The 144,179-nt window shown below is 38.5% G+C and overlaps 1 protein-coding gene across 3 annotated transcripts; it reads right to left on the reverse strand.

Annotated features, from left to right (window-relative positions):
* Nucleotides 1-6,299: 6,299 nt before the first annotated feature.
* Nucleotides 6,300-76,109, reverse strand: ZC3H12C (zinc finger CCCH-type containing 12C). 3 transcript variants are annotated; one of them, XM_082845163.1, is made up of 6 exons: nucleotides 75,877-76,109; nucleotides 41,646-42,394; nucleotides 23,226-23,365; nucleotides 16,832-17,066; nucleotides 14,209-14,315; nucleotides 6,300-13,572 (listed from the first exon to the last, which is right to left on the reverse strand). In XM_082845163.1, exons 1-6 carry the CDS (start codon nucleotides 75,898-75,900, stop codon nucleotides 12,176-12,178), a joined length of 2,652 nt encoding a protein of 883 aa, XP_082701289.1. In that variant the 5' UTR covers nucleotides 75,901-76,109; the 3' UTR covers nucleotides 6,300-12,175. The 3 variants fall into 3 exon arrangements, with proteins under 3 accessions (XP_082701289.1, XP_082701288.1, XP_082701290.1); XM_082845162.1 differs by lacking the exon at nucleotides 75,877-76,109 and adding an exon at nucleotides 71,044-71,101; XM_082845164.1 differs by lacking the exon at nucleotides 75,877-76,109 and adding an exon at nucleotides 54,955-54,996.
* Nucleotides 76,110-144,179: the final 68,070 nt, after the last annotated feature.

Consider the following 144,179-nt stretch of genomic DNA (forward strand, 5'->3'; position numbering starts at 1 on the left):
ATTGCCTGTTTGCGGGGACCTCAAACACGAATGGCTTCAGGAGCCAGGCATGACCTGATTAGGGTGTGTGGCCCCGGCAGGAGGCGGTCAGTGGAAAGCACCACAAGAAAGCTGTGCCCACGCGTGTGCATCCGGCATCCCACCAGGCTCGCGCCCCCCACTCGCCATTCTCAGTTTAAAGGCCCCCACCCTGAGTGTCTACAAGCTGGCCTCCCGTTCTCCTCTCCATGAACTCAGTCCTTCGGCCGCTCTGAACCTCTCTGTTTCTGTCCTCGGAAGTTGCTCTGTCACGTCTCCCCGCCCGGTCAGTTTCTTCTGACTTTTATATTTTCTGCTTCCCCAAAGCAGTCGACCTCTGGGACCCAGGTGCAAGGCTGCTTTCTTTGTGAAGCTTTCCCGTCTGCTGGGAGGTTGTCCAGGTGGAGGAGCCTGCAGGACACAGCCCAGAGGAATGAAAGCACTTGTAGTACATACTTTGCAGGGTCAGTGGTCATGGCGGGTGTTGGGGGACAGAGGTGCACTGGATATCACTGTGACGGGGGGCTCTGAATATTGTAAGGAGTTCTGGCTGCGTCACACAGGAAGTGTGTGCGTGTCGGGTGTGGGGCTTCAAGGGCTTCTAAAGTGCTGGTTAACTCTGGTCTGGCTACAGGGAGGGGGTGGATCTGAGGGGGGCCGCATAGAGAGGCCGACCAGGGAAGCAGGGTTACTAGAGGCTGAGCCAGCACAGTGGGGAGGCTGGGCAGGAGGTGATGAAGTGAGATCTGGAAAGGGTGGCATGGAGGCCTTGCAGAGCTGCTGTGTGTGCCCTGCAAGCTTTTGGGGGTGGTGGGGGAGGCAGAGGGAGGCTGGGGCCAGGCTCAGGGCTCTGGCTGGAAAGGGAATTCACATCTTTCAGCCACTATTATGTTCCAGGTTCTAGTTCTTATTTGATTATACTGACACCTCTGGAAGGTGGGTAAAAAGATCCCCCTTTTTAATAGAGGAAGTAGCTGAGCTGCCTCGAGATTAAGGACCTGCTCAGGGTTGTAAGTGTGGCAACGGGGCACTAGGTTGGCAGCCAGGTCTGTGTGTTTCCAAAGCTGCTGCTCTGCCCACGCCTACCCTCCCCGCACCTTCCCGCGCAGGACTTAGCTCCGCTGTTCCCCAGGCCAGAGTGGCTGGACTCTCACCATTCCCTCTCGCTGGTTCCCTCCACCCAGCTCTCTGTGCTGTTAGCGTCTCTGCTTTGCCCCAGGCCCTAGGCACAGTATTACTGCGAACTACAAGTTTTTGCTTTACAACCCAAAAGACCCAATGTGTCTCAAAACCATTTCATTTCCCCTGGGACCGTACAGTTAGCCTCCAAAATGTTGGGTCTCTCGGAGGGGAGGGCCGTGTGGACAGAGCTTACCGGTGGTAGCTGGGGAGGTGGTGCACTTTGACCCCAGGCAGAGCAGGGGAAATTGTCTTGTGCCTCCCATTCAGCAAAGGAGGCTCAGCAAGGCAGTCTGATGACACTGCTACCTGTTTAAGTGAACACACAGACCTGCAAGATGGGCCGCAACTTTGGAACCACACCCACAGGGCTCCCCAGGACCTGAGCAAGCGGGCTGTGGCGACTGCCCTCTAACTTCTGCTCGGGCCGCTAGAGCTGGGTTGCTCGATCCTTGAATGCACATATATTTTAACGACAGAACTAGAGCCTGTGGCTAGATTCAAAGGTTCCCTGCACCTTCCCTTTAACCACCTGGCATTTCCCACTCCCAATCTGGGAAGTGGCATCAGAATTCTGTATATTAAATTGTTCGAGGGATGGTGGGGGGATCTTTCAGAGCCAGTCGCCATCCTCTTCTTTCTTCTTTCCCCAGGCCCACGGCCACCTGGTGATCTCAGTCCCCAGGCAAACTCTGGCTGGGGAGGGTGAGGGGGCAGAGCTGAGGATGCTCACCTTTCTGGGTGACTCAGAAGCAGGAAGAGAGGGCAGGGCGTGTGAAGGCAAGAGCTCTGCTCCAGGGCCCGTAAGAACCTGGGACTGGTGGCCCTATCACCCACGCTGCCCCTTGGGCCAGTGGCCTCCTCCAGGCCCTCTCTCGCCCCTCCCACAGCTCCCCGCCTGCCCGAGCTCCACATAATCCATGAAGTTGAGCTTGGACTAGGAAGTGCATTTTTCTCCACCCCTCTCCCTGTGATTTCAGACTCAAGCAGCAGTAAGCGGCAGCTTGCAGCAAGTAACAGTGAGCGGTAGCTGGAAGCAAGAGCTTAGTTCCAGGACCAGGAGTCCTAACAACTAGACCACAGGGGCCAGCAGCTAGGGCCTGGATCTCTAGTTCTTGCCTGCCTTGTCAAGAATGAATTCAGGCGAGAAGGCAGAAGGTAAAGAGAAAAGTAAAAGTTTATTGGAAAAGCAGAGTACATGCGGAAAGACACGGGTGAACTCAGAGAGAATGGCTCCTTTGGGAAGTTTAAGTCCTTTATAAGGGGGCATTTTCTCGGGCCTTCGTCTCCCTTCTGGCCAGTCATCTTGCTTTGTCCGCGAGCCACCGCCCCCCGCCCCCCGCCCCCATTTGTCTCAGGACCCTCCCCTTAGGTGCGCACGCACCGCTCAGCCAAGATGGATTCCGATGTGTAGGCGTCTGAGAGAGGCAAGAGTCACCACGGCCTGGAGTTGTTCCCTGACCCCCAAGGAGTCTTTCTGCGCATGTGTAGTGTCTCCCTTGCACCAAGGAGGGGGGAAGCGGAGATCCTTTGATCCTTTACTCAAACAAGGTTTTGCCCCTCTTTATTCTCGCCATGACTGTTATCTTAAGGTGTCTACCAGAGACAAAGCTTGGCTATTTACCCTGTCTCTGTCCTTGCTTCTATCTCAAGAGAGCAAACAGGAGGCTGATTTTAAATGTCTGACCTGGAGCCCACCTACCTCCTGTGTCAGGAAATGCAAGCAGGGGGCTAATTCTAAGTGTCCGGCCTGAAGCCCACTTTTCCTGCCCCATGAAATGTAAATAGAAGGCCAGTTGTAAACGTCTAACCTGGAGCCCATCTATCTCCTGCCTCACCTGCTTTATAATTTGCAGCATTGTAACGTGTGCTGCCTTCACAACTGTGCAAGGTGCTTTGTCATGCTCTCGTTAATTTGGTAACAGACAAAGCAAACCAATAAATCTCTGGAGTTTATTGAATGGCATTTCATGTACTTACAAAATTGTATTTGCCATCTCCCTTACTCTTTTCATATGCGTATTTGAAACAATTATTGAAATGAATGATAATTACATCTTTGGAGAGTGGAGGGGGAGCGGAGAGCTTTGAAGGCTGAGGTGGTGACAAAGCCTGTGCCCGGGACTCCAGTGTCTGGTGCCAGCGGCCCGAGGGTGGAGGGCGCCCTGTGCTCTTGAGCCTAGCCGCTCCGGCCTCGGGACCAGAGCGCGGGAGGCCAGGGGTCGGGCGGACCGGAAGTGCATAGCAATATTTTATTTCCCCTTCTTTCAGTATTCTGTCCCTCATCTGGCTCTCCTGGGGACCTGGGGAGGGAATTTGTTCAACCACCTAATTAAACTTTTCTGTTTCTAATCTCATGCTGAATTTGTGCAAATAGAAAGCATGGGAAATGCAAATGGCAGCTGCCTCACATAAAAGGTGCTGTGTGTGCAGAGGGCATTGTCAGGAGTCTGAAAGCTAAATGGGGCTTCTCAAAAGACACCCGCGAAGGGCTCTGTGCACGACTGGAAACATTAGAAATGAATGTACTGCCTTTTACTCTCGAGGCCTGCAAAGAGCACCGAGGAGTGAAGACAGGGGTCCAGACTGTAAAACAGCTTCCTTCCACCACAGAACCCATTAGTCTTGCTCATTGGAGAGGCTGCAGGTCTGTGCGCTGAGCCTGGCAGCTAGCTTGGGTCCTGGGCCAGGGCTGTCCTCACAGACCTCCGGACAAGCAGCTGTCTGGGTAAACTTCCTTCCCACGCAAGAGCCATCTTTGTCATTAAGCTACACGAACGAGCGTGGAAGGTGGGCGGGGTCGGGGGTGTCTAGTGAAGCAGAGGAGCAAAAGTTCTAGTTCAGTTTTCCGGGTCTTGCCCTGCCCCCAGGTAAGTCAGCATGTTTAAGAATGTGCAGCTACAGTGCCACTGGTGATCATTCCTCAGACCCAAATTCTAATAAAATACACACCAAGGATGATCATGGGCCCATTCCTATTACTGTCTTCCAGCAGAGTAAAAAGAAAAAAGGATTTTGGAAGCATGCAGAGAGGCATTTGCCTTTGAGCAAGTGCTTTAAAGTCAGTCTTCTCATTTCTAAAATAGGGATCATGCCTATTTCATGGGATTTTAGTTTAACTTATCCATAGTTAATCTAAAACCTTCACATGTGAGTGGTCTCCCCACCAGCCCTATCTCTCCAACTTTAAGAGCAGCAGTTAGTTATAAACCAGGAGGAAATAAGTTGAAAACAATCACCCAATTTCATCTGACACCTCCCTGGAAATGTGCATCATCCACCTGAGACCACAGAGCACCGGCTTCTCTGTCCAGACTGGCTTTGCAGATTCTGATAGTGAGGGACCAACATCCCCTTCCACTCAGGTCAGGGGAGAGGGGTGCACACAGGTCTGCCGAGTGTCATCTTCAGGAGCAAAACTGGAGCTCAGAGGGGGGTCAGTCATGCAGCCCACAGTGAACTGTGAGCTTCTGGAAAGGTTGACTTCTGTCTTATCATTGTTATTTTTGTTAGTTATTCCATTTATTTCCCCATTAAGATATTATACGCTTAAGCCAAGAAGGGCCTAACAACAGGGGTAGCAAGGACATTGGGTGCCAAGAACTCTTTAAAATGTCACTCCTGAAAGGCCTGTGGGCATGGAATATATATTACACTGATGGCTAAAATCCAACTCCTCTGCAACATAACGTATAGATAGGAAGGCTCTCGTGAAAACATCTGAAAACGACTATGTATAAGCACCTCGCATTCACCTAACAATGGCTGTAATTTATTAAATGCACACTATGGATCTACCCGTTCACAGGGTTGACTCATTTAGTCTTAACAAACCTAGGGTTTGGGCCATTATTACCTCCGTAACTTGCCTGTCTCTGCCTGTAGGATATGTGCAGTGGGATCAAGCCTCCAGAGGCTGTATTCTTAATGCCCAGGTTGATGGTTGCATGTAGAGAGAAATACATTTTTTTAAAAGGTTCCTTTAAAGATCTTAAAAGAAAACCTTTAAACTGTTGAAAGACTAAAAAAAATCCTTATAAAAGCCTTAAAACACCAAATGAACATCATTAACTCAAAAACAGCATCAAAGACTGAGGGCATAAATGCTATAAAGTACATACTTCAACTAATGAGAGGCCCAACTAGAGGCATTTTGTTTTGTTTTGAATAAATTCACCATTGCAGTTGCTTTTTACAGTCTCCTCTTCCCAAACGTTACTTGATTCATCAATGTGTATGAATCCTTCCTCTTTAGACAAAGGTACTTACTAGGTGGGGGAGAAATAAACTATTAGCTCTAGTCAGCACTGTAGCCTAATCTCATATTCTCTGATATTCTGAGCTCAGATTCTCCCACCTAATACTTCTTGTGGATCTCCTGAGTTCCCTGCCAACCACAGCTGAACATCAATAATCAAATCTGCTGACAAAGCGGAAATAAGTTACCTAGATGCATAAGACCCCAGTTAAACAGTTTAAGTGGGAAAAAAGAGAATACCCGACCATGGCAAATAGCAACTTTAGGAAAAAAAATAGTAAGAAAAGCAAAAGTCTGAAAAGCATCGGGGGAAAGAGATCTGTTATCTGAAATAAAATGGTTTCTTATACACTGACACAGGACATGAGTATGTTAAAGCATGCAGATCGTGAGATCATTTCAGAATTGTGACCATATCTGAAATGGAAAATTCCTAGGAGGTCACAAAAGAAACGAAGTGAACCTATTGGGGGCAGCATTAGTAAGATACTAAACTTGATTCATGCAAGGAGAGATGCAGAAACTAGAAAGATCTATACAACAAAGACTCACTGATGGAAATGATTAGAACCGTAAGGTAGGACTAGTTGTCTTTGGCATTAATTTCGATTTTCATATGAATTAATTACGGTTCTAACACAACCATTGATACTGAATGTGTGCTTGTCCTCCAGAGGACGCCTGTGTCACTAGCCACTGAATGCAGGGAGGCCGGCCGTGGGACTAGGGAAGGACGCTTTTACTTATGTGGTGTCTGTGCTGCTGCATGTCCAGTTTTTCATGAAACAAAAACAAACCACCATAAGAAAAGTGAATTTTTTAATGTTTTTTCTCAGTGGCAGAATCACATAGCTGTTTTTATTCGGATTTCCAGTAGGTCTAAAATACCGCTTTTTGGAGTTGTAAAAATCCCATTACACAAACACACAGAACAGGCATAGAATAAATAGAATCACATCAGTTTATCAGACGGTTGCTCTAAACATATTCTTTGTCTTATTTTCTTATAAGAAAAGTTTGAAGGATCAAATTGGAACTTGTACGCTCAGCAAACAACTCTGGTTTGGGAGGAGAAAACCTAGAAGGAAAAGATAAAAGCAGTAACTGGGTTCACTGGCAATGCCGTGTCCACATCTCTGTGGAAGTGTGCATGTGTGTATTAGCTGGGACGTTTATAATTTCCAAAAACTTTAGGAAATCTAAAACATATTCTTTATAAAAACAAACATTGCTCTTCAATGTCTTTTTCCCTTGAGGCACAAGCTCCTTCAAGAAAGGGGTCAAAAGCTTTAATGAATAATTTGTTATTCACCTGAAATATCTGGACAGAAAATTGGCAAATTGGGCACATGGTTTAAAAAATTTTACACATTCTATAAAATTGAATTGAAACATGCACAGACTTTTTTTTTTTTTTTTTTTTTTTTTTTTTTTTACTGCCCAATTGTCAAGTGGTCAAAACCTTAAATTGTTTTAAAATCCTTTAAAGACTAAAGACCTTAGGGAAAAAGCTGCTTCCAACACACGAAAGTGTTATTATAACGGAAGCAGAAAGCAGGTGAACAGAAGGCATTAAAGAAAAAAAATTAACCATTTAAAACAGTAAACACCTGTTAAAAGCTAGAGTTATATTCCAATCCTAAAAGAAAGTATAATTACTTAAGTGGATGGCAATGTTCAAAACTTTACTGTTCCGGTGGAAATGACATTACGATGTTAACACAATTTATGAAGCACTGTGAATGAACATGCTCAGTGGTGTGTACTCCAATGAATTTAAAAATCACACAGGATAATGTTAAGAATATCATTCACCAAGGACAGTCCTAAAGTGTCTTAAAAAAATCTATACTAAAGGTTTGGACAGAGAAAGCAGGGATACACTTTGTTTCCTATAAAGAGAGTCACAATACAGCAAGTGCACTCACAATTACACTAGTCACAATTTTTAATTTTACAGAATAAAGTTACAGTATGTAAACTTACAATATATTGATCTACTTTAAAACCATTTTTGATCTGTCATTTTTTAGAAATCAAAAACTAGCAGAAAAATGTAACTGATAAATGCAGTCTTTACAATATTTTATGGCTAATTATATGCTAATTTTCAAAACACAACAGAATTTTTGGTCCATTAGGCCCTTAAAAAAACAAAAGGCAGGTAAGGATTCCCATTTATCAGTAGAAATAGAAAGGTCATGAAAAAACTCCAATAATTATTACAACATCTTTTTACACAATGCTTTTTTTGGGTGGTTAAACACAAGAAATATCTCTAATAAATAATGGGTGTGACCAGGCAAAAAACATAAGTGGATTAAGATGCTTTCATATGTGACTGTCTCACAAATCTTTTGAAGGCCATCAATAACGGATTTTCTTTGAATGCCAACTAAAATATAATTATTATTTCTTACCTTAACATATATCAGGATTTACTGCTTAACATGCCTGTTTTTCTCCCTCTAGGGCAGGAATCAGCAAACTATGGCCCACAGGCCAAATCGGGCCTGCTGCCCCTTTCTGTAAAATAAAGTTTCATTGGCATACAGCCACACTCATTCACTTATATATTTTCTGTGGCTGCTTTTACACCGTAAGGGCAGAGGTGAGTGGTTTATAGAGACCACATGATTCCCAAAGCCCTGGATTATTTACTATCCCATCCTTTACAGAAAAAGTTTGTCAACCCTTGCCCTAGGGGGTTTCCCAGAGCAATCTAAAATAACGCATACGTTTCTCTACTTTTATGAACACTCTGCTTTCTCTTCTTCAAATGCACGTGTGTAGTTCATGTATTTTATACTTCATTTTATTTGTTGGTGTATACCAAAGAAGCTCAACATCCCAGCTGAGTTCCCATGTTTAACGTATTTGGAACAGAACTGATCTCTCTGGCCATAACCTGTTTGATTCCAGGTCACTCAGGAATTTTCCAGGAGTTGGAGGATAATAAAATGGATGAGCCACATCTAACAGAATGGCCGGGAAACTGTACATCTTATTTTATCTTGAATAAGGAAGCTGAATAGCAAAAAGAATAATAAAAACCAAATATCCCTTAGGGTATATGCCATTAAGTCAGGGGAAAAACAGCTCAAGAGTTTTCAAAACACACACAAACATATCCAGGGCCATCTTCCCACCTATTACAAACTAATGACTACAACATAGAGTATATTTGTTTTATAAATATATTACTGTCTATATACATATAGATACGTCCATAAAAGACATGTTAAATAATTATCTGTATAAGCAATACTACTTTAAGTTTTTTTTGTGTGTTTTAAAATTACACATTCTATTAAAATTATCAAAATAATTCTTTAAAAATACCAGGAATAAAGCCAGTAAAGAGTTGCTTTCCATTCAAGTGGTTCTAAATCTTATCATTGGTCATCCAGACTCCAGACTTGGTTGTCCATAACTCAAAGAAACAGTTTAATTAAGGAAAACTTAGCCATCAAAAGCGTAACATTCTCCCATTTTTAATACTTCTTAACAAATATGTATGCATGTATGTATATATATATAAAAACACTCTTTTTAGTTATATTACATATTCTCATAAATGAATTTTCATAAAAACACAAAGTTCAAGTTTCTACCAGTATCAAATATTTTATACTGGTGTGCATTTCTTTCAAATGTTTAGGTCAATGACAAACTCTATGAGGATACAGTGATCACAAAAAGGAGATTGAAAACTTAGATGTCACATGCAAGAAAGGAGGAAATACTAAGGGCCAGAATTTGGCCAGTTGGGTACTACTCCCTCTGTACTAAGACACAGAGACAACAAACCGGCTAGTTACTGTGTAAAACAGTCAACTGTCAATTATTCAGGGGCAGAATATTCCAATCTGAATCCTCCTCTTCTATCAGTTGACCACTTCTGGCAGTTCTACTACTTACTAACATACCTCTCTCCGGTTATTTGTTAGCAAGTCTGAAGATACGATTAAGGTGAAAGTTTTGGCTAAAATGAAGTTTTGGGATCAGCTCTGAATTTAATTAATGATGGATCCTTTTACTTATTGCTTTAGATAATTAAGAAATTGCTGCATCTAAAGTCAGCCAAATATCTCATTCTTAAGCTCTGAAAGCAACATCGGTGCTTCAAAAAAAAAGCGCGGGTGGGGTGGGACAAATTTCCTGTTGACATAAGAAAACTATTTCTTAACTCACAGTCAACTACACTGCAGGATTTCAGCGTGACTATTCAGAGCTATTCACGTCAGGCCACGTGGCGGCAAGCCCCACTGTTTTTTCATTGTCTAAAATCCGGAAAGCAATGAGAGCTACTTAGCTACAGACATTAGGAGGTCAAATTAAAGGGTGTGTTACACATTTCACCGAAGACCTCATTTAAAGAAATTTCATAAAATTTGGCAGAATCTTCAAATAATTCAAATGCAAAAATTAAGAAAATGGAAGCAAAACCTACTTGTACAATTTAAAAATGATTTCATACTAAAAAAAAAGCAAGCTTAGAATAAGACTGAGATGAAAAGTACTCCACGTTTGTAACTCTACTTTTGGCACTGGGTTAGCATCTACATTAAACTTGTTACAGAGAGTGACCGACAAAATCAGGAGAACGATTTCACAAGTGAGCAGGTCGCTCAGAGGACGCCTCGGTGGGTGCATGCGGCCGTGCCCGTATCCTCTGCGGGCGCAGCGAGGGGCACCTCACCTAGCAGGCGGCAGCAGCGACTGTGAACCCCACTTTCCTGAATTAGGTTTGCTGAACATGGTTCAGATTATTGGATATGTCAATATGCACAATGCCTTTTAGAAGCATTTACTGTAACCCAAATCCTACTTCATGCGACACACAGTGTCACACGAGTAGTGAAAATGTTGTCCTAGTCAAAGGTGCTTGGACGTTATTTTCAGGCAGCATTTTACCTTTATTTTAAGTTAAGTTCACGCTAGATAAGTTTTAGGAGAAAGAAAATGCCAATAAATTCATTTAATATATTTTAATATATAAAACTAAGACAGACACTTTTATTTACCTAAATTGTTTTTATTTTCTACCCTATTCTAGACCTCAATTTTACTTTAAAAATTTGTATTTAAATAAGGGATAAAATGTTGCCCAAAAGTCTAATCATAGTTACACATCTGTGTTTTAACTAGATCTACAAATCAAAATAGTTCTTATAGTTAAAAAGATACAATTTGTATCAACAGTAAAAGGTACTTTCTGGTTTTTCAGGGCTTTACTTCAAACTGTAGCAGGTAGAATAATAAGGATAACCAGGGCATCTAGGCACACTCCAGAAACAGATCGGAATGCGTCTGTTACACTAAGTAAAATTCAAAAACTGGAGGCAGCGGTGAAGTCGTGTCAGTCACACAATTGTCTGCCACTGATTGCATCATCTCTCTTCTAACCAGCGACAGAAACGAATCCACGCTCAGCAAAACCCATGACTTTGAAACCAGAAATATCCCTTACTAATACGAGAACAGACTTTAGTCTGTATCTAAAACTACACTATTTGTGGCAAGAATCTGGCCTTAATAATATAACAGGCCCCCCCCAAAAACTACCTTCAGGAAAATGGAAAATATACAGTATTTTACAAAAATTTTAAGTTACCATTTACAACTCCTGCATCACCATTTCTATAGTGCAGTATCAATAAATGTTGCATATCCTCAACACATAAAACCACCTCAGGCCAGCCTTGATAAATAGCAGGAAAGCTAAAGGGTATATTAAATATAAAAGTTGCATTGAGAATAATTAGATTCGTTAAAAACAGGCAAGTACTGCAAAAGGGTTATTTTATCCAGTATTGTGCCCCAAAACAAAAAGACAAACACATTAAAAAAATACAGGTTAATGGAAGTCTAGGAATTCAATTCCATTTCTACTGTCCAGAAGCACATCATAGCTGGATAACAAAGCTCTAAACTGTAACAGTTGATGGCTTTTGCCTTTTTTATAAAAAAAAAAAAGGAAACATTTTTTTCCATTGATTGCATCTGCTTTCCTTTAAATCAACCATATTAAATTAACAAATTACTTAACACAGAAAATCCAAACGAAAATAAAACAACGAAAAGTGCCATACTGTAAATCATTCTAATATATACTGTTACCCATTTCAACATAAACTGGTAACTTTCATTTTGTTTAAAATATAAAGTCAGTGCTGTAGTATATCTTTGTTTCTATAAATAATGATTATAGCACAAAGAAGCCCACTTTCCCCAAATAAAAATAACTTAAAAAGCTGTAAAAGATTCCAATTATGCTTGGCTTGAAAAAATAGTTTGCTAGGTCTAGTCAAATGTTCAACATTCTAAAGGTATTGTAATTGCTTGCAATTGATAGACAAACACCAAGTTAATAAAACATGAAACAAGGATAAAAAGTGCTGCATATAAACCCCTGATGCACCAAAGATTAATATCAAAGATCACAGATACATCTAATAAATCAAACTGGAAAAATCTCCAGCCAAGGATATAGCTTTAAAAAGGAAATATTAAAAAAAAGTTTGAATGTAAAGCAATCCCGTGATACTTCCACTATGTGGGGCTATACATACAGATTCCATGATACAGTATTTCACATAAATGGATACTATATAACCTCCTTGCTGAGAAGGAGATCACATGTGCTATTGTAGCAAACCTCCCTCAGCATTTGAGCTGAACAAAAAACTACTAAACACCACAAAGATGCATCATCTTTCAATAACCCAGCTGTGATTTCTCCACTAAAATGGCTGCAGCCAGCTGCTGGGCGTCTGTCATGTGAGGGTTCCTTTTCATGACAATTCTCACAAGGTCAGGTGGGAAGATGTTGCACAAGTTGATATAAATCTTTTCTCGGCTGTCTTGGTACCTGGGGGGGTCTTGCGGCACTCCGCAGTACGGGATGCGCCAGGTGGGCTCCGGCTGCTCAGGGAGGCTCTGGAAGGTGAACTGCTCGTAACACGGCTGCGTGGAGGTGTCAGGCAAAGAATAAGTCTGCCGGTAGCCGTACACATCGATCCCGTAGCTCTGCCTATCCCAGCTTCCCAGCCCTTCCTGGCGGGTGTAAGGCTTTCTTTGTCTGGAAGGAGAACTGTCATACAGCCGAGAGTCAGAAATGCTGTCTATTCTCGTGGCCACCAAGGACCGCCCCAGGTGTGGTGCCTTCGAGTGCGCTGAACTCGGAGGAGACGGGTAATCGCCAGGATAGCTGGACCGGGCCCCCACGGCGGCGTGCTGCAGGTGCACGGCCAGGTGTGGGAGGGGAGGTTTGTGATGGTACTTTGGTTCTTCGTGACTGTAACTCTGCACTCTGGTTAAGGGGTCGTGAAAATTCTGCAGGAAGGGCTGAGAATTAAGGCGGCTGTGAGGGTGCATGTGTTGACACTTCAGATTCTCCTCCAGCTGTGGGTCAGGAGAACTGACGTAGGAGCGGTCACTGTACCCCACATACGAGTCACTGCTCCCGCAGCTCATGCTCCCTTCACTGCTGCAGTCAGAGGCGACAGAGCTTATCCTATAGTCTGTGTCTAAGGAGAAACGCCTTTCAGGACTTCGTGGGCCTGAGATACTCAGATTTGAATATGCATTCAACATGGAATAATATCCAATGTCGACAGGCGAGTCACATTTTGGATACTGTTCATAAGGCATTGGCGTTCCATGATTTTTGGTTGCCATCAACATTGGAGGATATTGTCCCTGTGGTCTTTGATCCTGAGGTGGGAAATGAACTCCAGATGGAAGGCCATTGCTTAAAGATGTAGTGCTTTGGGGTTTTGCGGTAGAAGTAGCCGGTATACTAACTAAGGAAGGTACAGACCTGGTTTCCAGTTTGTTTTTGGTGGGAAGCTTTTCCTCTAGGTCTTGGTAGACTTGAGTCCTTATGCTTGGATCCGATTGCCTCTTTGGAGCACCTCGCTTAACATCGGAAGTGCTGTCGGCTTTAGTGCTGCAGGGGACACTGTTGCTTTTCACCAGTCCTCCTTCATTTGCAGTTTTGGCTGCTGTGTTTCTAGACATGGCACGCAGTTCATCAGCCACTGACCGCTGAGGCTGACTGCCCCTTTCTGGATGATAATATTTGCACTTGTGTCCATAGGTACACTTCTTTCCTGTGAAGAGTAAAATCAGTTAGGCAAAGGGCCATTCATTCCATCAGACCCTGGACACCCAGTGTGGCACTGCTCTTTTAACGTGAAGAAGAAACAAGGGCAGAAATGAGAGCTGTGCTCACTGCTACTCCGCTACTTGTTTCTGAGAAATGCCGCCTTTCAGTCTTCCCCCGTCGGCACTATCAAGAGCAATTAGAAAGTTGGCTGAATGAGTAACAATCACCTCCAGAGTTTTGGTTAATACCCCGTGTCCTTAGTTCCTACCTGCCTCTTCTCTTCCACTATGACTCTGCAATCAGTGGGACATTCTGTTTTGCAGAACATAATGTACTGCCGTGATGTGACAAAACCAAGCTAATCTGATGTGTAGCTAGATGAAAGAACTCCAAATTTTTATCTACCTGAAAACTTACTTCATGTAGAGTTAACCAAAACCATGTTTTAATTCAGGGAAATGCATATGCGTTGAACCCAGCTAGGTAAAAATAATAATTTTTTCACAGACTTTTTCTTAAATTTAATTACATTCAAAAGAACCACATACTATATGCCATCCAAAATTTATTTTTAACAGCAAAAGTTTAACAATATATTGTGTTCTAAAGGCATGTATTAAATACTCATAAAGAAAGTTACCATATGGACAAGGTTGCTTTTTGTGTTCAGGAACAATAGGTTTCTTCCTCAGAAAATTATCCAGGCTTGGGCCATGTCTGCCAAGAGGGTCATCTGGGGGCATGAACCTGTCATGGATATAATACAAAATTATACCTAAGTAGGAGGCTGACAATTTAATTCTAAAGACAGAGTATAAAGATTATTCACGCCAAGGTATTTTTTTGAAATTTTAATCCAAGTATTTTGATTCAACATTTATAGGATAGGGACTTCCCTTGTGGCACAGTGGATAAGAATCCGCCTGTCAATGCAGGGCACACGGGTTTGAGCCCTGGTCCGGGAAGATCCCACATGCCGCGGAGCAACTAAGCCCATGCGCCACAACTACTGAGCCTGTGCTCTAGAGCCTGTGAGCCAAAACTACTGAGCCTGTGTGCCACAACTGCTGAAGCCTGCGTGCCTAAAGCCCATGCTCTGTAACAAGAGAAGCCGCCGCAGTGAGAAGCCTGCGCACCACAATGAAGAGTAGCCCCCGCTCGCCGCAACTAGAGAAAGCCTGCATGCAGCAACGAAGACCCAACACAGCCAAAAATAAATGAATAAATTAAAAAAGATAATAAAACATTTATAGGATAAAAAAACAGTACAGGAAGTTTTCTTTTCTTAATGAAAACAAAATTAAAATGTTTCAAGCTGAACCTGTATTTGTTTTAATTCAAGTAAGTTTTGAGCCTACCATGTTCTAATTAATTCTTCCTTTTCTTAGTCTTGGAATTTTGTAAGGACTTTAGAAAATGACTACAATGACATTTTAGGAGAAGTTTTATGAACATTAATCTTGTGAAGCAATATGAGGCAGGTGGGCGCCAGGAGGAGCAGCTGAGGGACAGAAGGGAGAGGTGGGAGAGAGGAACGGGAAGACTGAAACTACCCAAACACCTAGTACATGTTGGACACCCTGCACATGTCACTACATCTCATCCTCACAATATTCCCTTGAAGTGTTAGTTCCACGTTACAGGTGAATACACTTTTCTAATCTAGGCTTAGATGAATTGAGTATTTTTATCTCTGTTCACATGGCCTAGTCGAGATTCAATTTGTCTAATTCCACATTCATTCTCTGCCCCCTATAATAAGGTACTTCTCAGCTGAGATAGAAAAAAATCTTAAGGAAATAAACTTATTATTTTGGATTGATTGTCCAATGGAAGCAAGAATTCATGGCATGAATACTGTAACAAGGTTATGATTGCAGTTTGACTACTAGTTATGTCACTGTTTGAACATGAAATAAACCAAGTGTTTACCCATAAAATGTGAATAATGTTTGAACTCTTAAGGGAGTGTCAACATGCCTGAGTAATAACACTTAGCAACTATGATGTTTAAGATTATTATAAAAGCAATATGGCAACACGAAAAGTTTAAAAATAGAAGACAAAATCACTCAATCCTACAATCTTAACACAATTATTTTCCAGTTACGTGTTGCATTTTAGTCATTTTCCTGTATGTACATATCACTTTACAAACACAGATGTAATTTTATGCTTTGTCTTTTTAACATAAATATTTTTCCATGTTTCTTTACAGCTTTCATAATCATAATTCTGAATAGCTGAATAATATTCCACTAGGAGATGTATTGCAATTTAATTGTTTTCTCTATAGTACCTTTAGTTGCCTTTGAAGTCTTGCAATTATAAATATACAGAAATGAACATATTTGGGCTTCCTTTTTTCCTCATTATATACTCTAAGAAATGAGATTATTGGTTTGAGAGGGTATTTTTTTTTTTTTTTTTTTTGTGGTATGCGGGCCTCTCACTGTTGTGACCTCTCCCGTTGTGGAGAACAGGCTCCGGACGCGCAGGCTCAGTGGCCATGGCTCACAGGCCCAGCCGCTCCGCGGCGGCATGTGGGATCTTCCTGGACCGGGGCAGAACCCGTGTCCCCTGCATCGGCATAAGGCATATGCAAAAAAGTTTTTTAATTTTATGAATTAAATGGGTGAAAAAATATACTCTTTGTAGATTTAGTTTGCATTTTTGATGATCAACAGGTGAGCCTTTCCCACATATTTGTAAATACAGTTGACCCTTGGAAAACATGGGTTTGAACTGTGTGGGTGCACTGATCCTTGGGTACTTATTTCTCAGGAGACAATCTTATTCATGTCACCTGTCCATTCATCAACTTAATCGTGACTAGTCTTATATTGCTTTATATTTTTAAAAATCATGTATTTCAAAATCGTATATTGAAGTAAGTTCTCAATGCTCTAAGTCAATTTCAAAAGGCAGGGTTCTAGCGGTCAGTATGTTCTACATCTGCATCCTCTGAAGATGGCCAGTCTCCCTGTGTCAGTTACTCCCAGTCACTCAGCCGCAGAAGACCTGCTCTGCTAGTCACTTATGGGGAAGGGCAGCCTGCGACTCACACAGGGCGTCCCGAGGCAGGACTCTGCCGTTTTCTTACTCTCACTGAGGATTAGTGGGGACATCAGTGGTTGGAAGAAACTGTCTTAGGTCTGGTCAGTGGCAAAGAGAGAGGGCTTCTGTAGCTTCTGTAGCAGCTGCCCAGGGATAGTTATATTTTCAGGGAAGCAGTGTTACTGTAAGTAAGTGGTTTTACTTACTTGTCATTGACAAATGAATACATTAATAGTCGCTCATCTATGAACTTTTTCCATTCTGGTTTCTCATTTGCCAAATCCCTGTAGTTATCATTGGATACAATTATACCATCCGACTCAAACGCCAGCTTCACGATGAACCTGTCATCATAGCACACCACTCGCCTCCCCTGCACTCTCCGGGACGGTGTGAACACCAGGATTTTCTCCTTCTCTAATTTGCGTAGAACTTCTTGATCTGCAGGAATAATCAGGGTAGAATTTCAGTAATAAGTACATACAAAACACATCTCGCAACCTTCATACAAAGTGAGTGTTTATAACATGAACTGGATACCTGTAACCACTTAATTAGGGATTATGATTTACAGTTTGTAGATGTAGCAAATTTGTAACTCCCAGTAATAGTTTTTCTTCAGGATTTTCAATAAAAAAGGTTTAAAAAATAGCCAAAAAAGTGAACCTGAAAAACATGAAAAGTTTAAAACTTTAAAAGCATAAAACCTGAACATGACTGAGCAAATTCTGATTTTCCTTACATAAAGCTTTTGCTTGATAGCTGGAGCCCCCAGCTCTACACTGTGAACCAACTTCTCACACATCCCTAGCACTATGCCATCCTAATGAAGCAGGTGTGTTGGGTTCAGGTGTGAGCAACAGATTCTTTCCCCCAAATTTGTTTATTTTGTAGTGCTCGTTTTCTAACTAGTGGATGTGATGGTGGGAGAGTTTGAAAAGTAGAAGAGGTGGAGGTAGCAAAGGGAAGAGTCTTAAGATGCAGAAGGTTCAAAAAGGAAGCAGGCAGTGAGGTCAGAACTGTTGTTCTGGACATGGCTATTCTGCATTCTGTGTCCTTTCCTGTGAAGCAGGTGCTAACAAAGGCCAGCAGTCTTGTGGGGCTGGACTGAGTGAATAAGAAATTAGAAGTGATTATATGGGGAAAACAGACATTGATTAAATATGGACAGGTAGGGGAATGCCCATTTTCTCTTTGGTGGGCACACTCTTTCAGTACTTTCTAATTCTACTGACTTGTTAGTGGTTTTTTTTTTAAAAAAGGTGCCAGAACTTATATTTTGATTAATGATAAAATTCTCTCCTCACCATGCCTTCCTTCCTACTTTTGCTTTTCCACTCCCTGACTTCCCACCCCTGTAAATTCTGGCACAGAGTGCCGGGTATAAGCTGACAGATGTCATGAATTTTTTAAAACAAAGGCTCACTTCTCCTCAATGCTTATCAACTGGAGTTACTAATTTAAAAAAAAAATCTCTCTTTTCAGCAGATGATCACTACATGCCTACTCTATGGTATGTGCTGTCTAAGTGTCAATGGCCCTCAAGATGAAGAACACTTTTCCTCAAGGAAGCCTCAAGTTATTGGGCCGGACGAGCCTGTAAACTGGGAGAGCAGGGGCTGTGATTGCCACAAGAGAAGTATGAGCAGGGTGCTGGGGGAGGGGGAAGGAAGAGTGACATGGGTCAGCTTGGCATACAGACTTCATGACGTTCCAGACAAATGAGTTCATTAAGACCAGAACTTTGGTTTAGAAAAGCAGCAGAGTAGAAGTGGAAGAAATATGAATGTCAAAGTCAGCAACTCGTGGATAAATCTCAGGTTCTGCCACTTTCTCTATCTGGCAATCGTGGTCTTATTGAACCTGCTCTGTCATGTCCTCAAATGCAGACTGTAGGCCATGAGGAGTCAATGAGTTATCACATGTAAAAGCACCTAGTAGAGTGCCGGGCAAGCTCTCAATAAACACTGTGTCCTTCAACTTGATTTTGCCTAATAGATGCATGTAATTATTGATCTCTTTTGAAAATCTTTTGAAAATCACAGAAAACCAATACAAAATCAAAAGCCCAGTCTCAGCCACAGGATTTGCCATATTATAGTTATTTTGTGTGCCCCCTAACAAACACTTTGAGGGCAGGTGGCTCATTTATCTGTGTGCCCATCAGCACTCAGCACAAGGACATATTAGCACATCAGTAGATCCTCAATAAATGTCTGTGAAAGGAATATGTAAGCTACTTAAAGATGTATATTTTGAGGGCTTCCAGTTTATTCACTGTCCATGTTCATGCATAATCCGTGGCCCTTTATTTGTGTTTACTTGTATAGGATATGCCTGGATCCTGGAGGCGACTGGAGGAGTGAGGTGGTGGCCTAATAGTCATCACCATCTTGCTTAATTTGCATTTCTTTACCAGCTAAGGAGGTTAAAAGGACACTAATTAGGAAGAAAATTAGTGATAATTAATTGGGATAAATAGTCCTAACCTAAATAAATATGAAGTCAGTCTAGCTGGTAAGTTAACTGAATCTCTAGTTCCTAGCACAGTACCTGATACATAGCCTCGTGCTTGCTTGTTAAATATTTATTCAATCAATGGAAGCCTGGCTAACGTGCTAGTTTGAATCTATACTGAGAACTTTAAAATATTTCTTATCAAGTTTCTTTTTTGGTATGGTGAAAGCAGACTGGACTATTCAATTTACCAGGCATTATCTGGTTGAGGGTTTTAGTCAAAAGAATTATTACCTGGGGGAGAAAACACCTAACAACCTCTGATTACAGTGGTACACATTTTACAAAGTAAACTGCATACTGATGAGTTCCAGAGACCTGGCGTGCTGGTATTTTAAAAATTAAACTCAGCCACATCTCACACTGAGTAGTACCATTTTCCCTTCTTGATCTCATATTCCTTTCACACTCAAGAAGCTTTCATTTACATGTTTAAACATTGTTTTTCCTTTTTCAGTTTATCTTTTCCCTGATTATTAACGTATTGTAGTTTCCTGTAAAAAATTGGGAAAGTAAGAAAAAGTAAGAAGTAGGGAGAAAATAAGAGTTCATAAGGACATGACCCAGAGGCAATTACTGTTAATATTTTGGCATATTTCCTTCTAATCATTTTCTGTGTATTTTTTTCCTTCTATACACATGTGTATATATGTATGTATGTATGTATATGTGCACACACACACACACACAATAACAAAGGCTGCCTTTTACGTAAGATAGCACCTCCTGAGATCATTAAATATTCTGCCTAAATATTCTAATACTACATATTCTATCATATAGATATATACTTATTTATTGAGCCATTCTTCTAATGAATGTATGTTTTTTTTCCATTTTTTTTTCTAACTAATATTGTACTGGATGTATTTGTGGTCTAAAATCTTTGCCTGTACCTCTGTTTATTTTCTGCGGAATTATTCCTAGAAGGGGAACTAGTAGATCCAAGTATTTACACTTTAAGATCAAACTTTTCCTGAAAGGTTGTAATGATCTACGTTTCCACATCAGTATAGGAGTAACTCCCTCCGGGCACTGAGTATTATCAGTTTTTAAATCTCTGCTAATTTGATGGGTAAAAAAATAACAGTTTTTAAAATATTCATTTCTTTTTTTTTCATTTTTTTTTCATTTCTTTAATTACTAATGAGGTTGAACACTTTTTCGTCTTATCTGGCACTTGCATTCTTCCGTGAACTGTCTATTCCTACTACGTTACCAATTATATACTGTTTTATCAGTGTGTAGGAGCTCTTTATATGTTCAGGACATGGATTCTTTGTTTATTTGTTGTACTTTTTCTTAAGCAAATAAAAAAATTTTCTCATTGTTAAGAGAACGTCCCAAAATACAGAAGTTTGATCCAATTAAATCTATCTTTCTTTTCATAATTTCTTCTAAAAATTTTAATTTTAGAAAGGTCTTCCCCAGCCACTCAAAGACTATTTATAATCTCTAATGGAGATTTTTGACAATTAATTCTTCAACCATCTGCGTTATATGGTGTAAGATAAGGATCTAAATATGTATATTTTTTCCAAAGAGTTATCCAATGTCTTGGTACGGCCAACTGAATTATGCCCACCCCTCCCACGCAACAGTTTATACAGGCTAGGGTCTGATTCCATGGCTCTGAGTTCCACCATAACTTGTCTATGGATTCTTATTCTAATTTAATAAAATTTAATAATTATAGATAAAAATAAAATAATCTTCCCTTGGGGTACATGGTGGGTGGTCACTCCATTTGTTTTTATTTTTATTTTTATTGGAGTATAGTTGCTTTACAAGGTTGTGTTAGTTTCTACTGTACAGCAAAGTGAATCAGCTATACATATACATATATCCCCTCTTTTTTTGATTTCCTCCCATTTAGGTCACCACAGAGCACTGAGTAGAGTTCTCATTAGTTATCTATTTTATACATAGTATCATAGTGTATATATGTCAATCCCAATCTCCTAATTCATCCCACCCCCCCACTTCCCCCTTGGTATCCATATGTTTGTTCTCTATGTCTGTGTCTCTATTTCTGCTTTGTAAATAAGATCGTCTATACCATTGGTCTCAGATTCCACATATATGCGTTAATATATATTTGCTTTTCTCTTTCTGACTTACTTCACTCTGTATAACAGTCTCTAGGTCCATCCCCGCCTCTCCAAATGATCCAATTGCGTTCCTTTTTATGGCTGAGTAATATTCCATTGTATATATGTGCCACATCTTTATCCATTCCTCTGTTGATGAACATTTAGGTTGTTTCTATGTCCTGGCTATTGTAAATAGTGCTGCAATGAACACTGTGGTACATATCTCTCTTTGAATTATGGTCTTCTCAGGGTATATGCCCAGTAGTGGGATCGCTGGGTCATATGGTAGCTCTATTTTTAGTTTTCTAAGGAACCTCCATACTGTTCTCCATAGTGGCTGCATCAATGTACACTTCCACCAACACTGCAAGAGGGTTCCCTTTTCTCCACACCCTCTCCAGCATTTATTGTTTGTAGATTTTGTGATGATGGCCATTCTGACTGGTGTGAGGTGATATCTCATTGTAGTTTTGATTTGCATTTCTCTAATAATTAGTGATGTTGAGCATCTTTTCATGTGTTTGCTGGCCATCTGTATGTCTTCTTTGGAGAAATGTCTATTTAGGTCTTCTGCCCATTTTTTGATTGGGTTGTTTGCTTTTTTGATATTGAGCTGCATCAGCTGTTTGTATATTTTGGAGATTAATGCTTTGTCAGTTGCTTTGTTTGAAAATATTTTCTCCCATTCTGAGGGTTGTCTTTTTGTCTTGTTTATGGTTTCCTTTGCTGTGCAAAAGCATTTAAGTTTAATTAGGTCCCATTTGTTTATTTTTGTTTTTACTCTCATTACTGTTGGAGATGGGTCAAAAAAGATCTTGCTGCGATTTATGTCAAAGAGTGTTCTGCCTATGTTTTCCTCTAAGAGTTTGATAGTTTCTGGCCTTACATTTAGGTCTTTAATCCATTTTGAGTTTATTTTTGTGTATGGTGTTAGGGAGTGTTCTAATTTCATTCTTTTACATGTAGCTGTCCAGTTTTCTCAGGACCACTTATTGAAGAGGTTGTCTTTGCTCCATTGTATATTCTATCTTCCTTTGTCATAGATGAGGTAACCATAGGTGCATGGGTTTATCTCTGGGCTTTCTATCCTATTCCACTGATCTATATTTCTGTTCTTGTTCCAGTACCATATTGTCTTGATTACTGTAGCTTTGTAGTATATTCTGAAGTCAGGGAGCCTGATTCCTCCAGCTCTGTTTTTTTTTTCTCAAGATTGCTTTTGTTATTCTGGGTCTTTTGTGTTTCCATACAAATTGTAAAATGTTTTCTTCTAGTTCTATGAAAAATGCTGTTGGCAATTTGATAGGGATTGCATTGATTTGACAAGTGCTGTTGTTTTCTTCACACAGGTTCCTCAGTTTTGTTAATGTTGGGGAAGAGAGGGGCAGGAAGGGTTCGGTGCCAGTTGAGAATCACTGACTTGAGCAAAATGTTGGGCAGCAATAATTAACAGTTACAGGGGACACCTCTGCCTGAAACTCATACATTTAAAAATTACAAGATAATGCAAAATACTGATACTTTATTGGGATCGAGTCATTTCCTCTACTTGACACCAGACAGCATGCTCCCAGGATCTCACAGGTCTTTATTGATCTGCAGTCACTAGAATTTGATTACTACCTAATTTCATACAGCAGATGAGAAAGCTGGGGTCCAAAGAGGGTCAATGTGCTGCTCAAAGTGCCATGGACAGTACCTAGCACAGTTGGAATTTGAATCTAGGCCTCTTGCCTCCTAGCATGTCTCTAAAAGTCAGAATTTTTACAAAATTTGAAGTAAAAAGTTTCCAAATGAAAAAAAAGAACTGGCTTATGTAGCAAGAATTACTGTTTAGTTAACATAACCCAATAGTTTTTAAACTCGAAAATAACTTTAATGTTCCACCCAAGTGAATGTGGCAGTCACACAAACTTAGTAAACAGAAGCAGACACACAGATTATTCAGCAAGACACTGGCTCAGGTATACACGGAAGCTTGCGGGCTCACCTGTGATGAGCGCGTCAGGTCGGGACTGCTCTTTCCTCCAAGCAGGAACAAAGACGGTAACATCCTTGTGGCCTCTTTCCAAAAACCAATCCACTGCTAATTTTATTCCTCGGCAGGAAAAGACTTCTTTGTTTCCATGGCTAAAAGATTATTTTAGAACACTTAAAACACAACAAAACCTAAATTTGACTCCATTAATTCAAATTTGTAAACAGATGTGATAACATAATTAAAATATTAATAAGAAATTCAAATTTAAGATAGAGTTTTAGGGCTCAGAGAAACATTAAGATAACCGAGGAGTGAAAACTCTGTGAAGAACAAAAAGAAAACTGGGATGATTACTGCGTGAAGAATAAAGAAAACTGAATTTTCAAATGTGAGGTTGTAAAGGTTAACTAGTTAGAAAGATACAAGCTCGTTTTGATAGGAGAGGGAAAAACGGGCCTCAGCCACAGTGAGAGTAATTTCAGTCAAATGTAAAAAAGAAGTCACATAGAAAAAAAATCTGTAAAAACAGTGGAATGGAATACTTAAGAGTTTCTAAAAACTCTTCCTTTTCAAGAGTTCCTATGTGTATATTTCAATCCAGTGATTAAGCAATGCACAAAATTTATCAGGTGACCAATGTAAAACAACATACACACATGCACTCAAGTGAAAAACTCAATACTTAATCTCATACAAGAAACATTTTCCATCCTTCAGTGAAAAGACACCTGGTTTCTGTTTAACAATATTGTGTTGCACAAGGATTAATGATGACAAAAGGGCATTCAAAATTGGATTAGCAGTTTTAGTGCCTAAAAGAAAATGCCCAACTAAAAGTGTAGTCATTCAATAAATATTTATCTAGCACCAGGCTCTGCTTGTGTACTTTAACCTAATAATTCAAAGTAACACTATTCTAATGTTTTAAAAGAAACAGTCTCCTGCTTTGAATGCAATAAGTACACTTTTTTACAGTTTGAGCACTGAAGGCTCCATTCTTATCTATAATGGAGACAGATATTCTTTGTTCTTGGGCTAAGGTGCACTGAATGGAATAAGGTAAGTAAATGCTCTGTTACCTTTTAGCACAAATCAAACATTAGGTATATTAATATACTGTTCTAGTGGTCCCCTGGGAAGCACTAAAACTATCTAAATATGACTACTCATGTTTGAAGGATAAAACAGAAATAGACCAACTTGCTTTATAGGTATTGAAGGCTATAAATGCAAACCTCAGAAACTGTTTATGTTCCATAGACCTGTCCTAATGGTCTGGGGTAACATTAGAGATGAAATCAGATGCACTGAAAGTCTCAGAGAAAGGGATAAGGGAAGGGGGAGTTTGAGGCACATTTTCTTGGAAAGAAGGGATACCTGATGGCCTCAACAATGCCCCAGCAAATGACACAGAGTGATGCTAGGTTTCATGGAAAATACTGAAATTTAAGCAGTCTTCTGAAGAAATATAAAAAATGATGGCTGGGGCTTCCCTGGTGGTGCAGTGGTTAAGAATCCGCCTGCCAATGCAGGCGACATGGGTTCGAGCCCTGGTTCGGGAAGATCCCACATGCTGCGGAGCAACTAAGCCCATGCGCCACAAGTATTGAGCCTATGCTCTAGAGCCTGCAAGCCACATCTACTGAGCCTGCGTGCCACAACTACTGAAGCCCGAGAGCCCTAGAGCCCGTGCTCCACAAGAGAAGCCACCACAATGAGAGACCTGCATACCACAGTGAAGAGTAGCCCCCACTCTCCGCGACTACAGAAAGCCCGCGCGCAGCAACGAAGACCCATCACAGCCAAAAATAAATAAATAAAATAAATAAATTTATAAAAAATAAAAAAATGATGGCATTCTCTTGTGAGAATATATATACTAATTATTCCTAAATACAAAACTCAACTTGCTAAGACCCAAGTATATTTTTATTTTGCATTAATGCTTTGAGATCTAAATGTATTATGCTTTGCTAGTCATTATGACATTTAGTTTACTGAGACTTAAGAATTTAACTGCTTCTGGCTTAAAGAGAGGACTGCATAAGCATTTTCTTTCAGGTGACTTCACTTGGTAAAGACAACCATCACATTTTACTGTAGAAAGAGAAGATTCCATCTTTCTAACTAAATAACTTTCATAAACTGTGTGTAAACAGCAAACCACTTACAAACATGGGACTAAGATTCTACAGATGCTAACCCAGGTATTATACCATGTGCGACACTGACAACAGGTCGTTCCCATTATCTGCTCTTCCCCTCTGCCCACAGCCCCGCACCCCCTTCCCACAAAACCTCCTAGGGAGAACGCAAGCAAGAGGATGAGAGGCACCACACTGTGAATGGCAAACAGAACCATATCAGCTGTTGATGGACCCACATCAATCTCTGATTTTGTTATTTGAGAAAAAATACCTCCCCGACATTTGTTTAAAAAACTGTAGTGAAGTTTTCTGTTATTTGCAGCTAAACACATCCTTAACTGCTGCCTTACTCATACCATAAACCAACAGAAAATTCTATGAATATCAGAAAAAAATATATTTTAAGGCAGAAACATTACCAGGGGTAAAAAGTTATTACATAATAGTAAAAAGGGAACAATTCACAAGGAAGCTATAATAATTGTGAACTCAGTGTTAGGCAAAAGATCACGGGATGACAAGAAGAAATAAACAAATCCACAATAATACTAATTGACAGGTGAAGCAGAAAACATTTAGTAAGAATACAGACAAGTGAATAATCGATTACAGGTGACCTAATGAACATATACAAAACCCTGTACAAAATTAAAGAGAAAACCTTTTCAAGAACACATGGAACAAGAACACATTGGCTGTGCACTAGGCCACAGAACAGATTTCAACAGACATCAAGAATCTATCATACAATGTTCTTTGACAATACGTTATTAAAGATTAGTGTTGCTATACACCAGTAAACCAATTTAAAATTTTAATTTTAGGGCTTCCCTGGTGGCGCGGTGGTTGAGAGTCCGCCTGCCAATGCAGGGGACACGGGTTCGTGCCCCGGTCCGGGAAGATCCCACATGTCGTGGAGCGGCTGGGCCGCTGAGCCTGCGCGTCCAGAGCCTGTGCTCCGCAACGGGAGAGGCCACAACAGTGAGAGGCCCGCATACCGCAAAAAAAGAAAATTTTAATTTGAAAAATGACGCCATTTTTAATAGTTACAAAAACGAAACAGATCTAAAGAAGAAAAGATATCCCAAGAGCTTTATAAAGAAAATGAAAATTAAAAACCTGTTTTAAAGGGAGTAAGAGAAGACCTAAATGAAAGGAACAATATACCAGTTTCATGGATGGTAAGACTCAATGTATGAAGATGGCAATTCTCAAATTAATCTATAAGTGCACTGAAATCCCAATAAAAATCCTGAAAGGGTTTTTTTTTATGGAACTTGAGAAGCTGATCCTAAAATTAGTATGGAAAAATAAAAGGCCAAGGATAGTTAAGCAATTCTGAAGAACAAAAGAGGAGGAACTTCCCCACTAGCTATCAATACTTGTGCATAAAACTACAGAAATCCAACTGGTGTTTTACTGGCAAAAATAAAAAAAAACAGAAAAAGTATAACAGACAAGTGAGCCTAAGATCTCTCTCTCTCACACATACACACACGTTTGTATAAATCATAAAAGTGTCATTACAGATAAAGAAAAGATGGATCATTTAACAAATGGTACTAGGGCAATTGATTATTTATGTGGAAAAAATAAAATTGTATTTTTACCTTATACCATACATAAAAATAAATTGTATATAGTTCAAAGATTTAAAAATGAAAATACTGTAAAACTTTTTAGAAGAAATTAAAGGAGACATTCATGTCAAGATAGGGAGATTCTTCTTAAAGAAGACACAATCACATACTATCAAGGAAAAGAATGATACATTTGAGCACATAAAACTTCTTTATGAAAAAGACTCCATAAAAATGCCATAGCCTGGAAGAAGGTATTTTCAATACATAGGACTGATAAAGACTAGTACTCGTAATACATAAAGTACTCCTATACATTGAGAAGGGTAACCATTTTTTTTTTTAAGGCAATAGATATGAACAGTGAATCCTCAAGAGAGGAAACCCAAATGACCAACAAACATGAAAAGATGCTCAACAGTGAAGAAATGCAAATTAAGCTAAAGTGAGACACCACTTCACACCCATCGTACTGGAAAAAATAAAAGTCTGCAAACACCAGATGTTGCCAAGGATGTGTGAAAGTAGGAACTCATACATTACAGGTGGGAGTATAAATGGTATGACTATTTAGGAGAGCAATTTGGCAATACTTTATAAAGGTGAAGGCGTGTTTTCTCTCAAACATAGTAATTCCACACCCAGGTAGAGTAAAACCCCATAGTAACTTGAAATCAGATTTAAAGCAATCAGCAGTTGGCCCAGCCTCAGATCTCACATGGGGGCAGGCTAATGTCTTCTCTATGGGTGGGACAGAAAGAAGCAGGCAAGTGGGGATGTGTAGGGTTGGTCCCTGCATGTCCAATACTTCCCCAGCCAATCCTCTCCTGATCAGGCCAAACAAATGAATGCCAGCTAGGAAATCCCTGGAATGGCTGCTGCTGGCATGGAAGTCCCTGATAGCTGCCAAGGCCCAGAATCATCCCTAGTAACAGTGAAAGCCTGAGCAGAAAACTACCAGGTAGCTCCAAACTGCAGGTGGGACTTACAGACTGGGAGAGGCTGGGGGAGACTGAACTTGACCTAACCTTATGAGGCGTGTTGAAGGATGTGACTAATCATATGTGCTGGTTACTATATAAGGGGCAAGGGTAGGAGGCTCTGATAAAGAATTATAAAAAGAGTAAGCCTGATAAAAAAAAATATGAAAAACAGGATGTCAGAGTGAGCACAATGTAGCTATTGGTGCAAATTAACTGTCTGTTGAGTGTTTACTAAAAGAGTAGGATGATGTTTACAAACTGTAGCTCTAATTCCATAAATAGAGAAGAAAATTCATTATAGTTCTGTAGCCATCTTACAGGCTGTATCTGCGTGCATTTAGGGTTTTTTTCTTCAGTAGTAAAAACAGCTAGTTCTATATTTATGAATTGGCATGTTCCTGTGGGCCTCAATTTCTTTCGTATTTCAACAATTTGGCAATAAGGATGGTATACCTCAAGTGAGTCCTGCTGGTGAATTTGTTACAGGGTTTGTAGCCACCATTGATTAGGTTGGAGACCCTGGATGTTTGCTAAAAAGTGTTCCTTTGACTACTTTGGCTCAGTGGGTTTGGTTTCCCAGGGAAAATGCCAAACTCTCACTGCTAATTCTGAGTTCCTGCTGAGCAAAATGGGTAATAGAGGCTTGAAGGTTGTGTGTGATTCAACACTGGCTTTAATGTAGAAAATATAAGGAGCCTGCCAGAAGGTCTCTTTCTTAAAGGGCTTACGTTACTCTGTCATGTTTTGAATAGGCATGTTTATAAAATTCCTGCTTTGCAATGGCCAGAGGAAGGCTCATTTAAAGTAGACAAATTGGTATATTTACACAGATTTTTAGAAAAACCCTACTTAAAATAAAAGGGTTATTGGTATCTCTGGATCTCAGGAAATAAATGAAAGAATGAACTAGACAGCCAGTAAGAATGAATTAAAAAAACTGAAGGAAGAGATTAAGAAACTGAAAGCACCTTTTTGTTTCTCCAGGTTCTCAACACTTCTCTGCTACTGCTCCTTCTACCCCCCTTCACCTTCTTTGCCTTATCTGGGACCGAGAAAGAGGAGATGATGCCTTCTTGGACAGATGGTTCCCAGGGACTTCAGGATCCCGGGATAACTTCCCTTTGGAAGAGGGAGAATTGCCAGCCTTATTTTGAATGTTCTGGTATGGACTCCACCTCCAAGACTCCCCCTACACTCAACATGCAAAACATAGCTAGGGAAGCAGAAATGATTAAGAGGAAGGAGCAAGGAGTCTGAAAATCTGGATAAGAAACTGTCTTAGAATTAAGGCATCAGGTTGGCAAATGGTTTCCCTGATAACTTGGAGGGAAGGGGAAACAAAAGGAGTCAGGCTTTTAAATTGCAAAATGAGCCTGAAAATACAGTGCCATACAAAACAACTTAGTTTTCATCTCAGTGTAGAGAAAATCAGCCTTCTCCCTTTGGAGCTACAGGGATTCAAATACCCTTCAGAAGTTATCCAGTACTGCTGGGTGGATCAGATGTGGTAAGGGTACCACATCCCTTTCCCCTAGGTGATATCCATCTTAAGAGTTATTTTCCAGTGCCCTGGAAAGATCTGCAAAAATGTGCCAAGGTTTTCTACAGCATGTTTTCAGTTTGCAGCCCTGTGTGTGAGGATGGACACTGACTGTAACTTGGAATGTTGCCTTAGGTGAGTCTGCTTGACTAAGGGAACAGATGTGATGGGGCAAACGGAGTGTCATAGCTTCAGGCACCTTCCGCAACAACTCTGGCTGCTCCTCAAACCTAGGACACCCATTGCGAGGCACTGCTGATGGCAGACTTTGCAGTCTTTCTGCAAAAGGTGGCCTGAGAGAAGCTGCAGTGCTGCTCCTGCATGAGTCCCCCAGTGATTTCCATCAGTGGTTCACCAAGGCATTTTCTAAATGAATGGGGATGGATACAGGGGTGGATCAGAATAGACTCTTAATCCTCTCCACTTCTGTGGTAGCCTTGTTGCAAGCACAAGTAAGAGAAAAGTTATCTGTATGTCAAAAAATAGACAGTTTCTCAGGTATTGGCAACAGTAATCCAGTTTGGGGGAAAGAAATGGAGAAAGGTAAAGCCAAAAAGAAACTCAAGATTGCAGTGTTACCTGCTTACTTATTCACACAGGGAGCAAATACTTTCTGGGGCTACCAACAAATAAGATAGGACTTGCCGATGAAAAGTCAGTATGTTACTATTGTAAGAAGATAGCTAGAGACTGAGGAAGATACAAGGGACGCTACCTATAAAACTTTACCAGCTCCATCAGGAGACACCCCCTCTCCGCTTGAAATCAGACAGGAAACAATTAGCAAATGGTGCAAACTAATGAGCAAAACTGACTTAATAGAGGAGCTTCAGAGCTGGGAATGGAAAAGCCTTATGTTTCCTTTTCCTGCCTTAATATTTTCTTGTCCTTTCTTGTAGATACTGGAACCATGCATGTATTCTGCAATTTCTACTGATCTCTCTTGTTTCACCTACATCCAGAAAAACATATAAGTTGTGGGTATCTCTGGACAACCTTCTACCTGTTCTTTCTCCTCTGAGATTCCTGAGCAAATAGGTCCTCTCTTGGAGGAACATGCCTCTCTTGTCCCTTAATGCTGCTCATCTGTTGGGAAGAGATCTCCTGTATAAACTAAAGGCTACCATATTCTGGACTCCAGGTAGAGGATTTTTGAAGCTCCTGGGAGACAAGCCACCTGAGTTAGTGAATATGTGCTTATCTATACTGAGAGTAAATATGTGCTAGAGGTCTGCCATGCTATGGGCCAAATTTTGAATGAGAGGTTTTCTAATATCCCACAACTAATATGCCACATGCAAAACTAATTGCTGATTTATTAGTCATTGCAACTTCCCAAACAGATTTCTGTAATTCATTGCAGAGCTTATTCCAGACAATAAGATGAAATTAATTTGCAAGCTGTGAAAAGGGCTACTAAGGTCTGGACTGGGGTAACTGAAGCCCCATTTCTTTTATGCAGGGACTCCCACTCGGAGTTTCAGACATATGCACCTTCTAGTGAACTAGAAATTGGAAACTAAGGGGAGCTAAAATGAACACAAATTATCTTGACAAACATATTCTTCATAAGATTTTCACTATCATAACTTTATTATTCTGTAAATTCACTTTGTCTTGTATCTAATGGGATTATCTTTAATCTCTTCATATATACTACTGCAACAAATTTGAAAACCCCTCAGTTCTACTTTTCTGTCTTCAACAGAAGGGCAATTCCATAAGCACTCAAACTAATATGATATTTGCTAAATCTTATAAAAACATCATATATACTTCCCACTAGAGAACTGAAGTACACTTGCTTATTATGTGCCATTAAATTAGTCACCTGTGATGGTTAACGGATTTACAAAGGTGTATTTTGTAATGCAGAGAAAAATTCAGGGAACCACACACTTTAATGTAGTTTGCCTCAATACAGGACCTAGAAGAGAGGGATAATGGGCAAACCATTCCATTTGCTGTGTCTAGGAAACATAATTTCATGTATTATATACTTTGTTAAGTTATATACACACATATCATTAACTAGGTTAACCACAGGATAGAAAGGGTTATTTTAGAATTATAACTGTTATATTCCTGTGGTAGACAGGAGCAAATTGAAAAACATGGAGAAATCTAACAAGGGAATGAAGGCATCTATTAAAGGGGACTACTTCTTTTTAATTCTTTTCATGGCATTGAAAAAAAAAAAAGAGAAATGAGTCTTTTGTCAATTATCTTTTATTTCCTCAAATTTGATTTTGCTCAACTTTGAGTATTTGCTTTGAATTAACATATTACTTATAATGCTTGCAAAGAACCTTGGAAATCATAAATGATTTTTATTTTCTTATATTTATGTAATAAGTCTATCCCTTATATGATCAAAGGAAAGCCATTCTTAAAAAGTTTTTCCATAGCTCATCTAAAATCTAATTGTAACAATCATACCTAGAATGGCATGTTTAGTACTACTAATAGTTAATTAGCACTACTAATTATTATGACAGTATTAGTACTATTAATACTACTACTAGCATTACTACTAAACAGAGATGGCTTTTCATGAGTAGGCCAGCACAGTGAAAATAACAGTGTCTGGAATTAGACATGAGTTTAAGTATTTTCTTTAGTACATTTCTGTGTGACCTTGGCAAGTTACTTATTTTCAACCTCAATCTTCTCATATTTAAAATGGAGAGAATCCCACCTACATTACAGGGTTGTGAGAACTGAACAAGGTAACATCCACTGAGCAGAGTGCCTGGCACATAGAAGACTTAAACAAATATTAGTGCCTTCACTTTCTCATGTCCCTTTGGTCCTAATTTTTAGAAAATGGAAAAGAGCTTGCTTTGGAATGAAAATGAAACCAGTAAATCTTTAATAGCTTTAATCTCACTACTGATGGTAAACTGTGATTTTTTTAGATCAATGTGTTTGATATGTGGAGATCACTAAACAGTTTTAGTTTTTTTTAAAAAAACAGAAAGAGATCAAGGTATCAGGGGACTCAAAAAAACAATCCATTGCTTTTTTATAACCTTTGATATATCATCTTTTATTTAAATCAAAAACTTGACCTACAAGTTTGCTACACCCTTCACTGGAAGATTCAAGTATGATTATAAAACTTCTGTGACTTTAATGGGTCATTATATCAAACTGCATATAATGATAAGGATACAAGTTTGTCAGTGAAGTGCCTAGAGTGAACAGTATGAGTAAAATGTATACTTTCTTAAATTTTTTTTTTTTGGTACGCGGGCCTCTCACTGTTGCAGCCTCTCCCGTTGCGAAGCACAGGCTCCGGACGCGCAGGCTCAGCGGCCATCGCTCACGGGCCCAGCCGCTCCGCGGCATGTGGGATCCTCCCGGACTGGGGCATGAACCCGCGTCTCCTGCAACGGCAGGCGGACTCTCAACCACTGCGCCACCAGGGAAGTCCAAATGTATAATTTTAAACTAGAAAACCGTATTTGAATCTTTAGTACCAAAGTCCTTTAAGCTTTGATATAGTTAGCTTATATAATTATATTATATTAATATAATAATAATAATAGATATTTATCGAACACTAAATTATTAATACACCTAGGTGCTCTTCAAATACTTGATGACTTAGTTTTTCAATTTTTAGGCCTGACTGTACATAACCCATGTCGTATACATGAAAATAGATTTTAATTTTAAAGAACTCTTTCCAATACTAATGCATTAGCAACGTTTAATGATTGTTAAGAAGAAACTCTCCTACATCTATCCCATTTCCCTTAAGCAAGGAAACAGGAGTACAGCTGGATATCATCTTCAATATGGAAATAAGAGAATATTTTCCTTCCTATTATTGTAGTCTAATTAAATTTCATATCGTATTTAAGAATCTATAATTCCATGTGCTGACTCATGGGCATCTAGAACTTTTTCTTTCATATTGAAGGCTCATAATGAGTGATTTATGTCTATTTTGTCACTCTTATAGCTACTGAACTTTTAATCTCTGATCTCTTTCCCACTACACCAAGATCACTTTGAACCTAAACCTAGTGGTTAGGATGCAATATACCCAGAAAACTAAATCCCTTGTTACAGATAAACTCCCTTCTTACAGATAATTTAATCAGGTCTATCAAGTTGTGTTCCAAACAGAAATCCCAGAGGCCCTTCTAGGGAACAATGAAGGGAATTTTTAACTGGGAAACACAGCCTCCACTTATACCCTCCAATTCAAACGATACTATGTTTTTGTTTGTTTTAAATACTGGGCTTCCTTTTAAGATTTGCAGGATTGTACTGCTTCAAAGGAAAATAAAAGTCTGAAAATTACTGATTTAGGACAATGAAAATTTCAACGCCAAAATTACAGTCGAAGTCTTAACATGAAAGTTCATTATTACCCTCCAGTTGGTACAGACACAAGAGCAGTGTGGCCAAGAGAATTTTGAGAATGGGAAAGGATAAGGAAAAAGGAAAGTAGAAAGATGTCCTCACCTTATAAGGTCCATAATTTGAAGCCAAAATCAATAATAGGAAGCACATCTAGCTAATCTAGATCCAAGTGGGTCATTAGTCTAAAGATGCTGAACAGAACATACCTGTTAAGTAGATGTAATAATGTCTTCAATATTAAGACAGGTAGGAAACGTAAAACTCGAATCACTTTTTTCCTATTATAACTGGGTGACTTTTCCCATTTCTTACAATCACTAGTTAGGTGATTTATAATTAACTTTATTCATTATGTAATAGGATTATTAATGTTGCTATTTCCTAGGTTAGGGTTTAAATAAGCATATTTGAGATAACAGGAAAGTTTATTGGCCATTGGTCTACGAAAATTCATTAATGATGACAGGTAGAAGTATATACTTAGGGTTATAAAGAGATGCAGCGGAACAGAACTAACATCTGCCTTTGTCAGACTCCACACTGATATAATCAAACAACAGAAAAAACTAGTTCTGATTCTCTGATTCCTTTCATATTACCTAAGGATTTTCTTTAAAACAATGAGAAATGGGACACTGCCAACTAACCTGTAAGTAGTACCTATGACACTGACACTCATCTAGAGGGAAATCAGGCTGTCTTTTAATTGATGTTAAGCCCCCACTAAGTTGGAACTTAAAAAACATTTCACTGAGAGGTTACCCAATAGAAGTATAATGTGAACCACAAATATAATTTAAAATGACCTAGAATAGCACATCTTAAAAATTAAAAAGTAGGTGAAATTAATTTTAGTAATATATTTCATTTAACTCAATGTATCAAAACTGATCATTTTTACACATATTCAGCATAAAAGTTGTTTTATTTCATATATTTTTGTACTAAGTTTTCAAAATCTTGTATGTATTTTACATTTACAGAATATCTTAATTTGGATTAGACACATTTGAAAATCTCAACAGCCATATGTGGCCAGTGGTCACCGTACTGGACCATGCAGATCTACTGCACATAATTTTGATACATTTTTGTTGAGAGCCAAAACCAAATTTGAATGAACCCTGGCAAGCTGTAGTCTCACACCTGTAATCTAAACCAAAAACTTGGACTAGGTGTCCTGGAGGATTTTATTAACTGTGAGACAGGGCTGTACTAAAATGGTAAACAGGCAACAGAACAGCAAACCCATCAAACAATTGAAGGCAAGTTTTGGAGCCCAGGCAAGATGGTCTTCAATATTCTAATTCACACTGAAAACAGTTCTCAAGTCCATACAACTTCACAAACCAGATTAGATACATAAAAGCCTTTGTACCTTCAAAAAGATTAATCTAGATAAATAAATCCTATTTATACAGACTGCTAATTTCTGCTAATATTTTATAAATATATAGGCTTAGCCCACAATTCTTGATATAAAGAAAAGTTGTTACAACTTGGGCATTTTTCTGTTCATATTCTGACTCTATAATCTGACTATATATGATTTCTGTTCAAACTTTAAGAAAATGACTTCAGTGATTTACCTGGAGTGCTTTTCTACACCCCAGTTAAGATTCAGATTTATACAACACCAGCTGGTTTCTAACATGAGTCTTTTTGAGGGGTAGGGGTCGAGCAGATGGTTGTTTTATTTATGTACTCTCTGCCATTAGACTGGTATACAAAGGCAATATTCTTCTTTTTCCAGGAGTTGTCCACAATTTAACTTTTGCATATATTTTCAAATATAAGTAGGTCTCCTTGTCTGCAGTCTTAGTGCTCAAATCCTTCTCTAAATTTCTCTACAGAGTGAACTTTCTTAAAGGTAAATGTGATATGCCACTCTTCCCTTGCTTAAATTCTTTTCGTGGTCCCCCATCGTTAACACAGAGGCAATACAAGCATGGATCCTATTGGTCAAAAGTGGTCCACCTGAGATTTTTAGCAAACAAAATATCTATCCTAATACTCTGCTCAAACATGCAGCAATAAAGCCTACCCACCAGTTAGGAGATTTTATCTAAAACCAAAAGCCTGGATTCACTGACCAAGAGAGGACTTGCAATGACAGGGGAGTCAGGGTGAGGAGGATCTCAATAGTTTGTTCATATCAAAAAGAGAAGGCTGGTGTGCCTAGCTTCCATCCCATGAAACTGGAGAATTTGTGCTACACATAGTTTAGAGGTAGTGATGAGGCTCTGGGTTTTCTCTTGTTCACCACTCTTATTTCACATATTTGGTAGAAGCTGAAGTAGAAATATGGAGATATAATTTTATGAAGTCAGGTGACTATGTTATGGAAGCATACTGAAGAAATCAAGGACGTTTAGGAAACCAAGAGCAACAACATCCAACTTACACTCCCATCCCTGATGGCTCACAAGATGGTACTTTGTTAATGGCAGAACAAGTCATCTGAAACTAAAACCATGGGTAAATTAAAACACTGGACTTTCTTAAGGAAAAATGAATTTAAACTATTGGATACATGTGGATAGAGAATAATTCTATACTCCATTGCTAAACTACCTCAGGTTTAACAGAATCAGATTCTGAAGAATTGTAAAGCTACTTGGAGGAAATAAAAATCACAATATCATGAGAATTTCATTTCAGAAATATGATAAGTATTACTTATGCTTTGTTTCTGTTTCTATATCTGGAGTATACATTTCACAGTATAATTATATTATGAAGTATCTGCCCTAGTATGGAAAGAAGCCTATTTGCTGAATGACCAATTTGCTAAATTACTGAGAGTTTTTTTTTGTTTTTGCTTTTTTAAGAATTAAAATTAACTGCAGCTTCTTGTCAGTACTTGTTAGTTAGCCCAGTTACACTAAATATAAATTTATTCTGTTTCATATTTCAAAAACCAAGTAGTTTTGTGCAAAAGTTTAGGGCTTTATCTAAACTTATTAGTTTGCTGTTTTCTATTTTTGAATACTTATGTCCTCTTTGCTCTTATACCTCACATTGAAATGCTATCACAAATTATGCTAGACTACAGTCTAGGTATTTGTCAATTTTGAATGAATTGCTTATTCAACAAACTTACCCAGAACTTCTATCAATGTGGCGCATTTTTAAGAGATATTAATAAGCTGAAAGTAGAAGCATGCTTCCTGCAAAGCAACACAGGATTCCTACAGTTTTGGGACCTATGCTGCATATTACGGTTATATGGCTTGTCCCTGGGCAATTTTGGCATCACCCAGATCTAAGAGCCCAAGTCTTCTTTATGAAACCATAGAAATCATTGAAAACAATCGATGATATAAACATAAAGAATTAAAATATACCTATAGATCATAGGATGGACTGCTAAACTGCTGTTTGTTAAATGTTGAATAAAAAAACTGAAAAGCTGGGACTTCTTGGTGGCGCAGTGGTTAAGAATCTGCCTGCCAATTCAGGGGACACAGGTTCGATCCCTGGTCTGGAAAGATCCCATGTGCCGCAGAGCAACTAAGCCCATGCGCCACAGCTACTGAGCCTGTGCTCTAGAGCCTGCGAGCCACAACTACGGAAGCCCGCACACCTAGAGTCCATGCCCTGCAACAAGGAAAGCCACAGTAATGAGAAGCCCGTGTACTGCAATGAAGAGCAGCCCCTGCTCACCGCAATGAGAAGCCCGTGTACTGCAACGAAGAGCAGCCCCCGCTCACCACAACTATCAGCAACGAAGACCCAACGCAGCCAAAAATAAAAATAAATTTATTTTAAAAAATCTGAAGAACTAAGTTTTCATTACATTAGTTATTATGTTCTGGATTAAAATACAGAATCTAGCTCTTTAATGTAATAATAACTGTAATTTACTGAGCACCTACTACATGCCAGGCACTTGGTATTAATTATCTTTAATTCTAATAACAAGCCTGCAAGGTGAGTTCCTCTTTTTACAATCCTGAAAACTGAGATTGGAGAGTTTAAACAAGTTACTCAGAATCACAAAGGTTGTGTGTAGAGAATTAATTGTTTTTTAAAGTCCATTTTGGTAATTTTACTAAAATGCCTTTCTTTCCTACTTTTAATTTACGTCTAAAGAATCATTTATATCAGTTCCACTGCTAGCATTTAAATGAAACTAAAATATATTCTGCTTATATGTGGAATATATCTGCCTGAGAAATCAGAAAGGAAATAAAATAGTACTCTATTCTTAACTCATCCTCGCATTTACCTATTATAATTTATTATGATGTATATAAATTTATTATATAATAGGTTTGCTAAAGTAACATGAGTACGACATTAACTTAAAAGTAAAAGCATGGGGCTTCCCTGGTGGTGCAGTGGTTGAGAGTCCGCCTGCCGATGTAGGGGATACGGGTTCGTGCCCCGGTACGGGAGGATCCCACATGGCGCGGAGCAGCTAGGCCCGTGAGCCATGGCCGCTGAGCCTGCGCCTCCGGAGCCTGTGCTCCGCAACGGGAGAGGCCACAACAGTGAGAGGCCCGCGTACCGCAAAAAAAAAAAAAAAAAAAAAGTAAAAGCATGTTTGCTATATTTTATGCAACAGGAAGTGGGTAAAATCTCTCTGCATTTTGTTAAATTAAGATTTTGAATCTGAAGTAGATATGCATTTCTAACTGACTTTTATTACTTTACGTAGATCTCGTAAGTGGCAGAATGTAAAAGTTTACTATGCATTTCCATGAGTTCTGGCACTTTCAAAGTTATGGACGTGGTACGACATTTCATTGTGACTGATAGTATAACGCTGCTATAATAAAATTTCCTGTCAACTCGTTCTCTCCTGCAATGCCTGAAGCATCTCAGGTTACATGTCAGATTAAAACATACGATGTGCATTGTCCCGTCTTTATAGCAAAAGAAACAGAATGGGGCCAAAATAGCGTGGGGGTGGAAGTGTTTTCTAATTACATATAGTTGATTGTTTGAAATGCCTTAATTATGCCATTTATTTTTGTATCTCATCATGTGGGATAAGTAAAGTTTAGAGTTTTATGCAAATTTTCAGTTATCCAAGTACTTTTCAATTGCCACTGGGAACTAGGTTTCAGTCATGTGAGTTGCTCCAACTGTGACATCATTTATCTAAATGATATCCATTAAAAAAATTCACTTCTATGGGCTCTAAGCTTTATAAGTCTGATGCTGTTTTTCCCCTCCAAGGTGTTCTTCTGACTACCCCAAAGTGTATTTACCTCCAATGCCAAATTCTCTATTTGTATTTTGATTGTCTCCTCCTTCAGAGAACTTTGCTTCAAAAATTAAACTCTCATATTATTGCTGTTGTGGAGACTTTTTCCCCATCCCCTCAGCTTATATAGTTCTGTTCTATATAAAACTAAAAATCCTTTCTCAACTCACTCCTCTTTCTTCCCTTCCTCTGTCAACTTTTGAGAATAACAGTCTAGCTCTATTCCTTCATTTCTTGACATCTTGTAACTGGGTTTCTATCTTTAACACCATATGGCATTCTTGAAGACAATGATTTCCTGGCTGTCATGTCCCTGTATCTTTTTTTCAGTTCTACCCACAGGATACTCTCTCCTTAAAGCCTCCGCTTCCTTGAGTTGATGGCATTTGTATGTCTCTTGGTTTTACTAGCACTAAACTTTTTTCTAAGACTGGTATTTTTCACACTACTCTTTCCCTGGATCATCAGTTTCTTCTACCTCCCGACCTATTGATATCCACACCTTCCATGTTGAATTGTTCTTAACACTGGCTATGCATCAGAAATACCTTGGCACTTTAAAAATACTATACAGTTATTTTGGCTCTACTATACCCCACTGAATCAGATTCTCCAAGAGTTGAGCCCTTTAAGAACCTCTCTGGTGCTTTTGGTATATGGCTATGGTTGTAGGTGTTTCTCCAGGACCTATTACCTTCCTTCATTACTCTCTCGCTTGGCGATTCCATGGTGTTTTGGCTTTACTCATTATCACTCTGCTAAGGTAACTGTTCACTAGTTCTGGATTATTGCAAGAAAAAAAAAATCATTTCATGGCTAAATTTGGGAAAGATTAGACAACAGAGAGGTTATTTTACTGAAGGACTTCTCAAGGTTGTATGTACACTTCATACCTCTATGACACTTAAGGCCATTTTTACTCCCTTAGAAAGGGTTGTTTGCATTCAAATTTATCTCCTATCTCCTGTAGTCCACTTTAAATATCATGGCCAGATTATCAGTTTAAGGCACAGCTCTACTCTTGACATTACCCTCCTCAAAAATCTTCAATTACCTTTGGATTGGAGCCAAGTTTAAATTCTCTAGCTTGGCATTGAAGGCCCTGGAAGATCTGGCTTGAACATTTTCAGTTTGTTTTTAACCTTTCATTATGAGGAAAAGTGTATAGACTTTGAAGTCAGACATATTTGGGTTTGAATTATGTTTTACTTTGGACAAGTAATTTAAATACTGCAAATCTCATTTGCTTATAAATGAAAGAAAGATAACCTTTCCATCAGGTGGAAGCAGTATTATTTTGAGGATTACAAGTTGGTCCTTCTCATACTCTATGCAGAAATGCTGCTATCACCTAAAAAACAGTGGTTCTTAGATTTTAGTAGGCATCATTATTAGTGGGGGTATTTGTTACAAAAGGAGATGGCTGGGCTACACCTTGATCTAGACTTGGTAGGTCTGTGTGTGGACCTGGTAGGTTTCTAGAACTATACTGTCTAATATGTAGCCACAAGCTACATGTGGCTATTAAGCACTTGTAGTATGGCTAGTCTGAATAGCGATGTGCTATAAGTGTAAGATATCTGATTTTAAGACTTAATATGAAAGAAATAATGCAAAAATATCTCATTAACAATTTTCTTATTGAACACACATCGAAATAATATTTTGGCTATATTAACCTAAATAAAATATATTATTCATATTAATTTTACTTGTTTCTTTTAATTTTTTAATGTAGGTACCAGAAAATTTTAAATGACATATGTGCCTCACATCACGTTTCCATTGAACAGCACTGCTCTAGAATGTACACTAGTTAGAACAAGTTCCCCAGATGATTCTTTGATAGCTATCCTCAGGTCACCTTGAGAAACAATATATGAAATGTTAAGCTTTCTCAAAGAAGAACTGATGCCTTTCCATATCTTTATATCCCCACAGTATTCTGAACACTGTGGGCAGTTAACTATATACTAATTGAATTTAGATGCACTTTACGTTTTTAGCCATCAAAATCCATAAAAAAATTTCTCTGGAAGCTTTGCTTTTTTTTTTCCCCCCAGTTCCTAAAAAATTATTTTGAATTACATTTCTTAAATGGAACAAAAAAACTCCTGAAATTATGGCTTTGATTTGTTCCTGAAACCAATAAAAATAATTTTCTCAAAGAACTGGGATTTTATCTTATGGTTATTTGACTTTGTATAGAAAAAAGGCCATTTATCTCTCTAGGTTCCAAAATTATTCAATATGATCATACTCAAGTTCTTCAATTAAAACTAATGTTTAACACTATACTGGGAATATATGCTAATTTTTATACCATAGTAATTTACCAGATGAGGAGGAAAAAAAGACATAACTAGGGAAAAGGAGGTCTTTTATTTAGGGACAAATGAGGTAAGAGTGGTTGACCGCTCTGGAAGTAGAGAGAGAACTAAGAGAGACACAATTAGAAATATGGAAGCTAATGTTGGGATGCAGAACAACCTTGACGTTAATGACTGTTAGAAAAGAAACAGTCACAAAATTAGAAATACGTTTTAAAGATTGTTTGGTAATAATGAGTGAAGATTTCCCCACTTACCTCATCGCCACATTGCTGCCATCGATAACTATTGGTCTCAGATTTTCCCCATCATCTGTTACAATCTCTTGCATCGGAGATTCAGATCGCTGAGATTCCAGGGAAGACGTTTCCCTCATTATACTGTTAATTGTACTAACCGTTTGTTCAGCCTCACTTTTATTTCCAAGTTTGACAAGTTCTCCCAAAATATCATTGATTAAAGCATCGGTACCAAGTTTGTTTAGCACAAGCTGAACCTGTTCTTCAGAATAACCTAACTTCAGTGCAAACTCCAGTTTTGTTTGGTACTCTCGCACCACATCAGGGGGTTTCCTCACTTCCTTGGTTGGCTGAGACTCTTCAGGTTTAAAGTCTTGCAAAATTTCACTGCGTTTGAGTATGTGAGGCTCTAAACACGGAGACCTACATAGTTGTCTGTGAGTCTTGGTTAATAAGCATGGCTCTACCGAAATGCTACTCAATTGTTCTGACTCATTATCAGAATTTGTGCTTTCTTCAGAGTCACCAGAGCTCGCATTCTCTTCAGACACCTCTTTTTCTTCCTTCCCGGAATTAACTTTATCCATTGTTGGTTTTTCTACCATTGACCAAGGTACAGATGTACTTAAATGTGGGTCAGTGCTCTCCACATAAAGGTGGCCTAGGTCATGCCCCAGATGATCCTTCAAGCCCATGAAGCTGTTATGTGTACTTGACTCCACTTTGCTGTTTTTTCTGTATTCTTGAATGCAAAGCACCCCGTATTCCTAGAGAAAAATGTAAAATATTTAGAATTTCATGTCTACTGAATGATATTTCAGTATCATTTCTATTTCAATAAAGAAGTTGGGAGAGAATTACCAAACTATTGAATATCAACTTTGTTTTGTCTACATCCTCTCATCCCTTATAACACCCTTCCAAGATAGTATCATGTCCTGTTTTTCAGATGACAAAGTTTGGAATTAGAAAAATTAAGTATTCCCTCCAAGGCAACAAAGAACATAAGTAGGGGAACTGGATTTTTTACCCAGTTTTGTCTGACTCCGAAACCCATGCTTTCCCCACTATATCATGCTGCTTCTCAATCCTGATGGAAGAGATTTTCCCACAGTTAGAAGGCCTATGTTTCTATAGTGACACACAGAATATCATTTAAAAAAACCCTGTTTTAGATGTGCTATGACAGGTTATGTACATTTTCTCTAAAATAATTCACAAAAATTTGCAAAAATTATTTTAAAGAGAAAGCCATGTGAAAAGGAAAACATTAACTTATTATAATTTAAAAGTTATTAATTTGGATCAAGCGTAACAACAATTTAAAGACTTTCAAAAACGATTTAGAGTACTACTGCGATGAAAGAGCACACATTCTACAACAGCCAACAAGGAATGAAATAATTACAAAGTGAATTATATTCCACTTAAGAGATGAATAGTTTTGCCCTAATAATCTTTATTTTGTAAATCCTGAACACAGTAACAGAATACAACACTGTGCTACCCTTATTAAGTGCCAGGGACTACAGTCTATTTCATTCCAGGGGAAACGGCTCTTATTCTATGCACATTTATAGAAAGCATAGGAATGGAATATTCGTATAATTATATTTGCTGCTAAATAAAATTAGCAGCAAATAATTAAGTACACTGAATAAATGTTATCTTAATTTCTTGAATTTTATGGCAGAAAATACTTCTGTATTATATTAGGTGATTAGCTAATTATTATCTGCATTTGGTTAAAAAGTCATCTTTTATTCTACTTTCCCCCTACAGAATGCTTTTACTGTTTAAAAGGCTTTGGCTGTTTTACTGTTTTCCTAAAAGTCTACTGGGAATAATTGTTATTTCTCTACCAGGAATAGGTTAGCAAAATAAAATTATTTTGTCTTGTGCTTCATTGTAAGGACTACATGCACATCAGTAGTTTACTTATTAAGGCAATTCCAGTGTTCTATGCATGGATAACATTGGTAAGCCAGTGGTAGCTGAATATGAGACTGCCATAGAACACCTATTTAAATAACCTAAAAAAGAAAATTGGAAAAACATTTTATTCTACAGTTCCTCAACATCTTATTTACACTAGAAAGGAGCTATTATATAAATGTTAAGAGAAAATGCTAAGTGATTTTCTAAGAAGTTGCACATTTGAATGCATTAGAGTGAACTTATTAGAGAGTGCAGCATTTCTATACAATGAAATAAATTGTATTAACTATGGTAAATAATAGAGAAGAGACCATGGAATCTTTAACTTGATAACAGTACACTTAAAATTCCTTCAGTGTAGAAATCCTACACACTTCTACAGGAGTTTGTTTCTTCAGTTTTATCCCTTGAGAAGACAGATAAATTTAACATCATTGTTCTACTAATATAGCATTCATTAGTTTTAAAGAAACATCACACTCTCCTGGCTCCTGACTGCACAACTGATAAAAAGAGATTTTCCTTGGGAGACCTCTATATCCATCTGCTCCATTATGAAGCTGTAACCATTTCAATTTTTTTCTATTAATATGGATATGCATGAGCCCAATTATTAGAATTAAAGGAAGCAGTTTTGAAAGCAAATCTTAATACTCAGTGATTTATTAACTACTGTAATATACTGACACCATAATGCAAGCAACAAATCACAACAGCATCCTAATAAAGGGATACAGTTAAAAAGAAAAATCTGCACTGTGGCCTTGGTAGAGCTCCCACCAAAAGTATCTTAAACAAGGAAAACCTATTGGAAGCTGGGCTGCCTGGCAACCAGAGCTGGTTGCTAAGCGGCACTCTTTTAACGTGCTATCATGAATGCTAGCACAGTAAAAGAATAATTTGGTATGAACAAAAGCCTATAAAAGAGACTGGGACTTAAGTGCGTCTGGTTTACCCTCTGAGAACAATGCAGCTGCCAAACCAATCTGGAAGCTCCGACATCATTGTTCTGTAAACCCCACAATCTGCTCTGACTGCAGGAAGTGTATTTAATGGGCAACATTTTTGATCTCCCCTGAAAAGTTTGGATTTTGCATAAGTGCTGTTGTGAGATAATTTTTCACTGGCCAAACCCCTGAATTGAACTAAGAAATATTATTTTAATATTGAGCTGTAGTGTTTTTCTTTTGGACTGTTTTAAACAAGATTAATACTTTTTGAAACATACAGCCGGTGGGGAACATTAGAATGAAATGTTATGTTTAAAGAATAGTGAATTCTTAATTTTCACATTTTTCAAAGAAGCAAAACCAGATATTATAAAGTTTTTAAACTGAAAATTATCCACCCTAAAAACGTATTGGGTTGGTCAAAAAGTTCGTTCAGTTAGTGAATACTCTGTTCAATAAAGTTCTTCATGAACATGAAAAATGTCTCCTATTTTTACCTAAAACTGAACAAACTTTTTGGCCAACCCAATATTTAAATCTTTCAGTATCACTTTCACTCTAATATTAAAAAAGTGATGGTGACACTATGTAAATCTGCTTTTCTATGTAATTTTATTATATGGCTATAATGATTAAATAGGGAGAAAAATGGGATTATCCATTGTTTGCTTTTTATAATATTAAACTAGATAAAACTCATTTGTATTCAAATGTATTTAGTGAATACCACACACCTTGAACTTGTGATAATTCATATAATTTATATATACTATTTAAATATAATGTTTCCAAGTGAGCTAATATTAGGTATAAGTGTAAGCTTGATTTACACTACTTCAAAAAATGTACACCTAATTTTGTTAGGCAAAAATAACTTTTCTTTTTTTTTTTTTTTTTTTCGCGTTACACGGGCCTCTCACTGTTGTGGCCTCTCCCGTTGTGGAGCACAGGCTCCGGACGCGCAGGCTCAGCAGCCATGGCTCACGGGCCCAGCCGCTCTGCAGCATGTGGGATCTTCCTGGACTGGGGCATGAACCCGTGTCCCCTGCATCGGCAGGCGGACTCTCAACCACTGCACCACCAGGGAAGCCCAAAATAACTTTTCTTTTAAAATATTTTGGTTGAACTTTTTTTTCATACTGACAGGCCTCTCTTCATTTTCCAGATTTCACTGGATAACTTTCTTTGAGGTAACCAATGTCATCTTGTACTAAACAAGCAGTTAAATAATTTTTAGTTCCTATAAACCAACAGACTATAAGGACAAATAAGTTCAATTACCAGGCCTATAAGCTGCATATATTTTCTCCACTACATAATATAAATTTGAAATAACTTACTTTTATTGACTCAAATGGTAAAGATTTGGTTTTTAAAACTTTAATCTCTAAAGTGCTTCCTTATTCACTTGTAATTAGTAAAAGATCACCCTTCACATATATACAATGGAATATTACTCAGCCATAAAAAGAAACGAAATTGAGTTATTTGTAGTGAGGTGGATGGACCTAGAGTCTGTCATACAGACTGAAATAAGTCAGAAAGAGAAAAACAAATACTGTATGCTAACACATATATATGGTATCTAAAAAAAAAAAAAAATTGGTCATGAAGAACCTAGGGGCAGGATGGGAATAAAGACGAAGACCTACTAGAGAATGGACTTGAGGACATGGGGAGGGGGAAGGGTAAGCTGTGACAAAGTGAGAGAGTGGCATGGACATATTTACACTACCAAATGTAAAACCAATAGCTAGTGGGAAGCAGCCGCATAGCACAGGGAGATCAGCTCGGTGCCTTGTGACCACCTAGAGGGGTGGGATAGGGAGGGTGGGAGGGAGGGAGACACAAGAGGGAAGAGATATGGGGATATATGTATATGTATAGCTGATTCACTTTGTTATAAAGCAGAAACTAACACACCATTGTAAAGCAATTATACTCAATAAAGATGTTAAAAAAAAAAAGATTGCCCTGAATTAATATGGCACTAAAAAAAAAGTCAATATTTTGAAATCATTCAACCAAAAAATTAAATTTAAAAGCTGACAAAAGTCTTAAGATATAAAAGCTGACAAAAATATCTTCATAGGCTGCAGTACTACTTAATGTAATGTGTAAAACTTAACAAGGAATTATTACATCTCAGAACAAAGAATGGTATGTGATCTTTATTTTTGTTCAGTGCCTTAAAAATGAACAATATAAAAAAATGATCAATATAACTTTGAAAATGATTAGCAAAGACTACAATAACAACACAAAATTTACTATTACATGCAAGGGAGAAAACACTTTTCTTCTTAAATTTTTAAATTAGACTTTTAAGTTTTGCCATTTACTGAAATACAAACGCATATAATCTTTAAATTAATCAACTATTAACAAGAGTAATTTTCCTCATTTCATGAAGCAGCCTAGACAAAGTTTCACACACAAAGTAGGTCAATGTTTATATTCCCATAGTTATCAAAAAACTCCAAGAATACGGCTTAACTTTTAGGTTATCAGAGACCTATTATAATTGGCCTTTACACTATATTCATGAACACAAAAGGTACTGAGCAAACATATATTGGTCTGAAAACAGATTTCTGTACTTACAGAGCTTTAGATTTCCTCCAAATATTGTAGAAACTAAAACAATTTTTCTTATTGAAGGTCTAATAAGTAAAAAATCAAATAATACTATATGTTGAAAAAGAACTAAAATGTCATGCTATAGATGACATTTATAGATGATAAAGTGTAACCAATTATTTTAATTGCCAAAAAGCTTTATACTAGCTGAAAGCAGATTTTATTATATAAAGGCTATTTACTAGAAATTTGTTGCATACACAAACATTCCCTCATTTAGTGAGATTTTCTGAAAGCTCTCATTAGATAACTTAGATAATCCTTCATCTCAAATCCAGTAAAATTTTTTTTTATATTCTAAAAAGCATCATATTATCAAGAATATTAGACCATAAACTTGTTAAATCAATGTTTGTTTGTAACATCAAGTTACAATGCCATAAAGTGGGTTCTGATTGTTATCCAAATGGTAATAGTATGAGAACAATGAAAATAAAATAATGAATATGTAATAAATACCTACTGCTGTAGTCTCTGTGTATTTAATTACCACTGTATTTTAGTGAGTGCTGTTGTCTGCATCCCTCTAGCTAACAAAAGAAGGATGTCCCTTTGAACAGATTGGTTAATGCTCTGGGGCAACAGATGTCTACTGGAACTGCAGGAGACCAGCAACTGGTGGCCTGCCCATCTTCTGAAAACTTTCAATAGACTTATGCATATGTTCACACAATAGGGCATGTGGTAGAAATGAAAACCTCTTTTTAACCCTTTATGCTTTCTTTTCCTCCCAACTGATAGATGAAAGTCTTTGTCTCCTCCCTTCCCCATTACAGATCTCTTGAAAGCAACAGTTCTCCAAGTGACATCTTCAATCTAATATCTGAAACTAATGCAAGCAAAAAATAAATAAATAAAAAATAAAGGTGGGAGAGAAGAAATTGTAAACTATACATGAGTATTGAAACTGCTGACAAAGCAGTTGAATACTTAATCATCATAATTAAAACAAGCTGAAACATCTAATAGCAATCCATCTCCCCAAGCTAGATTTTTAAAACAATGGAAAAATCTATTAAATCTTACTATCATTTTACAGCACCTAGGTCTGACAGTGACACCTTAAGAAACCTAAGAATGTGACAAGAAGATAAAATCTAAATTCATTGTTTATCAAAATATCAGAACACACTATAACTTATCTTTAAGTACAAATGATTACATGGCATGCCTAATGCCTTGTGAATGTTTATGAAACTGTAATTATTTATATAACTCCAGAATATAAAAATGTAAAAAATCTGCTTCACAGACATATTTTACAGAAAGAATTTAACTTTCTGGTATTTTGGCACTATGTAATAATTTGTAGGCTTTCATTTGAGGTGCATTCTATCCTTAACAGAGTTCAAATTAATATCCTGAATACTTAGCAAAGTTTAACTTCCAAGGCATTAAGTAGCACATATACTCACGTTCGCAGGAAAATACAAAGACATTGGTTTCTGTAGCAGCTTCAGCAGTAACTCCTTAACACAATTTTAGCTGCAGGCTTCCAGGCAAGCAAGAAGAACAATGAATGGGTGAACAGATGGAATGGCAATGTCTTTGCTTAACCTATTACCGAGTGGAATAACAACCAATCATAGGCCAGAAAGCTCACAATTAGTCGGCCAGGCAGATGCAAGCCAACCTCAGCACCCTGCGTCAGGTTCGCAGGTTTCTAAGATAAGCAAGTTGATGTCATTCTCGGGTCTGCCCCGGGCAGCATGTGTATTAACGAGGGGTGTGCGGCAACAATAGGCCATACAAAGCTGTAGTAGGCAGCTGCTCTTTGAGAGCAGAGCCATGAGGGAGCAGGCTGCCAACAAGAAAACACCTGGCTTGGGCAGACCAGCTTTTCCTCCTTGGTTTTAAACAAAACAAAGAAACCAATTATATTTTAAAGTAGTAAAAGTTGCATGTTTCCAAAAAGTCAAGGCTATCCTCTAGTCTATTAGCTTTTTGTTTCTGAGAAATAAAGAAAAGGAGGTGTGTCAAAGTAGCAATTAACTACTGCAGCAATCCCTTTTCTTTAATAAATGATTTACTGGTGAAATGAGACAGATTATAGCAAAGCTACTTCCCTGGAAATACTGGGAAATATAAAATATTTGTAAGTATTGGTTCATTTGTGGCAAGAGAATAAAACAAACAAAAAAAGAGATGATGAATATAAGATTGCAAAAGAAAAAGGTTTAAAAGCGTACAAACAGAACTGATTTTTTTAAAGTTCATAAGATAAAACAAGTTTGGCCAACTTTGTGCCAAATGAGTCATCTAAACTTAATATTTAGACAAAACTACTTAACTTCAACCTAAAATCACCAGAACGACCCACTTTATTTATGCCAAATAACAGTGTAAAATTATTTTATTATGGATACTAATCATGTAATTAAATAAAAGCAAAATCGTTCATTATGTTTTAATATACAACACGTTATTTGTTATATTTATATTTCATAAAATTTGTAAGATGTAATACTCAAATTTCAGTTCAGGAACAGGTTAACTTTACAAAGAAGAAACATTGTAATATTTTTAAAGGATATGAGTATAGAAAAAATCAGCTCTGTCAGTGAGGAAGCTTGTCATCCCTGATTTATTTCAAAGTTCCAGACTACAGTATTTATAATGTTATGGACTACTTGCTTTTGAGAGCTGCATAAATTGTATCTTGAGTGACCTCTGATTATGGAAATTCAATCAAAATTTAAACACCATCAGGTGTTGTGAGACTAATTCCTTACTAAAGAAAAAGGCAATCTAAAGTGGTTCTACTACCTACTTATGTGATGTAGAACACACACACACACACACACACACACGTGTCTCCCCTTTTCATTCCAGTGCAAATTAAAAGAGTGAAGGAAAAAGCTCCTCTTAAAATACAATTTTCTGAGATAGGCTGATTTATGCAGAGCCTGGGCTTTCCCATTATATAATCAAGTACCCTAAAGGTATAAAATTTGGTTAAAGCACCCCAAACAATCTCAAACAATCTAAATCAGTCTCTCTTCTCACACACAAAAACAGAGGCTACTCACATTTAGGACCATGTGACAATACTTAGAAAAAAAGTTAATATTGGTGGGGACTCTTGGGCATGTCCTTATTGTGCCCAGTCAAATGTAAATGAGAGGTACTCTATTTACAAAATAAGAGAGAAATCTACTCTAAATGGTTAAAATTTTTCAGCTACCTCACCAAAAACATTCCTTATGCCTACTAAAAGCCTAAAAATTATTGCTGTTTCCAGAAAGAAAACTAAAATACAAAGTATGGTATTTGTAGATCACCATTTGTCTATAGATATTTTTCCTCAAAAAGAGCTTAATATTCCATGAAAGTATGTTATTCCAAAAATGTTAGAAAATGTAAAAATCTGTGAAAGTATTTTTAAACTAAATGTAATTAGTAGATTCTGAATGCCAAACTAATTTCTAAAGGAAGAACTATTCTTTTTCTGCCAAGGGTTACAGTAATGTTTTTTGCAATAGTTACACCCATAGCCTAATTCCATAAGCCCACAAAAGATCAAGATAAAGCATTTCTAATATTATAGTTTATTGCAAAGTATAATGTGAATTACATAGAGTTCAAATTTTATGTCTTGAGTAAGCATATGAACATCACAAAAATCAAGTTAGAAATTATTTTTTTGTTGGTGTGGTAGTAATTTCTTTTTTTTTTAATTTCATGAGTAAAAAGGTATCATCAACTCTGAAAAAAGTAAGAAAGATAAATCAAGTCCACTAGTATGGTTAGTAAATGTACTTCTGGTAAAACTGAGTTTGATTAAATAAGATTAAGATGAAAAATATGACATATTCATGCAAAGTAGTTACAACTAAAACCTAATAAAACTTAAGTTATGTACTGACTAGAGATAGCGAGGTCAATATTTATGAATTTACATTAAAATCTTTTCCCTTTTGTATATAAAAAAGACACTCTTTAGTATGAATAGACAGTCCCTCTTTCCCTTGGGCTTTCTTTCTTCTTTTTACCCCTTTGCTACTATAGTTACTACTTTATAGCTTTAATTCAGGAGGAGGAGGAATCTTCTCACTAATTCCTGCCACTGTGAACACAAAGAATGAGAGAAAACTACCCGAGAGCTCAGCAGGAAGCCTGATCCCTAGCACTGGATTAAGCTTTTTTGCAAACAGCAAATAAAGGCAGTGATCTGAAAAAGCTAATCAGATCCTGCTGTGGTATTTAGACTATCTTGGTTGCTAGTATTGGATAATGTTAAGCACATTAAAACATCTGTAGGTGAAAAGAGGCCCTTGCCTGCCTTTCTTAGTCACATGGCCCTGGTCCACTTCCCACTGCAGAGAAAATGCAAACAGCTGTACTGGGCTGTCTGGGTCACTGCAATAAATGACTGAGCACAGGGCGCAGTTATGACAGTGTGGTTTTAGTGATAACACTAATATCTGTCAATGTCAAGGGCTTTTCTAACATTTGAAAATTCAACTGTTTGCTGAGGTATGAATGTGACACACGTGGGTTTTGATGCTAGTGTTGGAATCAATTCTCTTTGTCAGCAGTGATCCAAGCTGCCTTCCCGGTACCTTTCTCCTAATATGGATTTGTTCTCCTTCAATCTACAATTCTTTTCATCCTAAAACACCTCCATAGAAGTAAGATCATTAAATCAAATTTTCCCAGTACCTTTCTCCTAATATGGATTCATTCTCCTTCAATCTACAATTCTTTTCATCCTAAAACACCTCCATAGAAGTAAGATTATTAAATCAAATTTTCCCATTTGTCCCCAGAAGATTGAAAGGTTAAATTTTTAACCAAAAGCTCTCATTATTTTTGATTAAAAAAACAACCAACCAAAAACCTAATTTATACACATGGTGTAAAAGAATGGAGCAAAATCAATCAGGCACTAACTCTAACCTCTGAAAGTTATTATATTTAGTAAATCAGATGGGCATGAGAGCTTTAATATATTTCATTTCCTTAGGCTTAGATTACTTTCATTTCTTAATTTATCTCCTTCCTTGAATACCCCCTAAGTACATCCCTGCCAAAGTAATTTTCAATGACACCACGCTTAGGTTTAAAAAAAATCTCCGCAGATCACATCTCTGGTCCTCTGCTTTGTTTTCAAGATTCTTACAACCGGGGCTCCTCTAGCCCTGTATTCTTATTTTCTACTTCAATTAAGGTGAAGGAATAGCAAAAGTGAAGTCACAGATGCTGAAACAACTGTCCCTTCACCCAAGTGTTCTCTTGCACAGCCTCACCTACCCAGATCATATCTGTTGTTCTAAGCCCAGCTCAAGGCTTATTTTTCCATAAAAATCTTCTTGGACCAGTCTGGTTTTTATTGAACTTCTATAACATTAATAGTCTGTACTGCACAATATAGCACTTATTTATGAACCAGGCTGTAAGCTTCTTGAGGGTAGATCCATTTAATCTTTGATAATCCACACAGCAAAAAAAGCCTATGGTACCCAGCAGTGTGTTGCTATCTAGAAGACATCTGAGTGAAAAACAGGACCAGTAAAAAACAGGCTCCAGCAAATTTGAATGCAGGCATTCATATGAACAAAATGCTCCCTGCTAGTTTTTATTTCTCTTTGTGACAGGGTGAGCTTATCAAAGAGCCTGCAGTGATTTGCAATGTTCCTGTAGCCCTGGCTCTGCCACTGGGGCTGCTTTCAACATCCAAGGCAGCTGTGAAATTGAGTGAGCTCAAGCCTGGCAGGGATGAGAGGTCTTTTCCTGCAGTCTCCTTCTCTGGCTTCAGTTTTCTAACTAGAGTGGCATCCCTAGGAGTAATGCTCTGGCCTCTTCCGCCTCACTTGAGGATGACTTATCTGAGGGGTAAGTCTGGGAAGAGGAGTTGTGTAAGCAAAGTGCAGCCCCTTCCTCTGCACATTTCTCTTGGGATCTGCCCAGGTGCAGACAGCACACAGTTGCTTTGCTCTCCAGCACTGCCTGAGATTGGATGACTACATCTTTCTAATTTGGGGGTTCAATGTTGCTAAATCCTTTATGCTGTGCTCTTAAGTCATGTTCTGCAATAGCTCCATCAAAAAAAGAGCTGCTATTTTGATGTCTATCTACCTGGCTCCTTTGTTTATTTCTCAATTGGTTCAGAACTAAGGCAGGAAAAAGACCCCCTCAAACAATATTCAATAATAATAAGTTTTGATATAAAGAACTATTAAGGGAAAAAAAGGTGATGAAAAGACTTACATAAGTTAACTCAACAGACCACTTTAAAAATACATATAAAGGGATAAAGTTAAAAAAAAACAATTCTGTGACAAAGAAAGAAGATAATGCTTCTTCAAGTCAAAATTCTTAGGGTTTGATTATAAAAATATTTCAGTGTCATATCACTAAGAGCAGATATCTTTCAATTCTCTCCAGGGTTCAGAGGCAAATAGGAAATCCACAAAAATGGTATTTCTTCTCAGTGGTCTAAAAACAAAGAAACTTTTCTATAGTCACTTTAAGTGACAATATAACCCATATCATTATTTGGGTTATATTTTCAAATATTTCCTAATGATTAGCTTCCCATTTAGTATTTTTTTTTTTTTTTTTTTGGCAGCTTGCAGGATTTAAGTTCCCTGACCAGGGATCAAATGGGGGCGCACAGCAGTGAAAGTGTCAAGTCCTAACCAGTGGACTGCCAGGAAATTCCCCCCATTTAGTATTTTTAAAAGTTCAAATAAACAAGCAAGTCTTTTAAAAAGATGATCTTCAATTCCTATAAAACTTGTAAATACTCAAGGAATGAGAAATTTTAGAAAAGCTCAGAGAATACAAATGACATCCAAAATGCTGATGTACTAGGTTGCTAAAGCAGCTAATGTGTGGCAGAGCAGGATAGAGAAAATTCGTGAGGAAAAAAGGACATAGATGATCTTAAAAGAAGTATAAAGCACATGATATCATCCACGTTAACAAAACACAGTTATATTAAGTACAACTGAAACTGAGGAAAAGCTGACCAAACCTATGTAATTTTTTTTTTTTTTTTTTTTGGTACGCGGGCCTCTCACTGTTGTGGACTCTCCTGTTGCAGAGCACAGGCTCCGGACGCGCAGGCTCAGCAGCCACGGCTCACAGGCCCAGCCGCTCCGTGGCATGTGGGATCTTCCCGGACCGGGGCACGAACCCGTGTCCCCTGCGTCGGCAAGCGGACTCTCAACCACTGCGCTACCAGGGAAGCCCCCAAACTGTGTAATTTTATATAAAATATATGTAAGACACATTCTCCGCATTATAACACAGCTGGATGGTAGTTAAATGGCACTTTGACAATAATGATAAGATTTACAACATCATTCTCCAAGCCTAGTCAGAACTCAACCCATCTCTCCTTTTGATGCCACAGCACTGTACCTCTCACTCCTGACAGCACCCCTCACTTCCCACCTGCACGTGCTCATGTGTGCACATCATTTCATCTCAGGCTGAGTGTACCAGCTGAGGACGGTGCATGTCTTATTCTTCGGGTATTAAATAACTCTATTTAGCAAACTAACTCAAAACTTCTTGACCAAAAGTTTAAGTGAAATTGACAGATTCAGGCTATAAAGAATAATTGTATCAGACAGAATTAAAAGAGGACTCTATTATTAGAGGTCTCTGTTCTTGCTAATGGTCTAGAAGACAGTGTAATGGTACATTAAATGTAAAGGAACTCAAGAAAAAATATATAAAACATGGTATACAGCAAATTATGACCCAATAAAAGTTGTTTGTTAATTATAAGTTTGATCTAAGTATAAATTCTTGCTAATAATCAAGACAGATAATAGTTCCTTACATACCAGCTCCTATAAGATGAGAAAATGAAATGCTTGAGTTAGTACTTCCAATGGTCCTCATTCTACTGGTTTAGACAATTGTCCCAGTGTGCAAGAAACTGAAAAACTTTGAGAGGCTAACAAAACGAATGGTTGTGTTAGAAAACGCTCAGTCAAATTAGCACAGAAGTTCACAACACAATTTTTCTTTACAGAGTTCTATTCATATCAGAGGATGATATAGTAATTTAGACATTAAATTTAGAATTCTGAGCATTTAGGATAAGATTCCTTCTAAATGCAAATCATCATATACTATAAGTTAAATCTAGACTATGAATCATCCTAAACAGCTGCCAAAACAATTCAACTATAAACTCTAACAGGCCAGAGATTCTTGTGTTTTGTTTTCTGCTGTATCTCCAGCAACTAGCAGAGTGCCTGGCAAACAGCAGGTGCTTAATAAATATGTGCTAAATGATAGCATTCCAATAACTGGGCCAAAATCTCTTTTCCAGATTTATTTGTTCTTTACATCCCTTCACATAACCTACACTCCAGCCAAACACAAGGATTTAAAGCAGTGGTTCTCTTAATTTGGTTGCACACTGGAATCCTCTGGGGAGATTTAAAATATACTGGTGTAAGAGTTTCATCCCTAGAGATGTTTATTTATTTATTTATTTATTTATTGGTCTGGGTGATTCTAATGTATAGCCAAGTTTAAGATTCTTTCTTCTAAAATAACTTTCTCCATAGTTTCACGGGTTAAAATCTTATCTATTAGTATTGAAGATTCAGCTAAAACCCCAACTCTGCCATGAAACCTTCCCCGGAACACTGTTAAACCTATCTTTGGATTATTTGAGTTTTGCACAGGGCCTGGCATAAGGTTAGGACTTGATAAATGTCTGAGTGGTAAATAACTCTGGGAGCATGGCCCATAGCAGAAACACAGTAAATATTTATTGAAAAAATGATGTATAGTTGGTCCCTGTTATCTGTGGATTCTGTACTTGCAAATTTGCCTACTCACTAAAATTTATTTGTAACCCCAATAAATCCTCGCAGTGCTTTACAGTCGCCCCACGGCAACGTGCATGTGCAGAGAGGCGGAACATTTGAGTTGCCAGACAGGCATTCCAGCGGAGGCTGAACAAAGCCCTCATGCTGAAACAAGTGTCTTAAAAAGGGCTTGTTAGTGCTATGATTTTTGCATTTTTGTGCTTTCTGTTGGTGAATTTGCTGTTTAAATGGCCCCCAAGTCTAGTGCTGAAGTGTTATCTAAGTGCAAGAAGTCTGTGATGTGCCTTGTGGAGAAATATGCGTGTTAGGTAAGCTTTGTTCAGGCACGAGTTACAGTGCTGTTGGCTGTGAGTTCAGTGTTAATGAATCAACAGTACATATTTAATAAAGTGTCTCTAAACAGTACTGCATGTACAACAAGGTTATGTATTGATTGGTCCATGAAAATGTTCTGACCGGAGGCTTGCAGGAACCTAATCCCGTATTTCCTCTAGAAGCAATTGTTCAGTATTTGCAAGTGACTTCATAGAACATAACTACAGTTGCCCCTTGAACAACAGTGGGTTTGAACTGCATGGGTCCAGTTAAATGTGGATTTATTTCAACAGATACATAAGGACTATGTGATTCTTGGCTGGTGATCTGGGGATGCAGAACCCTGGATAAGGAGGGCCAACTGTGAAGTTATACTCGGATTTCTGACTGCACAGAGGGTCGGTGCCCCTAATGCCTGTGATGTTCAAGGGTAAACTGTTCAAGAAAAACAAGATTGACTGTAATTTCATCCTCTCTTCAGAACTCTTAGTGATCTTACCTGTAATTTTAATGCCAGTTTCATTCAGCAAACGGGCACCTCCTAGGTGCCAGGTGCTGGGGATACAGCAAGAACAAAGCAAGTCTCTTCTCTCACCAAACTCACAGAGGGAGAGAATGTAAACAGTAAATACACGTCAGGTGATGGTAAATGCTATAGAGAAACTTTTAATCAGGGAAGGCCTTTATGATAGGGTGGTATTTGTGCAGATACCTAAATGAAGTGAAAGGAATGTGTAACAGGAGGAGGGAGGGTTAAGTACAAAGCCCAGAGATGAGAGCGTCCACAGGACAGCAAGGTGGCCAGTATGTCTGGTGGCAGGTGAGCAAGGGGAGGAGTCAGCAAATGAGGTCAGAAAGGTCAAGGTCAAGACCAGCCATGTCATGCAGAGCTTTGAAGGGCAACGCACCTCAAAACTTTACACAGCGTGGGAATCATACAAGAATCTTTTGCATGTATATGCTTCCAGCTACTTAAGAATTAGTTTGACAAGTTTTAATAGAAAAGCTGCTGTTGGGAGTTCGATGGAGATTGTGTTGTAGTAATCCTTGCTTAAAAAGCACTACTGATTTACTATATTGTTTAATCAAGAATAATTGATTGAAATTTCCTCTTTCAATACAGTTAGTTCCTAGATTTCTTTGTAGGGGGCTTATAAATTTCTTTTTAAACTTGTCTTAAAATATTTTGCTTTTGTTCTTGCTGTGAATGGAGGTTTTTTTCTTCCCTTATATTTTCTAACTAGTTATTGTTGGTGTCTAAAAAATAATTATTTTTATTCTTGTACATAAAACTTTAGTGAACTAGGTATCTCAGTGAACTCAATGTTTCTATTAGTGTTTCACTGAGGCTCTTGGGTTTTCCAGGCATATATAATAATGTAAAATCATCAGATTGACTCTTCCTTACCAATTTTTACATCTCTTGCTTCATACTTCTGTCAATTACATTGTAATGTTAACAATGGTTATTTTGTGTCATTCCTGATATTAATGGGAATGCGTCTAGTGTTTTATTATTAAGCATTATATTGATGGCTGGTTAGGTTGTACATACATATACATATAAAACATACACATCTATCACGTTGGGCAAATTTACCTCCTCATGCCTCATCTGTTAAAAAATAAAATACACATACACACACACACACACACACACACACATATAAATAGTTGTTTTGAAATTTAATGAGCTAATACATGTAAAACACTTGACACCTGGAACAGTGCCAGGCACACAGTACGCACTCAGTAAGTGTTAGCTGTATGTAATTATAAGTTTATATACAACTATACATTTACACACCACACAATATGTAGCCTTTAAAAAGTCACTTATAGAAATATGTTTTCCTCCTACATGAAAGATTTAAGAAAAAAATTAAAAATGTGTATTGCATTAAAATGATATATTAAGATGATCGTAATTTCTTCTTTGAGTTACTAATATTGTGAACTACATTAACAGATTTACTAATATAGAAACATTATTACATTTTGGAGGATTATACTGTATATGCTGGTATTTCCTTAGGAATTTTTACATCAATAATCATAAGACTGGCTTGTCATTTTCTTTATTTGCTTTGCCACATTTGGGTACTACTATTTTGCTGATGTTAGAAAAGGGGTATGGTATTCCATCCAAACTTTTTCTCAATGACAAACCAATTGCCCCACGTACCAAAGGGAATTAGACTAGACTGGGCCATGTGTTCCTATACAGGCAGCACTATTTCTAATATCTGATTTACTGGTATTCTGAAACGTGTACCTGACCCCTTACTATAAGTTCTAGGGTAGAGTTTACTCCAGCATGGGGTCCAAAGAAAAGAGGATGAGCAAGAGAGAGATCTTATAATTTATGGATATAAGAACCAACACCACAACACACCCTCTCCCAAAAAGTATCCAAATATCCTGGACAAATTACACAACTGCTGTGTTTCAGTTTCTTCAACCATAAAATGGGGATAATAACAACACCAACAGCACAGGGTTGTAATATATATAATAACTTAGAACAGTGTTTGGCACATAGTAAATATTATTATCTTAAAAGTTTATACTAAAAGTGAAATTTCAGTACAAAACAATAGAAAACCTGATTTTCATTATTTTATGTTCTCATTAATATAATTCTAAAGTTCTGCCTTTGTTCCTGATCTCAGAACATGAATTTTGTTAAATTAATAAAATAATTTAGAACAATGTTTCTCAGAGGGAAAGGGGAATGACATTTAGTTTGGAAAAGCCAAACATACCTATCCTTTTTTGTAAGAAAAACTACTCAAGATTTAAGTGTCATGGAATACTTTGGCTAATAAGGATAATTAGAAGACAATAGTATCAATAACTATGAGTATCTTTGTACGGTGACACATCATAACTAGACTTACCCTGGTGATTGTTTTGAAAAGTACAGAAATATCAAATCACAATGTTGTATAACAAGAACTAACATTGTGTTGTAGGTCAATTATACTTCAAGAACAAACAAACAAAAAACAGAAAGAGATCAGATTTGTGGTTACTAGAGGCAGGGGGTGGGGTGAGGGGGAATTGGATGAAGGTGGTCAAAAGGCACAGACTCCCAGTTATAAGAGAAATAAGTACTAGGGATGTAATATGTACAACATGATACAGATAATGAACACTGCGGCACATTATGTGTGAAAGTTGTTAAGAGAGTAAGTGCTAAGAGTTCTCATCACAAGGAAAGATATTTTTTTCTATTATTTAAATTTTGTATATATATGAGATAATGGATGTTCACTAAACTTACTGTGATAAGCATTACGCGTAGGCTCAGCGGCCATGGCTCACGGGCCCAGCCGCTCCGCGGCATGTGGGATCTTCCCGGACCGGGGCACGAACCCGTGTCCCCTGCATCGGCAGGCGGACTCTCAACCACTGCGCCACCAGGGAAGCCCTGTGATAAGCATTTCTTGATGTATGTAAGTTGAATCTCTATGCTGTGCGCCTTAAATATATGCAATGCTTTATCTCAATTATATCTTGATAAACCTGGAGGAAAAAATATTCAAAAAAGAAGATAATGGTAGAAAGCTTAGTAAGGAACATGAGTATAAAAATGGCTGGGAATCAGTAATTTAGAAGAAATACATTGATCTGATGATGGGCAGAAGTGAAGGGATGTGGGAGAAATGGCAGTAAAATTAGAAGAAATTATAACAAGCACCTGAAAGGAAACAAAGGTTTTTCTTATGGAAAATGAGAAAATACTTCTTTCAGTTTAACAATATAGATTGTGGACTGTGCAAAATTATTTTAAAATAAATGGCTGTAGACAAAGATCAGCCATCGGCTCCCACCTCTCTCATAATCTCATTAACTTTTAATAAAGTAATAAATCAGTATACTTTTCAGAATTAGCTTTCTCTTAAGATCTGTAAGTTACTATCAAAAAATTAAAGCCATAATAATTTTCTCCTTTAAATAATTGTTATTTAACAAATCTTTTATGGAAAAAAATCCTATGACTTAGGAATCTATTTTCTTGATAGTAATATCATTAAATACAGAGTAATTTAGTTCTTATGGCATTTTTACAGATGTTAGCTAGGTGATCAAATTCTATTTTAAAATGTGTACAACTAATACATTTTGAAAGTAATACTCTGATGAAACGCAGGACAACAGCAGCCTGGTCCATGGTCACCCAATCAAGCTAAATCAGAGGTTAAGCCAGTATTCAATGAATTAATGTATTCACTCAAGAAACATTTATTTGAATGCCTACTATGAGAAAGTGACATTAAGTGAAGAAGATGAGAGAGGGTACAAACATGAATATGGTTGCTACCCTAAGGAATATAAATTTACTAAAGAAACCAAATAGATGAATACCTATAAAATATAGCACATGTCAAAATTAATGCTATTAATAGTGATATATCATAGAATACAAGAGACAAAGACATTGGCTCAGATTGGAGAAGGTTCTGAGAGGCAACATATAAGCTGAGAACAGAATGATGATGATGACACATTCCTATATATACTATGGTGTATGTGTCTGTGGTAGGGCAAGATGGGGAGTGGGGTAAGGTAGGGAAAGAAAGGATTTTTGAGAAAACAGGATCAAAGGCCAGAGACGTGAAAGATGATAAAATATACAGAATACTGTGAGATTAATACTGCTGTAGAAGAGGCTAGAAAGTTAGGATGTACTTAGTTCATGGAAAGTCTTGAATGCCATACTAGTGTTTCAACTTTGTTATTGGGAAACTACTGAAGGTTTCTGAAAAAGGGAATAGTGTATTTCTACCCACATTTTAGAAAGGTAATTAAATCAATATAAAATTAAATATAAAATTAATATAAATTTAAAATATATAAATTAAATAATAATTAAATAATAATTAAATAATTTATAAATTAAATCAATATAAAATTAAATATAAAACTAATATAAAATTAGAATTATTGATTTAAAAAAAAGAAAGGTAATGGGGAACCACTGAAAGTTTCTGAGAATGTGAATGATATGTTTCTAACTACATTTTAGGATGGTAATTCCAGCTCTATTAGGTTTGAGGGGGCAAGAAACTCAAAGACAAGTTAGGAAGGTATTATAATACATAATGGTCTAAGCAAAAGGTGACTGGTATCTAAAGTTATGCAGAAAAAAAGAAACAAATATGAGATATTTTCTAAGATGAGCCAATGGGTCCAGTAAGGATTTGATACTAAAGACAAAAGAGGAAGGAGTAACAAAAAATAACTGATGGCACCAAATGATACAGATACACTGCAGAATGACTGAGGACATTGGGTAAAGGTGATTAGTGACCACTGAGGGAGCTGTTTTGGAGATATGAAGACAGGTGGGGTGAACAGGCAGCTGCTCCTAACCAAGTTTTTATGCCATAGATCCTTTCTCAGTCTAATGAAGGCTATACACCTCTTTTCGAAGTAATGCTTTTAAATGCACAAAGCAAAAACAGAGACTGCATTACAAAGAAGCCAATTATATTAAAATAGTCATCAAAATATGTAAAAATGTGATATAGTAAAATATATGTCTTTTATTAACACATTAAAATAAGATATAGCAGCAGACCTAATAACTACCATGATTTTGAAGTAGTTAAAAGTAAAAATGATATTTCAGAGTATTTACTTCAACTGTAACATGATAGGGAAACATTTATGATTTCTATGGATGACAGAGTCATATATGCTGTTATTAAAATTGGACTTGTTGCTTACATTCATAATTGAGGGAAATGGTAAATTTCAATCAGAGGATATGAATATAAATACATAAATTTTTTCCCATCCAACATCACAGAATGCCCAAATTCTATCCATGGACCCTTTGGGGAACCACAGAACACAGGCTACAAACTCCCAGTTAAGGAGTAAGTGTGTGCTGAAGAAGAGATGACAGCATATGTATTCTTTTAATAAGTTTGGCAGGAAAGGAATAAGATATAGAAAGATATTTTGGTGGGTGGGGAGGGTAAGGTTTTTTTTTTCTTTCTTTTAAGAACTTTAAACCAGGAGAATGGATTTAATGGGGCAGGAGAGAAAAAAGGTATGCCCACCTATGTATGAATGAAAGACTGGGAATAAATAAAAGGACAATAACTTAGAGGAAAAAAAAGAAGGAATAGCAGTGAATTGGGAAAACAGAGTTGGTTCAATGAGGCAAATGTTGGCTCTACTTTAGCCTCTAATTCTCGGTCAAAATTAACCAGCCTACCACCCTCAACCCTGCAGTCCTTTCCCAGCCTCCACAAGACCCAGAGGGTCAGGACTGACTGGGGTGAAGAGTGAAAGGCGAGGACAAGCACTGCTGGCAGGGAACTGCCAATGTTCAGGAGCAGGAAGTGCGTTCTTGTTGCTCTTCTGCCTCCTTTTCTAACGCATCTCCAGTCTTCTTTCCCAGCTCTCAAGATACCTAGAGGCTTAATGCTGCCATTTGGCCGTCTAGATACTCCCATCCTAGTTGCTCCGTCCAGTCTCCCTTCCCGCAAAAATCAAAACTCCAAAAGAAAGATCATTGAGGGTACTGTGATGTTTATATGATAAAAGTAATTATTAAATATTTAAGTATGAAAGATTCTTGAGGAAGGGGCGTAAGTACAATGGATGCTCTAAGGATGGCTTGTTAAACCAAGTGACTATTTATTTAGATAAAATGATTGATGAAAGATTTTTAAATATAAGAATCTTAGCGTAATCCTGGTCTCTGGACCTCCTTCCTTGTCGGCACCTTTCCTCCTCTGCACTTGTGTGTGCATATGCACACGTGTGCATGGAGAGAAGGGGGTGCAGGGAGGACAGAACCAACTTACCGCATTTCTGACTCTTGGAAGAGATTCTTAAGCCTTTGGGTTTAGTAAGCAAAAAGCTACTTTATTGGAAAGCAAAGATTTAGCAATAAAACAAATTAATCAGTCTTCAGACCCAGTATTTCTATTTTTTTCTTTTTTTTTTTTTGGCCATGCCATGCTGGCATGTGGGATCTTAGTTTCCCAACCAGGGATTAAGCCATGCCCCCTGCAGTGGAAGCACAAAGTCTTAACCACTGGACCACCAGGGAAGTCCCTAGACCCAGTATTTCTAAAATAAATAACTGATTGTTTTATTTTATCTTCTAATTCTGATTATTTTTTAAGAGATAATACAAAAAGTTGTGGAAAAGGTTAGCACACATTGAGAAGAAAATTATTTCAGGATTTTGATCAAATATAAATCCATGTTGAACTGGATTAGCTTATATTAGGTGTTTATCATAAAATAGTATTCAATCTATTAAAATGCACATAAGACTTAAGTACTCATTTGCTCTCAAAGTGGGAAATAAACATTTATGATCTACGTGTTATTTTGAGGAATGCTCAGGCCCAAGACTCAGCACCTGGTAGCACTCTTGCCAAATTGGCATTCTGGCTTCTGGCTATCACTCAGGAATTCCAAAGTGTTTTCTCTACCTGCCACATCTTCACTCAGGTGCTCTCCCAGCATGGGATGGTCTAGAAGCTAAGTTGCAGCTGTCAACCTGGCACATGCTTCCCCGCCACCTAGGCTAGCAGTAAAATTTTCTACATCAACCAAACTCACAGAATTAATTTTGTGAATTTTTTTCTTATAAGCCAACTCCTGATGTTTTTTTTTCCCCAGATCACACTTATACTACCTATACTCTAAACCTAGTCTCTCTCCTAGTACAGAAAATTTTTCTAATTTGTGGATCAGTATTTGACTTCAAACATTAGCTGCCTGATTCCCTACTGAGGTTCTTATTTAAAAGGGAGGGATTAAAGACCTTAGGACCTAGCAGAGCCTCTATTTAATATAATCAAAAGACCTGAAAGAACACTGAAAAAAAGAGAACTTAATGGGAAATAAAGGAGCAGCAATTTAAAGCATTTTGTTTTTCTTACTTATAGGGATCACTAGAATTGTCCACCGTCCATTTTAAAGAATGTGGAGTATTTTCTAAAATTCTGTCATTTCTCTTGGCCAATGTATTCATCCCATCCATAAACAGGCCAGGAAAGAAGAACTAATTTTTATTTCCAAAGCTTTACATTTTTGGGGGTGAGAGTATTTGAAAGATGCACCCTGAAATACTATAAACTGGTAAAGAGCATAGTGGGGCCCATGGAAAAACAGAGCTGCTGGCTCAACTTCCAACTCCAGGAAATCCTAGAACACACACAGAAGGGAGCACACAAGGGCCAAGGAGATGTAGAGATCTGCAGGCAGAGATGCCCCATTTAAGGCACTCAAATACTTTTCAAACAAACTTAGAGATCAGCTTATTTTGAAAGTTACACCATCCTATCCTTACACAAAGATGACAAAAAGCCCTGACAATCTAAAGCTTTAGATTTACTTCTTTTATCCACAGGCCTTAAATGATGATGATGGCATTAAACTCCAGGGTATATGTGTATTTAATCAACAACAGCAACAACAATTAAAATGGCCCTTATCTGAAGTACTCACAGAGTAATTGCTAGGGACTTCTTTTTTTTATTTTATTTTAATTTTTTATTTTTTGCCATACATGGGCCTCTCACTGTTGTGGCCTCTGCCGTTGCGGAGCACAGGCTCCGAACGCGCAGGCTCAGCAGCCATGGCTCACGGGCCCAGCCGCTCCGCGGCATGTGGAATATTCCCAGACCAGGGCATGAACCCGTGTCCCCTGCATCAGCAGGCGCACTCTCAACCACTGCGCCACCAGGGAAACCCTACTAGGGATTTCTTGACTTCAAAGATAAGATACAGAGGACATTTGCACTAGACAGACCAACTTTTTCAAGGCATTTAGGAAAAACTCAAACATAGAGAATGGAAGTATACTCTGACTATGAGACACAAAAATGAGAAGTCAGCATCTGATAACAAAAATTTTTTTAAACCCTAAAACTCCCAATATCTATACATTAAAACTCTCTTCCAGATAACCCTGCAGTTAAAGAAAAATAAAAAATAAAATTACGGACATTAAAAATGGATGACAATAGAATTATAACCTATGGGATGTGGCCAAATTAATACTCAATGAAAAAATTAATGGTGTAAATGTATTTAATAGAAAAAAGAAATAAATGAATTAAACATTTAAATTAGAAAGGTTAAAATAAGCAAACAAGCCAAAATAAAGGTAGACAAAGTAATAAAATTAAAAGCATAAATAAGTAAATTAGGAAGCAAAAAAATGTAGAAATGGTTAATATAATGGAGAGCTGGTTCTAAATATGAATGAATGAATAAATGAATAACTTCCTAAAAATGTGACCAAGAGGTTGAGGAACTCTACAAATTAACAATACAAATATAATGTTCAATGAAATGGAAGGGTTTCTTTGCATAAATCTTTATGCCAATAAATAAGAATCCATAATTGAAGCCGACTTAAGAAAAGGTTGTAAGTGAATAACCATGGAAGAAATAAAAACTTTGTTAAAGATTTATACCCTCTATTCCATTCCTGACAAAGAATGCTATACCCATTTTTTCTGTAGGTGTGTTCTGGCAAAATCCTTTGTTACTGAGATTATTCTAGGGCACCTAAGAACATGGAAAGCATCCCAACTGGTTTATGAGGCTGGCCTAATTATGACAAAACCTAACAAAGATGGCACCAAAACTAATCAAATATATGTATAATCTTACTTATACTTTATACAAAGTTCTAAATATAAGAACGGTAAGTTATATAGTATATTCAAATTATAACAATACACATTTAACCAGTAGATTTCATTCTATGATAATAGATTTTTCTAATATTGAACACTGTTAATTCAGTTCATTTAATCATAAGTACTGATTAAAGACTTGCATTGGATGGGTGTGGAAGATGAAAGAGACATGAAGAATCAAGAACTTCTAGATCTATGGTGTGAGCAGCTGAGAAGATGGTAGTAACATTTATTAAAGTGGGCAAGACTTGGAAAGGGACAGATTTGGAAGGACAAAAATTCTGTTTTAGATAATTTTGTTTCAGATACTAGTAGCTATCCAAGTAGAGCTGTCCCAAGACAGCTGGGTAAAAGAGAGAAGTCAGTATTGGAGATAAAAATTTGGTAGTCATTAGCATGTAGATGGTATTTAAAAATATAGTTTTGCATGGATGGAAAACTGTACAAAAAAGAAGAGAGTCCAGGATTCAAATTTTAGTAACCCAACAATAGAAAGACACTACCTAGATCTGTGAATACCATATCTTCATACAGTATATGTTGCTATACTTAATCATTTTTTAAAACATGCTAAATCAGGACTTTGGTACAAAAATTATTTAACAAAAACCTACGATATCACAGGGTGGGTTTCCTGCTAGCCCCTGAAAACTTCAGTTTCAGTAGCACTGTCCTATTTGTGATTTGTAAATTATTTGAATCTTTTTTTGGGGGTAGTCATTTTTAAAGAGTTTTCTGAAAGATGCCTCAGAAGCTGAGTAAGGAGGGCTCTGGGACTATGACCCTAAGATTTTATTTGAATAAGGGTTTTATTCCAAGGGGCAAATTTGTTTCATTTACTTTAACTAGTATTTTATAAATATAATGTAATAGCAGACAATGCTGAAAAGTAAAGTGGGTCTCAAAGTCTGTATCATTTAGACAAGGATGGAACCATTAAGTGGGTTGAAAGCAGCAAAATTTCAGCCTTACTGACATTTAGCCTTATTTAAACTGACTGACTGTATGTTCAATTTAAAAAGAAGAGAACATGAGTCAAATGCTGAAAATATAGTTTTGAAGATGTGCCTAAAAGATACTTAGGAATTTAACAATTTAAAGGAATTCTCCCATAATATATAAATCTATTTTCAAGTTTCTCACATTTAGCTTTTATAGATATTTGCAGGAATATGTGTATGTAAGCAGGGGACACCTATGTCAGGAAACAATAGCCATTGGCATTTAAAAAATGAAATAACAGGGAGAAAGACCCAGTAAAATAAGAAATAAGCTCAAATGCCTACTATCACTGTTCTATGGTTTCAACCAATGCAATAAGACAAGAAAAAAAGTTGAAATATTTTTTAAAATTTATATTATTTGGGGGTCACTTATAATATATCCTGAAAATCAAGACAGTCAACTGAAAAAGTATTGGAACTAAGTATCCTGAAAATCAAGACAGTCAACTGAAAACGTATTGGAACTAAGTACTACAATATAACTAATGGTACATAAAAGATGGTTATTTAAAATTGACTAACTTTCCTTTATACCACCCACTACAAGGTATAAAATATAGGCATACCAAGTATAGAATATAATGAGGTGAAATCTCATTCATAATTAATAATGACAGCTAATATCTCTCAAGGGCTTATACTTCAATGTACATTATTGGTTAATAGCCACAACCATGATATTATATGATATTACCATGATAATAGGTACTATCATCACAATTTCACAAAGAAACTGCGGCTTAGGAAAATATAGGAAATTTGCCCACGATCACACAAGCGTCAGAACAGGAACTCAAACTCAATCTCTCTGACTCTACTGAAGGAGCTTCTTAGCACTATTATGTCATTCTTGTTTATCAAATTAACAAAGACAGGCTGTGAAGGGAAACTGTGATGGGTGCAGAGAGCGATACACATGCATTTCTAAGAATATAAATTGGTGCAACTTTTCTAGAGGGCAATTTGCATGATCACATCTAGGAATTTGTTTAAAATATATTCATCAATGTGTACAAAGATCTATATACATGGACATTTATCACGTTCACTGTAACAATAAAAATATTGGTCATACTCTAAATACTCAACAATATGAGCTTGATTAAATTGCAGTATTTGAATGTGTTGAATGCATTCAGCCAATAAAAATAATCTTTTTTTTTTTTTTGTGGTATGCGGGCCTCTCACTGCTGCGGCCTCTACCGCTGCGGAGCACAGGCTCCGGACGTGCAGGCCCAGGGGCCATGGCTCACGGGCCCAGCAGCTCCGCGGCATGTGGGATCTTCCCGGACCAGGGCACCAACCCGTGTCCCCTGCATCGGCAGGTGGACTCTCAACCACTGCGCCACCAGGGAAACCCAATAAAAATAATCTTTTAAAAGGATATTTAATGATACAGGAAAACATCGTATATTGAATGAACAGCAAGAAACAAAACTACATATGCATACAAATTTTTTAAAGGATGTGTTTATATTGACTAGGAGATTAAAAAAAAATGAAAACATTACCAAAACTTTAAGTTATCTCTACGGGAGAATTATATATGATTTTTCACTATCACTTTTACTTTTTCTCTATTTTAAAAATGTGATAAATGTTAAAATATTTAACTCAAAATTTAATTTTAAAAGATAAAACGAAGTAGTCAAAATAATAGAAATGCACTTTGGAAAACATCTCTCCTATTTAAAATTATTTTTTCCTATGCATGATATTGCTAATTTTAACATAACGTTATGAACACAATTTTTATGTTACTTAAGGCATTTTTCTATCTTAGCAAAAATAGAAATAATGCCTACTTTATCAAAATAGATAATTTATTGCACACTTCCAGCATTTTAGATCTGTACTAATCATTTACAATTACAGCAAAATTCCAAGAAGTATCTAATACATAAAATCGCCAACTCAGTGGGGCAATTCAAAGAAACGATGACTTAAAAAACATCTAAGTCAACAATGAGGAGGCAGCCTCAATTATATGGGAGAACTGCTCCCTATAAGTATACAAAATAATAAAAATAAATTATAAAGTAAAAGCCAAGATGTGAAACAGACTAAGTCACAGAATAAAGGATAAAATTAAGCCCATGTAATTTTGAATAGGAAATGAGTAGATGACTAAGAACAAAGAACAGAAACTAATTTTAGCTTCACCCTAAATGACATGAAGTAATAAATTTAAAAGCCCTTTGAAAAATCTAAAATATAAACTTACATATTAAAAGCAATAACAGTAAACTTGATTTTTTAGGTATTTTTCATCTGGTAAGCCCAATTACCCAGAACACAATTAAGAGCCAGTGAATAAGTAGACAGAAAAATAAAACAAACAAACAAAATCTCTGTCTAATCAATTCAGTGAATACTGCTAAGTCACTTTATAATAACATTCACTGCCTTCTATGTGCCAGGCACTTTTTATACTCATTAGCTTAAATCACTAAAAACAACTTGCAAAGTACAAGAAATCAAAGAGAAACTGAGTTTTGTCTAAGGTCACAGCCAGTAAAGGACAGAGCTGGGATTCAAACCCAGGTCTATTTAATTGTTAGAGGCCCCAACTACTCTCTGAAAGTGCAATTTCTCAGTTCTCCAACCTAGACAATCTGCGAGTCCTAAAGGCCTTTAATTGCTGCCTAAATACTTTTATGTTAGCCATAATATTAGCTGTTGTCATTCAGTTTCACAGTCCATAGCAGTTATCTTCTTCAAATTAGAGGGAAGAAGTGAAAACATCAGCAAGGAACAGCTAACAGCAAGGAAAGAAGACCAAAAATCATTAATATACATCAACAGAAATCATTGAGTTCTGCTGTCCTCACCATCTTTTTTTTTTTTTTTAAAAAAAGCAAAACAAGCATTGTTATTTAGATAGGATAAATAAGAAATCTTGATAACCCCTGTTCTATCACCTGGAAGATAGGCAAAACAACAGTATAAACTTTATACAATTGTTGTAAAACTAAATTAGATAATGTAAGTAAAGTGCTTAATACTGTACCTGGCATAAAGTTAGTGCCCCATAAATGTTAGCTATTATTATGCTTCATAATAAGTGAAGTTATAGGCTACATGTTACTTGAAGGTAGAAAAATATAATCCATGTATTTAAATTTTTCCATTTAAAATAGTTAAAATGTTTTGTTCTTGAAAGACTTTAAGACTAACTTCTAGAAATTTGCCTTTATAATATCCTTCCCCAGCTAAGTGGGGTAGATAAGGGTAAATGCATGTGACCACTCAAGAAATCACATCATACTAAGTTAATTTTAAAATGTTTGGGTACACAAATTGTGTTATTTGCTCTACTGATTACTGCGATCATCTCATAGCCATCTACTGACTTTTGTTCACCCTACCACATCAGCAGGTCCATTTAAAGAACATACTCTATGGCCTTTAACAATAAAAACACATCCATGAAGTATCTACTAGGTATTAAACACTGTAGAAGACTTGGGATAAAACAGTGTAAACCAAAGTCCTTGCCTAAAGACTACAAACAAGATAAAGAAGATCCTAGGCACTGTATTTTGTATTATCAGTTAATCCTTATGACAAATCTATGCCCTAGCTAGTATTTTTTTTTTGTTATATAGATGAAGAGCAGAGACACAGAAAGCAAAAAAGAAATAAAGAAGAAACAGTTAACTATCACCAAATATACAAATGTTATAGAGGGATTTAAAGTATTTTGAAAACACAGGGGAGTAAACAAATAATTTTGCCTAAAGATGGGTAATTAGAAAATGCTTGTATTTTAAATTTAAAACTCAAGTAAAAATTCTGTAAAGTATAACTACAGGAATAAAAAATAGGAGAGTGTTTATCAAAATATTTACAGAAGTTATTTATTGGTAAGAAGATTCCAGGTGGTTTTACTTTTCTCTTTGCTTCTTCTTAATCAACCTGCCTACTTTAATATCTTAAGATATAAGTAGAAAAAAGTCAGCATTAAAATTAGATATTAATGTTCATTTAACAAACTGTCAAAAAATTTTACAGTTAATAGTTAATTCAAACATGGAATGAAATCAGCTCTTTCACGCTTTTCTGACAAGGGTACATACCAATACAGCTTTTCTGGAAAACTTTTTGGCCATCAAAGACCTTAAAGCTTATTCTCTTTGATCATTACTTCTAGGAATCCATCCTAAGAACACAGATGCAGAAAAAAGAAAAATTACTGGGATGTTCAACTAAAGCATTATGATTTTGAAATACTGGGGGAAAACAAATGTCTAACTGAAATAGGAGAATGATTAAGTAAAATGATATGTTCTTAGGAAGAAAATGTTTGAAATATTTTTAATGTCATGAGAAAATCCTTAGTGAATGTTAAATGGGGATGGAAAGGTGGGGCACCAAGCTCTATAAACTCCCAAGAGAGATGATTCTATTATATAGTTTAAATCTCACAATAATATATTAACATGTATTAGGTTAAAGAGACCTTAATATTTCATACTTAGCCTAAGTTGGGACACCTGCTCTGCCATTATTAACTGTGAAACCTCTAGCAAGTTATTTAACCACACTGTAGTTTGGTTTCCTCATCAGAAAAAAAAAAAAGTATTGAAATACTTCTTTACAGGAGTACAGTATTAGATGCATTAATATATGTAGAGCACTTAGAACAGTGCTTGGCATAGTAAGTGTCACCTCTATTATCAATCTTAACCTACAATGGAGTAAACCCAGTGAGATCTAAGCTGAGGCCTGAATAATGAGGTGTGAGCCAGGCAAAAGATGAGGGGGTATAGGGGAATAATGTCCAGGCAAGCAGGAAGAACTTGGGATTTTTATTTGCTATCTACCTTTAGAGATCTGATAATTTATCTTAAAGGCAGAATGCTTTGAGTGTTCAGACATCTGCTTATGGGCTTTACTTTATGCCAGTTCACTGGGCATAAGAATCATCATGCATCTCTTAATTTTGAAACAATGTGTATCAACATACGAACATACACACAATGACACACTTTTTACAGAACTAAAAATAGTATCACAGGAAGGCAGAACTGCCCAGTGGTTAAGGGCATGAGTTTTAAAGTCAGACTCAGGGGTTCAAACTCCCTCTGCAATTTACTAGATGTGTGACTTTGGACAAGTTATTTAAACTTTCTGTGTCTCAGTTTCCTCATCTATAGAATGAAGATAATAAAAGCAATCATAAGCATGACATTAGCACATCAGTGCACAATACACAATAACTATTATTATGTCAGCTATAAAAACCAAAGATGGAATTGATATCTCCACATCACAGATCTGAAAGTTATCTTTATGCCACTGGATCCAAAATACAGTGTGCCACAGCAAAGGAAACCATGAAGCAAATGAAAAGACAACCTACAGAATGGGAGAAAATATTTGCAAATTATGTAACCGACAAGGGATTAATCTCCAAAATATATAAACAGCTCAATATCAAAAAAACAACCCAATCAAAAAATGGACAGAAGATCCAAAGAAGACAAACAAATGGCCAAAAGACACATGAAAAGATGCTGAACATCACTAATTATTAGAGAAATGCAAATCAAAGCTACAATGAGGTATCACCTCACACCCGTCAGAATGGCCATCATCAAAAAGTCTACAAATAATAAATGCTGGAGAGGGTGTGGAGAAAAAGGAACCCTCCTACACTGATGGTGGGAATGTAAATTGGTAGAGCCACTATGGAGAACAGTATGGAGGATCCTTAAAAACCTAAAAAAAGAGCTACCGTATGATCCTACAATCCCACTCCTGGGCATATATCTGGAGAAAACCATAATTCAAAGCAATACATGCACCCCCAATGGTCCTTACAGCACTACTTACAATAGCCAAGACATGGAAGCAATCTAAATGTCCATCAACAGATGAATGGATAAAGAAGATCTGGTATGTTTATACAATGGAATATTACTCAGCCATAAAACAAGAATGAAATAATGCCATTTGCAGCAACATGGATGGACCTAGAGATGATCATACAGGAGGCATATCAGCACTTAAAACACAAATTTTTTTAAGAATATTTGGTATTTTTGAACCCCAGAATCACGATATTTTAGGCTTAAATTTGAATTCCTGATTTAATATGCTTCTGTTATTCACTGACCTTCTTACTTAATATTTTTCTTTCCAATAAAACTATACCCTTGAAACCATCTTTGCCACCTTAATCATCCACTACTCCTATCATCCGGGGAATGCTCCAGACACACTGGATCACCTACTCCCTGCTTTCCTTGACTCAGGGTATCCATTTGGAAATGACTCCCATCTTTAAGGCCTGGCATGCCACCTTTCTCAGTGCCTGAATTTCCTACTTCTTTGCTTATGGCACGTAGAATATTCCATCTAGCTTTATGTGCTCTCTGTTAATAATCTCTCTTCTTTTAGAGGTCAGGGTCCTTATACAGCACCTAGATTGATACTAAATAATTATTTGCTGAGGTAATAGAAGTTTACCAGTCTCACATGAGCAATAACTGTCAATTAGTTTACAATCCTACATTCTAATACTAAAATGATAAAAAAAAAACCCTCCTACTTAAAATCTTACGTTTGCTTCTTTAAAACTGCTATCAAATAAGAATGAAAGTAGAATTCTTTTGAATGTATGTAGAAAAGCAATTGAAAGCACTAAAAGGGTATAAAATGATATAAAAATGGTATTAAAAACTATAAAATGATAGCAACACTTTTACATCTGTTACAGTAATTAAAATTAATGTAGAGAACACTGTGATGTGCTAGAATGAAGACAAGGTAACCCAGTTGTAGAATGAGAAAAATACTTAAAAAACACTATATCTATTGAACACTTGGGGTTCAATTTGGCAGATGTAATCCATGAAAACATAGCTCCAGAGAAACCAGTAATATAAAATAGGATAATTTTATTAGTATAGTAATTAAAACAAAAATGTAGTAAAAGGAAATGACTAATAAAAACTTCCATCAGCATACAAACGTTTCTGTTTCCTATAATATTTTCCATTATAATAAACTAGTTCATTAGACTTCCATTATTAAAAGCAGGTTAAAAAAATAGTGGCCTCTTTTTTGCTGTTGTTTTGTTTAAAAGTTCATTTTACTTTACATATAGAGTTTAAGTACTTGTGTGATGACCAGATGCTAGAGGTAGAAATGTAACCTACTTTGAAAGCAAAATCCATTGTTAAACTAAGTAAAAATACTCAAACATTTCAAATCATAGATACACAGTTACTAGACGATTCTGATGTTTAGGGTATCTTCAAGTAGACAGATTAAGGTAACTTAAAATCCAAATGCCAAATTGGAAGAAAGCAGGTGAATAGAGAGGCAAGTCTGAAATAAGCATCTTCCTGGGGTTATCAACAGGAAGACAATTTTACAAATATTTGGTGAAGCTATCCTTATATTCGAACAACAGATAACACCAAAATTGAGAAATTGCGACTAAAATTAATTGCATATGTGATTAAATAAATGGAAGTCATACCCTCATACCCTAAATATATTAAGACTTTAAAAAATATATAACACATTACATTCCCACTTCTTGTGGTTCTCCAAGGTCCAAAAACTTTTATTAGGCATATCCACTGTTTTCTGTTTATAATATACATTAGAAAAACTACATGAGGAAATAAGTGAAGAACTGATGAATTTTCCCAAATTTCTAAATATACTGAGCCCCAAGTATCTCTGCAACTATTCTAAGATGGTTAAAAAAAAAAAAAATCTGGATCAATAAGCGCCTCATGGGCCTGGGGATATTCCAACACATTCTTACAACCAACAGGAAAACTTTCCCTAAATCTGTATTAGTATTTCTTCTCTTTATCACAAAACACAGAGCACAGACCAGGATTGTTAACGGTTACCCAAACAGCAAGAAATCCAGTTAGGGTGATCAGTACTTGGAAGCTTAGGCTGGTTTTAAGGTCTTGAAGGGGTGAAGGACCAGACAGTTGAGGGAGGAAATGCGGGATTCATTTCTTCAAGTTACATTTGTAACACCTCTTTGTAGGGAGTTAAACATGGGGACCGGTCCGGCTAAATGAACGCAGGGTGAAAATGGGAATTTGGCTGGACACTGAGGGGTGAGGGGTGCAGGAGGGACGCGGGAGCAGAGGGGGGTTTCGCCACGGCCCGCCTGGGGGTTTGGCTGGAGGGATGGATAATAAAAGCTAATGGCTGGGGCTGTATCCGAGCTGTCGGATGCTGCCTCACCCCCCCGCCGCCCCCCCGCCTCCCAGCGCGCGAGGTCTGAGCCTCAGGAGAGGGACTGTGGGTCCGTTTCCATCCGGGGCGCCCGGGTCCGCCTCCATGTTCGGCGGCCGTGCCCTGGGGCGGCCGGGAGTGGACCGAAGCCCTAGGCCGCGGGGCCGGAGAGACCGGCCTCCCCTCGCCCGAGATCCCCGGTGGGGCCGGCTTTGCCGCCCGGGAGGATGCGCTGGGCTTTCCCTCGACCCCGCCCGAGCCCCGGGAGCAGCCGGGGCTCAGGGACTCGACTTCCAGCGGCCCGACCTGCCTGGGCCTGGAGATCCGCCGGCGCGGCCGCCCCAGCCACGGCCCCTCCGCCTGGCGCTCGGGCGCGGCCTCCCGGCCCGCGGCCCTCCCCTCGCCCAGCTCCCTCAGGGCCATTGTCGCCGCTGTCCGCCCCTCCACCCCCTTCCCGAGGGACAAACCTGGGGGCCGCTACCCGGCATGGCCGGCCCCGCGAGGAAGCGGCGAGCCGGCGGCGGGGCCCGCAGCGACAGCAGCCACTTCGGCCCTCCCCGCTCGGCGCCGCGCCCGCCCGCCCAGCCCGCGCGCCCTCCGCGCCGGCCGCAGCCCCGGCTCCCCTCCCCCGGCTGGCACCACTCGCCGCCCCCCGACCCCCACGCGCGCGCACCCGGATCTGTTGCTCAACCTACTTTCAGTCTCTTCTCATCAGCCATCACCACATGCCCTGGAAGCGGGGCCGCCCCGGGACCCTCCGGCGGGCGGCCGCCTCTCCTTCAGCCTCTGGCCGCCGCTAGAGCGCGGGGCGAGTGGGAGGCTCCCCCATGCCGCCTGCGCGCACACCGGCCACACGCCGGGGCCCCGGCTCGGCCCGCCGCCCGCGCCGCTGCTCCGCGGGGAGAGCGAGCCTGGATCTCCCGCTGTCGCCTCGCCCCTAGCCCCTCGCCCGCCCGCAGCGGCAGCCGCAGCCGCTGCGCCGGTTCCTCCTCCCCTTTCCTCTTTTCCTTCTCCTCCTTCGCCTCGTCTGGAGCTGAGGTTGGCAAACCAGCACCTGCTGCTGGAGATCACCGAGAACTGAAACAGGAAACCCCGAACCCAGGGGAAAACCCGGGAGGCGTGGGGAGGGATGAGGGGAGCTGCTGGAACCTGTCGGGCTTGGCCGGGCCACTGCGGCCGCGGGAGGTTCCCGCTCCGCCTCTCCTCGCGCCCAGCCCAGGGATCCCGACCTCCCCACTCCGCTCCCCCTGCCCGGGCCGGCGGCGCCTCTCGGCTCAGCTACGCCTCCTCCACCCGGCAGTACCACGGATCATTCCCTGGGCAGCAAGGGAATCGAGCGGCTGCCTTCCTTTCCCGTGCTAGTTTGCTTGTTATCAGTATTCCGTAATGAGGAAAAACCACACCCGGCATTAGCAAGACCAATAAGGGAATTTAAACAAATGAAGCTGTTGGGATTTTACCCAGGGGAAGGACTTCTTTCAGTAAGGAAACTGGCCTTGTTGGAAATGGCAACATGTCCAAATTGAGGTGAAAGTCAAGTTGAATCCAGATCTCCTTCGGGAGGTTGGGAGGAGAGCCCTCTGCACGGAGGTGGGCTCCTGAGTTGCAAGTGTGAAAGCACTGAGAGCAGCGGGCCCTTCTACTTTGTGAATTGTCCAACACCCAGCACAATCTAGGCCAACATTTCAGAAATGTTCAAATCATCTCACTCACCTGCCTGTGGAATTGTCACCAGGCGCGTCACTCGTAGCCTTGGGCAGGATGCATCTGCTTTTGGAGTGAGAGGGAAAGGAACATCTCCGTCCCTGGATTGTGTCTCTACCACGTGCCACAGACCTGGCAGCTGCTTTAAGTGCATTAACTCGTTTAAGCGTCACCACGGCCAACTGAGCTAGGTGTTATAATCCCCTTTATCCCACAGAATATTGAGATTAGAAAAATTTCCCAAAAGCATACAGCTTGCATAGGAAGGACCCAGGTCTGTCTGCATCCAAAGCACATATTTGTTTCACTGGACCTGAGTTCACACCTTTGATCACACTTTTCACCCTTAACAAAGTTATTTCTTGCCTCTCTGAATTGTTTTTAATGAGGGCATACTTGCTTTAAGCATGGATCAGTTGAATCTGATTGGGCTGCTTAATGGTAGTGATATCCGTGATGCTTACTGGGGTTTAAACTTTATAGTTTCTCTATTTTTAAAAACCCTGCTTTTATGGCTCAGTTGAGCAGCATAGATGTCCCCGCCTCATTGGCCAGCATCTGTTGCTCTTTAGCTATGGATGATATGGGGTCCCAGCTGAGAGCATCCTGCTGGCTGGTGTCCATGGCATGCTGACACTGCGAGATGAAAGGAGAGCATCTCACTGAGCCTGCTTTCCACTACAGCAGGCCAGTCTTGGAGCCTAGTAAATGAAATAGTAGACTGGTAGGGTTTTTGGGGGACATATGAGAATTCTCTGGTCCACATTTTTAGTACCACCTTAGGAAGTTTGGCAACCTTCTGTCTGCAGCCAGATCAGTTTGAATTGGCAGGAAGGGAGGGATGCTCGGGAAAGAATTCCCTGTTCACTGAGCCAAACCCTCAGAAGCCTCTTGAGCAGTATTAGGGAATGGCAGGGACTTAGAAAGAGGCTGGCTTGCTGACAACAATACGTGACGGAATCTATGGCATGATTTTAGTGAGACCAGGAAGTTCCCCTATTCCACAATGTACCACCCACACAGTCTACTTATTTCCCTCAGTTGACTCAGCTGAATTCCACTCAATATTGATAAAGCATGGTTATGGGCCAAGGCACTATACTAGGAACTTTGGAAGTGAGAAGTATGAATAACTATCATAGCTGCTAACATTTAGTGAGTGCTTATCATGTTCCAGGTACTATTCTGAGCACTTTCATATTCTCTCACATAACACCCACAAAACCCCTACAAGGAAATAACTATCACTGTTTCCATTTCACAAATGAGAAAACTGAGACCAAGGTTAAGGTCAGTAAATAACAGTGCAAGGATTAAAACACAGGCATTCTAACCCTACAATTCAGGACTCATTATGTGAATGATACAGTAACTGCCCTTAATTACCTTACTATGTAGTTGGGAGATAAAAACATATGAAAGTTAAAAGAAAACTAAGAAGGCAAGAGAATTCTTAACTGTTAAATATGTGTCACGGGTAATAAATGCAATGAAGTTTCAGAGGACAGAGGAATCACTTTAGGTTGGAATGGTTGGAAAGACATAGAAGATTATTCTGGGTTTCAAAAAGGGGAAATTTAAGCTAGATAATGAAGATGAATAGTACTTTGATAAGCAGAGAGGATAAGGAAGGGCATTTGAGTGGCACAGCATAAACAAAAATAGAATGCCAGGGAAATCTGGGAAATAGGGATAAAAGAAGCTGGCAAGGAAAATTAGGAAATTACACAGATTTGCAAATAAGAGAGGGAGAGAGACAGACAGAGACAGGCAGACAGACAGAGACAGAGTTTGAGCTCAATGTATCCTATATACACTGGGAAGTCTGTGAAGGTTTTGAACAGAAGGTAACATGGAGAATATCCCAATTTAGTAAACCCAATATTGTATTGGTTATTGGATAGTTTGGAAAAGGCAAGGCTTGAAGCAGGGAAACAAGTTTGAAGGCCATTATGGGAGCACTGACAGGGAATAATGAAGAAATCGTGAGGGAAGTGAGGAAGGGACCAGTTAGTGAGACATTGTGACTTAAAAAAAATCACTGAGGCTTTGTAAATGATTGGATACATTTGATGGAGATGAAGCTAAGAAAAGGGAGAAGTCCAAAATGACTTGGGGGTGTGAATATGAAACCTGTAATATCACCGACTGGGAAAAAAGGGAAGTTAGGGATAGAAGAATTACTGTTTTGAGCAAATGTTTAGAGGAATTTGGTTTTAGGCATGTATTTGTGGTAATAGTGGGGATATGCTTGTGGAAATGTTTCATAGTATTATCTAGAAAAGGCAGGGAGTTGGGTAAATGAGGCTTTTATCTGCTACTGAGAGAGTAAGTATGAACACTTTAAATGGTCGCTGTTATAACAATAACCAACTATGGTTTTCATCTTAAGTAAACCAGAGTTGAAAGAAAATTTCAATCTCAGATAAATGAGCATTAGGGAATTCCTCTTCTCTTTACTCCAAGTTCTATTTACTCAAAAGGAAAAGAAAATGTATAGGAAAGAAATTTCATGCTTCAGAGAATGTCAGACTGATGAAAGAAAACTTAAGAGATCATTGAATCTGACCCCACTTTTCAGTTTGGGAATGGTGAAAATGAGGATCAAATTTTGAATGTCTGATACTAAAACTTCGAAATAGGCTTTAGGCAAGTATGGCACATTTGCTATTACCAATTCTGGATAGCCTGTTTGTATTTTAGTTGTAAACTCAAGTCTGGACCTAGAATTGTGACTTTGAGTTGCACATAATTAAACAATTTGAGTGGCTATGGAGCCATAACAGGCAAAGCCCTGGAATAGCCTCACTAGTTAAAAGCAAATGCTTTGGAAAGGACGGGCTGTGAGCAGAAGGTGGGAGGGAGAATGGTTGCAATGTCAGCACTTCTTTCTAAAATGTAGCTCCCAAGTAGACTACCTCACACTGAGATTCACATTTGAACCTTAAAAGACAGAGTTTCAGGTGCCCATCACCCCTTACTTGGCTGCCTCAGTCTGGATTTTCCAACTGCCCAGCCACCTTATCTAAGACCTCTCGGAGCTTCAAAAGTGATGGCCCGTAAGTCACCCTCAGGTTCAAAACTGGCACACAACCCTGGAAACTACTTCTAGTTCTATCCAAAGCTAGTGGTGTCCTTAGGAATTTTCTGATTGAAAAATGTGTGGACCCACTGGTTACACTTGGTGATGCAAGAGAATTATTTCTCTTGTTTTCACGTCTCCTACTTTATCATTTATGCCAAAACACTTACCTTAGTTAAAGCGATGTCAATAGTCCCTTGGATGCACCTTCCTCTCCAGCTCTTTGTCCAGCACTTGATTTCCTCTGATTGAAGAGCTTCACACACATAGCCAGGTGACTACTGTGATTTTTCATTCACAGTTTCTTTTATGTCTTTCAGAGAAGTTCTGGTTAATTCCAACAGCCCATGAAATGTAATGTTTCCTTAATATTATTACCCTAAATGACCACTTCCCAAGCACATGATCTATATAGACGGACATGGAAGGATACAACACACTCTTGCCCATGTGCTTCAGTGATTGGTTAGAGTTGCTTTTCAGTGCTGAGTTCTTGGGGAAAGGAGCTAGACGGCACGAGATAACAGGCTGTTGGCCAATCCCAGGGCTTCTTTCTTTTGATGAGTTACCACAGGATTCCATACTAGCAGCATGACTCTGGTTTTCAGCATGTGGGAAGCCAGGCAGCAAGGTTTTCAATACGCTTGTGTCATACAGTTGTGTGCTTGTTCTTCTACCTGAGCCAGACAGTGTGGCTGCCCTAATTTCATCATATTTGACCAACGTAGAAATTTTGTAAACAGTAAACACTTAAAATAAGAAATGCTCCTTAGGTGACATTTTGCCATCTTGACAAGGGTCACACCTGTCATTGTAGTTCACCCTGCCCAGAAGTTTAAAAATTTTTGTTTCAACATGGAATTTTAAGTGTACCAAAAACACCCTCATCACCTCCGAAAGCATCTGTTGTTTTATAAGGAAATTGATATATAGAATTACAAATGTACAAAACTGAGATGGTAGTTGGAAACATAATTATGGAAATTTCAGGTTAGAGTACATCTTATGTTAAAAGGCTATATCCAAGACTATTAATTGCAGTATTACTTACAAAGTAAAAAAATTAGAATCAATTTAAAAGTCCATTAATAGGAAACTATTTAAATAAGTTGCAGTGTTGCCATATATTAGGATGCCATTCACCTATTAAAGAGAGTAAAGTGGCTCTATGGGTATGGAATAAACTTCAAGACCCATTGTTTATTGGAAAAGTAAGGTACAGTATATATAGTATGCTACCATTTGTGAGAAAGACAAAGAATGTCTCTGTGTTTGCTTATACATGCATATAACATCTCTGGGTGGGCACACAAGAAACTGCTAAGTGTTGTCTTGGGCAGGGAAACTGGATGATTTGGAAGAAAGGGCGGAAGAGAGATTCACTTTTTAGTCTATACCCAATAATGGCTTTTGAATTTTAAATTGGATACTTGAATTAGCTATTTGAAAAAAAAGTCTTTTAAGTCTACTCATTGGTGATGGGTACTATCGTCCACACCTTTCTATTTGATTCTATAAATAAGCAGATATTATTTTTTTTAATAGTTGAAAAGGAAGAGAAAGAGAAGAAGAAGTTGAGGGAGCCCTGTGAGTTGCACGTGTGGAGTCCGGGGTTTCCCAGGCGAGGGGAAGAGTCCTGTGATCGTGTGGAAGGGGAGATCCCATAATTGCTAAAGGATTCCCAGCCAGCGTTAGTGGGACTGGTCACTTTTTTTTTTTTTTATAACAACGTAATTGTCAAAAGCTCCAAACTCAGATTCTGTGAAGATTTCTGATGGGAACTGCTTTAACTAAGGGAAACATTCAGGGACATTCTCATCAGCAGATGCAGGAGAAGTTCCTATAAGCTGCAGGCATCACAAGTCAGCAGTAGGCCTGGGCAGATGAAGCAGGTTTTGTTTTTTTTTTTTGTTGTTTTTTTCATGATACTCATCACCTAGGATTGTATTTGCTTATTTATTTTACTGTGTATCCTCACATCAGAACGTAAGCTCCGCAAAGGCAGGAACTCTGTCTGTCTTGTTCCCTGCAGTGTCCTCAGTTCTCCCGCGCCTGACATGTAGAAGGCACTTGGGTTGGTTCTAGACTACTGAAACTGGGGACCATAACACCCAGTGACTCTCCAGCCTGTGGCTACTTATTTAGGCCTTAATCTGTTAGGACATAGTAAAGACATGGCCAGGGGAACCAAGTTTTATGCCTTAGTCTGAAAGAGCAAGCAAAGCAGAATTCAAACCTCAAAGCAACTGGGGAATTAGAAAACTACTTAAGCATGGAGAAACAAGGCAAGGAACCAACTACTGAAGTAGCAGAACAAGGTAGGGGTTGGCTTAAAAACAAAAGGAAGGAAAAAAGAAAAATAACCAACCAGAAAACAAATTAAAATGAAGGAATCTCCCCAAACAACAAATAGCATAACAATAAAATAGAAGAGATAGCTGCATAATTAGGGCTGCAGTTTACTGGAAGAGCAGGAGTATAAACAGAGCAAGCTTGCTGCTGAGTCACTGTATGCTGGAGAGTTGGGTGGCTGAGGTGGGAGAGTCACCTTGATTTAGAGTCTACAGTGGCTTCAGAGTCTAGGATAGGGGTGAGTGAGCCTAGACGCTAAGGTCTGAGGAATACAGAGGAAATGGGTAACCTAGGTGGTTCCAGGTACTCCCTTCCATCCGTAGAGTAGAAATCAATGGGACATTTACACTGTCAGCTATTTTTGTTTGAACGTGGACATTCCAGGGGATATTCAGCCAAAGATCATCCAGGAGTCAGAAATGAGGAGTCCAGCCAGGCAGCGATGGGACCCACAAGCGAGTGCCACAGGCCCAGGCAGGAGATGATCTAGGCTGAAGAGATAAATAGACTGGAACTATCTGATGGCTTTTAACAGTTTTGGATATAGTACAGCCATTTATCTGTTTCTGTCTTCCTTTGTTTCTTTTTTTTTTTTTTTTGGCTGTGCCATGTAACATGCAGAATCTTAGTTCCCTCACCAGGGATCGAACCTATGCCCCCTGCATTGGGAGCTTGGAGTCATAACCACTGGATCACCAGGGAAGTCCCCATTTATCTATTACTATGTCTCACGGCCCTTCATTTTCGTCCAAATATTTACCTAATTTGAAACGTCAGTATTCCCCTGAAATGTTTCTCTAACTCTTCAGTTATTATGTGACTTCCTCTGCTTTTTTAGTTTCATACACAGACCCCTGTTTTACTGAGAAGGGCTAGGACTTCTGGGTTGTTTTTACAAGCATCTATTTTAAAAAGTGAGAATTATTTGTCTTTGGCAGTTTCTGCTTTTTAATGGCGATCTTGCTAGAGAAATTCAGGAACTTGTCACTTTATTTTGGAAAACTACAGGAGGCAGCTAAATGTTCTGTAAACTTTGGCAAGGACAACTTGTTTACTAGAAGACACTTTCCTGATGAATGTATTATTGCTACCTTCTGTGTTTCCCTTGCTAAAATATGTGTTTGCAAGAACATTTTAGAGAGTTGGTAGGTTTGAGTCTAAACAATTACTTGTATTGTCTTGGTGGTCAACTCTTTACGTACAAAAGCAGGAGCTGGCATTTTCCAAGGTTTTTTATTTTTATTTTATTTAACATGTTTATTGGAGTAAAATTGCTTTACAATGTTGTGTTAGTTTCTGCTTTATAACAAAGTGAATCAGCTATACATATATCCCCATATCTGCTCCCTCTGTGTCTCCCTCCTACCCTCCCTATCCCACCCTGCTAGGTGGTCACAAAGCACTGAGCTGATCTCCCTGTGCTATGTGGCTGCTTCCCACTAGCTATCTATTTTACATTTGGTAGTGTATATATGTCCATGCCACTCTCTCTCTTCGTCCCAGCTTACCCTTCCCCCTCCCTGTGTCCTCAAGTCCATTCTCTACGTCTGCGTCTTTATTCCTGTCCTGCCCCTAGGTTCTATATAACCATTTTTTTTTATTCCATATGTATGTGTTAGCATACAGTATTTGTTTTTCTCTTTCTGGCTTACTTCACTCTGTATGACAGACTCTAGGCCCATCCACCTCACTACAAATAACTCAATTTCATTTCTTTTTATGGCTGAGTAATATTCCATTATATATATGTACTACATCTTTATCCATTCATCTGTCAATGGACACTTAGTTTGCTTCCATGTCCTGACTATTGTAAATAGAGCTGCAATGAACATTGTGGTATATGACTCTTTTTGAAATATGGTTTTCTCCGGGTATATGCCCAGTAGTGGGATTGCTGGGTCGTATGGTAGCTCTATTTTTAGTTTTTCAAGGAACCTCCATACTATTCTCCATAGTGGCTGTATCAATTTACATTCCCAGCAACAGTGCAAGAGTGTTCCCTTTTCTCCACACCCTCTCCAGCATTTATTATTTTTAGATTTTTTGATGATGGCCATTCTGACTGGTATGAGCAGATATCTCATTGTAGTTTTGATTTGAATTTCTCTAATGATTAGTGATGTTGAACATCCTTTCATGTGTTTGCTGGCAATCTGTATATCTTCTTTGGAGATATTTCTATTTAGATCTTCTGCCCATTTTTTGGATTGGGTTGTTTGTTTTTTTGATATTGAGCTGCACGAGCTGCTTATAAATTTTGGAGATTAATCCATTGTCAGTTGCTTCATTTGCAAATATTTTCTCCCATTCTGAGGGTTGTCTTTTCATCTTGTTCATGTTTTCCTTTGCTGGGCAAAAGCTTTTAAGATTCATTAGGTCTCATTTGTTTATTTTATTTTATTTTTTCATTTCTCTAGTAGGTGGGTCATAAAGGATCTTGTGGTGATTTATGTCACAGAGTGTTCTGCCTATGTTTTCCTCTAAGAGTGTTATAGTGTCTGGCCTTACATTTAGGTTTTTAATCCATTTTGAGTTTATTTTTGTGTATGGTGTTAGGGAGTGTTCTGAATTCATTGTTTTACATGTAGCTGTCCAGTTTTCCCAGCACCACTTATAGAAGAGGCTGTCTTTTCTCCATTGTATATTCTTGCCTGCTTTATCAAAGATAAGGTGACCATATGTGCATGGGTTTATCTCTGGGCTTTCTCTCCTGTTCTATTGATCTATATTTCTGTTTTTATGCCAGTACCATACACTCTTGATTACTGTAGCTTTGTAGTATAGGTTGAGCCTGATTCTTCCAGCTCCATTTTTCTTTCTCAAGATTGCTTTGGCTGTTCAGGGTCTTTTGTGTTTCCATACAAAATTGTGAAATTTTTTGTTCTAGTTCTGAGAAAAATGCCATTGGTAGTTTGTTAGGGATTGCACTGAATCTGTAGATTGCTTTGGGTAGTATAGTCATTTTCACAATGTTTATTCTTCCAATCCAAGAACACGGTATATCTCTCCATCTGTTTGTATCATATTTAATTTCTTTCAACAGTGTCTTATAGATTTCTGCATACAGGTCTTTTGTCTCCTTAGGTAGGTTTATTCCTAGGTATTTTATTCTTTTTGTTGCAGTGGTAAATAGGAGTGTTTCCTTAATTTCTCTTTCAGATTTTTCATCATTAGTGGATAGGAATGCGAGAGATTTCTCTGAATTAATTTTGTATCCTGTTACTTTACCAAATTCATTGATTAGCTCTAGTAGTTTTCAGGGAGCATCTTTAGGATTCTCTATGTGTGGTATCATGTCATCTGCAAACAGTGATAGCTTTACTTCTTCTTCTCTGATTTGGATTCTTTTTATATCTTTTTCTTCTCTGATTGCTGTGGCTAAAACTTCCAAATCTATGTGGAATCATAGTGGTGAGAGTGGACAACCTTGTCATCTTCCTGATCTTAGAGGAAATGGTTTCAGTTTTTCACTGTTGAAAACGATGAGAACCATTGAGAACCATTGAGAATGATGTTGGCTGTGGGTTTGTCATATATGGCCTTTATTGTATGATATAAGTTCCCTCTATGCCTACTTTCTGGGTTTTTTTTTTATCATAAATCGGTGTTGAATTTTGTTGAAAGCTTTTTCTGCATCTATTGAGATGATCATATGGTTTTTCTCCTTCAATTTTTTAATATGGTATATCACATTGATTGATTTGCTTATATTGAAGAATCCTTGCTTTCCTGGGATAAACCCCACTTATCATGGTGTATGATCCTTTTAATGTGCTGTTGGATTCTGTTTGCTAGTATTTTGTTGAGGATTTTTGCATCTATATTCATTAGTGTTATTGGCCTGTAATTTTCTTTCTTTGTGACATCTTTGTCTGTTTTTGGAATAAGGGTGATGGTGGCCTCACAGAATGAGTTTGGGAGTGATCCTTCCTCTGCTGTATTTTAGAAGAGTTTGAGAACTATAGGTGTTAGCTCTTCTCTAAATGTTTGATAGAATTCGCCTGTGAAGCCATCTGGTCCTGGGCTTTTGTTTGTTGGAAGAGTTTTAATCACAGTCTCAATTTCAGTGCTTGCAATTGATCTGTTTATATTTTCTATTTCTTCCTGGTTCAGTCTAGGAAGGTTGTGCTTTCCTAAGAATGTGTCCATTTCTTCCAGGTTGTCCATTTTATTGGCATATAGTTGCTTGTAGTAATCTCTCATGATCCTTCTTATTTCTTCAGTGTCAGTTGTTACTTCTCCTTTTTCATTTCTAATTCTATTGATGTGAGTCTTCCTCCTTTTTTTCTTGATGAGTCTGGCTAATGGTTTATCAATTTGGTTTATCTTCTCAAAGAACCAGCTTTTAGGTTTATTGCTATTTGTTATTGTTTCCTTCATTTCTTTTTCATTTATTTCTGATCTGATCTTTATGATTTCTTTCCTTCTGCTAACTTTGGGTGTTTTTTTTTTGTTGTTCTTCTTTCTCTAATTGCTTTAGGTGTAAGGTTAGGTTGTTTATTTGAGACATTTCTTGTTTCTTGAGGTAGGATTGTATTGCTATAAACTCCCCTCTTAGAACTGCTTTTGCTGCATCCCACAGGTTTTGAGTCATCGTGTTTTCATTGTCATTTGTTTCTAGGTATTTTCTGATTTCCTCTTTGATTTCTTCAGTGATCTCTTGGTTGTTTCTTAGTGTATTGTTTAGCCTCCATGTGTTTGTATTTTTTACCGTTTTTTCCCTGTAATTCATATCTAGTCTCATAGCGTTGTGGTTGGAAAAGATACTTGATACAATTTCAATTTTCTTAAATTGACCAAGGCTTGATTTGTGACCCAAGATATGATCTGTCCTGGAGAATGTTCCATGAGCACCTGAGAAGAAAGTGTATTCTGTTGTTTTAGGATGGAATGGCCTATAAATATCAGTTAAGTTCATCTTGTTTAATGTATCATTTAAAGCTTTTGTTTCCTTATTTATTTTCATTTTGGATGATCTTTCCATTGATGAAAGTGCGGTGTTAAGGTTCCCTACTATTTTTGTGTTACTGTCGATTTCCCCATTTATGGCTGTTAGCATTTGCCTTAGGTATTCAGGTGCTCCTATGTTCGGTGAATAAATATTTACAATTGTTATATCCTCTTCTTGGATTGATCCCTTGATCATTATGTAGTGTCCTTCTTGGTCTCTTGTAATAGTCTTAATTTTAAAGTCTATTTTGTCTGATATGAGAATTGTTACTCCAGCTTTCTTTTCATTTCCATTTGCATGGAATATCTTTTTCCATTCCTTCACTTTCAGTCTGTATGTGTCCCTAGGTCTGAAGTGGGTCTCTTGTAGACAGTATATATGCGGGTCTTGTTTTCGTACCCATTCAGCCAGTCCATGTCTTTTGGTTGGATCATTTAATCCATTTACATTTAAGGTAGTTATTGATATTTATATTCCTATTACCATTTTCTTAATTGTTTTGGATTTGTTATTGCAGGTCTTTTCCTTCTCTTGTGTTTCCTGTCTAGAGTAGTTCTGTTAGCACTTGTTTTAGAGCTGGTTTGGTGGTTCTGAATTGTCTTAGCTTTTGCTTGTCTGTAAAGGTTTTAATTTCTCCATCAAATCTGAATGAGATCCTTACTGGGTAGAGTAATCTTGGTTGTAGGTATTTCCCTGTAATCATTTTAAATATGTCCTGCCACTCCCTTCTGGTTTGCAGAGTTTCTGCTGAAAGATCAGCTGTTAACCTTATGGAGATTCCATTGTATATCATTTATTGCTTTTCCCTTGATGCTTTTAATATTTTTTTCTTTATATTTAATTTTTGATAGTTTGATTGATGTGTGTCTTGGCATGTTTCTCCTTGGATTTATCCTGTATGGGACTCTCTGCACTTTTTGGACTTGGTTGACTATTTCCTTTCCCATATTAGGAAAGTTTTCAACTATAAACTCTTCCAATGTTTTCTCAGTCCCTTTCCTTTTCTCTTCTTCTTCTGGGACCCATATAATTCGATTGTTGGTGTGTTTAATGTTGTTCCAGAGGTCTCTGAGACTTTCCTCAATTCTATTTATTCTTTTTTCTTTATTCTGCTCTGCAGTAGTTATTTCCACTATTTTATCTTCCAGGTCACTTATCCGTTCTTCTGCCTCAGTTATTCTACTATTGATTCCTTCTAGAGAATTTTTAATTTCATTTATTTTGTTGTTCATCTTTGTTTGTTTGCTCTTTAGGTCTTCTAGGTCCTTGTTAAACATTTCTTGTATTTTCTCCATTCTATTTCCAAGATTTTGGATGATCTTTACTATTATTACTCTTAATTCTTTTTCAGGTAGACTGCCTATTTCCTCTTCATTTGTTTGGTCTGGTGGGTTTCTGCCTTGTTCCTTCGTCTGCTGTGTGTTTCTCTGTCTTCTCATTTTGCTTAACTTACTGTTTGGGGTCTCCTTTTCACAGGCTGCAGGTTTGTATCTCCCGTTGTTTTTGCTGTCTGCCCCTAGTGGCTAAGGTTTTTTCAGTGGGTTGTGTAAACTTCCTGGTGTAGGGGACTGGTGCCTGTTTGCTGATGGATGAGGCTGATCTTGTCTTTCTGGTGGGCAGGACTGTGTTTTGGGGTGTCTGTGACTTATTTTGATTTTAGGCAGTGTCTCTGCTAATGGGTGGGGTTGTGTTCCTGTCTTGCTAGTTGTTTGGCATAGGGTGTCCAGCACTGTAGCTTGCTGGTTGTTGAGTGGAGCTGGGTCTTAGTGTTGAGATGGAGATCTCTGGGAGAGCTTTTGCCATTTGATAGTACATGGAGCCATTAGGTCTCAGGTGGACAAATGTCCTGAACTCGGCTCTCCAACTTCAGAGGCACCAGCCTTACACCTGGCTAGAGCACAAAGACCCTCTCAGCCACATGGCTCTGAAGAAAAGGGAGAAAAAAGAAAGAAAGAAAGAAAAATAAAATTATTAAAATAAAAAATAATTTAAAATAAATAAAAAAATAAAAAGTAATAGAAAAAGAAAAAGAAATAAGAGAACAACCAAATCAAAAAAGAAATCCACCTATGATCAGTGATAACAGGCGCTAAAACTATACTAAAAAAAAAAAAAGGACAGACAGAACCCTAGGACAAATGGTAAAAGCAAAGCTATACAGACAAAATCACACAAAGAAGCATACACATGCTCAGAAAAAGAGAAAAAGGAAAAAATAATCTATATATATATATAAAAAAGGAAGAGAGCAACCAAATCATTAAACAATTGTACCAATGATAATAAACTCTAAATACTAAACTAAGATAAACCTAAAACCAGAAACAAATTAGATGTAGAAAGCAAACCCCAAGTCTACAGTTGCTCTCAAAGTCCACCTTCTTTTGGGATGATTCGTTGTCTATTCAGGTATTCCACAGATGCAGGGTACATTTAGTTGGTTGTGGAGATTTAATCCGCTGCTCCTGAGGCTGCTGGGAGTGACTTCCCTTTCTCTTGTTTGTTGACACAGATCCTGGGGTTGAGCTTTGGATCCAGCACCGCCTCTGCGTGTAAGTCGCCTGAGGGCATCTGTTCTTCGCTCAGACAGGACGGGGTTAAAGGAGCAGCTGATTCGGGGGCTCTGGCTCACTCGAGCTGGGGGGAAGGGAGGGGTACGGATGCGGGGCGAGCCTGTGGCGGCAGAAGCCAGCGTGACATTGCAACAGCCTGAAGCACGCTGTGTGTTCTCCCAGGGAAGTTGTCCCTGGATCACGGGACCCTGGCAGTGGTGGGCTACACAGGCTCCCAGGAGGGGTGGTGTGGAGAGTGACATGTGCTTGCACACAGGCTTCTTGGTGGCGGCAGTAGCAGCCTTAGTGTCTCATGCCCGTCTCTGGGGTCCATGCTGATAGCCGCGGCTCGCGCCAGTCTCTGGAGCTCCTTTAAGCAGCGCTCTTAATCCCCTCTCCTCGCGCACCAGGAAACAAAGAGGCAAGAAAAAGTCTCTTGCCTCTTCGGCAGGTCCAGACTTTTTACCAGACTCCCTCCCGGCTAGCCATGGTGCACTAACCCCTTCAGGCTGTGTTCACGCCGCCAACCCCAGTCCTCTCCCTGGAATCTGACCTCTGAAGCCTGAGTCTCAGCTCCCAGCCCCGCCCGTCCCGGCGGGTGAGCAGACAAGCCTCTCGGGCTGGTGAGTGCCTGTCGGCACCGACCCTCTGTGCGGAAATATCTCCGCTTTGCCCTCCGCACCCCTGTTGCTGCGCTCTCCTCCGCGGCTCTGAAGCTTCCCCCCTCTGCCCACCGCAGTCTCCGCCCGCGAATGGGCTTCTAGTGTGTGGAAACCTTTCCTCCTTCACGGCTCCCTCCCACTGGTGCAGGTCCCGTCCCTATTCTTTTGTCTCTGTTTATTCTTTTTTCTTTTGCCCTACCCAGGTACATGGGGAGTTTCTTGCCTTTTGGGAGATCTGAGGTCTTCTGCCAGAGTTCCGTAGGTGTTCTGTAGGAGTTGTTCCACATCAGTAGATGTATTTCTGATGTATTTGTGGGGAGGAAGGTGATCTCCACATCTTATTCCTCCACCATCTTGAAGGTCTCTCTCTCCAAGGCTTTTTAAATATATGTAGCTGACTAATAGGGAAATTGAGACTCAAATACTTCAGCTGTATGGATCTTGAACAAGGGTTAATGGAGGTGGATTTCACTGGCTTTAATAGCTAGTACCTTGTAGTATTCTAATGTATCATTTTAAATTATAACAAGAATACATGTATATGGTAGAAAGTTTTAAGACACATAAAAACATAAGGTTTCAAAGATACAAATCATCTCTCATCCCATCATCCAGATATAACCAACCACCCTTTATAATTTTTTCTTTTTCTTCCATTATATATCTACATTCCACTGCCTTTCCTGATTTATTTTTTTGAGTTCCAGCACTGAAGTTGGAATCAGAAAAGACATGGTCCATAACTTAAAAAAATATATATATTTTCTCGGAAAAGTAAGACGTACATTTGAAAAAATTCTAGAGAAAACACTAATATAAATATAATTAAGTGACAAACTTGCCTGAGTTAGGGGCTCATTCAGTCAGCTGTGTTCTCCACGATGCAGATCTCAAATAATTCTCTGCCACCTGAGGGATTCATTCATTCACCAAATGTTTATTGGGCACTTACTGTGTGCTGGGCGCTGGTTGCACCCTACTTCCTAAGGCAGACTTGGAGAGTCCCTAAGCTGAAAGCAGTTGCTGCTTCCTTCAGTCTATCCTGCTCACTACCAACCCCTTGTCTTCTTCCACCCACCCCCACCCCCACTCATTCTCCACCAGTCACACACTGGACTTCTTGCTGTTTTTGTTGTTCCCTCTCTCTAGAACACTCTTCCCCAAATATATACAAGGCTCATTCACTAATGTCCTTAAGATTTCTGCTCAAATGCCATCTAATTATTAGAGAAGCCATTCCATAACACCTTATCTAGAATATCACATATATCCTTCATTCATATACATTCTGGTCACTATCCATCCCTAACCTTGCCTATTTTTTTAGTACTTATTATATATATATATATATATATATATATATAAAACACACATATATATATATGTATTTCAGTATCTCCAGGTAGGATGAATATATAAATGGAAATTTATTTATTTGAAGATGAGAATGCAGGGAAGTTTTTTTGAATAGGTAAAAGGAGAACAGACATGGCATCACTACTGAGATATATTACAGGAAAACTAGACAGACAGTAGATAAGCAGGTGAGGCTTCAGAAGTCCCCAGATGGGCACAATAATGAGACAATGTAATGAGAGGAGTCTTAACTATCTAGGTATCTACTGTACATCATAATCAGCCAACAGCAAATCATCTAATCAAGTTGTGATTTACATTGTGAACTCTGTTTTCCTTTAGCTTCTGTGATACCATTTCTCTCCTGCTTCCCCCTTATCTCCCCTGATCAGTATCTTCGGGATATTTCTTCTTCTGTCTACTCCTACAAAGAATTCCTGTCTGACCCATGTCCTGGGTTTTATCACCCATTCCTCTGACATTAACTACTACCTACATTCTGATGTTTGTTCAATCTCTGCAGCCTATAGTACCTGGCACTGAGTAGGTGCACAATAAAAACACTTTTTATGTATTCAAAATGAATAAATGGCCTTTTTTTTTGGCTCTTTCTGTTGTGTTAGCTATTGTTTTAGGTGCTGGAAAGGTTTCCTGCTCCAGGAGAACTTATATTACTTACCCAGTATATAATTAAACAAATACACAAAATCCACAAATAAGCAAAGGAGTATAATAATTTCACATAGTAGCAAGTGCTCTGAAAAAAATAAATTAGAATGAATCACTAGAAGGTCTGGGACTGGCTTGTGGGTGGGCATCAGGGAAGACCTCTTTTAAATCACATTTGAACTGAAATGATGCAAAAAGAGCCAGCTATGCAAAGAACGGACGTTCAGTTAGAGGAAACAGAAAGTGAAGGAGCTTGGAGGCAGTGTAAGCTCAGTGGTTCCCACGGCAGAGAATGAAGGGCAGTGTAGTGGAGCTTGGTGAGCAGGAAGGAGTTTGGCAGGAGCAGAGGCTGGGCCCCTATAGGTGAGTCCTGTGCTCTCCTGTTTGCCCAGATCTCACACCTTACTGTTATCTTACCCCTGGCCAGTCTCTTTACTTACCTTACTTGCCTGGTTCTTGTAGGTATTTGAGTTTGTGACCCTTCCTTGTCCTTGGGAAACTGCATTGACAGTTTAAAACAGTCAGGTTCCATGCTTTTGTTTACTTCTGGGCCTCCACATAGGTTGCTCTCTCCGCCTGCAACACTCTGACCCTTGTGAACAAAGATTCAGCTCAGCGATTCATTTCATGCTAGAAAGTTGTCTTTGATCTCATCTATTTGAGTTACATGTCCCTCCTCTGTTCTCCCAGAGTCCAGTGTGACAACCAATGCACGGAAAAGTTGAGTAGCTTCCCCCAAATCACGTGACAAGGTCAGGATTTGAACCCAGGCAGTCTAGCCCCCGTTCTTAACCACTGTGCTCTATTCCCTGCCTATAAGGCCGTTGGGAGAACTACATGGGATGATGCATGCCAAATGCTTAACACAGCTCTGACCTTTGGAAAATACTCAGTAAATGTTAGCTTTAATTACAGACATAATCTCTGCCCTTGAGAAGCTTATGATCAAATGAGGGAGCTAAAAGTCTAGTAAATATATTAGTAAGTTGGAGAAAACAGTTTGAACACTAGAAGGATCTTCACTATAGTAGGATCTAAAACTGTACTTTTAACTGCTTCTCTCATTGGCATCACTTTCTATAAAGTACTTGTCATTTAATAACAGTGATGGTGACACTCTTTGAAAAAGAAAATATTAAAAAGAGGAGCAGGTCTTATGGAAAGAATTATTAATAAAATTCAGTTTTAGACATGTTGACCTTTTCTTCTGGAAGGGCTTCTGGAACATCCAATTAGAGATGACAAAGAGGCTGAACAAATGGCTGCATAATTCGCCCTGTTGCTTCAGTATCATTCTTGATTCTCCACTTCCCTCACTTCCACATGTAAGCCAGTGGCCAGGCCTTGTTGGTCCCACTTTCAAACTACATCTGTTACTCTGCTCTCTTTTCTCCTCTGCTGCCACCCTGATCCAAACCACCACCTCTGTGTCTCGCTTCCTTCATCTGTAAAATGTAAATACTGATAGTGCTTACCTTATGGGGTTGTTATGAACCTTAAATAAGAAAATTTGTGTCAAGCACTAGGAATGCTGCCTAGCACATAGAAGAAGGACAGACCAAAAAGTAGAGAGAGGACCAATACTGTGGGGTCAAGGAATCCACAGAACATAAGTTCCTAGAAAAAAGCAATTATCAGAGGATAAAAGATTGGGAACTTCCAACATGTGATGTCCTGTTCCATTAGGACATGTTTACATGAGAGTGGTGAAAAAGAAAATTGAACAAGATTGTTCCACACAATGTGTTAATTAGAATAATGTATACAACAATTATCTACAGTAAGGTTGAGTCAATTAGGCTTCTTAGTTAAAAGGAGTAAGACTCAGCTAGGATCTGGTTGACTCAGGTCACCTCTGTTGAGTCAAAACTTTTTGGGTCAGGCAACCTCATAGACTGCCGATCAGTCTGTTGAATTGGCTTTCTTTGGGTCAGCTGCCCACCCCTGTTCAATTAGTGGAGGCCAGAGAGGGGTATGATCAAACCACCGTGGCTGGGGGCTGCCCTGTCAGTAGGGACTCAAGATGGGCAATTTCCCCTAGAAGTGGTTCTGGGTTCTGGGTGTGGCAGGCACCACAAATGAGACTAATAGTTGAGAAGTACAGTTATGTAGAGGAAAAGTAGGGTGTTTGACGCTTGGGTTTTGAGTCCCAGCAATTCAGTTCCACTTTGAACCAGCTCTGTGCTTTGAGCAAGTTAGTAACTTTCTTTAACATCTAACTTCTCCTTCATCAAGTGGATATGCTCATGATTTCACAGATGCTAGCTTTGGAAAGCTCTATGTGAACTGTCACCACCTTGAATCAGCTAGGTCCCAAATAACCTTTTTTGCTTAGAAGGAGAGATGGTTTCAATTGAATAGTTAAGTTATTTACTGAAAATTTTGTTAAGATACTACTTAAAGTGACACCACTCTCTGAGAATAGAACAAAGGTAAAATTCCCACAAAAGATTCTCTCATCTTTCAGAGGTATGGAGAGAAGACATTCTTTAATGCTAATGAGAGATAATAGGGTAACGCCAACAAGGACAGTCTCCACATGCACAACTTACTGCTATGAATTTACCTCCTAAGAAGTAGAATGAAATGTGGTAGAAGAGCTAGTTAAAGCTCTTCTTCAAAGAAGCAGAATATTGTACTAAGGAACTCTGACAAGAAAGGGGAAAGAGAATGAACTAAATGAGGGAAAGTCCAGCAGAACAAAAGGTGGACCTAGGATTTCAATGCTGTTCTCAGTGAATGGGAATGGGAATTACTCCCAGTCGAGCACCCTGAGTGGGCCATTTGGGGGTAGCAAAAGAGCAGACTGGGAGCCATAGTGTGGTGTGAAGGCTCTAGAACAGGTAAGAGAAAACAATTAAATGCTGATTCACATCACATGTCTGTGCACAGTCATTGCCACCTGGAAGGTACATTCTGGAATTCAAAGTGATAATGCTTCCGACTACCAGCAAATGTTTTTGCAATGGCTACCAACTGCCCACCCCCTTCTCAAGCTACCACATATAGCGGGAGTAATGAGTTCAATATTTTAAAATATTTAAAAATAAATATAACAAAATAGTCAGGATTCTTACACAAAAAAAATTATTTTAAAATGTTTGGTATTTGATATAACCTCCAGAAGGGCTTGAAAACCGGGCTTGTAAGTGATAGAACCAGGTACCATGTCCAACATTACATCTCAGAAGCATCCCAGTAAGATATCACTGTCCCTATGATAGGCTCAGATGCCACAGCTTGCCCTGCCTTCAACCTGATGCTGGCACTGGAGGTGGCCTGGAATCGCTGCACTTTGGAAAACGAATGCAGCTTCTGTCCCTGCTATTATTAATCTATTCAGAATGGACTCTGAGCTTCCTCCTTCTCTGGTCCTGGTTCAAAATCTGAGGTGGGTGCATCCAATCAGAGGAATCTAGACCATGTGCCAGCCGCAGTCTAGCTGGCCAAGCCAATACCTGGAGTGCTGAGCTTCTGTAGTGGAAGGTGGGTTCTGTCTCATAAGGTTTCTCATGCATAGCAAAGAGGTTTAGATGCTGGGGAGCCAAAAACATTAAAAGTGTATACAAGGTTTGTCTTCTAAGAATGCTTGGTTTTGGTCAACAAACTCTTGATTTAGTTAATTCAAGATATTTTAGCATACCACAAGCAGTCTTCTAGACATACCCTTTTTGTTCCCAGTACTTGTTGGCAATTCCTGAGAAATCCCAAAGAAAGTGAAGGCAATACTGATTCATTAGACCCTTTTACCAAAGTAATTTTTCCCCTGTGGGATATTATGTAAACATTTGCTTAGTTCAAAATTTTGAACATTTACTAGTATTAAAAATTATGACGTGTTTTTTGTTGCACAAAGATAATTGTTAATATATTGAATAATCACCCATAAAAATAATGAATAGGTTAAAAGAAAAGCTTATGTATTAATAAGATACTTTCCTACTTAAAGTATGCCATGATTAAGTAGCATTATGTGGTGATAATCATCATCAACATCATTAAGGAAAGAGTATCACACTAAATATTTTATGTATTCTTAGATTTTTTTTTTTAGATTTCTGCCCAGACCTCTGAGAGTGTATACATATAGAAACTAGCTTCAATCTCTTTTTGTCACCAGTGGAATATTTTGTGGTCCAACATCCAGACTGTAAACAAGCTCTCTTATCAAAGCTGTCTAATAGTCATTTCGTAATTGATTAGCAGTGCCAGTCATGACGCAGATACATGCCACATGTAAATATTTCTAATATCCATGGTCCCTGTACATCTTCTCCCAACTCCTAGTGTAGCTAATTTAGAAGTTACGAAGTGTATAAGCCAGGTAGGAATTAGACTGTCCTCAGAAGCCTGGGAGATCTTGTCTATATGTTTTTGGTTGTTCCATAGTGAGACCATATTTTCCCAGAGTGATGTTGAAGGGATGAGTGGCCTGTCGTTGGTGCTTACTCAGTCTTTGTCTTTCCTGTGAGTCATTATTGTTTTCTAGCTAGATGCTGTGGCCAGCCTCTCTTTCAATGTGACATTTTTTCATTCATTTGGAAACTAAAGAGCTGTGCTTTGCATCATGTCCCTAATGTCAGCAAAGCCAGCTCTGCTGGATTAAAATGCAGAGATGCATTAGCAGCTAGTGCGAAGGGCTGCAGGCTGCCTATCTGAGCCAAGCAGACACACTGCGCACATTGAAGGCCCTGTTCAGAAGGGGTCAGAGCTGGATGCCTAGGGTTAGTAACATGTCAAGGCTGGCCACGGCAGGAAAAACTGCCTTTATTTTGTGACTGACAGGTACAGAATATGGCATGTAGGAGAGATGTGGGCTTGGTAGAACTCACAGTAAAGTGGTCACATGATATTTATCCCTAAGCTTCCTATGGGATGGACACCTGGTAAAGGGTAAATTAGTTAATACATATAAAGCACTTAGAACAATGTGTAGTTAAACTTTTTATAAATGTTATTTCACTTAATCTTTATAATAGTTCTATTCAGATAAGAAAACTAGATTCAGAGATGTTAAGTAACTTATCCAAAGTCACACCGCTAGTTAATGATTTGGAGGCAGAATTCAAATCCAGTTCTGCCCGACATCTAGAACTCAACCTTTCAATTAACTCAAATTCAACATCTAGAATTATATTCTGTTGGAAATGGAGCGGGAGGTGGGGAGTGGTATACTTCACGTGGAAAGGAAAAAGCGTTCATTAAAGAGAACTGCCCCAGTGGGCTTCTCAGACAAAGGAAGGGACCATTGCTAAACAGATTGGAAGTTCCAGAATGGAGTCCCTTAAGCTACAGCCAAAAGCAGTTTTAATCTTTGATGAGGGATTCTGTTGACTTTTATGTTCTTCGGTGTATTTACACTTCCCCCAAATTACTTCACTATATAAATAAACCCACAGGTGTGGGAAAACTGAGTGTGTGATAATTGAGTCAGGAAACAAAGAATTAAAAACTCAAGCTATGCTAACCCTTGGGGTAATGATAATAATCATAGTACCTCAATAAATGTTTTATTTAATGAAAGAACTTAGAGATTGTCACAGAATGTTTTGTATGTAGAGCACAGATTACAGGCAAAAAGAATTAAGATCTTTCTGACCATAGTAAAATAATTTATGCATGTATAATTTTAACAGGTGTTTTGAAAAAACCTGGATCTTTCCAAGAAGAGACATGTTGTTGCTTAAAACAGGAAGACTTATTGCAGTGAATTCTATGAGGCCTGGGAGGCTCCAGATGATACTGGCCCAGGCATCTCGTGTTTTTCACAACGTATTTGCATTTAACTATATCACCATCTAAAGGCTGAATATCCTTTAGGCAGTAATGTTGCAAGGAAGTTAGGGTTGCCCAAGACCCTAATGTACTGCTCTCCAGAGTACCCTAGAACCTGTCATTAATATTAAGAGAAGGGTTCCTCTGGACCAGGGGTGCCCCTGGGCAGCTGGTTTGTCAACTATTAACTTAGTGGGTAAAGAGTATACCTCCCAAAGACCCTGCACTCTGAATTTCAGCCAGGTTTCATTTCTCTGACTCCAAAATTTGCATAGTTGCTTCTTCTTAAGTTTTCCCATGGCATTTTGTATGTTATCCCACTGTGACTCCCACGGGACTTTATTGTGTAAGCTGGTTTACTTGTCTGTCTCTTCTCTAGAGGCTTGGAACTGCTTCATGTTCACTAAGAAAGTTCCACTGCCTAGCACATTGCTTGGCACATGGTCGGCACTAGATAGATAACTGTTGAGTGACTGATGTTAAGCCATAAAGGAGTAGGGAATTTTAAAGAGGGTGTGGGAGAAGGATGCTCTCTAACTGCAGTTAGTACAGTAGGAGTTATTTAAAAGTCCTTCATTTGAATTGCATTAAATTACAAAGAATTATGCACATTTTATGCCACTTTTAGGTTCAGTTAAAAACCCACTTATTGTGCATTTACTGTATGTCAGGCCCTGTGATGAATAAGACATGATTCTTGCTCTTAAGAAGCTTCTAGTCTAGTTGGGTGGAGTGAAACTGAAATAAATAACTACAACCCAATGTGATATGATCAATGGTAAAAGTGCTTATTATGTGTCAGAACCTAAATACTTTTAATTTCTTATATTTTTTAATTCTAACAACCCTATGAGATAGATACTGTTATTGTCCCCTTTTGCAGATCAGGAAACTGAGGCCTAGTAAGGTTAAATAAATTGCCCAAGATCACATAGTTGCTAAGTGGTGGAGCCAGGAGATGAACTCAGGTTAATTTGAATTCAGAGACTAAGCTAGAAACCATTGCACTGTAACTATCCAGCACAGAAGAGGGAGGAATTACTTTGGGAAAGGAGAAGAGAAAGGGAGGAGGGAGGACAGCTGGCATCATGGAGGAGGCGTTCCTTAAGCAGTGATCTGAATGACAGATGGCACTATGTCAGATAGACAAGTTGGCAAAGGAAGGGTGAGAGGGAACATTTGCAAAGATGTGGAGAATTGAAAGACATGATGTGTTCAGGGAACTGGGGTAGTTTTGTGTTGATTAAGCTTAGTGTGCAAGGAATGGGAATCGGGAAGGTTTAGACAAGGATCGTATCATGGGAATTAGAATATCCTCAAAAGTCAGTAGCCTCTGGCAGAATCTGCACCTATGTTAAATTGCTTCTTTCTAGAAGGCCATTATGAACTTGGGGTCAGGGGCTGCACACGGGTAGAATGGAAATTTGTATTACTCTGCTACGCAGGTCCTTGATGGCCATGCGTCTGGTAGTGTCTGCAGAGCCCTCTGGTTCAGAGAGACCAACATGGGGGATGAGACAGTTGCAAAGAGCCTGGAATTTTTTTTTTTTTTTTTTTTTGCGGTACGCGGGCCTCTCACTGCTGTGGCCTCTCCCGTTGCGGATCACAGGCTCCGGACGCGCAGGCTCAGCGGCTATGGCTCACGGGCCCAGCCGCTCCGCGGCATGTGGGATCTTCCCAGACCGGGGCACGAACCCGTGTCCCCTGCATCCGCAGGCGGACTCTCAACCACTGCGCCACCAGGGAAGCCCGAGCCTGGAATTTTTGACAGAGAGATCATAAGTTTGTAAAAGAGCCCAAAATAACTTAGTGTGAGTTGATTCCTAGCTTAGATTGTAAACTCCATGACTGCTTCTGTCTTAATCACGAGCTCCAAGACTTGGCACATAGTGGGCTCTCAATACACGGCAATACATTTTGTTGAATGAGTGAATAAAAGAATAAGACTAAGAAATTACCACAAAAAAAGGCTTAAGCCTAAAGCAAATAGAGGAAAAGCAAGAATAAATGGAGAAGGTGGCTTGTAAACTCAAGAGATAACAAGTTATGGCTGGAGTGGCCATATTACCTGATAATGACTAGTGGAGATTTTACTGCAAACTGGGCTCAGAGGACCTGGAGAAGTAAGCTACTGGGCTGAAATTTTGACTTCACTTAGTAGGAAGGAGGAATCATACACAATATCTCTCAGAGTAACTGAGATTTTCTTAGTCCTATTATTTTTTCTTTTTATCTTAAGAAATGTTACACATGAAAGTTTCTGTTAAGGATGGTCATTAATGATTCCAGTGATTTAATTTTTTTATGGGAAATCAAATAGGGGATTTAATATCACTATTTCTTGCAGGTTTTGTTGATAAACATCTCATCTGACAGCGTGATTTAATTCGATGCAGTAACAAAGTAACATATCTTCTACCATAGAAGAACAGAGGGACTGCATATCATGAAAGATAATTTCTAAATCATACCACTCTCAGAGAGGCTCTTGATAGGAGCTGAGTAGGAGGTAGATAATGCTGATGTTGCCTTCTCTGTCCAGTGCCTGATATGCTAGTGGTCTCTGTGGCTGGTTGAGATCGATATGTGCTTTGAAAATAAAAACAATAGAGGTCATATTGTTATCCTATTATTAATATATAAGCTCTTTCAGTACACTCTTGGATAATCATTTCTATCTCTACATGGAAATAGATCAGAGAATCAAAAGCATCTGAGACATGTAGGGGAGGGGAGGAAACTTCTTCTTCCCATCCAACTTTTCAGAATTAAAAAAAGAAAAAAATCAGTAGAACCATCGAAAGCATATATAATCACCTATGTACATTGTAAAACAGGTCTCAGGTTCTATTTATCTTCTGATGCCACACAAAAATATCTTCTTTTTCCTTCATTACGATAGAAAACAACAACAACAACAGCAGCAAAATTATGAACCCCTTGAAAAACTCAACTAATAATAACAATACTACAGTGTCATCTTTTCCTGGCTGATGTCCTGCCTGCCTGCCAGCATGATGTTTCCTCATAGCATCACCTACAGACTTACATCACTGGATGCAAATTTTCCTTCCCTCCTAACTTGTATAATATTGGTTGGTTAATATGTTTTTCTTAGTAACTCATATATTTGGAATTGTTATCAAAGAAAAATTTTAATGTTTTTACCTGGCAAAACCGTCAGCTGCTATCATTTTGAGTTTCTTTCAATTTCCTTCTGTTCTTTTCCATTACAACCTCTTTTATTTCAGAATTCCTGGAGAATGTGCAGGAATCACCAGGGTCCCAAGAGAAACTCTCACAAAATATTGTTCAAACTAGAGAATGCCTACTTCTTTTTCTTCTCTTTCACCATAAAAAAATCAGTGATATTACTCAACTCTGGTAGAGTTATACATCTAAAAGTAATGTTACATTTTTTCTAAGAATGTGTTTTGGATCTACACTAACATTCATTAATTCATTTATTAGTTCCTTCACTCAATGATAATTACAGATAAGATACTATCCAAGGAGCTAGAGATTCAAAGATAATTAGTGAGAAGACAAATATTAAAAACAAATGATTAGGGCTTCCCTGGTGGCACAGTGGCTAAGAATGCGCCTGCCAATGCAGGGGACATGGGTTCGAGCCCTGGTCCGGAAAGATCCCACATGCCATGGAGCAACTAAGCCTGTGCACCACAATTATGTGGCTGGGGCAACATCACAAAGGACTTTGTCCACCATGTTTGCCACGGGGAATTTGTACTATCTCTTGAAGTCAGGCCACAGGGAGCCGCTGAAGAATTTTAAGCAGGGAGGAAACATCATGTTTAATTTTAGAGAGATGAATCTGGCTTCAGTTTAGAGGATAGATAATGAAGAAATTAAGACTAGAAACTTTTCAATTTCCCTTGGCATAGGTGCTAAAAGGCTGGTGTGGGGAGGGTTAGAGATATCTCTTACCCAAATGCTAGGTGGAGAATGATATGAGGTGAATATCAGGATTCTGTCTGAGAGAGATACTGGAGTTGAGTTGGAGTAGAATTGTCCAAAGGAAACCATTAAAGCTGGGGTCAGAAATCCAGAAGAGACAAGAGCAAAGGGTACCAGACTAGAATACATGGAGCAGGAGGCAGCTTGAGTGAATTCCAAGGATGGAAGTGGGAACCTACACTGGGACTGTTAAGTGGTGGGATTTTTATATTTTCACACATTTGTATGGGCAGAATGAGTTCATTGAAAGTAGCCAGGATGAGGCAGACCAGAAGCAAGGATACTTGTTAGAACTCATTTATGGTTGTCCAGTCAAGAAACATTGAAGAATGAGTGGCAGAGCTGATAAAGAGGAAGAGATGGATTTTAGAGCTTTTCAGTTGCTTTCTTGTGATATTTTCTAAGATAAATTAACAACAAAATGTATCACTAGATAACGAATCAAATTAATTTATGGTAAGTGTTTATTTTATGTTAAACTTTGGAGTTAATTTTGGAGACTATCAAAGACAATGTGTTTTAGCTTTCACATAACTAATACCAAGCCTCTCTTTCTGGCAATAGACTCAAGGACCAATTGATTATGAATCCATTCCCTGTTCATAATAAAACCTTGTTAATAGCATGTAGGAAGATAACTGTCTTCTTATTATATATGGAAGGGGACATTCTCTAGGCCATCTAAAGTGTAATTTCAAGCTATGAATGTATAAATTATAAAGAAGTGGGGTCAGAACATGTACCACTGGAGGTTATCATCTGACTTCTCAGAAGACCACTTGTGCCTACCCTCATTTTGTGTGAACATAAATAACCAGAGCCTATATTGAGCTCATGTAGCTTGGTCCAGAGGCAAGCTGCCCAAAGGAAAGGGCAATGACAGGGCACTGAGAGTTGTAAGCAGTAGTAACGGAGGTGCCTGCTCTTCTCTATGACACGACTCTTTCGTCCTGTCCTTCTCCTTGTCCCCAGTGACCTCACCGCTTTGCTCTCTAACCTTCTTTTCCAGTCAGTGGGGCTCTACTCTCCTTTCTAAAGATGGCCACTCTAACTACCCATGTGCCCCTTGGAAGGGTAGTTGCTCTAAATCCTAACAACCTCCTTTCCAGGCTGCCTAACTTAATTTTATTTATTTAATTAATTAATTTATTTATTTTAACATCTTTATTGAAGTATAAAGATGCTTTACAATGCTGCGTTAGTTTCTGCTTTATAACAAAGTGAATCAGTTATACATATACATATATCCCCATATCTCTTCCCTCTTGTGTCTCCCTCCCTCCCTATCCCACCCCTCTAGGTGGTCACATAGCACTGAGCTCATCTCCCTGTGCTATGCGGCTGCTTCCCACTAGCTATCGGTTATACATTTGGTAGTGTAAATATGTCCATGCCACTCTCTCACTTTGTCCCAGCTTACCCTTCCCCCTCCCCGTGGCCTCAAGTCCATTCTCTAGTAGGTCTGCGTCTTTACTTCTGTCCTGCCCCCTAGGTTCTTCATGAACATTTTTTTGTTTTTTCTTAGATTCCACATATATGTGTTAGCATACGGTATTTGTTTTTCTCTTTCTGACTTACCTCACTCTGTATGACAGACTCTAGGTCCATCCACCTCATTACAAATAACTCAATGTCGTTTCTTTTTTTTTTTTTTTTTTCAGTACGCGGGCTTCTCACCATTGTGGCCTCTCCCATTGCGGAGCACAGGCTCCGGATGCGCAGGCTCAGCTGCCATGGCCCACGGGCCCAGCTGCTCCGCGGCATGTGGAATCTTCCCGGACCGGGGCACGAACCTGCATCCCCTGCATCGGCAGGCGGACTCCCAACCACTGCGCCACCCATTGAAGGAAGCCCTCAATGTCGTTTCTTTTTATGGCTGAGTAATATTCCATTGTATATATGTGTAGGCTGCCTAATTTTAATCCCTACAGTCCTGCCCTGACCTAAGTGTGGCTGTACTAAATCTCTACCCACCCCTTCTTAAGAGGTGTCTTCAGGGCGAACAGAAGGAAAACAATGCAAACTTATTCTCAAGCAGACATTCACTCCACAGTAAATTTTTCTTTTCTGATTTCTCTATGAGATGAGAATGTTACATAGTCAGTAGTGGAGTAAGTACTAAATGGCTCTGTGACAAAGCAGGGTCACCCTAAACTTCAATTTAAGAGGTATATTCAGATGAATTGCAAAACCAGTGACCAGGTTCAGTTTGAGAACAGCTTAGAGTCTATGACACTTGAGGAACCCGAGACATACAAGGTCCCTTTAGAATTATAAAGCTGGAAGATATAGGCCTTTCAGACAGTTTTTATTTGTGCTTCCAGTATCTTTTTTTGAAAGAGGTACGGTGGAAAACTGTCAATAAACACATCTTTGTCATTGGTTAATCAAACTAAACATAGGGCCTCCTATCTTGATATTTTACTTTTTTTTTTTTTTTTTTTTTTTTTTTTTTGTGGTACGCGGGCCTCTCACTGCTGTGGCCTTTCACGTTGCGGAGCACACGCTCCAGATGCACAGGCTCAACGGCCATGACTCACGGGCCCAGCCACTCCGCGGCATGCGGGATCCTCCCGGACCGGGGCACGAACCCGTGTCCCCTGCATTGGCAGGCGGACTCCCAACCACTGCGCCACCAGAGAAGCCCTATTTTACATTTTTTAATGAAATACTTTCAAAAATTTTAAGTATCATCTATTTCTTGAGTGGTTAAGTGTTAGCTTCGCTCTTTTCAGTTGCAAAGAAAAGACATGTCCCAGTGACCCTAGGATTACTTAAGGAGCTCTGCGCAGCTCTGCCGTAGTGTTTGGCTTACTTGTTTGCTAACTCCCTTGCCCCAACTACCCTCATCTGGGGTGTTTTTCACCTTTAACTTCCTCAATGAGAGGACCTGGGGCAAGTGACTGGGATGGTTGATCACGGTGCTTCCAGGCCAGTTCAGCACACTGCCTGCCCTTTACCTAGCTAACCAAGCCAGGTTCATTCCTGCTGCCTAATAGTCCTCAGCAAACACCTGTAGAAGGGTGATGGGGTTATCAATCTATCAGCAGGATGTACTTAGTGCAATTGGAAATGGAATTTAGAAGTCCTTCTAGTTAAAAAAGATTCCTATAGAAGTAGGAATGTCCTTCCCATTTCAGTTTAATAAACTCCTGTTTTTGATAGTGTGATGATGTGTATAAATAGTTTTTGGAACCAATACTACATTAAGGTAAGGGCTAAGAAGAGGAGGCATTTTTTCCTTTATACCATTCATTTGTCTACTTTATTTAAAGATCATTTTGTTACCTTTTTCACAGTTAGATAGCTTTATTTTTATATAAAATTTAAATCTATTATATAAAATATGTTTGTCAATAAGTATAACTATATTTATCTATACATATAGTAAAGTATGAGAGACTGAATATACAAACAGCCAATGGCCAGACCATAAATACAAATAGAACTCTGACTCACTACCTGCAGCAACCTGCCCATGATACCAACCCCGTTATCTACAATAATGAGCCTAGGAAGCCAGCCCACTGTAAATCAGTCTTGCAGGAAGCCAGCTTGCTATCTCTAGTGGTAATCCAGGAAGCTAAACAATAACCTGCCTAACAATCACTCCAAAATGATCAGAACTTGATGAATAACTAATGGCTTCCCTGATTTCTGTCCCTGCTTCCAGCTGAGGACCAACCTGAGAAAGCCAAATGTGCACCCCTAACCAATCTCAAAGGATGCCCCAGTCTTAGTTAGCCCAGCCACAGCTTCCCTGTGCCCACAGCCTTCAGTCAGGGCACACCTGAAGCCTTCTCTGTTCGCCGCTATAACATTTCCCACTCCTCTGCCGGCCTTTGAGTCTCTCTGAGCCTAACGCAAGTGATGTAGTTCACGCCTTTGCTATAGCAAGCTCTGAATAAATAGGCTTTGCTTTACTCATTTGGTTGGTCTTTATTTCCACAGATATAATATATAAATAAATTTATATAAAATAAGAGTAGCACATGCTCTTCTTAAAGAATTCAAGCAACATACAAAGAAAAAAAAAGAAAGTCACGTTCATCTAAAATTCCACTACCCTGATATAACCATCATTAACTTTTGGTGATCACTGTTTTTGTGTATCTTTATAGGAGTATATATAAAAATATAAATTCATACATGAACAGCATCATATCATATATTGTTTTTATCATGGACACTTATCATCCCACCCTGTCTAGATTAATTATATTACTTATAGCAAGTTGAGGGAGTTTATATTTTGAAGGTTCTGTTGGTCCATAATGTGACTTCTTAGCAGAGTTGTTTTAAGTTTTGAGACTCCCCCTTGTTAAAATAAGCTTGAGGACAGCATGTTGTGGTACCTCTCTGGAAGAAACCTGGCACCTTCCTCTCCCTTCTGCTGTGTAGTGATCCTCCACAGGTCTGGCTCCCATCCATTGATTTGTACAGCAGAGATCATGCATGGTAGAAGGACATTACAGAAGGACATCACAGAGCACAGTGTGAGAAGCAACCATCATTCCAAATGTGCTAGTATGTGCAGCTAGAATAGGAACTTTATTGTCTGAGGAAGGAATCGTGGCTGCTGGGTCTTCTGAATTGTCTGTGTTAAAGGTTTCAGCTGGGCGTTTGGGCGTGTGTAGAGTGGGTGGAAAGTGGCTGTTAAAACTGGAAGAAATAGGGGAACCCCCAGGCAATGCTAAGAAATCAGAAGCAATCCTGCAACTAGTTAAGAAAAGAGACAAACAGAAATATAGCTATTATAAAAAGTAGTAAGAGAATTAAAAGTGACTAGAAAACTAGATAAAATGTAGGTTTTTGAATATTGTTAAAAATATTAAAAGGCAAAAATTGAATAGTAAGGAAGGTAAAACAGACTAAATATAATTAAAGCAAAAGAAAACCATCATATGCCAAGAAGATATTTCAAAAATAAATATAATAATGTAAAATGTTAAAATAATGCAATTAAGCCAAGAGATTGAGAAATTTAAAAAATTTAAATCCAATGGGTTAAAAATGAAAGTGAAAATGCAAAACAGATAACAATTCTAGGGCTAAGATCTCCATGTGGGGACAAACCTTCAAAGCTTCCAGGATGAGACCACTTACTTCCAAGGTAAGTCTGCAGATTGCTGATGACCCAGAGCAAGGACCTGTGGCCTCTGCCCTCCCCTTTCACTGCTGGTTCTCACCATGCCCACATGTCCTCTTGGCTAAATGCTCTCTGTGCTGTGGGACAGTTGAGTCCCTACCCTAGGCCATAGCAGTACGACAGCCCAGTTTGGTGCACCAACAAGCAGTCTTGGACGCTGGACAATGTTGTCAAAGGTTCAGCTGGAAGACAGTCTCCCAAGATACCAAGAGAGTGTCTCATGCTTTAAAATGTTCCGGGTTTAAAAATGTTTAATAGACAGGTGTGTTTGGCTTTGTACTTCACCTTAATTTTTTGCATGGTACACCACAAGGTTGTCTTACCCAGTTGGTAAAATGCAGCAGTGGCACTGAGTGTACTCTAAGCATGTTTTCCTGTAGTGGGACTGGAGGGGTGAAACAACCCTGGAAATTCCAGGTTCCTCACCTCTGGGGGAGGTACAACACAGAAATCAGTTCGAAAGGAAGTTGGTGGCTGAAATTCAGTGTGGGGTGTGAGACAGACCCTGCAATCTTGCTCCTAAACCAGTGTTTCTCACTTGCTTAACTCTGGACACGTGTTTTACACTCCAGTATTTCACTCCTATGCAATGACCTAAATTTAAAAGACTTCAGTAATAAAGAGATGTTTACCTGATTCAAATCTCAATAGAATTAGGGAATTGACTTACCGTTTTCATTGTTTCATGGAAATGTGCCAAATCATGTCACTTGGTTTGTACATGTTGTTGCACTCAGATGGCTTTACATATGGTGTGTGTGTAAAAACATTTTCATCTTTTCTTTCTGGAACCACATCTATAGCCAAAATTTTAGTATTACGTGTATTATGAGTTTTTTTAAGGGATTATTTTAAAATGCATTCGTGTAGCGATGATTCTTTTCTCTTCAAATTTGTAATACCGCCTACTCCATCTTCATTCTCAGTTGATGGTCTTGCTTCCCACTTCACTGAAAAATTGAGGAAAATGTGAGACAAATAACACAAGCTCTCACCATCACATTTACCCACTTACATGCATCTATGCCCATAAACTCTGCCTTCCCCCCATGACTATTGGTGAAACCTGTGTTGGGAGCTCCTCCACTTGGGTACCAGAGCCATCCCCCTCTTGCCCACTCAAGGACATTTCCCAAAAATTATCCCTTCTTCTCCTTGGAGCATCATTTCTTATATTTTCACTATCAGCTTACAAAATCCCACAGATATCACAGCGTTTCCCTGCCACACTAGAGCCTGTTCTTAGCTGAACAGCCAGAGTGATCCTGCTAAAACCTGAGTCACATCATGTTATTCCTCTGTTAAAAATCATCTGATGGCTTCCTGTCTCAGAAGAAAGGGAAAAATCTTTAAAATGGCCAACAAGACCCAACATAATTCCCTCTGCCCCCACCTCATTTCTCCTCCTTATTTACTCTGCTTCAGTCATATTAGGCTCCTTGCCGTTTCTTGAACAAGCCAAGAGTGTTCCCAACTTGGCGCCTTTACATTTGCTTTCATCTGCCTGGAATGCTGTTCCCTGGACATCCTGCTCCCTTACTTCCTACAGGACTTGCTCCAGTATCACTTTCTCAGTGAGTTCAACCTTGAGCACCTTATTTAAAACTGCATGCTCTATCCACACTCCCATCCCCTTTCCTGTTTCAGTATCTGCCCCCAAAGCCCCAGGATTTACTACTTTCCAATATATCAGTGTTTGTTAATTTCTGGGCATACACATATATATATGTATGTAAAGCTCTTGGAGGCAGGAATGTATATCCACTGCCCTATAGACGGCTTGGCACAGTCATTATTTGTCATTTGGATGAATGAAACGGTAACTCCATGAAAGAAGAACCTTGTTGGCTTGTCCATTGCTCTGCCCCCAGTGGCTAGAAAACTGTCCGGCTCACAATAATTTTTCAGTAACTATTTGTTGAATGAATGAGTAAATAAAACTAAAAACTGAGAAAAACTGTGCAGGACTGTCTCATGGCATTTAGCTCCCCATCACCCACACCTCTGAGCTGGTTATGCAAGTTCTTTGCTTTTACCTGCATTTAGCTTAGAAATGATCCTAGTTGAAACATGATCAATTGGTCTTCAGCCTCTGCTGATTCCTCAGATATTTCCAAGTAATGGGGTGAGCTTGGGAATGGGGGAGGGCAGTGGGGAAAGGTTGGGATTATAATTGCAAGGCCAGCAATTCTGCCTTGACTTTTATCTGTTGGGTTGAGTTTACTTACTCATTCAAGAAATACTCCTAAAATTTCATCTATGTGCTGGATACTAGAGATACAATTCATTCATTCATCCTTTCATTTAACAATGCTGAATGTTGCCCCCTGTTCCTGCAGCTCCAAGTTGTCTTTGTATAGTGATAAGTGTCCAGATTCAGGGAATGAAGCCTTACCCTCAGGGAATGGTGAGGAAACTAACTACAACCCCCTCCTGGAGGGAGAAGACAATGGGGAGGGGCTCATTCAACTCAAGATTGGGGTCTACTGGATACTTTGAACCCAAAGGAACAAGCAAAGCCTCAAACTGTCCTGGATTTTAAGCCTTCTTTTTTTTTAAATTGATTTTTATTGGAGTATAGTTGCTTTACAATGTTGTGTTAGTTTCTACTGCACAGCAAAATGAATCAGCTATACATATACATATATCCCCTCTTTTTTGGATTTCCCTTCCCATTTAGGTCACCACAGAGCATTAAGTAGAGTTCCCTGTACTATACAGTAGGTTCTCATTAGCTAGCTATTTTATACATAGTATCAATAGTGTATATGTGTCAATCCCAATCTCCCAATTCATCCCCCCACCCCTTTCCCCCTTGGTGTTCATACATTTGTTCTCTACGTCTGTGTCTCTATTTCTGCTTTGTAAATAAGATCATCTATACCATTTTTCTAGACTCCACATATATGTGTTAATACACAATATTTGTTTTTCTCTTTCTGACTTACTTCACTCTGTATGACACTCTCTAGGTCCATCCACATCTCTACAAATGATCCAATTTCGTTCCTTTTTATGGCTGAGTAATATTCCATTGTATATATGTATCACATCTTCTTTATCCATTCTTCTGTTGATGGACATTTAGGCTGATTCCATGTCCTGGCTATTGTAAATAGTGCTGCTATGAACATTGGGGTACATGTGTCTTTTTGAATTATGGTTTTCTCTGGGTATGGTTAGGACTAAGTGAGAACAATACTTGACTATCCTTTGGTGATGAAAGAATTAGAGCTCAGATTCACCTGGCAGCAGGTTTTTTTCCTTGTCCTTTGTTGCCAGTAGCTTATTTGACCTAGAAAAATTGAGATTATTTGATAGTATCCCACTACTTTAAGAATCTTTGTATTTAGCTTTTATTTTGTTTCTGGTGGTGAGATTTATATTTATAGCCAGAAATAGATTATGAACAAGACTCTTCTCTTAAACATCCAGTAGCTAATCCCTCACAGAGCACTTTGTACATAGGTACCCAGGAGATATTTGTTTGATTCATTGTGTGTTTTGCATGCCTAGGAGAAAGTCTGTCTTTTTCTTCCTGAAGACACTGTCACTATCTTTTTCAATTAAAATATTCCCTGTTTATTAGAAGCCTATACCAAAAAAACTGGCAAAAATCAATCACAGTGTAGGATATAGATTCTTTCCACTGTTGTGAATGAAGAAGGGCTGGAGATACAGATTATTCTTTTCAAAAGCCTGATTGTGAAAGGAAGACAAGAGGGTGGAAGCCAGAGAAGCACAACTGAGTTAGGGATGGACTTTTTAAATAGGATGGGAGTAACTGCACTGTGAGTGTATGGCTTGAGGGGGGTCAGCTGAGAGGAAGAGATTCAGAGTACACAGAAGAGAAATGAAATAATTGCATAATGAGCAAAGAAATGAATTAATGTGTTGAGGGAGTGGAGGGTGTTAGGGCAGTGAGGGAGGAAGGAGGCTTGAAGAGAGTGGTGCAGGCTTAGAACAGCCTCTAAAGCCATAGATAGGGGGCTGACCACAGGCCCAGGACAGCATTGCTGAACTCCTAGCCAAGGCCCTCACAAGCTCAGGAGTGTGAGGATAATAGTGTCACTTCCCAGGGACTGGAATTGTAAAGGCCTGCCCCAACGCCTGGTACACAGAGGCACTGAGAGGCAGTAGAAATTGTTATCATTATTGAATCCATGGATCACTTTGGGAGAAAATATAGATTAAAAAAGTCTTTATTCCAATATCATTTCAGACTTTAAAAAGTTGCAAAATAGTACAAAAATTCCTGTTTACCTTTTATCCATATTTACCCAGATGTTCACATCATACCACACGTGTTTTATTATTTATTTTATAGTTCTCTCTATAAGTGAGTGTATAATTTTTTTCTGATATGTTTTAGAATAAGTTGAGATATATTGACTCCTTTACATTTAAAAACTTCAGTGTGTATTTCTTAAAAACAAGAATATGTTTTTATATAACCACAGAGTAATTTTTTAAATCAGGAAATTAACATCAATCTAATACTATTATCTAACCTACAGACCTTATTCAAATTTACTTTGGTAAAAATTTTAAAAGTGATTATACCTGTCATCTTTCAATAGACTAGGAGAAATTCTTTTCTTAACTAAGATGATATATTCTCTGTAAATCAGTGCAAAGATCATAAAAAAGCATGGTTTAAAAAATAAATGAAGCTTTTAACAATTCTATATTCAATTAAGAAGAAAGGTGGATTGGTTTAAAATTGTTTGTAGTGGTTACAGGAAAAGGCTGAATCTATTCAAATAAGATTGCTAATGGGGTTTTTGGTAATGGCTTAAAAAAAAAGATGCCTGGGTCATTGTTTTTACAGTAACACGCCACTGAATTCAGGATTATTTTAGAAAATTACTAATGGAGGTGTAGCAATAGTGACTATCACATTTCTCAATGCTTCTTGTAAAATGTGGTATTTTTATTTCCCGCACACAAAAATGTCAAGATGTGTTCAAAGAGGAACACGTTGTTCTGGAACCACTGTCACACTCAATAGGCAGCGTCCCAGGGTCTGGGAGGAGGCAAGAGGGCATGTCTCTCCAAAGCTGAAAAGGTTATAAAACTCCTGGACAAACAGCCGGAAGGACAACATGATGAATGAGCAGCCATTTTAAATGAGAAGTGACCGACGGTGGCCCTTCTCTCGGACAGCTTCTCATAAATTCTTAGAGTCCTGGCTAATGCTGCTCATTTAACTCAGTCCTGAGGGAGTGTATACATATTCTAGTTTTCTCTTTTCTTTTCTTATCCATTTATTTTAGTTACACAGGCAATACACCAAAAATTCTTACTCTATTAAACTGAATCTTATGAAGTTTATATTTCTGTAGGTTAAAATGGCCAAATAAGCAATTTCAAATAGTCCAATCTAATAAAAGAGGTATAACAAAGAAAGAGTCAAACAATAGAAAATAACACAGAACCAAATGTTAGAAGCTGTCTCTCCTTACTTATCACACTTCCTTTCCCAGAAGTAACCTCTATAACTTTTGGAAGTATATCCTTCAGTCTTTTTCTGAATATTTACACTATATATATATATTTTTTTTCCGGTACGCGGGCCTCTCACTGTTGTGGCCTCTCCCGTTGCGGAGCACAGGCTCCGGACGCGCAGGCTCAGCGGCCATGGCTCACGGGCCCAGCCGCTCCGCGGCATGTGGGATCTTCCCGGACCAGGGCACGAACCCGCGTCCTCTGCATCGGCAGGCAGACTCTCAACCACTGCGCCACCAGGGAAGCCCTAGATATATATATTTAAAATGTGTAAGTGGGCTCATTCTATATGCATTGCTTTACAAATTGCACTATGCATGTGAGATTTTTGCATGTCAGAATATCGGGTCTGCCTCATTAGAGTAATAGTAATACATTCCACATGACTATTTCATGGTTTTTTTAACTACAGTATTTGCTTATTAATTTCCTTTTTAATATGTAGCTATATTTTTAAATGTTTTGGATAGTAATAAATGAAGATCCTAATGTGTATTTATTGTACACATGTACAAAATTTTTGTAAATTAAGTTCCTAGGAATGAAATAGCTGGACCAGAGGTATATGCATTTAAAATTTCATTAAGTACTGCCAAATCCCTTCCAAAAAGAGTTTACCAATTTATCTACTAGCAGTAACTATTTTCCGACATCCTCCTTGCTTATACTAGGTATTATAAATCTTTTAAATTCTTATTAGTCTGATGGGAGGAATATAATATTATCTTTTAAAATATATTATCTTAAAATGTATTTCCTTGATTACTAGAGAGGCCAGACAACTTTTGATAGGTTTTTATGGGACACTTAGATTTCTTCTGACAATTACCTTTATACAACCTTTGATTTGTATGTGGATTGAATATTAATTCTCTATTTGTTTTATGTTCTGTTATTTTCTACTGGTATTGTGTTTTAACTTTATGGCAAATCTCATCATTAAGAAGTTTTTAGTTTTATTTAATTAAATCCATCAATCTATCCCATTTTGAATTATGGAGTTTTATAATTTAAGAAAGCCTTTTCAATTTTAAGATTTCAAAATTGATTTTTTTGTTTTTCTAATTCTAATTTTTAAATTTGTTTTTCACCTTTAGCTTTCTGTTACATTTGCCATTTTGTATTTATGTAAGTTAAAGTGAAGGTCCGGTTTGTTTTATTTTTTCCAAATAGATGTTTATTCTAATACTATTTGTTCAATGAGTACATCATTTCCTAACTGATTATGATGCCACTTTTATGGAATATACTGAAGTCCTATTTACATATGAGTCTGTTTCTAGACTTTGTATTCTGTTTTATTTATCTATATATTTCTAAATCCATATCACATTAGTCTTATTACTGTAGCTTCAAAATATTTTAAAGACTATCTGGAAGAGTGCTTTCTTCTTATAATTTTTGTTTTTTAATCTTGGCTATTAACTCATATTTTCTTTATCATATGAAACTTAGCATCAGCTAAGAGATTAATTGGGAAAGATGGATATTTTTACAATTTTGAGTTTTTCCATCCAGAAACTTTACAAATTTTGTATTTAGTTTGGTCTTTTAAAAAAAAAATCCTTACTCCTTATTATTGCTTTCTTTGTTGTTTTCTTTTACTCTTCTTGACAGGTTTACTCATAGCTGTTTTGTAGTTTTGATTCTGTTGTGAATGGAATAGTTTTTCATTGTGCTTTGAAAAGATTAATGAAACAGAAATGAAATTGATTTTTGTATATTGATCTTATGTCTGGTCATCTCTAAAGTTCCTATTAGTTCTAATATGTTTTCAATTGACTCTTTTCAAATTTTTAGGTAGACAATCATTGGCAAATGGGAAATTTGTCTTCTTTTCCATTTTATTTACCTCTTATTTCTTTTTTTGTAGTATTATTTGACAAGCATTTCCAGGATAATGTTGAATAGCAGTGGTGTTAAGAATCCTTGTTTCACCTCTGAATTTAATGGGACTGTTTCTAATGTTTCCCTATTATTTATGATGTTTATTTCAGGAAGATACTCTATCAAGTAAAAGAAGTTTCCTTCCAGTTTTTTTTCTAGTTTTCTAATACATTTTTTTTTAGAAAGTCACATTAAAAAAATTGCTGTATGATGTACCCACACTAATCTTGAGATGCACAAATCTTAAGTGTTCAGTACATTTGACGATTGCATTTACCCATTTAACCATCACCCAAAATAAGATATAAGACTGTGACCTCAGAAGATTCCCTCATACCCCTTTCTAGTCAATTCCTCTCCTGATCAGGGGCAACTGCTTTCTGACTTTGGCACTGTTGATTAGCTTTGCCTGTTCTTGGACTTCATTTAAGTGGAAACACTCCACATGTATTCTGTTGTGTCTAGGTTATTTCACTCAATATAATATCTGTGAGATTCGCACATGTTGCTGCTTGTGAAGGTGGTGGTTCCTTTTTATTTCTGACTAATAGTCCATTGTATAAATATACCACAATTTTTTTATCCAGTCACCTGTAGATGGACATTTGAGATGGTTACCACTATTTGGCTACTATAAATAGGGTATCTGTAAGTATTCTTATAAAAGGTTGCTTTTGGTGTTTTTTCTTTCTTGGCTGTGGGCTTGTCATATATGGCCTTTATTATGTTGAGGTAACTTCCCTCTATGCCTACTTTCTGGAGGATTTTTATCATAAAATTTTTATCATAAATGGGTGTTGAATTTTGTCAAAAGCTTTTTCTGCATCTATTGAGATGATCATATGATTTTTATTCTTTTGTTAATATGGTGTATCACATTGATTGATTTGCATATATTGAAGATTCCTTGCTTCTTGAGATAAACTCCACTTGATCATGGTGTATGATCCTTTTAATTGTGCTTTTGGATTCTGTTTGCTAGTATTTTGCTGAGGATTTTTCCAACTATGTTCATCAGTGATATTGGCCTGTGATTTTCGTTCTTTGTGACATCTTTGTCTGGTTTTGGTATCAGGGTGATGGTGGCCTCGTAAATGAGTTTGGGAGTGTTCCTCCCTCTGCTATATTTTGGAAGAGTTTGAGAAGGATAGCTCTTCTCTATACATTTGATAGATTTCGCCTGTGAAGCCATCTGGTCCTGGACTTTTGTTTGTTGGAAGATTTTCAATCACAGTCTCAATTTCAGTGCTTGTGATTGGTCTGTTTATATTTTCTATTTCTTCCTGGTTCAGTCTAGGAAGGTTGTGCTTTTCTAAGAATGTGTCCATTTCTTCCAGGTTGTCCATTTTATTGGCATATAGTTGCTTGTAGTAATCTCTCATGATCCTTTGTATTTCTGCAGTGTCCATTGTTAATTCTCCTTTTTCATTTCTAAATCTATTGATTGGAGTCTTCTCTCTTTTTTTCCTGATGAATCTGGCTAATGGTTTATCAATTTTGTTTATCTTCTCAAAGAACGAGCTTTTAGTTTTATTGATCTTTACTACTGTTTTCTTCCTTTCTTTTTCATTTATTTCTGATCTGATCTTCATGATTTCTTTCCTTCTGCTAACTTTTGGGTTTTTTGTTCTTCTTTCTCTAATTGCTTTAGGTGTAAATTTAGGTTGTTTATTTGAGATGTTTCTTGTTTCTTAAGGTAGGATTGTATTGCTATAAACTTCCCTCTTAGAACTGCTTTTGGTGCATCCCATAGGTTTTGAGTCGTCGTGTTTTCATTGTCATTTGTTTCTAGGTATTTTTTGATTTCTTCAATGATCTCTTGGTTATTAAGTAGTGTATTGTTTAGCCTCCATGTGTTTGCATTTTTTACAGATTTTTTCCTGTCATTGATATCTAGTCTCATAGTGTTGTCAGAAAAAATACTTGATACAATTTCAATTTTCTTAAATTTACCAAGGCTTAATTTCTGACCCAAGATATCATCTATCCTGGAGAATATTCCATGAGCACTTGAGAAGAAAATGTATTCTGTTGTTTTTGGATGGAATGTCCTATAAATGTCAATTAAGTCCATCTTGTTTAATGTGTCATTTAAAGCTTGTGTTTCCTTATTTATTTTCATTTTGGATGATCTGTCCATTGGTGAAAGTGGGGTGTTAAAATCCCCTACTATGATTGTGTTACTGTCGATTTCCCCTTTTATGGCTGTTAGTATTTGTCTTATGTATTGAGGTGCTCCTATGTTAGGTGCATAAATATTTACAATTTTTATATCTTCTTCTTGGATTGCTCACTTCATCATTATGTAGTGTCCTTCTTTGTCTGTTGTAATAGTCTTAATTTTAAAGTCTATTTTGTCTGATATGAGAATTGCTACTCCAGCTTTCTTTTGATTTCCATTTGTATGGAATATCTTTTTCCATCCCCTCACTTTCAGTCTGCATGTGTCCCTAGGTCTGAAGTGGGTCTCTTGTAGACAGCATATATACGGGTCTTGCTTTTGTATCCATTCAGCCAGTCTATGTCTTTTGGTTGGAGCATTTACTCCATTTACATTTAAGGTAGTTATTGATATGTATGTTCCTATTACCATTTTCTTTATTGTTTGGGGTTTGTTATTGTAGATCTTTTCATTCTCTTGTGTTTCCTGCCTAGAGAAGTTCCTTTAGCATTTGTTGTAAAGCTGGTTTGGTGGTGCTGAATTGTCTTAGCTTTTGCTTGTCTGTAAAGGTTTTAATTTCTCCATTGAATCTGTATGAGATCCTTGCTGGGTAGAGTAATCTTCGTTGTAGGCTTTTCCTTTTCATCACTTAAATATGTCCTGTCATTCCCTCTGGATTGCAGAGTTTCTGCTGAAAGATAAGCTGTTAACCTTATGGGGATTCCCTTGTATGTTATTTGTTGTTTTTCCTTTGCTGCTTTAAAAATGTTTTCTTTGTATGTAATTTTTGGTAGTTTTATTAATATGTGTCTTGACGTGTTTCTCCTTGGATTTATCCTGTATGGTACTCTGTGTGCTTCCTGGACTCGATTAACTATTTCCTTTCCCATATTAGGGAAGTTTTCAACTATAATCTCTTCAAATATTTTCTCAGTCCCTTTCTTTTTGTCTTCTTCTTCTGGGACCCCTATAATTCACATGTTGTTGTGTTTAATGTTGTCCCAGTGGTCTCTGAGACTGTCCTCAATTCGTTTCATTCTTGTTTCTTATTCTACTCTGCCGTAGTTATTTCCATTATTTTACCTTCCAGGTCACTTATCCATTGTTCTTCCTCAGTTTTTCTGCTATTAATTCCTCCTGGAGAATTTTTAATTCTTTTATTTTGTTTTTCATCTTTGCTTGTTTGCTCTTTAGTTCTTCTACATCTTTGTTAAATGTTTCTTGTATTTTCTCCATTCTATTTACAAGATTTGGGATCATCTTTTCTATCATTCTGAATTCTTTTTCAGGTAGACTGCCTATTTCCTCTTCATTTGTTTTGTCTGGTGGGTTTTTACCTTGATCCTTCATCTGCTGTGTGTTTCTTTGTCTTCTCATTTTGCTTAACTTACTGTGTTTGGGTTCTCCTTTTTGCAGGCTGCAGGTTCGTAGTTCCCATTGTTTTTGGTGTCTTCCCCCAGTGGCGAAGGTTTGTTCAGTGGGTTATGTAGGTTTCCTGGTGGAGGGGACTAGTGTCTGTGTTCTCGTGGATAAGGCTGGATTTTGTCTTTCTGATGGGAAGGGCCACATCTGGTGGTGTGTTTTGGGGTATCTGTGACCTTATTATGATTTTAGGCAGCCTCTCTGCTAGGTGAGGTTGTGTTCCTGTCTTGCCAGTTGTTTGACATAGGGTGTCCAGCACTGTAGCTTGCTGGTCGTTGAATGGATATTGGTCTTAGTGTTGAGATGGAGGTCTCTGGGAGAGCTTTCGCTATTTGATATTACATGGAGCCATAAAGTCTCTGGTGGACAATGTGCTGAACTTGGCTCTCCCACCTCAGAAGCACAGCCCTGATGCCTGGCCGGAGCACCAATACCCTGTCATCCACATGACTCAGAATAAAAGGGTGAAAGAAAGAAAAAAAGAAAGAAAAAATAAAATAAAGTTTATTAAAATAAAAAATAATTATTAAAAATAAAAAAATTAAAAAGTAATTAAAACAAAGAAAGAAGGAAAGGAGCAAGAGAGCAACCAAAGCAATAACCAAATCCACCAATGATAACCAGCACTAAAAACTATACTAAAAAACAAAACAAAACAAAAAATGGACAGAACCTTAGGACAAATGATAAAAGCAAAGCTATACAGAAAAAATCACACACAGAAGCATACACATACAAACTCCCAAAACAGAAAAAGGAAAAAATATATATATATCGTGGCTCCCAAAGTCCACCTCCTCAATTTTGGATGATTCGTTGTCTATTCAGGTATTCCAGAGATGCAGGGTACATCAGCTTGAATGTGGAGATTTAATCCGCTGCTCCTGAGGCTGCTGGGAGTGATTTTGCTTTCTCTTCTTTGTTCGCACAGCTCCTGGGATTCAGCTTTGGATTTGGCTGCTCCTTTGCGTGTAGGTTGCCTGAGGGCGTCTGTTCTTCGCTCAGACAGGATGGGGTTAAAGTTGCAGCTGATTAAGGGGCTCTGGCTCACTCAGGCTGAGGGGAAGGAGAGTTAAGGAATGCGGGGCAAGCCTGTGGTGGCAGAGCCCGGCGTGACGTTGCAGCAGCCTGAGGTGCACTGTGTGTTTCCCGGGGAAGTTGTCCCTGGATCACGGGACCTTGGCAGTGGCGGGCTGCACAAGCTCCCGGGAGTGGTAGTGTGGATAGTGACATGTGCTTGCACACAGGCTTCTTGGTGGCTGCAGTAGCAGCCTTAGCATCTCATGCCCATCTCCGGGGTCCGCGCTGATAGCAACGGCTCATGCCAGTCTCTGGAGCTCCTTTAAGCATTGCTCTTAATCCCCTCTCGTTGCGCACCGCGAAACAAAGAGGCAAGAAAAAGTCTCTTGCCTCTTCGGCAGCTCCAGACCTTCTTCTGGACTCCCTCCTGGCTAGGCGTGGCGCACTAGCCCCCTTCAGGCTGTGTTCACATAGCCAACCCCAGTCCTCTCCCTGGGATCTGACCTCCGAAGCCCAAGCCTCAGCTCACAGCCCCCGACTGCCCTGGCAGGTGAGCAGACAAACCTCTCGGGCTGGTGAGTGCTGGTCGGCACTGATCCTCTGTGTGACCATCTCTCCACTTTGCCCTCCGCAGCCCTGTTGCTGCGCTCTCCTCTGTGGCTCTGAAGCTTCCCCCCTCCATCACCCGCAGTCTCTGCCCGGGAAGGGGCTTCCTAGTGTGTGGAAACCTTTCCTCCTTCACAGCTCCCTCCCACTGGTGCAGGTCCCGTCCCTATTCTTTTGTCTCTGTTTTTTTCTTTTTTCTTTTGCCCTACCCAGGTACGTGGGGGAGTTTCTTACCTTTCTGGAGGTCTGAGTTCTTCTGCCAGTGTTTAGTAGGTGTTCTGTAGGAGTTGTTCCACATGCAGAAATATTTCTGATGTATTTGTGGCAAGGAAGGTGATCTCCTCTCCTTACTCTTCAGCCATCTTGATGTCGTTCCCCCCAGCTCCCCGTATTGATGACTTTGGAAGAGTAGAAATTTAAAATTTTGATGAAACCTAATTTATTTATATATTTTTAATGCTTTTACTGTCCTTTTCAAGAAATAGTGGTTTACTCCTAAGGTCCCAAAGATATTTTTCTATGTTTTCTTCAAGAAAGTTTGTATTATTTTTTGCATACAGAGTGAGATGAGATCAAGATTCATTTTTTCCCATAAAAATATCCTATTGTTCCAGAAGCATTTGTTAAAAAGTCTTTTTTAACCCACTGAATTGGCTTTGTGCCTTGGTCAATTATCAACTGAGCACATGTATAAGGATCTATTTCTGAACTTTGTATTGTTTTCTATTGATTTATTTTTCTATTCTTATACTCATACCACACTGTCTTGATTATTGTAGCTTTACAGTAAATTTTAAAATAGGAATTAAGTTTTCAATTCAGCTATTGAAGCTCCTATGCATTTCCATATAAATTTTAAAATGACCTTGTCAGTTTCTATTAAAATCTGGTGGACATTTTAATAGAGATGGTATTGGATCTATGAAGTAGTTTTAAAACAGTGAACATCTTAATAATATTGTCTTTGAATCCATAAACTTTTATTTAGAACTCCATTAATTTTCTTTAGCAATGTTTTGTAGTTTTCAGTTAGAAATCTTATTCACTGTTAGATGTATTTCTAGGGTCTTTACATTTTTTGATGCTGTTTAAATGTTATGTTTAAAAAGTTTTATTTTCCAATTGTTTGATGGTGGCATCTATGGCAACAATTTGACTTTTTATATGGTCTAATCCTGCTAATTTCACTTATTAATTCTAGTGGATTTTGGTTTTGTAGATTCAATGGGGTTTTCTATGTACACAATCACACTGTTGGTAAATAACAGCTTCTGTCTTTCCAATACTGATGACTTTTATCCTTTCTCTTTATCTTTTCTCTCCTTGTATTTTTAATAACTTTGTTTTATATATTTTAATTTATGTTGTGAGATTAATAAAAATGCATGACCAGTGTGCCTTTCATTGTGTCTTCAAATTGGAGTATACCTTTTAAAAGTTGTGATTAAATACACACAACAAAATTTACCATGTTACACATTTTGACATGTATAGTTGCATGGCATTAAGTATGTTCACATTGTTGTGCAACCATCACCACCATCCATCTCCAGAACTCTTCCATCATCCCAAACATAATCTCTGCACCCATTAAACACAAATTCATCATTCTACCCCTTACCCAGCCCTTGGTAACCACCATGCTACTTTTCATCTCTATGAATTTGACTACTCTAAGTACTTTAGGTACCTTATATAAGTATTTGTCTTTTTGTGATCAGCTTATTGTGTTTAGCATAATATCCTTAAGGTTCATCCATGGTTTAGCATGTGTCAGAATTTCATCCTTTTTAAGGCTAAGTAAAATTCCATTGAATGTATATGCCATATTTTGTTTATTCATTCATTTGTCTCTGGACACTTGGGGTGTTCACACCTTTTAGCTATTGTAAATAATGCTGCTATGCACATGGTGTACAAATATTTCTTAAAATTCCTGTTTTCAATTTTTTTGGTTATATACTCCGAAGCGGAATTGCTGGATCATATGATAATTCTGAAGATTTTCTGACGAGCTACCATACTGTTTTTCCACAGCAGCTATGCCATTTTTCATTCCCATCAGAAATGCACAGTGTTCTAATTTCTCCACATCCTTGCCAAATACTTGTTATTTTCTGCTTTTTGTTTTGTTTTTAATAATAGCCATCCTAGTGGGTATGAAGTGGTATTTCATTGTGGCTTTGATTTACAGTTCCCTGAAGACTAGGACTGCCGAACAACTTTTCATGTGGTTATTGTTATTTATATAACTTTTGGAGAAATATCTATTCAAGTCCTTTGCCCATTTAAAAATCAGGTTTGCTTCTGTTGTTGTTGAGTTGTAAAAGTTCTTTATATATTTTGGATATTAATCCTTTATCAGATATGATTTGCAAATATTTTTCTCCCATTCCAGAGTGGGAATTGCCTTCTCACTCTGTTGATAGTGTCCTTTGGTGCACAAAATATTTTAATTTTGATAAAGTATTTTTTTCTTTTGTTGCCAATGCTTTTGGTGTCATATTCATAAAATAATTGTGAAATCGAATGTCATGAAGCTTTTTGCCTATGTTTCATTATAAGAGTTTTAAAGTTTGGATGATTCTTTGTATCAGTATGAAATGTCTCATTATGCTGGGTCAGTGCATTTTACCTTGGATTCTACTTTGTCTGCTTCCATACAAATGCCAAAAGAATGAGTGGGCAAATTATGGTATGGAAATTGCGGCAGTGACACAGGAGCAGGAGGCAGGCAGAGAGGTTCTGGGTGAGCTGGCCAGAGTGGAGAGGCTGAGGAAGTAAAGGAACAGAGGACAGGCTGAAGTCAGGAAAAATTATCAAGATTTCTTTTCTTCTTTTTTTTAAAAAAAATTATTTTACATTGGAGTATAGTTGATTAACAATGTTGTGCGAGTTTCAGGTGGACAGCAAAGTGATTCAGTTATACATATGCATGTATCTATTCTTTTTCAAATTCTTTTCCCATTTAGGTTGTTACACAATATTGAGCAGAGTTCCCTGTGCTACATAGTAGGTCTTTGTTGGTTATCTATTTTAAATATAGTAGTGTGTAAATGTTAAACCAAAACTCCCTATTTATCCCTCTCCCTCACCTTTCTGCTTTGGTAACCATAAGTTTGTTTCCTAAGTCTGTGAGTCTGTTTCTGTTTTGTAAATAAGTTCATTTGCATCATTTTCTTAGATTCCTCATATAAGCAATATTATATAATATTTGCCTTTTTCTGTCTGACTTAGTATGATAATCTCCAGGTCCATCCATGTTGCTGCAAATGGCATTACTTCATTCTTTTTAACGGATGAGTATATTCCATGGTATATGTGTACCACATCTTTTTTTATCCATTCATCTGTTGATGGACATTTACATTGCTTTCATGTCTTGGCCATTGTAAACAGTGCTGCAATGAACATTGGGGTGCATGTATCCTTTTGAACAATGGTTTTCTATGGATATATGCTGAGGAGTGGGATTGCTGGATCATATGGTAGCTCTATTTTTAGTTTTTTAAGGAATCTCCATGCTGTTCTCCATAATGGCTGTACCAATTTACATCCCTTTTCTTCACATCCTTTCCAGCATTTATTGTTTGTAGACTTTTTGATGATGGCCATTCTGACTGGTGTGAGGTGATATATCTTTGTGGTTTTGATTTGTTTTTCTCTAACAATTAACAATGTTGAACATCTTTTCATATACTTCATGGCCATCTGTATGTCTTCGTTGGAGAAATGTCTGTTTAGGTCTTCTTCCCATTTTTTTGATTGGGTTGTTTGTTTTTTTTTGATATTGAGCTGCATGAGCTGTTTGTAAATTTTGGAGATTAATCCCTTGTCAGTTGCATCATTTGCAAATATTTTCTCCCACTCTGTGGGTTGTCTTTTTGTTTTGTTTATGGTTTCCTTTGCTGTGCAAAAGCTTTTGAGTTTAATTAGGTCCCATTTGTTTATTTTTGTTTTTAATTCTATTACTCTAGGAGGTGGACTGAAAGAGATGTTGCTGCAATTTATGTCAAAGAATGTTCTGCCTATGTTTTCATCTAAGTGTTTTATAGTATTCAGTCTTATTTTTAGGTCTTTAATCCATTTTGAGTTTATTTTTGTGTATGGTGCTAAAGAATGTTCTAATTTCATTCTTTTACATGTAGCTGTCCAGTTTTCACAGAAATATTTATTGAAGAAACTATCTTTTGTCCATTGTATAGTTATGCCTCCTTTGTCATAGGTTAATTGACCATGGGTGCATGGGTTTATTTCTGGGCTTTCTATCCTGTTCCATTGATCTATATTTCTGTTTTTGTTCCAGTACCATACTGTTTTGATGACTGAAGCTTTGTAGTATAGTCTGAAGTCAGGAAGCCTGATTTCTCCAGCTCCGTCTTTCTTTCTCAAGATTACTTTAGGTTATTTGGGGTCTTTTGTGTCTCCATACAAATTAAAAAAATTTTTTTTGTTCTAGTTCTATGAAAAATGCCATTGGTAATTTGATAGGGATTGCATTCAATCTATAGATTGCCTTGGGTAGTATAGTCATTTTGACAATATTGTTTCTTCAAATCCAAGAATATGGTATATCTTTCCATCTCTTTGTGTCATTTTCGGTTTCTTTCATCAGTGTCTTATAGTTTTTGGAGTACAGGTCTTTTGCCTTCTTAGGTAGGTTTAGTCCTAGGTATTTTATTCTTTTTGATGTGATGGTAAATAGGACTGTTTCTCTAATTTTTCTTTCTGAACTTTTGTTGATAGTGTATAGAAATGCAACAGATTTCTGTGTATTAATTTTGTTCCTGCAACTTTACTGAATTCACTGATGAGCTCTAGTAGTTTTCTGGTAGCATTTTTAGGATTTTTTTTGTATAGTATCAATATCATGTTGTCTGCAAACAGTGACAGTTTTACTTCTTCTTTTCTAGTTTGGATTCCTTGTATTTCTTTTTCTTCTCTGATTGCCATGGCTAGGACTCCCAAAACTATGTTGAATGAAAGTGGGGAGAGTGGACATCCTTGTCATGTTCCTGATCTTAGAGAAAATGCTTTTAGCTATTCACAGTTGAATATGATGTTGGCTGTATGTTTGTCATATATGGCCTTTATTATGTTGAGGTATGTTACCTCTATGCCTACTTTCTGGAGAATTTTTATCATAAATGGGTGTTGAATTTTGTCAAAAGCTTTTTCTGCATCTATTGAGGTGATTATATTCTTTTTTCCTTCAATTTATTAATATGGTGTACCACACTGATTGATTTGTAGATATTGAAAAATCCTTGCATCCCTGGAATGAATGCTACTTGATCATGGTTATGATTGTTTTAATGTATTGTTGGATTCAGTTTGCTAGTATTTTGTTGAGGACATTTGTGTCTATGTTCATCAGTGATATTGGCCTGTAATTTTCTTTTTTGTGGTATTTTTTTCTGGTTTTGATATCAGGGTGATGGTGGCTTCATAGAATAAGTTTGGGAGTATTCCTTCCTCTGCAATTTTTTGGAATTGTTTCAGAAGGATAGATATTAACTTTTCTCTAAATGTTTGATAGAATTCATCTATGAAGACATCTGGTCTTGGACTTTTGTTTGTTGGGAGTTTTTTAATCATAGTTTCAATTTCAGCACTTGTGATTGGTCTATTCATATTTTTAATTTCTTCCTGGTTCAGTCTTGGGAGATTGTGTCTTTCTAAGAATTTGTCCATTTCTTTTAGGTTGTCCATTTTACTGGCATATAGTTGCTTGTAGTAGTCTCTTATGATCCTTTGTATATCTGTGGTGTCTGATGTAACTTCCCCTTTTTCATTTTTAATTTTATTGATTTGAGCCCTCTCCCTGTTTTTCTTGATGAGTCTGGCTAAAGGTTTATCAATTTTGTTTATCTTTTCAAAGAGACAGCTTTTAGTTTCATTGATCTTTTCTGTCATTTTCTTCATCTCTCTTTCATTTATTTCACTCTTATCTTTAGTATTTCTTTCCTTCTACTAACTTTGGGTTTTGTTTGTTTTTCTTTCTCTAGTTGCTTTAGGTGTAAGGTTAGGTTGTTTATTGGAGATTTTTCTTGTTTTCTGAGGTGGGATTTTATTGCTATAAACTTCCTTCTTAGAACTTCTTTTGCCGTGTTCCACAGGTTTTGGATCATCATGCTTTCGTTTTCATTTGTCTCCAGGTTATTTTTGATTTCCTCTTTGATTTCTTCAGTGATCCTTTGGTTGTTTAGTAGCATATTGGTTAGCCTCCATGTGTTTGTTTTTAATTTTTTCTTGTAGTTGATTTCTAATCTCATAACGTTGTGGTTGGAAAAGATGCTTGGTATGATTTCAATTTTGTTAAATTTACCAAGGCTCTCTTTGTGGCCCAGCATGTGATTAATCTTGGAGAATGTTCCATGTGATCTTGAGAAGAATGTGTATTCTGTTGCTTTTGGATGGAATGCTCTATAAATATCAATTAAGTCCATCTGGTCTAATATGTCATTTAAGGTCTGTGTTTCCTTATTGATTTTCTGTCTGGATGATCTGTCCATTGGTGTAAGTGGGGTGTTAAATTCCCCCACTATTATTGTGTTACTGTTGATTTCCTCATTTATGGATGTTAGCATTTGCCTTATGTATTGAGGTGCTCCTATGTTGGATGCATATATATTTACAATTGTTATATCTTCTTCTTTAAGGTAATTTTTGATATGTATGTTTTTATTGCCATTTTGTTAATTGTTATGGATTTGTTTTTGTAGGTCTTTTTTCTTCCCTTCCTCTTTTGTTCTCTTTTCTTGTGATTTGCTGACTAACTTTAGTGTTGTGTTTGGATTCCTCTTTCTTTTTTTGTGTGTATCTATTCTAGATTTTCTGTTTGTGGTTACCATGAGGTTTTGATATAGCAGTCTATATATAAACAAGATTTCGAGTTGCTGCTCTTTTAATTTGAAATGCATTTACAATATCCTGCATTTGTACTCTCCTCTTATCACAATTGCTGGTTTTGATAGCATATTTATGTGTGGCTGATTTTCTACCTTTACTTTATGTTTGCCCTTACTCGTGAGCTTTCACATTCATAATTTTCGTGATTCTAGTTGTGGCCTTTTCTTTTATCCCTAGAGAAGTTCCTTTAGGATTTGTTGTAAAGCTGGTTTGGTGGTATTGAGTTCTCTTGGCTTTTGCTTGTCTGTAAAACTTTTGATTTCTCCTTTGAATCTGAATGAGAGCCTTGCTGGGTAGAGTATTCTTGGTTGAGGTTTCTTCTTTGTCTTTGGATGTAGGATATCTTTTTTGGCAGCTTCCAGCATTTTTTTTGTTGATGGTTGTTCAGCAGTTAGTTGTGATTTTGGTGCTGTCATAAGAAGAGGTGAGCTCACATCCTTCTACTCTGCCATCTTGTCTCTGCCCCAAGATTTCTTTTTGAAAGTGAACATCCCCTCCCTCAAAGACTCTAGAATTCTGCAATTTTTTTTCTTTTTGTGGTACACGGTCCTCTCACTGTTGTGGCCTCTCCCATTGCAGAGCACAGGCTCCGGATACGCAGGCTCAGTGGTCATGGCGCAGGGACCCAGCCACTCCACGGCATGTGGGATCTTCCTGGACCGGGGCACGAACCTGTGTCCCCTGCATCGGCAGGCGGACTCTCAACCACTGTGCCACCAGGGAAGCCCATAGAATTCTGCATTTTAACTAATGTCTTGGGACTTAATTAGGTCACAGATTGAACTCTTTTGGAACAAAGGCTTTTTTGGCTAAGGTCATTATTTTGTCCTCCATGGCTCAAGTCTCTTGAGTTCAACTCAGAATTAAACTCTTTGTTACACTGTCAGGAGATGTGGAGCTCCACATATACCATGACATAAGAATGAAATGATGACATTATTTAAAATAATGGGGACATGGGAAAGATAGGTTAAAAAATGTTTAAGATATTTAAATGTTGGATAAATATCTAAGGCAAAATGTCTTCTTAGAAAGGAAATTAAATAAGCCTAGTGAGGTACAACCTCCAAGGCCAAAATATAATAATAATAGAAGCACTGAATATAAGGCGAGTATTTAAATCACTTTACAAATTCATACACATTTATTCTTTCAATCGCTGAAGTAATACCAGTTATAGGTCAACTATGCTCTCTTAACAAATATTAATGATATGTCCACTATCTTCTACTATACCTACTCTTGTCTACTCTGTGTAAATCTATAAAAGTATTCACTTCATTTTTCTTTACTTTGACTTCAGATTCCCAATCATAACATTGACATTTGTGTCCTAGAATTAGGTAGCTTTTGACAGGGTTCATAAAACATGATCTGGGTTAGAATCCAAGACAGAGAGCCACCTGGGACAAAAAGGTAAAATCCAGGACAGTTTAGGTCAATACAAGACACAGATTATCTTATAAACAAGTGACAGTTTTTTAAAACGAATATCATATATGTTTATTTATTTATTTATTTATTTTTGGCTGCGTTGTGTCTTCATTGCTGTATGCAGGCTTTCTCTAGTTGCAGCAAGTGGGGGTTACTCTTTGTTGCAGTGCATGGGCTTCTCACCATGGTGGCTTCTCTTGTTGTGGAGCACGGGCTCTAGGCGTGAGGGCTTCAGTAGTTGTGGCATGTGGGCTCAGTAGTTGTGGTGCACAGGCTTAGTTGCTCTGTGGCATGTGGGATCTTCCCAGACCAGGGCTCGAACCCATGTCCCATGCATTGGCAGGCGGATTCTTAACCACTGCACCACCAGGGAAGCCCCAACAAGTGACATTTTTAAAAGGTGGGAAATTTAATTTTAAAGCAAATGCTCTATTCAGCATAACTAATCTCCCTGTCTTTTTATCTGGGTATCTTTAGGAGACAAGTATTCTCTGCAGAATAATGTCCACTTTATCAGAACTAAAATTTTGATGTGGTAAATAAAAGAGACAGAATATTTCTCTTATAATAGTCTCTCTCTTTTTAAGACCTTTTTATTTGTTTGTTTTTTAGAGCAGTTTCAGGTTCACAACAAAATTGAGCAGAAAGTACAGAGTTCTCATATACCCTGGAACCTACACACGCACATTATTAACCCTGCATTATCAACATCTCCCACCAATGTGGTACATTTGTTACAATTGATAAACCAGCATTGACACATCTTAATCACCCAAAGTCCATAGTTTACATTAGGGTTCACTCTTGGTGTTGTACATTCTATGGGTTTGGACAAATACATAATGATGCATCCACCATTAGAGTATCTTACAGGGTAGTTTCACTTTCCTAAATATCCTCTATGCTCCACAAAGTTACAGACAAATTACAAGTTCAGTATAAAGAACTTAGTTTTCCTGAACCACGTGAGCTTAAATTGCTGACCTGATACCTCATTACTCTCCTCCCCAGAATACCTTAGCATGTATTTCCTATAACAAGGACATTGTTCTATGTAACAACACAACCAGGAAATTAAGAATGATACATCTCTATTACTTAGTCCTCAGACCACATTCAAGTTTCATCAGTTTGGTCCCAATATTTAGTAACTTTTATAGCAAAGGGATCCAGCTCTATATCCTGCATTGCATTTTGTTATCATGTCTCTTTAGATAACTTCAGTTTAAAACTGTTTCTCAATCTTTCCTTGACTTTTTCTTTTTGACTTTCATGATGTTGATAGTTTTGAAGATAACAGACAAGATATTTTGTAAAATGTTTCCCATTGTGCGTCTGTCTCATGTTTCCTCATAAATAGAATTAAATTATGCTGCTTTGGCAGGAATATGACAGAAGTGAGTTGTGTTTTTCTAGGTGGTGCACAATTTCAGTTTTTTCTGTTACTGATGAGGTTCAATTTAATCACTTAGTGTCTGCTGGTCTTCTTCAGTTTCTTACCATTTCTTCCTTTGTAATTAATAAGTAATTTGCATGAAGGTACTTATACATATCCCATTCCACATTACACTTACAATTTATCTATGGATTTTTAAAATCTTTATGGACTCACTGTTTCCTATTTTGTCTAATTTTTAACTTATTTTAATTTTATATAATTTTAATCATTTTAATACTTTATTCCTATTTAACATATTACTATCATTACTTATTTTGATGCTCATATTGTCCCTAATTAGGTTAGTAGGAGCTCTTTCAAGATGACTTCTGTAGGGCTTCCCTGGTGGTGCAGTGGTTGAGAGTCCGTCTGCCAATGCAGGGGACACGGGTTCGTGCCCCGGTCTGGGAAGATCCCACATGCCATGGAGCGGTTGGGCCCGTGAGCCATGGCTGCTGAGTCTGCGCGTCCAGAGCCTGTGCTCCGCAACGGGAGAGGCCACAACAGTGAGAGGTCCGTGTACCACAAAAAAAAAAAAAAGACTTATGTATCCTTTTGCCATGTTCCTATCATTCTTTGAACATTTTCTTATTTTTTTGGCATAAGACATTCCAGACTTATATTGTCCTTGTCTGAGCCTTGGAATCAAGCATTTTTCCAAGGAATGCGGGCTTTTTTTGAGGAACCCCCTCCCCGTACAGTCTCCCTTCTCTCCTGCTCATGGTTCTGATGCTCCTTACTGGGCTGTCCTGCCTAGGATACTCTTCTTTCCCTTTTGGGCTCTGTCATCCTGTGCTAGGCTGTGCTCTACCACCCCTCCCCTGTGAACACCCTTCTAGCCTGTTTAGGCAGAGTCCTTTGAAAACCAAAGTCGGATCATGTAGCTTATTTGGCTCAAAACCCTAAAAGGGCTCCAGTTCACTCAGAGTAAAAGCCAAAGTTTGCCATAAGCTCTGAGCTGCAACACGGTCAGGGTCAGGCCCCAGCCTCTCCCATCTCCTCTCCTTCTGCTCTCTTTTTGCTCACCCTGCTCTGTGCACACACCAGGCCCTCTCCTGCTGGAGGGCTCTTGCTCTTCCTCCCAGCAATGTTCTTCCTCCACAGAATCTCTTGGCCAGCTGCCCCATACCCTTTGAGTCTTTGCTGAGATCTCACATCTTCAGTGAGGCCTCCCCGACCCATCTCTTTAATACTACAAACTTCCCTTTGCTTAGGTTGAGCACGTTTCTTTCCTTTAGGAAATATGTATAGATGGATCTATTTGGCAATGCAGGCTGATGCCCACAGGACATGGGCCTGAGAAGAACAGCAGAACCAAAAGAGATCAGAGCTGCTCTGCCTCAGAAAGTGAAGGGAACTTAAAGTTTGCATGGGCGGCTGCCCAGCAAAGGGATGACGGCTCTGGGAACAAGTGCGAGCAGCAGGGATAAGATGTGAACAAGATTTAGAGGTGATCCAGAAACATTTAAGAAGTTGTCTCACACTCAAGTGTAAGTTGTTTTCTTGGAACTTGCAGCAATGCAGCTATCTTGTTTGAGGGTGCAGTTAGTGTTCAACTGGGGCAGATGGAAAACGCAGTGGACATGACCCACCAAGGAGAAAGAAGTCAGTGAGAATATATGCACCCCCAGAAAATCTTGCCGTGGGGGGAGGCGGGAAGCTGGTCTTTTCACAACGTGTGGGATGTTGGGCCAAGCTGCTGAAACAAGCTGTTAAAGGGAAGGTTGATCCCAGAAGTCTGAAGGCTTCAGGGACTCCTAGGTGCAGGTGATACATACGAATGCAAGAGTACTCCCAAGACCCTTTCTCTGATCTCATGCAAATGAATATCTATTACATGCTCAGAGGAAGGGAGTTCACCATTCAAAGAACTGTATCTGAGACTGCCAGGTGTGCTCTGGGAATGAAGACAGTCTTGGACTGAGGTGGAATGTTCTTCTCAAATTGGGAGGACAGGCAGTGTGAGCATCGAACTGTGGGACCAAATACGGCACAATTTCATATATTATGAAGTTAAATATCATTGTGTTAAAACAGAGACACTATGGAACCAGTTGTAACATTGGCTGCAATTTTTGAGTAAATCTAAAACAGAAGCTCTGCACTGAAGATAAGCTGCTTTAGGCTGTGCCTTTACACCTTGGGAGTTGTTTAATTCCCTCTGCCACTGGATTACTACATTCTAAGAATTAGAGAAACACTGAAGGAAGGTAAAAACACTGAAGTGCCCTTTCTTCATCACTGTTGACCTTGGGCAAATTACCAAACTCATTAGTTTTCTGACTTATAAAATAAAATAAGGAAGTTGACTAGATGCTTTTCAGTTGGGCTGCTTTTGGCTTTAGAAATGCCCTCAGGGTTCCTTTCTCTTTCTTTCTCTTTCAGCATCTCTTTTTCTGCAGGTCTGTTCTATATTCACCTCTCTACCATTTGCCTTCTGTGTCCTCTGAGTTTCTATTTTCTTAGAACTTTGACCTTTACCTTGTCCACTATGAAGGTCCCACTTCTCTCTACTTTATGACACTTCTTAATTTTCAGTTTCTGCCTTTCCTGTAAATTGTTCAGTCTGTCCACTTCCACTTAATTCCTTACACCTGAAAGGAATCTGGCCCAGCTCATCTTTCTGAAACAATTCACTCAGTTACAGATTGCGGCCAACCAATAGAGGAGGAACCCTGCAATCAACTCCCATCCTGACACAATCAGAGTCAGTGAACAATAAGTTTCTATGTTAGAAAACATGGCTGCTGTCCCTTAGCAGGACTGTAGGAAAGTCATAGTCCCTTAGAACTGAAAGCAATTGGCAGGAATCATTTTAAAAAGTCAGATTTAACCCCAAACATCTTTTGACTTTTATTAATTCTATAAGTAAGACACTGTCTCACACCCAGGTTTGCTACGACCATCATTTTGATACTTATGACTTTATTGGCTGTATTTTAATAGGATTTATAATATTCATCTATGTTACTAAGTAACTCTAGAAAATGAACACAACATTACTAACAATTTTTAAGGTTGTTGAATATTTTAGGCTCAGTAAAGATATGAGTTAATTCCTTATCCATTTCCTTTTATTCAGTTCAACAGATATTTATTGAATGTCAGTTCTGGACCAGATGCTGTTCTAAGTAATTGAGATACAGAAAGGAACAAAGTGAACAAAATCCCTTCTCACATGGAACTCACATTCTAGAGAAATCTAAATAAGTTGTTTGCTTGTTTCTTATTTTAAAAAAATCTTTAAGCATAAAGAATTATTAACAAAATCTCATATATCCCCTACTCTGTTAGAGCTCAACATTTTGCCACACTTGTTTAGTTTTTTTTTTTTTTTAAGAAAAAACACTGCATATAGAGTTGAAACTCTTTATGTAGCTTCCCCTTCCCAGAGTGTTATGGACTGAATTGTGTCCCCTCAAAATTCATATTTCGAAGCCCTAACTCCCAATGTTACTGTATTTGGAGAAAGGACAAATAAGGAGGTAATAAAGTTGAAGTTAAAAGGGTGGAGTCCTGATGCGGTAAAGTTGGTGTCTTAAACAAAGAGAGAGACACAGCGCCATCTCTCTCTCTCTCTCTCTGCTGTATGAGGACCCAGTGAGCAGGTGGCTATCTAAAAACCAGGAAGAGGGTCCTCACCAACCAGAACCTTGATCTTGGACTTCCAGCATCCAGAACTGTGAGAAAAGAATTTCTGTTATTTAAGCCACCTAGTTTATGGCATTTTGTTATAGCAGCTGAGCAGACTAAGACACAGAGTTAAGCACTATTCTGATGTTGGTATTTACCAATCCCAAGCAGGATATATACTTTTACTACATTTATGTGGACCTGTGAACAAGAACTACATAGCTCTTTATATAAATAGTATCATGCTCTACATACATTGCATATTTTAAATAACTAGTCTATTTTCATTACAGCTCCTTTGAAAATTTGATGAAAGTTATGGCCAATTTTCTCACAGGAAAATTGTACAATATTTTGTATATAATTTCTGACAGCTCATAAACTGTGATGCTCAGCTATGAAACCCAGATTAAGAATCTTTGCTGTAGTTATAATTACTCTTCAGAATATTTACCCCACAATATTGCAAGGTCCTTAGTCATGTAGCAATAAAGTAAATCATGACCACTGTTCCATGCTTACTGAGACTGGAAAGTGAACTCATATTTTAGAAAGATATGTAATAATAAATATTGGAAATAATTTTCTTTTGAATGCCAGAAAATTGAATTATCTGCATATTCCATTTTTCAAGTCTTCTAAATAATTGAGGTTAGCAGCAGAGAATCACACAGCAGTGATATTGGCTTGATAAGGTGTTAATAAAAATAGGGTTCATTTGACATGACATGAAGTGTTTTAGTTATTACAAATGAATAGAACTAAAAAAAAAGTTCCTGTAATTTAGTGTGTTGATTGCTATAGTTAATATCAAGTCCCATCTTGTTCCCCTATAAAATGTGAGGACACTCAACTACTTCCCTGGGAATTTGGAAAGCAAAGGATTTTTTTTAAAAACCCAGTGTGAAGTTTCTTGGAAAGGATGCCTAGCATAAGGATATAATTGTTTTTTGGCATGCTGGTAGGTGCTTCTGTACTGCTCTTTGCTTTCCTCTGATCGTAACAAGAATACTGAGAAAGACGTTCAAGGCCAAATGAACATTTACAGATGAATTACCACCTGCCATGAACACAGAAAGAAATATTGATGTTAAATAGAGCCATTTGAGAAATCAAGTAGAGGAAAAGACTGTGGAACCCAGTGAGATCTAATGAAGCCTCCAAATTCCAGAAAACAGCACAGGTCTAGAATGAAGTGGGATATTATCTGGAAATCACATTCTTGTTTTTGTTGAAGTCTAACATTGCCTATCTTTATCAAGGAGTGCTGCCAGCTATGGAGGAGACACATTCTGAGATTAACTCCAGAGCAAATATTTCCCAGGCAGAAAAGAAAGGAAAAGTCTTAACCATGATAAAGGTGAGGAATCGAAGACAGCATACATACAGTCAAAGAGAGACAGAAATTTGTGGACTGGAAGAATCAGTGGGAAAAAAGATCATGTTTAGGTTTTTAAAATACAAAGAGAAACAAAGTGATAGATAGAAGGAGAAAGGCTGAGGAAACTGAGTTGCTAATATACGCAGGGAGATGGGCATTCTGAACATTATTTTAGTACATTATTTTAATAGGTGATTGCTGGATGGACAGACCATAACTTAGGACCAGCATACACTTGAGAGTCTATATATATGGAGAGAGAGAGAGATCCATCTCCAGTAAGGTATAGAAGAAGAGCTGTTATTAATAATACTTAGGAGGAGAGAGAATGAAGAATAGGCTAACCACACTTTGAGTCCCCATATGGCTTGTCTTCTCCTGAGATTGTGGTAGGTTGAAAAATGGCCCATCAAAAGATATCTATCTCCTAAGTCCTGGAACCTGTGAATGTTATCTTATGTAGAAAAAAGACTGTGGATATGAGTAAGTATCTTGAGATGAGGAAATTATCCAAGATTATCCTGAATTTACCTTAAATGAAAACACACGTCCTTACAAGAGGGAGGCAGAGAGAGATTTAACACACACACAGAAGAGAAAGAGGCCATGTGACCACAGAAGCAGAGATTGGAATGATGAGGCCACAAGCCAAGGAATGCTGGTGGCCACCAAAACCTGGAAAAGACCAGGAATGGATTCTCCCCTAGGGTGTGAAGGAAGCTGACACCTTGATTTTGATCCATTGATGCTTATTTCAGACTTTTAGCCTCCAGAGCTGCAAGAAAGTAAATCTCTGTTTTTGTAAGGCACCCAGTTTTTGTTAATTTGTTACCGCGCCCATAGGAACATAATAGAGATCAAGCAGACAATCAGCAGCAGAGCATCACACGACAGGGATATCAAGGATTGCACATATGATGACTCTTTGAATGAGGATTTGAGAGTTAATAGGCTCACATTAGCCTCCTGGTCATCTGAGTAATGTAACCATGTGAGTTTCCCAGAGTAAGAATGAGAAAGTATGAGGAAAAATTTAAGTGTTTATCCTGCCTTTTCTGTAGAATTGTATTTTAGAATAGCCAGTTACTCCTTTGATAAGGGAAAGCTTTTTTTTTTTTTAAATACAGGGAGAGGGAATTATAGAATTAGAAAGTCACCAATTTTTAACCATCAGTGAAAAAACTGAGGCAAAGATCAAGGAAAGATCATCAGGCTAAAACCATTCCATCAGTGGTTCTCAAAGTCCTCTGCTTGCTGGAATCACTGATGAGCTTTGCACAATGTCAATGCCTGTATGAACTACTAGAAGTTCTGATGGAATTGGCCTGGAATGGGTTCTGGGCATCAAGTTATTTAGAAGCTCCGAGGTGATTGCTTTTTTTTTTTTAAATTTTATTTATTTATTTATTTTTGTCTGCATTGGGTCTTCATTGCTGTGTGCGGGCTTTCTCTAGTTGCGGCGACTGGGGGCTACTCTTCGTTGCAGTGCACAGGCTTCTCATTGCAGTGGCTTCTCTTGTTGTGGAGCATGGGCTTTAGATGCGTGGGCTTCAGTAGTTGTGGCACATAGGCTCAGTGGTTGTGGCTCACGGGCTCTAGAGCGCAGGCTCAGTAGTTGTGGCACACGGGCTTAGTTGCTCCACGGCATGTGGGATCTTCCCGGACCAGTGCTCAAACCCATGTCCCCTGCATTGGCAGGCGGATTCTTAACCACTGTGCCACCAGGGAAGTCCCACAAGGTGATTTCTAATGAGCAGCTCAGGTTACAAATCATTGCTGCCAAAATATCACTCCGTAGATTTTTAAAGTTTAATTCTATCTATCTATCATCTATCTATCTATCTATCTATCTATCTATCTATCTATCTATGCTAATCACACAGGAGAAATGTACCTTACAATGGAGAGATCTGGATGTCATTACCTCAACCCAGTGATCAAATTTAGTATCACTGTACTTAGAACTACCAGACATTATGTACCTTTGATGTGATGCAATACACCATCATATGATGATGCATATTAGATAGATGATGTCCTTAACTTGTAAAATTCCATGTAAAATTAAAAATTATAACTGTGCTAAGTGCTGTGAAAGAAAGGTACATGATGACAGGAGAGGGTCTAATGGGGCCAGACCTGGATGAAGAGTCAGGACTGGAGCCTCCTGGGTGACTCATGTAACAATGAGATTCATAGAATTCCTGACTCACTCCTGCTAGCTACACTAGCTCTCAGATCTCCTTTCTGCAAGTTCAAGGTGGGTTCACAGGGGAGTGGGAAGCTGGTTTTATAGACCTCATGCAAGTGCCGCACAGCCTCCTCCTCCTTCACTGCTCCTACCAAGCTAACAGAGCCTGAGAGGAGAGCTGTCTGCTCCTGCTAAAGTGCTCACTGTCCCTTGGAGGACCCTGAGACCAGACTGCCTTCTACTGACACTCAGCCACTTGCAAGCCAGCTCTTGAGTCATCATCGTAGCTGTGTCTTCCCATGGGAGTGTGACAGACCAGCTTTAGTATCAAGCGGTCCTGTATTTGAATTCTTTCTCTGCCACTTAGCAGCTCTGGGCCATCATTTAAGCCCTCTGAGCCTCAATTTTTCTCATCTGTAAAATGGGAACAATAATACCTACTTCAGTGTAATTGTGTGGAAGAACTAAGATAATGAGTGCAAAGTGCTAAGGAAAAGACCTGGTGCATAGTAGGTGCAATGAATGGTAGTCCTTCTGCTGTAGGCTCTGTTTGCCTGTCAAACTGGAGGAAAGAAAGACCTGCCAGTGTGGTAGTCTGCCTTGTGCCTCAGGATGTGGTATACATTTTTGACTCTCTCCCTATGAGTGCTTCTGCAAAGTCTGACATTGAAATTGCTTGGACAAGAAGATAGTCTCTGTGTCTCTGTGTCTCTGTGCAGGATGCACCCTGTGATCTCCACCTGGTGTCTCAGTTCTTTCCCCAGGCCAAGCTTGTGAACCCTCAATCAGACTGAATATCGCCCCCACCCATAAAGGGCCTCACTCCACATCAGCTCCCTTCAGTGAACAGTCATTTATGAGCACATCCTAGCATTACTTTCAGCACTGGAGAAAGAGTGCAATGGATACATTGTTTGTGTTCACAGAGCTTACACCCGGTGGAGGTTACAGGTGATCAACTCAAAAGCAAATAAATATGTAGGATAATTCCAGATAAGTTCTACAAAGAAAATAAAACACAGCAATTGGACAGAGAGTGAAGAAAAGCAGGAAGGGTTTTTGTTAGCTATGGTCAGGGACATTTTGTTGTTGTTGAGGAGACATTTCAACTGAAGGGAGTCCCTCAAAGATCGGGGGAAAGAGCTTTCCAGATGGAGGCAACAGCTGGTGCAATGGCCAAGGCTAGAATCATCTTGGGGGGTTTGAAGGCTTGAAAGAAGGCCGGTGTGAATGGAGCTGAGTGGTGAGAAATGAGGTCAGAGAAGGAGGCAGGGGTCAGATCATGCAGGGCTGTGGTAAGGAGTTGGATTTTATTCTATTGAAATGGAAAGCCACTGGAGAACTTTCAGAGAGCTCATGCCCTGATTTTCACCTTAGAAAGATCACTCTGACTGCTGTGTGGGTAATGGACCATGTAGGAACAACAGTGGAGGTAGGCTGACCAAGGGGAAGTTATCATATAGTCTAGGAGAGATGATGGCGGTTTGGATTAAGGTTATAGCAACAAAGGCAGTGGGGACTGGTAGGATGGGTGATATGATTTAGAGCTCAACATCAGGACTTACTCATTGGTTTTGAGTGCAAGGGAAGGAGAATAATCAAGAATGACCCCCGATTCTTGGCTTAAGCAACTGGTGACTGGTGGTGCCATGTAATTAGATAGGAAAGACTGTGGGGAGAGTGGATTTTGGAAAAGAAAAAACAACTTCTTTTTTAGTCATGTTATGTTGGAAATGTTTACTGGATGACCAATTGGAAATAGCAAATAAACAACAGAAATACAAGTCTGTAACAAGAAGATCCTGGCTTCAGTCATAAATTTGAGAATCATTAGCCTATTAGATTAATGGTACTAAAGCCATGGGAAAGAATGCAGTTAGAGGAGAAAAAAATACCTGAACACGTAGTGAGATAAGGTCCACAATCGTGGCCTAGAATCCTCCTGACCCTATGGGCTCCTTATCTAGTGCTACCCTCTTCCTGGCCCAGTTCAAAGCCAGAGGCTCTGTTTTTCCCAGTCAATCCTGGTTTGGTCTTTCTCTCAACCCCAGCTGCTCTTACAATCTATCTCACTCACTTAATGGCGCGTGGCCTTGCTTGGTTACTTTATCTCTTTGATCTGCTTTAGTCTTGTTGTCCCACCTGCATTGCTGCTCCTGGAGGACAGTAAACATGTCTAGTAAATCCTTGTATCATCTTCAGAATCTGGCAGAGAACTCCATGCTGACTGATGAGATACGGTTGCCTGGGAAATGCCCCATCAGGCCTGCTGGCACTGCTGTGTTTGTGACCTCCAGGTCTCCTGGCACCCTCCCTCCAGGATGGTACCTCCTGGCAGGGATAAACCATTGCTTCTACTACGGAAAATTAAATAAGCATCAGAAAGTCTCCTAGCAAGGCAGGTGGGCAAAACAAAGCACAAAGAAGTAAAATTGCCTTCTTGGTAAACAAACAAACAGAAACAAAACAATACAACATAAATAAATCCCAAACCAAACTCCATTAGAAGGGAAAAGGCCTTCAGCATCCACTCTGGGAGCCTGACCACAAGATCTATTTGTTGAATGAGTCAAGCCAATTTGAACAGTAAGTACAGTTAGTCCCGTTTACGTTTCTAGAACACTGACATTACTGAAAAGCTTGTGGCAGGATATTTTCTCTGTGCTTCTGTTTCTTGCTTGAATATTACAAGTTGCCTGCAGCTTAAAGAGCTGTTGGATTGTTAGCTGTGGCCAGAATGCCAGGTCCTCACAGCCCTTGAATCTCTGATCAGCAGCATAAAAGACAAAGAAGCTCACAGGAAGTGAGGACAGTGTGGGAGGGAGGAAAATGGAAAGAAAGTGGTGCATTGAAGCCAGGGAACACAAAGGAAACCACAGCGCAGAGGTCAGCGAGGGAGAATAAGAAAATGTTGATGAATGGAGGGGTGTCGAAACTAACAGAAACAAAGAAAAGATTATTGGAAAAGGAACAGAAAGCACAATATGGAACATGGATCAGAGAAGAGAGAATGAATGTAAAAGTAATTAGAAAAAAATAGGTGACGTGTAGATTAGTGGGAAAATTATATACTAAACTAGAAAAAATAACTCTTTTTAGGGTATAACTTGAAATACTTTAAGGCCTTTGGAATACTTGGCTGAGAATGATGAATAACAATGCCTTTAGTGGAATTAACTTAATATGTTATTAATTAACTTTGGTAGGTATAGCACATGGTTGAATTTATTTGGAAAATCAGAAAAATTATACAATACATAATTTGTATAATTCATGAAAGTCACAAGGGAGAAATTTTGTTCTTCAATTACTATAATTAATACCAACTTACTAACATGTGTGCATTCAGGGTAAATAAGGTGAGTTTTTTACTGATATTTCTACTAATAATGAGGCCAAACTATGGACCATGTGGTATTCCAAAACTAAATGTGAATAACAAAATGCAGAAAGCAAAAGGGTTTTTTTCCCTAGGCTGTTGCATTGCAGGAAGAATATTATTTTCAATTACCATAGTCACATTCACAATATTACAGGATGAAAAGTTGGAAATTATCCTATGAGAACTGTTTGTCCATTCTCTCTGGCTCTAAATGCAAATCCTAAGACCTAAAATAGTTGGGAAGATTTGACAGTGGTCAGAATGGATCTATGAAAGCTAAAATCTTTACTTACTAAATGATTACTAAGAACTCAGCCAATTTTTAGTGACAGATGAACACCCATGTATCCATTCTGCCTAAAGTAATCAATCCAGAAGGCATTAGCATCCCATGGACCGTCCACCCATGGTTCATCTGTGGCCATCTGGACTAGTGGGAGGTTTGATGTTTCCTGGGTAATTCACATCAAGAAGTGTGGGAAAACATAGGATTACTGGCAAACCAATTAGTTGTTTTGTTTCATTCAAGTATAACTTTTGGTTCTTTCTAGCACAGTGAAATTAAGAAAGGTATCAAAAAATATTAGATCTGAAATAACTCGATTAAAAAAGGGCTAAGGACTTGAATAGACATTTCTCCAAAGAAGACATACAAATAGTGAAAAGATACATGAAAATGTGCTCAATATCACTAATCATCAGGGAAATCAAAACCACAGTGAGCTATCATCTTACTCTTGTCTGGATGGTTATCTTCCCAAAAAACCCCAAAAGACAAGTGTTGGTGAGAATCAGGAGAAATTAGAACTCTTGTACACTATATGTAAGAATTCAGAATGATGCAGTTGCTACGGAAAATGGTGTAGAAGTTGCTCAAAAAATAAAAAATAGAACTGTCATATGATCCAGCAATCCCACATCTAGGTATTTATCAAAAAAATCTTGAAATCAGGATCTTGAAGAGACACTGATTGTTCATTGCAGTGCTATTCATAATAGCCAAAATGTGAAAACAACCTAAATGTTCATTGACAAATGAATGGATAAAGAAAATGTGGTGTATTACAAATAATCGAATACTATTCAGCCATAAAAAGAAGAAAATTCTGTAGTATGTGACAAAATGGATAAAACTTGAGGACATTATAATGAGTGAAATAAGTTAGTCACACAAAGACAAATACTGCATGATCCCAATTATATGAGGTACCTAAAATAGTCAAATTCCTGAAAGCAAAGAGTGGAATGGTGGTTGCCAGGGGCTGAGGGGAGGGGGAACTTGGGAGTTGCTAATCAAATGGACATAAGCTTTCAGTTAAGTAAGATGACTAAGTTCTAGAGATCTGATGTACAATATTGCACCTGCAGTCAACAATACTGTATTGTACACTTAAAAATTTGATAAGGAGATACATCTTATGTTAAGTGTTTTTACCACAATCAAATCAAATCAAAGGAAAACAAAAGGTGAAGATCAGTGTATTGCTACAAATTTTTAATTCATGCTCTTTTTTTTAAAATCAAGAAGTCCAAATATATTTTAGAAATAAAGACAAAACTTTATTTAAGGAGAGCAAAAAATATATTAGATCTGAGATTTACGATGGTTAGCTCCCAAGTATCTTCCCATCCTCTGACACCAATGACCTAAGTGGCTTGTTCAGTGGCCACTTTTATACCCCATGCTACACTGGTCTATTCTTGATTTCAAGGACCCTGAGAACTCATTTTAGGTGGTCATGTCAGGTTCAGTGTAGACTCTGGGTAAGTTTACTCCAAAATATGGAGAAAATTGGCCATGGCTTTAGACTTGTTTAAGTAGCCCCAAGGATCCTGGAGGAGACAGATGGTAATTGGTCTCCTGGGTGACTCATAATCTCTGGAACCAAATTGCTCCCTCAGTAGCTCTGGACCAGATTTTGGCTCAGGACCATAAAAGACCCTAGAGGGGAACTGCAGAAATGTGGGTTTCCCAGGTGCTCCTCAACAATATTGCCCATTACCAAGGCCATTTACCAGGGGAAATAATTTGGGAAGGAAAGTTTACATCTTCCCTTCTCAGAATTTTAGGAGCAGAGCATCCATGATAGAGAAAATAATATGACTAAAAGTAAGCCCCTCAAAGTGGCCTGTCCCACTTTGGGTCAGAGACAGGCACATTAAACTACAGAGGTTAAGGGATTTGCCCAAGTTTGCAGCCAACTAGAGAAGAAGCAGCACTCTCTTCCTTCCACAAAACTGCATTCCTTATGTATGACCAGAAATATTTTATGCCCTCACAGGTCAAAAAGGGGCGAATAAGATAAAGCCCCTAAGTCCACCCCTGGACCCTTGGCAGGTGGCCACGTTCTACTGTGCTTTCCTTACAACCTATCTTTTCAGACGTGGCCTCTGCACCTTCTCACAGGGCAGCGGGCAGTGAACGGGACGCTCCCTGTAGAGAATGACCAGCAAGGCCTTTCATTGGAGCACAGGGGCGCTGTGTTTGGAATGACTCCACACTTGTCTTAACAGGCATGACCCTTCCTCCTGGGACACATTTTTCACTGTCATGTCTGCCTCATAGCTGAATCAAGGCAGTGATTCATTTGAGTTTTTCACATTCTCTCTTTCATTACTGAAAGAACCCTTGGGTCATATATAGTTTGGACCTCAGCTCCTATCATCCTTTATTTATAAAGAGGCATGAACACTCTCCCTGTTCATAGGGAGGCCTGCTTCACTGGCACTCTATTTCCTTTTGTTCACAAGGTCAGTATTTTTGTTTTGTCTTCTCTCCTCTCATAGATTATTTCTACACATCTGATAAAAAAGAAAGCTCAAAGAAGACTTTTAAGCGCCCTTGTCACTCTATGGCTTGTTAAATCTCATGTTGCCTTGTCTTTTGCCTACCTCTCTTGTGGCCTAAAGTGTTTTCTCTGGTGCATGCAATTATAGGGAGTGGATTTTGGCTCAGTATAAAGGCAAGCCAATAGCAGTTATAGCTACCTGAAAAATAAATGGGCTTCTTAGCTTTGAGGCATGTAGCCTATGTATTGGCAAAGGCCATGTGCCAGAGATAACATCAGAGAGGATTCATGTGTCAGATTAAGGATGGCTCAATAGCAGCAAACATTTGAGTATTTTTTATGCTAGGGACAAGGAAAGCACAAGTGAGACTGTCCAGCAGGGTTAGATTACAAGATCCCCCAGTTTCATTTCAACCTGAAACTGTATCTAGATACATATGTTGAGACCTTTAAGAAAAGTCTTAAATGCAGCATGTTTCTTAGAATTACTGAGCCATCTTTAGAGATAATTTTTATTGAGCCTATTTATTTTTTCTAATAGAAGAATAAAATTAGGCTCCAACAGGTGAAGTATTTTTTTCCAAGATCACACCATTAGTCATGTTTGTTTAAAAAACAAAAATAGACAAGCTCCATAGATTACAGAGTAGGCAGAACACTTAAGCCATGACAGTATTCTAAATTTCCCTTCTGACTGGGTTTGGAAATTCCTACCTCTTTAGCTACTATTATAGCTGCCATTTGGCAAAGGGACAAAATTTGCCCTTCTGTAAAACACCCTGATTCATGAGAACTAGGGGAAGAAAGTGGTGGCGGTGGTGGTGTGGGTTTCTGTTAGGACCTCAGAAGCATCACTCGAAAGGAAGTAGTGAAGCAACAAGGAGGAAGGTAGTTAATTGTTTCCATGGTGTGATTTGAGGGGCTACCATGGTTACAATTCCATATATCAATGCCAGTAATCTTTCTGTAAGAACAGTTTCATTGGGCCTTGAAGGCATTTG

This window comes from Leucopleurus acutus (assembly GCF_964270905.1).
Source record: "Leucopleurus acutus genome assembly, chromosome: 8".
Lineage (NCBI taxonomy): Eukaryota > Metazoa > Chordata > Mammalia > Artiodactyla > Delphinidae > Leucopleurus > Leucopleurus acutus.

What these genes read in the sequence shown, in the direction of transcription:
- ZC3H12C (XM_082845162.1), bottom strand. Translation starts at nt 71,076, where the DNA reads ATGGCCAAAAAGTTTTCCAGAAAAGCTGTATTG. An exon ending in GGCAGCAATGTGGCGATGAG is followed by an intron (nt 23,366 to 41,645) that starts GTAAGTGGGGAA and finishes ATAATCTTTTAG; the next exon opens with CCATGGAAACAAAGAAGTCT. An exon ending in TATTCATTTGTCAATGACAA is followed by an intron (nt 14,316 to 16,831) that starts GTAAGTAAAACC and finishes TATCCATGACAG; the next exon opens with GTTCATGCCCCCAGATGACC.